This window comes from Lagopus leucura, unplaced genomic scaffold, assembly GCF_019238085.1.
Source record: "Lagopus leucura isolate 7727_CA_CO unplaced genomic scaffold, USGS_WTPT01 Super-Scaffold_73, whole genome shotgun sequence".
Taxonomy (NCBI): Eukaryota; Metazoa; Chordata; class Aves; order Galliformes; family Phasianidae; genus Lagopus; species Lagopus leucura.
In genome coordinates, this window is record NW_024962252.1 from 46500468 (window position 1) to 46644646 (window position 144179).

At 39.7% G+C, this 144179-nt stretch overlaps 2 protein-coding genes across 6 annotated transcripts; one reads left to right on the forward strand and one right to left on the reverse strand.

The window, feature by feature from the left end:
- Positions 1 to 13772: 13772 nt before the first annotated feature.
- On the forward strand, positions 13773 to 89275 carry AKAP7 (A-kinase anchoring protein 7). 5 transcript variants are annotated; one of them, XR_006182329.1, is made up of 9 exons: positions 13773 to 14049; positions 18257 to 18412; positions 19393 to 19538; positions 22867 to 23003; positions 26701 to 26861; positions 37720 to 37832; positions 47772 to 47916; positions 87249 to 87914; positions 88153 to 88244. XR_006182329.1 is itself a non-coding variant. In XM_042891465.1 (8 exons), the coding sequence occupies exons 1-8, from the start codon at positions 13869 to 13871 to the stop codon at positions 87449 to 87451; spliced, it is 1242 nt and encodes a 413-aa protein (XP_042747399.1). In that variant the 5' UTR covers positions 13773 to 13868; the 3' UTR covers positions 87452 to 88241. The 5 variants fall into 5 exon arrangements, 4 of the variants coding, with proteins under 4 accessions (XP_042747399.1, XP_042747411.1, XP_042747426.1 ...); XM_042891465.1 differs by having other exon boundaries at positions 87249 to 88241; XM_042891477.1 differs by lacking the exon at positions 87249 to 87914 and having other exon boundaries at positions 13959 to 14049; positions 88153 to 89275.
- On the reverse strand, positions 42256 to 44685 carry MSH5 (mutS homolog 5). The gene has a single exon (XM_042891452.1). The coding sequence runs from the start codon at positions 44683 to 44685 to the stop codon at positions 42256 to 42258; it is 2430 nt and encodes an 809-aa protein (XP_042747386.1).
- Positions 89276 to 144179: the final 54904 nt, after the last annotated feature.

Sequence of the window (144179 nt, forward strand, 5' to 3'; positions counted from 1 at the left end):
CATACACAAGCCAAGATAATACAGCTTAGCATATAGACGCAGGCAGCATGTTTAACATGCTGGGAGTGAAATCTGTTTAAATTAAGAGTCTCACCATGTTTTCGATGCCACTACAATTACTTGATGTGTTGGATGGATTTTGAGGCTTTGATTCATCTGTGCTTTAAAGGTTTTGAAGTTAAACGCTTTGGATAAAGCTACATTATAGAATGGCAACAAATTTCTACGTTAAAGCCTCACAATTCAGAACATAAAAAACTCTTGTAATTCAGTGTACTGTATATCTTTGTGTATAAAAATATCCCTTTATAAGGAAGAACAAAAGATACGCTTCTCCACTCCAGGAGCATTACATGGAATAAAGAGCCTCTGAAAACCTCCGAAGCACAGAATGCAAGCTTGTGCTGCCAGACAAAAGTGAAAGCCTATCCTGTTTTCTCTCTCCCTGATGTAGTTGCTGTGTCAGATGAGGGCATCAGGGCAGATTCAAAAGTCAGAATGAAAAAGGGAACCAGCACAGAGAGAGGATGAAGAGTGGAGAATTCAGCTGTGAGAACACCTAAGTTTTCCTTTTGCAAGCTTGGCTTTAGGCTTTCAAATTCCTTTGTTTTTCAGAACTGCAAATAAAGGAGGTAATTAAAAATAGGCTATCATGTTCCATCCATTCATAGGTGTTGTGCTCCAGGGTACTGGGAGCCTGATATCCGCTGAAGAGGGAAGCAGAAAACGGAGAGTTCTTTTCTCCTGTTTCCTTCAAGCTATTTAGGAAATTATTTCTCAATTTCTTTCTCAATTGCTTTATTTTGACCTCATAATGAAAACCAAATAGATTCGTGGCATTGCCAGAAAATTCTGAGCTAGCGAGCTCTCAGCTGTATGTCAGAAAAGCTCAGTAGCTGCTAACAGGAAAACAACACTGCTGAGCAGCACAAGCAATAGATTCTGGTCCAGCAAAGACCTGCGTCTTTTGTTCCCTAAAGCTGCTTCCCTGCGGCAGTGATCTCGGGTGCCTCTGGGAGGGGGGCACAGGCTGTGGCTGACTGGGGAAGGCAGGCAGCTGATTTGCCCACCTTCCCCCTTGCTGGAGAATCGTTCCCCTTTCTCCTCTAGCCGACTGGTTTTTGTTTTGTTGTTGTTGTTGTTTTGCAAAGCTTGTAAGACGTTAATTGTCTTTAAGATCACTATCCTCTTGCACATATGGCTGAAATTTGTCACTGACTTCAAAAGCTAAAGGGCGATGGCTGGCAGTTCAGTGACAGAAGCCTAAGGAAACTGGGCAAACAAACCCCTTCCAATGAGTGTTTTTTTTTATATCTTATATTCTCAGCACTTTTGACCTCAAAACATCCACAGTTCTCTGGTGTTGCCCAGACAAGGAGTGTAATAAGCAAAAAGCTAACAAGCACCATCTCCTTATCCAAAATGTCCACCTCTCTTTCTTCTCAATATACCATGAAAAGAATACAGCATTTTTTCCCATTGTATACAAGCAACATTACACATGAAAGCTGTGGATCCACAAACTATTGCCTTTGGGCAGTAAAGACAGCTCCAATCAAGATAATTTATCTGCTCCATCCAACATGCCTGCTCCTGATCTGATCAGCTCCACCCTGTGTTTTGCATCCACATCAGCTGTGTCAACAGAGGTGGCTGCAGAACCTGGTGCCAGGTGGCTTGCTGAAATTACCAGAACTGGAAAAAATAAAATTAAAAAAAGATCAAATCCTTTAAGGTATTGTTAATCTAAATTATTCCAATGTTTTCCTACTCATCTCTTCAGTGGTTCAGGGACAAACGTGCACAGCTGCAGTGTGGAACGGAGGTAGGAGATCAGCTTTAAACTGGGTCTGCTACCAAAAGGCGAGTAATTCTGGGATACCCCTGAAGTGTGAAATTCTGTCCTGGCTTGAAGATACTAGAAAGTTTGTCTTGTATTGCCAAACAGATAGAATTTCATCTTGTGCAGCCACAGGGCAAGGGCAAGTATCCAGGCCCTACCGACATCAGGAGTGAAATATCCAATGAATTCAACGTCTTGGCACTGATTAAACTCTAAACTCTGTGACTCTTTTTGTGCTAGAGAAGCAGCAAAACCTGTGAAACATTATCCGTGGGCAATATCTCTCCTGCCACCACAAATTCCAATCATAACTAAGCAAAAAAGACTACTAAAAGACAAAAATACAAACTTAATATTGCTCCAGACTTAGTTATTCTGAATTTGTAGAAAATGAGTAAGGATACAAATGACTTTTAATTTTACTGTGCCTATACTTCCACTCGTAGTTTATCCAGCTATTTTATGTAAGTATTTAAATTTTTATGGTGAGATTTTTTTAAACCAGTGTTAATGAACACAGGTTGTGATCTGCTTTACAAAATTTTAATATTAGCAGTGCAGAGAGGTAAGAAACCTGGAATTTCATACAGTTCGGCAGTGTTAAAAATATAATTTTCAGATATCTGAGAAAAAAGAGGAGGATCTGGCAGGATATACAGAGAGAGAAGGATAAATTGTCAGCCTCAGTGCTAAGTGTTCAGCCAGTTCCCACTGACCTTCTGTGTGCCAGTTCATAATGTACAGGACCTGTTCATCAAGTCCTTATTCTGACAAAAATTCCTCTTCCCTGAGAAAGTACACCATGAGCCATCAGTTGCCATGAAAACTTGGTAACAGTGTAAATGCAGTGTAATGTAAAAGCTAGCATAATACAGCTTTTGATAAGGAAAAATACATTTTCCTAACAGTGTCTTCTGTCATTTTGTCTTCTGATTTATATCCAGACACGAAGACAAGAAACTATAATAAGCTGAGTTAAATGCATTTGTGCTAAACATTTATTTGTTGCTGGATACATACAGTATATGGCTGAAAGCAGGAACACAGCAGCAACAGTTTTCTTTTTCTTTTTCTTTTTTTTTTTTTTTTTTTTTTTTCCTTTCTGAATGTAAGGGGAACAGTATTTTTGGCAATTCCAAAAGCTTCCACGTCTGCTCGCTGTGCTGGTCGCCTCAGAGGAACACTTCAGCAAGGAGCAGGGGTATTTAACTACTCTTTTCCAGCAAGAAGAGAATCACAGAAAAATATCTGTGCCCAGCAGAATCACTGTCAGCGTACACCCCTTTGATCTTCAAAGAACTGATTAAGTATTCCAGTGTACTCGCAGTACAGGGAATAGACACATTTTCTTTTTTTCTTTCTTTTTTTTTTTTTTTTAATGGTAGAAATCAGAAAAAGAATGTAAAACTGTTGCTTTCAAAAAAAAGCAAACTCAAAGAAAATAAAAAAGATATTATCTACATAATACCTTCTGATATATGTATTATATTCTATATGTATTTCATATATCTTTTCATCCTGGGCTTCCACTAACATAGCTGTCATATGTGTTATCTTGCGCAATTAAACAATATAATTCTTAACACTGCAAGACGCAATGATTCACTCAGAAATCAACATTAGCAAATATAATAGAGGAAAGAAAATTTCTCAGGTAATAATAATTCTAAAGATTCAGAAATATGCTTTTCTAGAAATATGTGCGTTTTGTGACAAACTCAGATTCTTGCAGATTCTTTTTGAAGTGCTGTACTAATAACTCAAAATTAGATTTTAAAATGCATTTTTACACAATGATATTATCTTTTCTGTTGAGTCTTGAACAGATGGTAACTATCACATGAGAAGTTTCTTGTCCATCTCTTTCATTCCAGAAAGTTCTGGAGTTTTCATTTTATTTTTAAAGCAAACAAACTCCATCTGAGATAGACCAGGACATATACAGGCGAGCTGTAAGACAAGTGTTAAACAGCTTAGAAGATTGTCTTAGTATTACTAGCTCAGCAGTTGTAAGGATTATTGTTGGTGTTGTTCAGGTTTTTTGTTGTTGTTGTTGTTTTTTCTGGTGACATCAATAGCAAATAACAGCTTAAAGGAGAACAGCAAAGTAGTTTTGCTGTTTTTGGCAGCAAAGTTTTCCAGTATGTAAGAGGGAACATATTTGTACCCTGCTAGGAAGCACAACACATTCATTCAGATGTACAGGCGCAATAACCCAGCTGTGCAACTTCCAGCACCCAATGCCAGTTGTTAAGATCTAGGCTGTATTTCTCATGAGCTATACAGGTATTACAGGAAAGTCCTGTCCAGAAATTAAGTTCCTACCCTTTCAGAAAAAGAAATCAACTTTCTCAGTATTAAATAAAAGATAATTAATGTGATTGTCAAACATCAGAAGTGACAATCACAACACCCAAGTCTCATTCGCTAATATACAGATGAGTAAGCTGTGGATATATCTGAAAAGATAGGTGACATTACTGATGTTGAAATTCTAAAAGAAATACCTTTCTGAAGAATTTTTACATGACTACACATGGAAATTAAATTGCATTTGTCATGGCAATAAAGATTTTGTACCACTACTGACACGTAAGTTGAAGATCTGGACAAGAATTTAAACAGTAAGTATCGTAGTGTACAATAACAAGGCTCTATCTTAGGTAAAATGTTAATTTCTGCATAACACATCCTACAACACAGATTGATGTAAAAGCTTTGAGAGAGAGTCTTGAGACAAACATATAGCCTATTTGTTAGGAACTAACTGACAGGCAGGAAACTGTGGCCCCTGGTGATTGAGAAAAAATAAGAGTATAAAGAGGGCGGAAAAACTAACTCTCTTTAATGATGTTGCACCTGGGCTGAAATCCAGACATTAACAGGGAGATGTCAAAGACAGGCTGAGACCTCAATCTGATCCTTTGTTTTCTTCCTTAGAAAGAAACAACACACACGTAGAAGCAAAAGACTGGGGAGTGACTTCAATAAAAACGGTAACTTGTGCTTTAGATGAAGGAAGGCAAGGGTGAAGGGTAGACACAGAGGTACAGAGGAGTAAGATAAATCCCCCAAAGGTAATGCTGAAAAAAAGCGGGGAATCGTGAGGGAATGTTGTGAAAAGCAAGACAAGACTTCAGCAGAAGTCTGGCTGCATGATTTGAAAGGAGTCAGCAATCCACTGAGGATAATGACGGGCTCTTGTCTCTGCAACTTTGAGAATTGCATTTGAGAATTGGGTGAAAACGTTTTTAGCCGTATGGCAGAAACTGAACTGTACAACATGCAATTTTAGCAAAATTCAGATGGTGGATGTAAACAGCATGTTAGCTGAGACCAGAGCTGAATGAGTAAAACACATCTAGGAACACAAAAACACACTGATTTATTATCAAAGGGACAAAGACCCTGAGGCTAAGGGTTCTCACAGGAAGTCAGTAGGCTGTATCCACTTGCTCTCTCTTGCTCTGAAAACTCCCAATTTATCCTTCTAATGACATAGATATGACAAGTCAACTGTCATTAGTGGTAATTCCCATGAGTCTCTGGAGTCTTCCAAATACAGCACATAATTGGGAACATATGCTCTACATCCACACGTAGATTTCACTAATGCATAACTCAACTTTTCCTGTGTCAGTTCAGCTCGCCTTTTTCCCTCCATGTTCTTCTACTGGTCCTGCTCTTCTTCACGTGAAAGAACAGGTCCTGACCATATTATGCATCAACAGAAAACAAGATTTCTTCCACTGAATGATCGTCAAGTGAGGGATCCCATCACTGCCTTCCAAATTGCCCCAAAAGCATAATGCAAATTTTTCTAGGTAGATTTTACTCAGTTTGCAAATGCAGCTGACGTGTCTCAGTTAGCCACAACATGAGGAATTCTCTTCCTAATACTGTAGGCACTGTTTATACCGGTTTTGGATGGGACAGTTAATTTTTTTTTTCAGAGTGGCTCACATAGTGCTACATATTGGATTTGTGATGAAAAACAGTGTTGATAACACACCAGTGTTTTATTTGTTGCTAACACAGAGCCAACGTCTTTGCTGCTTCCCACTGCTCTGCCAGTGATGAGGCTCAGAGCACACAAGAACTGGAAAAGAGACACAGCAAGAACCAAAGGGACATTCCCTACTCTGTGACGTGCTTCACAAGAAAAGCTGGGGGAAATGAAGATGGGAGGGAGGGGACTGTCAGAGTGATGCTGTCTTACTAGTAATGGCCAGGCCTGATGGCTCCTGCTTTCCTTGGAGTGACTGAACCCCCACCTGCTGACAGGAAGTAAAGAATGAATTCCTTATCTTGCTTTGTTTGTGTGTGCAGCTTTGCTTTACCTGGTAAACTGTCTTCATCTCAGTTTATGAGTTTTCTCACTTTCACCTTTCTGGTACTCTCTTCCATCCCACATGGGGAAAGTGAGTGGCTTTGTGGTGCTGAGCTGCCTGGTGGAGTTAAACCATAGCACCACTGTTGCACCAGGACACAACTTCTTGTTCATAGTATTATTTGTTCATTATTTTAAATGTACGTATTATTTGCAACATTGATGCTTACCTGTTTTGCTCAAAATGATTACAAAGCTTTCAGGAACCAGCAGAAACCAGAGAGAGAGCAGCCATACTGCAATGCTTTCTTGTATGGTAATTTATCATACATTTGATCAAAACTGAATGGATGCATAGCTCATATGGAAAAATGTCGAGCTGAGTACAAATTATGTGTGAGATTGCATTGTTTCTCTGGCTATCCACCAAAGGCAGGGGTCTCGACAGGATGCATTTTAATGTATGCTTGAGCTCTTACCTTTCAGTATTCAAAATAGATACGTAAGCCACGTTTCATTATTTTTAAGTTGTACATTGATTTTCATGCATAGAATTGAGTTTGGCAAATTCCGCTCTTGAAATGAAACTGATTAAAATTAGGCTTTCTTTCCCTTCTTCATGGGTACAAGTTCTTGTAATATGACCAAATAGCTGTTGTGATCAGACTACAGGAAATACAGCTTTTAAGGAGGCTGAGGAGATATTTTTCCTCATACTTTCTTCACCTGCTACTAACTCTATCAAACAATCGTGAACTCACTTTCACAGACACATGCAAAAGGACATGGTACTGACTTACGGGGTGAGATTGTATACCTGATAAAGAGACCCAGATCTGGTCCTGGGCATAGGCATGTTGAAAATACTGCTCTGGTTTGGACTCAAAGCCAGATTCACCAGAGAAAATTTGATAGTTTCCATACACTTTCAGATCTTGCAATGCATTTTAGTATGGGGAATAAGAATTCAAAGTGACTCAGCAAAGGCTGTGGGATTGAACAAGATTGTAGGATATTTAATGCGCAAGGTGGAAAATTAAAATCCATTCTTTTCCCATTACCTAGAATGCACATAGGTGGGGGTTTTTTTTGTTTTTTTTTTTGTTTTTTTTTTTTTTTTTTTTTTTTTTTGCTTTGTTTTTTGTTTTTTTTTCTCCTTAAATGTTTTTCAGGCTTTTTCATAACACTAGATGAGTTAAGTCTTTCACTTAAGCTAAGTTAAAATAACGACTGTAAAATGTGGGAGCTCTGAATTGGTTCACCTTTGCAAATTGTGCATTAAACCTTAAGCCTCCAGTAGAGGATCAGTAACTCTCATCATTAGCAAAGAGCTGGCAGTCACCCGGGGAGGAGTACATCCAGTGACTGCCAGGGAGTTCAGTGACAGAAACTGGATGCCAGGTCCAGGTGCGAATGGCAGCCAAAACAACGTTAGAACTGAGCCCTCTCACTTCTTAGGTCAGGGACCCTTTTCTCTTTCTGACAGTAAGTTACTGTTTCCCTGAATAGCTCACAGGAAAGGTATTTTGAACAACAGTTGTTTTGTGGTTTTTTTTCTTTCTTTCTTTCTTTTTTTTTTTTTAATTCTTCTAGTTAAATATAAACAAACATCTTAAGAGACTGCTGATGTGAAAGCAGTGGGTGGGATTTTTTTGTGCAGCTAGGCCCAGCCACACCAGGGGTAAATCAATTTCAAAATTCACATGAAACACAAAACAACACTACTCAATTATTTCTTCCTACATAGGCTCTGACTTGGAGGAGTCCCAAAGCCTACACTGCCTGAAGTTTTCAGAGTGCTTGAGCTTTGCAACATTGGCAGTAGTCTTTATCGGGTTCTTCCAACCGAGCCTGGCTTAGTGTCACATCCCAAAAACATTTGCTTTGACATGAGTGTTTCCACTTAGAAAGTAAATGCTGAATTTAATTGTCTGGGCTCCAAGAGGCTTTGCCAGAGACTGAAATACTAAGCCAAAGCACAAAGATTTTTTCCTAATTCTAAACCAGCCTATCACAAACTGTAGGTCTGGATTCATTACACCCAACTTGTGCCTTTTAACTGATATGCTCAGCAGGATGCCTTCCTAGTTGTTCTGGCCATCTGTGCCATCTGTGGAGAAAGAAGAGTGTCTCTAGAACAGCTCTTAGGCATGTACCAGAAATGCCTCTGGACTAAGAGTAATGATCTCTACGTCACAAGGGGCTGCACTATGTGCTGGCAACAAGAAGCTCATTTTTTTTTTAAATTGGACTTTGTGCTCAGTAAACATGCATGAAAGATACTGCCTCTATTCCACAGACATCCTAACCTTACAAAAAGTCTACAGATAATAAGGGAAAAAAGATACAATGCCACTCACAAAGCCTGCACAGTGGTGACAAATACACAGGGTGTTTGTGTAATACTTGGAGCCTGGGAAGGTAAAGAAGTCAGGGCTGAAGGAGAAGTTTGTGGCTGAAGAGAGGGACAGACAGATGAGCAAGAAGGGAGAAGAGAGAAAGAAACACAATAGATAGGCAGCTGAGAATCAAGATTTTTCAGTTTAGTCAGTAAATACATATTTCCCCCACCCACATTTGGAATAATATGCATTTTGGATTCAGAACTGCATTCTTTACTTGCCTAAGACTCCCAGTAAAGTGTCTTTTGCTCAAGGAATGCAGGATCTAGTGTCTCGGCTGCGTGACTTCCGCATGGCTTTTTGGCAATATTCACTGCATTTAAAATCAAACTTTTAAAACTGTGGGCAGTGTCTTCTTTTTTTAGATTAAATTTTCTGTCCACACACTTTTCCTAAGTTTCTATTTCAGTCAGAAAATAAGAGCAACTCCAGAGACTTCGGACCAAACTTAACTTGACCTCTGGAGTTAAAAAGTCCACTAGGTTTATTAAAGGCTCTAAAAGAGAAATGTGTTTTTATTTCAATGTACACTGTGTGGAAGTTTCCTATCAAACTGAATGTTGTCTTCACTTTGCAGACTGTCATTAGTGGTCTCCATTGCACAAAACCTTTTGCATAAATCTGAATGGTACATGTGAAGAATAAGAGAAACAAGATTGTAGCTATCAAAATCATTTATTTTATGTTTTATAGTTACATCTGTGGGTGCATAAATATTTAATGATAGTAAAATATAAATCAGTAGGCGCATTCCATAACATTGTTTGTATTATGGTTACCTTGTATTTTTGAAACTAAACCTCTCTATATATAATTGTGTGATAGAATTTGTACTTCTGAAACAGGTAAAGAAAAGAACAGCTTCTTCCAACCTGACGCTGGAGCAACGCAGGGAAAACTGGTTTTGTCAGCAATAGCATGACAGGTCTGCTGCAGAATGAGAGTTTATTCAGATGACTTCTTGTGGATTTTATTTTGCGCTGAGGAGTGAAAGAAGAATTAGACTAGGAAAGCATGTACCCTCTGCTTCAAGTATTTAAGAGGAAACATTAAAACTAGCCAGTGAGATACAATGAGCAGGGCAAATGGATAAACAACTGACTTCTTTTTTTTTTTTTCCAGGGAAAATATACAAAAATACAACTGTATTTTTTTTCAGGGAACAAGAGCTGTAGAAGGAACAAGGATAACTAGAATTGCTTAGCAACTGGTAGCCTTTTAACAGGGGCTATTAGTCTTCTCTGCATCCCCACCCAATTCCCCATCCATGAAGGAATGCAATTTATAAGCAAACTGAAAATGATGTAATAGAATCCTGAAAGAGATCTGTAAGATATCTATGTGCTTGTGAGGTTAATTATGTCCTAAGCCAGTCTCTCTGCACTACAATTAATGGGAAATGGTTTTAAGTTGAGGGAGGGAAGATTTAGGTTGGATGTCAGGGGAAGTTCTTTACAGAGAGAGTGGTGAGGTGCTGGAGAGTGGTGAGGCTGCCCAGAGAGGTTGTGGATGCCCCGTCTCTGGAGGTGTTCAAGGCCAGATTGGATGGGGCCCTGGGCAGCCTGGTCTAGTATTAAATGGGGAGGTTGGTGGCCCTGCATGTTGCAGGGGGGTTGGAGATTCATGATCCTTGAGGTCCCTTCCAACCCTGTCCGTTCTGAGATTCTGTGGTTCTGTGATTCTGTAATCCAGCAATTAAGTCTTAGTTCTCTCAGAGGTATCTTCTTCCACTTGCATTAAGGGGTATATGTCTTCCTGCAAATGACCCTGTCATTTCAGTCTGATCCAGCAAAGCAAAATTAAACGAATATTTTAGTCAGCTCCTAAATAGACATATCTAATACAAATTTATTTTTGCTACTTGGAGATGCTCTTCCTGCTGCTTTTGTTATTGCAAAGCCCTAAAGGCCTCAGAAGGATTTCCTCTCTTTTGGCTGTTTGGAGCTGCGCTGAAAGAAGGCTGGGAAGATGTGTAGGCAAGTACAACACTGTAATCTTTATACAGAAAAAGGGTCTGATTGAAGTTGTAAAGAAATTTTGTGTAAGACTAAATCCATAAAGCATAGCTACTTTCAGAAATATGCTACAGCAAGGCAATCTGGTTGAAGGAGCTCAGGCTAGAGTTTACACCCTAATAATAATGTTCAGCGCAGAGCTCATCCAAGCATGTAAAAAATGTCAGGGACCTAAACTAATGCAGAAATGCATCCAGATGCTTTTGCCAGAAACATCTGACCTAGATGCAAGATCTTACATTTGTCCTTGTTTAACTTAAGAAGCACCTGTTGTCCCACTTCTCCAGCCAGCTGAGGTCCTCCCAAATGTGTGCCAGACCTCCAGCTGGTCTCTCCCAGCTCTGAGTGCTAGAGCTTCACACACGCTGCTTTCTCAGGCAGAGAGGGACAGCCTTTGCCAGCACACCATCCTGCATGTGCCATCCCACCATCTCTCACCACTCTCTGCCAGTACATCTGGGAAAATTCTCTCCCAGTTTATGTCTCTATCTTTCAGTAACCCAGTCTAAAGCCCTCCTTAGGAGGCCAGTAAACCTGCTGGCAAAGGCATTCATGTCCCACTTTGATAGGTGAATCCTCTGTCTGCTCACAGTGATGCTCAGTGTCTTGCCATCACAAAAGCCTAGAGGTACCTGAAAGTGCTCAGAACAATACGTCAACATTAATAGCATTTCAGTGTGTAGATTGACCTTTACCAGGTGATTCTCTTAACAGGTCACCACCTAGATGGTAGCAAGTAAGGAACTGCAGATCTGGATAATCAGCTGATTTTTCATCTGATTCCCCTGTTCTGTTCCCTTCTCTTATAATGTACATAAACTACCATGTCAACAGATCATGCAAATATCCATATATGTAACTTTGATATTAATATTCATGTTAGATATAAAACATAGTTTCTATTCATTAAGTGCATAAATACACAACATCACTGTGGTTTTCTTCCTTTTATTCAGTTACTGACGCAATCCCAGCATTTTGCTTTTTGATCTTTGCATTAAGTTACTTTAATCCAGGCACTTTTGTCTATCTCTCATTTTCCAGTATCTGTAGTTCTGCAACTTGTGCTTTTCTTTGTTCCTATAGAAAGTCTCTTATTACTACAAGATCACAGTCTGTTCTTCACTTGTGAGAAAACAAGTTGCTCTATCAGCAGTGGCTGTAACAAAGCCTTGTTTCATATCAGCTACGTCCTCCCATCTTATCACAACAGCCAAGCTTCCCCTATAGTCTTGATGCCCTGCCATGACAATATTCTCAACTCCCTCCCACATCCTATACAATATCTCAATATCCTCTTTCAATATTTAGGCCTCCCTGAACTGCATTTTGCTCCTACCCCTTTATTTCCTATCCTCCACAAGTGAATCACGTTCTGAATACTCATGGCTCCCACATCTCTCTTGTTTGACTAAGATAAGAGATTATATGTGCAGATAAAATGTGCTGTGACCTATCATCTAACGCATGACCAAGACTCATGGCCAGCTGTCACTGTTTCAGGGAAAAACATATACAGAGCACTATCTCTTCATTTGGGATCTAAATGAATCTCTTTTTTCCCAGAACACTCATTTTCAGGAAAGGTGTGGGAATATCACGCCTCTGAATCTTCTTACTCTCTACTAAATTTGATTTAAATTAAATGATGGATTAAGAGACAGACAGGTGAGAGACTGATAGGTACAGGCAGTGTGGCTGTATACACAAATCCATTTGTAGAGCTGCTTGTGCTTCGTCTTTCCGCTAACATCACTCAGCTGTCATATGAGTTCTGATTTTCTCTCCTCAAAGGGACAACTGTGCCACTGTGAGGTTAATCAGAAACTCTCCTTAATAAAGACAAGGCCACAGAAAACTGATAAAACTTTGGCATTAGCCCAAACCTAAGCATTTGCAACAACATACGCGTTGACTTGCGTCAAATAGGTACAGGTCAGTGACAACTATGTAACTTTTATGGTATTTAGGCAGGCAGAAAAATCAGCTTTCTAGTCCCCTCTTGAACATCTTCCTTCAAAACACTTGTAGGGGATAATTTATGATATCAGCTAATCTCACAACCCCTAACAAATGCATTTTTTTCACTTCCCTGCAGCCTGCACACTCGGGCACACCATGAGCCCGAAGAATACATCTCCATATTAATACTAGGCTGGTGGCTATTGAACACAAATAATTTTTTAAGTATTTCACTCATCTATGCTAAACAGGCCAGAAGGAGGTGACCATGTATGTATTGAGACTTCTTATGACAGCTGATATTCAGACGAAACACACAGCAAAAAACACTGCCTGCAGCCTTATGCTCAGACTTCCCCCAGATTCCTCAGGACTTGGATTTCTGTGTCACATGAAAAGGCCGCAAGTTTTGCCAGAGGCAGTTTATGTTAGACATGAAGAAAAACTATTTCTCTCAAAGTGGCCAGGCACTGGAATGGCCTGTACAGGGAGGTGGTGGAGTCACTGTCCCTGGCATGTTCAAGATGAGGAGCTACAAGATATGGTTTAGTGCTTGTGGTAGCAATGGTAGTGGGAGGATGGATGGACTAGATGATCTTGCAGGTCCTTTCCAACCTTGTGATTCTATGATTCTACGACATCTAGTCTGTAGTTTCCATAAGACTATGCAGACCTAACGAAAATACTGTGTGAAAGACATTAAGGGCAAACACAGCGTGAAATGGGTCAAAATAGTTGTGAAGCATTTTTAAGCAGATTTTATCTGCCACGAAGAAAAGGTACAGACATGTCGAATACAGAAATCCACACAACTTTCACTAGTCTCTCAGCTTCTAATCTCCTACCCACATCTCTCTGTGCTACTTCTTGCTATGGCCATCTTTGTTTTCCCTCTCCTCCACTCACACTCCCTCCAAAAGCGAAAGTAAGAACCTGCATTTACATATACATAGTCAGCCCCTCCAGATCCTGTCCGTACGCACAGACCTATCTGCAAAAACATAAAGCAGGATTTGGTTTGGCATCATCCACAAAATACAGCGCCAGAGTTTTGTTTCAAAGGGGCGCAAAATCTTCATTCAAGCAGGAAAACAGAGCATTTCACTCCTCGCAGGCCCACCACACGGACGATGGTTCGGAGCACCACCAGCGCCGCCCGCCTCCCGCCATGCCCTGGGACGGCCGCGCGGTGCGCCTTGGGAGCTGTAGTCCCCTGCCTCCGGCCCCGTGCCCCCTCTCTCGTCGGGCCGAAGGACGCGGCGCCTGCGTCCAGGCCGCGGTGTCCCGGCGGGCATCCTCGCTAGTCCCACTTGGAGATGCAGCGTGCGCTGTGCAGGCTGCTCCCCTCGCTCTGCTCGGCGTGGCCTGCGGCTCTCCTCGCCCCGCGCCCCTTCCTCTCCCCGCGCGTGGGTCCCATGGCGCTGCGGCCGGCGGCAGCAGCAGAAGCGGGGACCGGCGAAGAGCCCGCCATCGCAGCCGGCTCGACCCCAAAGCACGGTGAGGGGACCGGGGCCTGGGGGGGGCCGGGCTGCGGGCGGGGCCGAGCAAGCGCGCCGCGGGGGCGGGAGGGCGCGCGGCAGCTGCGGTCACAGGGCGGTGATGAGCGGTTCCGTGAGCGCTCCGCGTTAGCCTATTCGGGCTTGCGCTGTGTGGCTGTGCGGAGTGCTACAGCGATCCCTTTCTGGCTTATTATTTAAAGGAGATTTCTTTAGCTGGGTCAGTTTGCACCTCGAGTACTGTGTCCAGTTTTGGGCCCCTCACTGCAAGAAAGATATTGAGGCCCTGGAACGTGTTCAAAGGAGGGCAACAAAGCTGGTGAGGGGTCTGGAACACAGGCCATATGAGGAGAGGCTGAAGGAGCTGGGAATGTTCAGCCTGGAGAAGAGGAGGCTCAGGGGAGACCTTATTGCTCTCTATAACTTCCTGAAGGGAGGTTGTAGTGAGCTGGGGGTCGGCCTCTTCTCTCGTGTCATTAGTGATAGGACCAGGGGGAATGGTTTCAAGCTACGGCAGAGGAGATTCAGGCTGGACATGAGGAAGTATTACTTTTCAGAAAGGGTGGTCAGGCACTGGAATGGACTGCCAAGGGAGGTGGTGGAGTCACCAACCCTGGGGGTGTTCAAGGAAAGGCTGGATGTTGAGGGACATGGTTTAGTGGGAGCTACTGGGAATAGGTGAACGGTTGGACTGGATGATCTTGAAGGTCTTTTCCAACCTTGGTGATTCTATGATTCTATGATAATATATTTATTGATGATCTGAACGAAGGAATTGAATGCGCCCTCAGTAAGTTTGCAGATGTCACCAAGTTGGAAGGAACCTATCTGGGGGTAGGAAGGCCATACAGAGGGGTGTGGACAGGCTGGATCACTGCGCTGAGGCCACTGGGATGAAGTTCAGGAAGACCAAGTGCTGTTTCCCATACTTTGCGTGGAGCAACCCCGTTCAACACTATAGTCTTGGGGCAGAGAAAGACTGTGTGGAAGAAATGGGTGTTGGTCGATGCTGAATATGAGCCAGCAGTGTGCCCAGGTGGCCAAGAAGGCCAATGGCATCCTGGCTTGTACCAGAAATAGCACAGCCAGCAGGAACAGGGAGGTGATCATCTCCTGTACTCAGCACTGGTGAGGCTGCACCTTGAGTAGTGTTCAGTTTTGGGCCCCTCACTATAAAAAAAAGTCATCAAGGTCCTGGGAGCATGTCCAGAGAGGGTCAAGGTGAGGGGTCTGGAACACAAGAGTTATGGGGAGTGGCTGAGAGAACTAGAATTGATTAGTCTGGTGAAAAGGAGGCTCAGGGAAGACCTTAGAATCATATAATGGCTTGGATTGGAAGGGACCTCAAGCATCAAGTTCCAACCCTCCTGTTATATGCACAATTGCCAACCTCTAGATGAAGTACTAGATCAAGTTGCCAAAGGCCCTATCCAGCCTGGTCTTAAACACCTCCAGGGATGAGGCATCCAGAACCTCTCTAGGCAGTGCGTTTCAGCGCCACTCTCTCTATGAGAAACTTCCCCCAAAGTCTAATCTAAATCTCCCCTCCTTTAGCTTAAGACCATTCCGAATTGTCCTATCACTATCTACTCTTTTAAAAAGTTTATTTCCCTCATGTTTATAAACTCCCTTTAAATATTGGAAGGCCACGATCAGGTTTCCCCCTCAGCCTTCTCTTTTCCAGGCTGAACAAGCTCAGTTCCTTCAGCTTATCTTCATGGAATAGGTGCTCCAGCCCTTGGATCATCCTGTATAGACCTTGTTGCTCTCTACAACTATTTGAAGGAAGGTTGTAGTGAGGTGAGGGTTGGCCTCTTCTCCTGTGAAACTAGAAATTGAACTAGAGAGAATGGCCTCAAGTTGCAGCATGGGAGGTTCAGGCTGAAGATTAGGAAATATTTCTTAAGAGTGGTCAGGTGCTGAAACAGGCTGCCTAGCGAGGTGGTGCAGTTACTGTTCCTGGTGGTGTTCAAGAAATGTATAAATACAGTACTTTCAGACCTGGTTAGTGGGCATGGTGGTTATGGGTTAGACTAGATGATCTTAGTGGTCATTTCCAACCTTTCTGATTCTACAATTCTCTGGTTCTCTGGGCCTGTGAAGCTTGTGCCAGTAGTACGAGCTCAGAAAGCCTAGAGAGCCATTTCCACAGCAGCAATAGATTCAGCCCAGGTTGGATGGGGTTTTAAAGCTTATCCAGTTCCAACCCAATCATTATTTGTTACTATTCATGGGAACAGCAGCCACAGACCTAGTCTTTGGTGTTTTTTGATGTGCAGGTGTAAAATAATCAAAAACTGTTTCTCTTGCAACTAAGTGTGAAGAGAGGAGGCCTGAGAAAGGAGCACAATGAGAGTGTTTTTCCTTATTTTTGTGTTCTCTATGACACGTAGCTTGTTTTGTTTTGTTTTCTTCTTTTTTCTGCTGGAACAGGTGGCTCATCTTCATGAACAGCAGTGACTGCTTAATGACGGGTAGCTCAGTAACCGCTCAAAGACAAATACAGGAATAGCATAGATCCCTTTTCGTATATGAAATTAATGCAGTTAAGAATAAAGTTTATCCTTCAGTAGTCTAGTGGCCAAGGAGTTGCTGTGGAAGCTCTTCCAGTTACACAGGTCTCAGATTATCAACATTTTGCCAAGAACTTGGAAAGTCCTGTTTTCATGTTGCTTTAGTGTCTAGGATACAAATCTTGGATTTTGTTGGTGATTTCCTTAATGTTTAATTCAGGAAAAGGTCGGAATCTCGATATGTAGAGTTGAGAAGCAGTGCCTGTGTTGTTTGGGAAGGGATGTCGCTAACGGGCTGTGCCCCTACCCACCTGCTGCTATTCAGCACATGCTGTGCTTTGTGTCTACAGGGCAGAAGGAGGGCATAATCTGCAATACACACACCTCAGATTTAGGTGAATCCTTGTTCCACAGCTGGTGCTACCGTACCAAATTTTGCTCTTAATAGTTTTGCATTTCTGAATCTTGTTGACAGCTTTCCTACCCCAGCTGTCCTTGTTTGTCAGTTTCATGGGTTTTTGTTTCTTCCTTTTGTGACCTTTCTAAAAGGTGAAAATGTTATGTTCTGTATGCTGGTGGATCACTAGCATGTAAGCTTAACTCTAAATGTTAGGTAATAAATGTATTGTTGCTTTAACATCTCGTTGTCATACCCAGTTCTTTATTGTCTATGGAGGGAACAAGCAGCCACTCCAAACAGTTTGCTTCTTTTTATTAGCCTCTGGCATAAACGTAGGTGTCAGACCACAACCACATAGTGATTTACACCTCCCTACCTTAGGCTGGAGTTAGCATGTAGCCAGATTCTTCTTTTGCTTATCATCCCAATGGCCCAGACTGGCTCTATACTGTTGATTTTACACACGTAGCATAGCTTTGCATGCCACAGTAGCGTGATATGCACTTTTGCTGCCAGTTTTTCCCCTTGGGCCAAATTTGGACTATCTGCATGGTCACAAGAGAAGCTTTCAAAGTGTGTTGTCTGTCATAATGAGCTGTCCTGGGATAAACTGCAATTCTAACAGAAGGCTTCTTCCACTACAGTAATCCCATTGTGGAGCTGTCCCAAGAGAATATTACTGGATGTCTAGTTGTGTCTACATTCTCTGTTGCTAGAGGAGATAGTGATTTTTCATTTCTTAAGGTGTAGTTTAATACATATATTACACTGTGTGGGAGATACAGGACTACATGCTCCTGCATGATGTAGTCAGCTGAGATCTCTTTGTTTTATGTGAATTTGTAGGATTCCCTTTCTGCTCCTTCATGCCACATTTTCAGCGTGTTTGTTTGCACTGCAAATAATTTTCTAGTGTTTATCTGCACTGAATTTCACATGCTGTTATTGTTCTCCAGAGTGAGCTGTACATGATATATGAAGACTTGTATTGTTTTATACTTGCTCATAACTGTCCTTTTTGCTTCTAATGCATTTACTTAGAACGGATCAAAACCATAAGTTATTAAATGTAGAAGGCTGGACTCTCTTTTTTATGCTATTTCACATAAAGCACTGAAGTATTTTTACTGATCTGTTGTCAAGGAAGAAGAGTAGCATTCTTAAAAAAGATTTATATCATTATTTATTTGTTGAGAAGTAGATAAATTTATGCTTTGTATATTGCTTATCTATAATGTCACGTAGGTATTTATACTGAAAACTCATCCCCAGTGTGTTATTTAAATATATTACAGACGGGCTGGATAATATGCAACAAAAGAAGAAAATTGTTAAAGGAAATAAAAAAAGGACACAAGAGGGAAAAAAGCCATGTCCTCCTGCTGATTCAGTAGATTCTTTGATGGCAGAAATGCCATTTGCCGACACAGATATTGAAGATGAACTTGCTAGTAAGTGTATTTAAATGGAAATAGTGTAAAAGGATAGACATATTCTGCACACAGTTCCTGATCCTGGCTGTTGGAATGCACAGGTAGGCTGGGCACGTGGAGTACAGTCTCCCTGCAAACGGAACCAAGTCCAGAGGTTTATTAGTCCTCAGTCCTGCAGATATTTGAGCATGTTAAAAATTTGTTTTGTGATTCATTGAAGCAATGAGCCACAGCATAATGATGTCTCATATATGTTTATTCACATTACTATATATGAGCTGCTGAAGTGATGGCTTTTATGAGCTGTTTCCCAGATGTGTATTCCCAGCATGTGGCCAGAAGTGCACTTGTTATTGAACAGTGGAGAGGGGCTGCAAACAAAATAAGCTCGGAGAAGAGTAATTTGTGATACACACAAGAACTGAGGATATGCACTTTTTTTTTTTTCTTAAATGTCGGAAGGGGGCTTTGAGAAGGGAAAAGATGATAGACTAGACTTAAATTTTCTTCTCTCTGGGTTTGGTCCATGAACTGTGGATTGGCCACTCCTAGTCTACCACAACCTTCTCCTTTAACAATCCTGCGTAATCTTGTTTTATATTGTAAAATGCAGTATGTGGGGAATTGCTCTGAACTCACGTCCATGCTCAAGTTGCTGGCCTAGTGCACTGCAGCAACCTGGCTAAATGAAACACAGCTGTAGTTTGGAAGCCATGTATGTGTGTTAACAGCTTATAAACCTTGCCTGGATGTACTGTTAGTTCAAGCATGGTACTCCACTTGCATGGCTGTGTTCATGGAGGCTAGAGTGGGATCCCAGTCAGACAGTTCAGTGCATGGGCAGATCAGATGTCTGGGAAGATGTGGTCCTGTCAGCTGACTGAAGTGATATTAAGGATTACTGGGTATGATATTAACTGTATCTTTGTTCTGATTTGTCTATATGCTGAAAGTATTTTCTTTTTTTTTTTCTTTCTTTTTTTTTTTTTCCTTTGCAGTGCATACAACCTCTGAAATAAACATGGAAAAGAAAAGGAAGAGGACTATTGGAAAGGAAGTTCCAGAAGGCAGTGAGAGAAAGAAGAAAAAGAAAAAACAGTACCAGCCAAATTATTTCATTTCTCTTCCAATTACTAATCCAGAGGTGATATTCTTTATTACAGTAATTTGGTATAATTAGACTTATTTCAGCAGCTGCATGTGTTTGTAAGAAGAGCAGTGTTAGAGCTTGAGCAAGCTCATTTTTTTCAGGTATTTTTAGAAGAACATTAGCAACCTATTCTATCAGTTAATGTTTTTAACTAACATCTTTGTGAATAAAATTACTCATCTGGGAAAGACCAGAGAAAGGTTATCTTTTTATGCTCTCTTACAAAATTCATATTATTTTGATTGAAATTGCCTTAATTTCTCCCTCTGCACTGTTTCAGTGTTGTTTATTTTGTCATTTACATGGAATAAGGAAGAAAGACATTCCGTTTAATAGGAAAATCACTCCAGTATTTCTAGCTCTCCATATACACAGGATTTTAAATTTGGATCTGTTGCTGTTTTAATCTTGCATTTTGAAGTTTTTAAAGTTTCCCATAAAGCTGATCACCTTGTTTAAAATTCAAACAAGCTACTGCTTTAGTGAGATGCTGTTGAAATGGATTCAAGAAGTGCAGCAAAGTCTTCAAAACTTATTCTCCTGCAATTAGCACATGTTTAACTTAACAGTAACATAGCTCTCAGGTGAATTTTAACTCATTCTGCATCTGTACTGTCTGTTTTCAGTGAAAGTCAAAAATGGAGAGAATCTGCAATGAAAATAATATAAGCTAGTTTTGGAAAGTGCAGTCTTTTGATTCCTCAGAATATATTATGTGAAGAAGAGATGGCAGAAACCCTCCCTTTTCAGGATAGTTTTAGGATAGCCTGACACAAGCGTTGCTGATCTTTTATGCCATCCTGCTCTGAAATATCTTTTCTTCCTGTCTCTTCCATGATTTAACAACAACAATTAATGTAGGAGTTACATAATCCGATAATTGAGAATTACTGCTCACAGTTGTTACATTGAATTGCTGATGGAGCAGAAAAATCTTAACTAAACATGCTTCTTTCTTAATATGCTGTGTATTTGATCTTCTTTCATTTGCGGAGGTAATGGGACAAATGTATTAAATCTCAGAGCATTTAGGAATTCCAAGACTCTAGTAGAAAGTTTTGTTAACACTTGCCTCAGATGTAGAGTTGTTATCAAAGTAGAAAATACATGTTGGAATTTGTTTAGGCAACAGTAGCCAAAATTCAGACTTCAGACATCTGGTTTCTTGATAGCCGGCAGGGATCTGGTAATTACTAGTAGTATTTCAGTTAGCAATTAGAGGTCTTCCTTTTGTGAGAATTTAATTTTATTCCAGTGAAGTGTTTTAGGCATAATTGCTCTTTCTTCATATTTTATATAGTATTTTTAGCTTTACACAAAGAACCATTTTGTAGTAAGGGATGTTTCTGAAACATTTAATGAACTGTTACTCTCAGTTCCTTTCATTTTAATGAAGTAAAATGCGGTGTTCCATTCATTTTGGCTTTATAGTCAATTCGTATTTTTAACTGCGCAAAAAAATGGTTAAATAGATGATTATTGTACCTGATAAAAGTTATCTTTCACCTGATGTGTTAGCACTGGCTAGATTAATCCCTGAGGGTCTTTCGGTCTTGATTATAATTGCAATAAGCTGTTCAATTTTTAAAGCTACTTCCCAGTGGTGTTCAGTAAACAAAACTGTTACATTATTGCTCTTTAGAGTAATGTATTCTAAGTAGTGGGAGAGGTTACACTGAAATCAATATTTGAGTCCTTAGAGGGAATTTTAAAAAATAATTCCAGACAGGAACAGTTGGGACAGACATCTCTTTAAGTTGGGAAATCTCAAGCTACGTGAAATTGTCAGTGTGATATGATAGCCAAAGGGGGAACAGGTGGTAGTGCAGGGAGAATTCAGGACATAAGCAGGAAAGGACTGGGATGCACTGCTCAGAAAACAATACGGGTGAGGCAGAGTGAGGTGTTGCCTTCTGATATGAATGCTGAATAATGCTGATCTTCTTTAGCACTAGGGTATGGCTTAAATTTCTCCTGCATCTGAAACTACAATAAATGTGTCATATAGCCAGGATAAGTTCTGACACATGAAGGAAATGGTTTTATTTCAACATGATTTTTAATGAGAGTATTGGCGTGATTTTATTCAAGTGTGTTACACTACTGTAAACACTTCTGGTTTTGTTGATTCGGTATCACTTTTTTTCTGGCAAATGGTTTTTACTTTCCTTTGTCCTTACCATTTTCCCTAGAGTTGATACCATTCAGTTACATTTTTTTTTTTATGTATATGGTGTCTTATGTTCTAAATACATAAATAAAAGAGGAGCTACTAAATGTATGAGGTTAAACTACTGCATGGCAAAACCTATCTTAACAATGTGGGTCACAAAAGTACTGCTTGCCCCCATTACATTTTGCTTTTTCAGGAAACGTGTATGTTCATTATAACTAAATACAGCTATTTTAAGCCTCATAGCTACTTCTGCTCATTATAAAAGTCAATATATACAGTATATTTGTTAAGCATTCACCAGGGAGTTTCAAATAAAAAACAGACTGACAGTTTCTACATGCTTCTTTTACACTGTGTACACCAAAGCTGATTTGTCTTTGCTTACTGTGGTTTAAAGAAGTAGCTCATTTTGCCAGTCAGTCAAGGTTACTGGATTTGATTTACTCATAGACTCAAGCCTTCCCGCATGTTTTTTTTTAAATTACTGCAATACAACAGCTATCTTAATTGCAAGCACAGTAAACAGTTTGGATATAATTTATAAAGCATATATTTTTCACTGGAGAAAAATGCAAATCAGATACTTTTAAAGAAGACTGATGGTGTTAGAACTGCCAAAATGTTTGAAGAAAATATGTACATTGTACTTTCTCTTGGACATGAAGATTAGAATTGTAAGTCTGGTATCTCCACACACACAGATATACATATCAGAATATTCTCTGTTTAAAATAGGCCTGATCCTGATCCTCCAGAGACCTCTTCCACTTTTCAGATGCTTGTCTGTACATAGCACATACACACTCAACACACGGTAGAGAGATTCACTAAAGAAGTCTCTGATCTGTGCCCATCAGTGTACAACAATCTGCATGATCTCAAGCTGTTCTAGGAATCTTAGGGAAATCAGGTTCTGTTCTGATGTGATGAGGAGTGTCTACTTCTTTGTTAGTCACTGAATTTGTATTCGCTTTGAGTTTACTCAGATCAGCTAGCGCAGCTTTGTTGCAGGATAAAAGTTCCTTCTGCAAGAATGATTTCTACATAAACATTTGACTTCAGTTTGTGTGCCTTCTTGTTCAGCTGCATTATTGGATGCAGTAAGCGTAATGGCTAACTGTTGTTTCTATGTCTCTGTCTTCCCAGATTGCTGACAACATTCGGGCTCTCCAAGATGCAATAATACAGAAGGATGATAGGCTTTCCAAAGCAATGGTTCACTGTGGTTCATTGCACGTCACAATGTTAGTGATGCATTTATCCAGCAAAGAAGAAATTAGCATGTAGGTATTTGGAAAAGTAGTTTTATTGGTGAAGTTTGCAAAAAGATAGAAAGAATAACTGATGCTTTTTGTAAGCCCTAAATTACTGGAGTTACTGAATATTTAATTCATGTTGCTTTTAAATTGCTAATCTTAATATTAGCTGTGTGCATACCATGGTATGTCATGAGCTTTGCCCAAAGTACACGTTTTCTTTGCATTTTTCACAGCATATGCTGAACTTATATGCAAAAATCTCATGTTTTTTAAAGGAGTTATTTGAAAACTGTGTTTTGGTTGTAGGGGATATTGAACAGATTAACAGAGGAGCTTTCAGATTTTCATAGCTCAGGAAATGTTATAGGCCAAGTTAGTAATAGTCAATGAAAAACTACAATGAAATAAGCCTTAGCTGCAAGGTACTGTCTCATGCAATTAGTTTTTTATGCCTCTAAATGCCTCCAGAATATACTTACACTGAAAGAGAGGTGTTTATATTGCCTTATATTGCTTCAGGGAAATAGCTGAATGTTTGATCATATAGAAGGCATAAAAGTTGTAGAAAAGCGTGTGCATAATACAGAGACATATGTATGTAAGTGTTACATGTGACTTTGCTGTATAAAAGTGGAATTGTTTGGTTTGGTGGCATTTGCTCTTTATCACGTGTCGTATAGCGCTCAGGCAAGCCTACTTCAAGGTTCAAGTTCAATGGTTAGTGTGAAGTTCTTAATATAAGACTCAAGTCAGTACAGCTGTAATTTACAAATGTTTAGAATAGTAATTTGCGTGTCTAGCTGCAATTGTGACTTGAAATGAGTTTCACAGTCCTGCTTTGCATGGACTTTCTTGGCAGTTCCTACATAGATGTGGTGTCTAGTAGCTTATATATATATATGCTGTCTCTATATATGCACACCACAATTGCAAAAATGAAATGGCTGATAACTAATATTAATTAAAATGCTGATAAATAGCCTGCTGGTATTATGCAAACATCTGGGAATCCTTCAGTGTTTACATATCAATGTTGTGAATTGCTCATGAATCAAAATTCATTATATTCTTGTAATTCTGTTAAAAAAGAAAAAAAAAAAAGCCCCAGTTGTTCTATCTCCCCAATAGGAGGTCTTCCAGGAGGCTTCCATCATTTCTATATCTTAATGGTCTTAAAAGCCATGCAGTCCATACACTGAATTATCTAGATCAGTAACTAACAAGTGCAGTGAGATATTGCTTGAGGTATGGTAATACAATTACTAAACAATGTGTCTATTAATTGTGTGTGGTAAATCACTTTTATCCTCAAAAGGTTTTGCTTTTAAAGTACAGATGGCTCATAAGAAAGAATTCAAGGTAGAAAGTAACATCAAGTAGCAGAAGGTATTTTGGCTGAAAACGCATAATGCTTACAAATAATGAGATACCAGTGTGTCTAAATCAGTTGCCCTGCTTGTTTTTCACCCTTGTTTTCTTGAGTGCTGTAACACTAAATCCTTAGGCCTCTATGTTCTTACCTCTCCTTTTGAAGTTGAGTTTCTAGCCTTCCTCCTTCAACACTCTGAAAAGAGAGAGGTAGCTAACCAGGAGCAGAAAGGAAAGCAAGGTATCCCAGATCTGCTGCACTCCTCCTCCATGTTCCTTTTGTCTCCTGGAGGAGACACACCTGCTCTGGTTGATGAGGAAACTGTGGTGGCACCTGAGAATTGGTGAAAATAGTGAGAACAAGGTTATTATTGAAGGCATTTAAGCATGAACTTTTTAAAAAAGAATTGTGAGGGGTTATCTCAAATGGCCTTGCCATTAATAATTTTTTACAGTTCTAAACTGCATATCAAAACAAATATTGCCAAATTCAGTATCCTTAGCCACACCTTGAGCTCTTCTCAGCTCTTGCTGGGCAGCTGGCACTTGCTTATGGAGTTCTTTTCTGCCTCTCCTAGCAGAACTCCACAGTCCAGGAACACAGGATCTGTCCTCTAGTCAGCAGCTTCCCCAGTGATTCTCCCCTTTCCTGTCCAGGTGCTTCCTGCAGCTATCTAGCTCAGCTGTCCTCAAGGTATTCTAGGTTGCATTTTCTATTGTGTGGGATTCTTATTTTTTCTTGTAACTGATGTTTTCTTTTTAACAATCTGTGAGGACTTGAAGACAGAAAAGTTGCATTTTCCTTTCATCACCAATTTTTGATGCCATGTTAATGGAAAGAAATCAAGATCTAGACTGGCAAAAGAACCTGTAATGTGTAATGTTGAGTGACAGTAACAACTCAAACTGCAACTAGTGATCTGGGCAGCTGAGAGTTCACAGATCCAGAAGTTTGGATCCATTAAGTTATTCAGATATCTACACTATCATGTACTGCCTCTGTCTATATATATATATTTCTGTATCTAGAAATGAAATGCGTTGAATGCTATTTGAAGTCCAAACGTGATAAGACTGTTCTAAACATAATATTCAATTGAGCATGACATGGAAATGGGAGATCTGTATTTTAAGCTTCTCTTTGGATGGGAATCCAGACCTGCAATTTGCATAGGAGCTTTCTAGCAGATAGGCTGCAATCTGGCCTCCATAAGTACACTTCACATTTAAGACTGTATAAAACCAAGAACGTGAGATTTAAAATAACATAAAGAAAGCAAGCACTCCCTATAAGATGACAAAAAATCCTTGATTGAAATCAAGTAACTAACTTAACCTGGCCTTGGTTTTAATTAACTGCATGGTTCTCAATACTCCATCTTATTAAGCACACTGGAAAAGTGTGTAGAGATGCTTGTATATGTATGTACAGGCATAAGAAATACAGACATGTTGGAAATCATGCTGATGCCTTTCACGCAGCTGCTGTAAAAAGAGCAAAATAAAGTCATGAGAGTTTTTATCCTGTTACTGCCATCTAGCGTTTATAAAGCCAACACTGGTTTCGTGAAAACTTCCAATTCTAGAACTAAAAAGCACATGAGAGATCTTTGGGAGGCATTAAGAATATAAGGTTCTTCTTGATTGTGAATCATTTCAAAACAAAAGCGATTCAAAACAAATATTTCATGTTCTCATACAAGTACCTAATAGGGCTAATTAAAATGATTAGGTTATGAGTGTCGCTACTGTTAAATTACATGTGGATTATTTGTGCATGCTACTTCTGTCTTTTAAAGTAAGCATTGGTTTTGGTGATACTTATTTTCCTGCCAGCTTTAATGAGCTTAATAGTAATTTCCATATAATTTTATCATTATATTACATATTAAATGTCACTAACATCTGTTTATACTTTTAAGTAACATTCTATGGCAAGTTTGAAGGAATCAGAATCTTGGAGCATCCCACTCAGATAGCAGGCATGAACAAAAGTAAATTGCTTTAAGAATAGAAAACAAAATGCTTCTCAATAAGCATCTTAAATGTGATGCACAGAGTAATAGAGACACTGTCATCTTAATATCTAGTCATTCAGATGAACTCTGTTCAGGAATTACACCTGTGGCTGTCTGCCTTACTGTTTCTAGTTTTACAGCAGGATGTGTGAACCAGTTTGCCATTACAAAATAGTGAGAATACTGACTGCACTGATAGTAAGTAGTGCAGAAATACTTGAGTAAATAGTAAATTAATACTAAAAATTTTGAGATTTTTGTATAGAGAGATTAATAATATATAAACAATATTAAAATATGTGACTATGACATACATTTTATCTTTCCCTTGACAGAGCAGTTGGTGCTCTTTCTGACAGCAAGGATTTTGTAGAAGATCTCCTAAAAGGAAAAACTGTGGATTTGTCTTTTCAAGGAATCGATCACTTCAAAAATGAAGTTGGGTTTGTGCAGCTGGCAGAAAATGATCATACAGCTGTACTTTCGGAAATAGCAGGTACAACTTGTGAATATAATGTTAAGTGCTTTAAAGACTTTCTAGCAACCTTATGAAGTAAGCCTTACCTAGATCATAGCGGAGCACAAATATGAGTAAGCTGGTACTTATTTAATCAACATTGATTTACCTTTAACAGCTGCTATTGTTACACAATTGATTTCTCAGCATACCTGAAAGGGACTTTAATTACAGTGCCATTCTATGAGATCTTTTTACTTAGCATATATAAAAAGCACTGCACAAGTTTATAGATGGATAAAAAGACTTTACCTTGTTTTGGTTCAAACACCGTGTGTTGTTTCTCAGCTGATATGCACTTTATCTGACTTGTAAAGTTGCACAGTTCTCTTTAGTGTTCATGCTGAACAGAGTACTGAGAGTTGGTGGTATTTGTTCCTCTTCTATGGTCTGGGAGTCTTTAAGCTTTGTGTTTCCTCTGTGCAATATGTATAACTCTTAAACCTCATCACATGCTTGAGTATAACTGCACATACACACACAGAATTGTATACACATTTGCATATATTTATATAGAAGTATATACATAAAATCAATTTGAGACTTTCTCTCCACCTCTAGAGGATAAAGGGAAATCAGAACATGGTTGATGTACCAAAGGAATCAAATCCATGTCCACAGAGCTTTAGCCTGAGTTTTCGGGTTTTTTTTTTTGTTGTTGTTTTGTTTTGGTTTTTTTTGAGTGCTTGTGGAACCAGTCTGTGGCTTGTTCAGTGTTATTGCCTTCATTTAACAATTATGAAATTACTGAAAAATGTTGCAGGTGCACACTATTACACATCTGTACCTGCATGTACCTGTGAAACTAAGGCCACTGTCCTAGTCAGACACACAAAACGTATCTAAAATAGAGTTTTCAAGTTGCAGGAATATACAAATTAAAAGTCATATAACTGTCAGCTAAGAAACAGCAAACAAAATAAGGTAGAGTGGAGATTTTTTTTCTGTCTACAAGGCTACACTCAAACTATGTCGTTTACAGACAGTAATTAAAAATTCTCAGCAAACATTACTAATTCATCAGCGTCCTTCAAAGCACTTTAAAACAATGCCAGCAATTCTACCTATTCCCTGAAAAGACTATTTTAAAGAGTCCTGCAGCATTGAGGAATTATCTTTTGTGCTTTGAGGAATGTGAGGTCACTCTACTTTCTTAATGATGCAACAACCCATATGGGACATTTTGCAGAACAGCAAAGACTGCTGCTGTCACAAGATCTCTTGTGCAATCCAGAATTGATAAATGGAGCTGGTATTGCATCCATTGAAAAGAACAGATGAGTATTTTGCTTACATTAACTTCTGGAACCAATTATAGTACCTCTCATGACTTTGGTTGTGTTGGATGCTTCACCTATCAAGTTGCATGGTGAAGCTTTCAAAGTGCCTTTTGATGCTCAGGTTGTCAACAAAATTAAAGTTGAAAAAAAAAGTTGAATTAAAATGATCACATTTTATCTATCATTATCTACATCTATCATATATCTACATCTGTATGGCGTAGATACATTTTGGTGCACTCCTCCACTCAGATACCATGTAGTAGTTTCTGGACTGTACTTGAAACAGTAAACAGACCTTCTAACACAAAGAAGCACATTAGCAGAAATACACGGTTGATTTTTTCCATAACAAGTTTCTCATATACATTCAAAAATAAGCTGTATGTCAAAAATACACCTTGTATGCCTGTTCTGTGGATAGTATCCTGAGTATACAATTTAGGAAGACAACTGCAAGAGAAGATAGTGGGAACTCTTTGCTGGACTTCTGTGAATCAGGATCTGTACACAGCTACACGTTTGACATAAGACAACTGTTGAAAATGTATTTTTCCATTTGTGAAAGCTGTATTCTCTCCAAACATAGCTTGTCTGTAATATAACTTGGGTCCCTGCTTTTCCCTTACTTGAAAAAGAGAAGGCACTGGAGAGACCTCATTGCAGCTTTCCAGCACTTGAAGGGAACATATAAACAGAGGGAGAACGGCTATTTATGAGGGTGGATAGTGACAGCACAAGGGGGAATGGTTTTAAACAGGGACAGGAGAGGTTTAGGTTAGATATAAGGAGGAAGTTTTCACACAGAGGCTGGTGACAGACTGGAACAGGTTGCCCAAGGAGGTTGTGGCTGCCCAATCCCTGGAGGCACTGAAGGCAAGGCTGGATGCGGCTCTGGGCAGCCTGGTCTGGTGGTTGGCAACCCTGCACAGAGCAGGGGGCTCGAAACTCAGTGATTATTGTGGTCCTTTTCAACCCAGGCCATTCTGTGATTCCCTGGAAATGGTTTTAAAACTGAAGCTTGCAGAAAGAAAAAACTTCCATTGTTGTTTGAAGGATGTTAATGATTCTGTTGTCTGTGGAAGAGCAAACTCCTGTAGCTGGTTTGGGTTCTGGCAAGATCTAAGCTTAGTTTCTTACAGAGTTACTATTGTGTTCCTTCCAAGTTGCATGTGGTTTCTGCCGCACTCTTAAGGTGAATTGTGTTTTCACCTGTTATTTTGCATTCTTGAAGATGTTGAAAGAGGATTATCAGTAACACAATAGAAAATGCATTAAGTTCACATTAGCTTCCTGTAAGATACTGTTCCATAAATAACATGGGAGTTTGATACGGATAACATCTGTATATACTGAAGAACCATCATGGCAAGTTCCATGTCTAGTAACACTAATGTAAACAGAAGTTTGGTAGAGAAAAAAGTTCAGGAAAAGCAGAGGTAATATTCTGTCTGTTGTGATTTCCTATTTATTCCCTAGCAATCCATTAACAGAGATTAGGATATATTATCTACTAGAAATAACACTATTTTTAAGTATTAACTAAGGAGCATGAAGAGTACTGAAATCCATTTTTGTATAAGCCTTCTTAGAAGACTGTGGCTAAAAAACTAAGTAAGTGCAGTGATTTTAAAGAAGTTATCATTTTTTGTACTTCATTATGCCATGGAATATTTGAAGTAGTAAGTGAATTTGAAAAATAACAGATTTCATTTTTACAATTATATTAAAAATGCTGTTTGAAACAGATACAAGTGAATGAGTGAATCCTGTTTGTTGTTGATTTGTTTGTTTTGTTTTGTTTTGTTTTTTAATACCATAGGGTTTGTAGTTTCAAGTTTAGGGATGAATGGTGCCAGTTGCATTCTGGTCACCAGAGGGAGCCTGAATTCCACCAACAAGAGTTACTGATGTTTTGGCAGTTGACTGTTCCTATTGCTTTCGATCCTTTTTTTTTTTTTTAAAGAAATGTTGAATTATTCTAATTACGTTAAAATGTTTAATCAAATGTTTTAAAACTCTTTAATTAATTAGATGAGGAAAACAAGTAGTATGCCTAACTTCTCTAACTTTAGTTTCCTAAAAATGTCATTTAGTCTAATTTCTCTATGCTAGTTTTCATAACAGTCACCACTAGAGAGAGAAACGGAGAGGCAGTCACAGCCTGTTTCTCTAAGTGCATTGCAGCTTTACACAAGCATAACACAGCATTACAGCTGTGCCAAAGCAGTATGGCTCCCTGCTGTGCTGTGGGATTCTGCAATCACACAGTGAATTCAGCTGTGATTAAACTAACCTTTTTTTCCTTTGCCAGGTAATTTTAACCTTTACAATTTGTAGTGTAGTTTGCTGAAATGCTACATGACTGTCAGCACAAATGACAGGAGTGGTGGCTCACCTGGGGCTATAGAGCAGGAGCCTCTTTAAAAGATTATGTAACCACATATTTGTCATCTGTCTTAGGGTGATTTATGTTGCCCTGACTTCAGAGAGCCTAAAGAAATACTTTAATTCAGTTAATTTAGTTCACTTAGCTTCCAGATGGCTGATGCTAAGATAAATACATTTTGTCTCTTGTCAGTTATTTTTAAACCACATTGTATGATGTAAAAATCATGAACTCAAAACTGTTGTAGTTTTTCATTAAAATAACTGATTTGTAAAAAGTGAACAAAAAGCTGCTAGTCCAAATCCCTAAGAACCCTATTCAAGATATACTGCTAGGGTAGGTTAGGCTTTTCTTCCAGTGCATGTACCTGTGTTAGTTACTGTTCCTACAAATGCGTGTACTTTCGATCATAGTTTTTCCACAAACTCATAAGAGGTAAACAACAAGCAAGAAAAACACAAAAAGGAATAGATCTCGAAAGTTGTTGGCCTGTGTAGAAACTTGGCTCATGCACAGCACAAAGAAAAGCATGCTCTAAAGTTTAAAGTAACTGGCAGTTGGATTTTTCTTTTTTTCTTAAAAAATATAAAGTATGTATGTATAGGCTGATACAGACTATCATGTGATTAATACACTCATCAGGAAAAAAAAAGTGGTTTTGCTGATTGCATTGCAAGAACCAAGACACCTACCTGGTAGTAGACTTGTGCATTGTTCGTGCCTTTTGATATGATGTAGTTTTCTGCATGCAGCCTTTTCTAATTAAGCCTTTTGCTACATGTCAGTTTTCATTTTAGGCCCTTTGAGTAAACAAATGCTGACAAAAGAGGCATACATTTTAATGAAAATAAACAATAACCATTAAAGATTAGCACCAGTTAATTTTATGAGTTGGTATTCCTGTAGGTAATAGTTATTAAACACTACCAAAGTATTATGCTCAAGACCTCATTATTCATTAGTGAATGTTTAATGCTGTGACCAGCAAAAGAGGCCGAAGGGGATATGAGAAGCGCTGGACTGGGATGGGGGCCTGGCTTTGTACTGCAATGCCTCTCACCTTTCAGTTCCCTGCACTTACACTCAGGTGGGGTCTTAAAATTCAGGACCAGCTGCATGGCAGGAGGCAGAATAGAAAAAAAATGTCTGGTCTGCTGAGAAAAATGCAAAAATATGATTTGACTCTATAATGAGGGCATTTTCAGGGAAGTGCAGAGAGGGCAGATGTAAGGGGGATTCTTTTGTCATGGTGACAAACATTTAGGAAGAACTGGGATGAATTAAAAGCACTATAGGAACTGAGTTCCATTAAGAATTTATGTTGAGCCTTCACATTATTGTTGTCTTGTCAGGCTTACCTTACATATTAGCATCTGTGTACAAAGTGTGGATTGCTTGATCCAGGTGCTCTCTTGATCTTAATGAATGAACACATTTGTTCTTTTATATACCTGTGTAATGATGGAGACAAAGACAACAACCCATGGTTATTACCAATGCATGTCTGAAATAACTGTATAGCTCACTGATGCATGATAGTGGCAACTCACTGTGGAAAAGCCGAAGTAACTATAAAAGAACTATTGGGAAATGGCCTAGACTATGTCTCGCCTGCTGGTCCAGTGCAAAGCTGCCTGCCTATCTGTAGAGAAATGCTGAGCATGTTACACTCAATACTACTGTGAAAGTAAGGATGACGTGAAGACCCGATTTGTAATACCCAAAACTTTGCTAAGTGGTAGCCAACAAAATATTCTCCTAAATAACAACTAGGAACTTAAGAAAAATGTACATTACTTAGTGTGTTAAATTTATAATTGTAATTTAACAATTCTTAGCTTCCCTGTGTCTTTAGTTTTAAGAGAATAGTCAGGAACACTTCCACTAAGTCTTCTAATTTAGGGACCATGGTTTAAAAACGAGCAGAAATTAATAAACTGGAAGAAAATCTGCAAGCATAATAGCTTCATGCATTCAATGAAATATTGGAAAAGAAGAAGGCTATTATGGATTATTATTCAATATACAATTGTAGCAGTTAGGCAGATCAAACCAATGGGAAAAGTATTACATCAAAGGCGTGATGGTAAAAGAACCAGCACATTAGAAAGGTACTATAAGGAAAAAGAATAAGATTACATACCCATATCACAAGATTCCAGGATCACAAGAGTAAGCTTCATCAAAGAAGGATCTCCAAGAAGAAATCTTTCCCCAGAGGCAGTCAGCCCCTAAATCAGGGCTAAGAGAGGTGCAGCCAGGCTCCAACCCTTCCAGTCACACAGGTGGATTACCTTCACCTGTGCTCCTAGGGCTTACCAGGTCCTTTCCCCAGGTAATCAATCAGTGGTTCAGGCTGTGACCCAACAGTTCACATACAACAATTTTTCTGTGAATGATTCTGTATTGATCTAGCTGTGGAATTTCTGAGCCTTTCAAGTTTATAGTTGTTCTGGACAAGTTTCATGTATTGTATTTCAGGTCTAATTATGGGAAAACAGTTGTCTAATGAATTTAGCTACATCCAATATAAAAGGCACAGATGACATTCAGTAATTTTGACATTGTAAAAACTAATGTGCAAAGTGATATTGCAGAGTACAGCGAACTGCATGAAAGATGGTCTGAAAGCTGTCCAAAAGTTTGTTCTAGGAAGTCACTGAGCTTGCAAATATAGCCTTAACTTTTTGAGGGTATACTTTGAAGCTGCAAAAACTGGTCAGCCTGAAATTAATAAGGGAAAATACAGATCCTCTTAGTTTTTCAGTCCAGCTAGTAATGTCATGTATGAGGGAAAGATGGTGGATGCTTAGACCCATGTGCATCGTCTGTCTGTCATTCTTGTCACTGGCCTCTGCTTGCTTTCAGATCAGGCAATCCTCATCATGAAGTTTAACCTTCACATATTTGTTCATTCTTCAAATCCCCTTTCATAAAATCCCTTAAGCCTGGAACTTTTTTTCTGCCCACAAAATCCATGCTTCCTATCCCCGTTCTTTTAAAACCCTCCTTGTGATCACTTCTTCAGAGGGCTGCATAGATATTAATAGCATTACGTTATCTTCTACTCTTCCTGTGCTCTCAGAATAACATTTTGCTTTGTTTCTTTCTTTCCCCTCCATCTCCTCAGATTTCTATTTTCATTATCTCTGAGGAAAGAAACATTGTGGTAATGACATTTGTAAGTCACCTTAACCTGTAAAATGTCAAAGTGTACTACAAAGCCATACAACTGAAGTTATCTGTAGTGCCAATAAGTGTGGCCAATCTTTTGAGCCTGTGATATTTATATAATGATCTATCCCACAGCAAAGCTGTGTGAGGAGGTTATGTCCGATGGGAACCATGGGAACACACATGGGCACACACATACACATGTAAATAGATCAAATTTAAAACTGCAGTCTCTCTTGTTTTCTACTTTACAGCAGTTTTTCTTTATGTTTTTTCTTCTTTAGAATTGCCAGATAGGAAAAAAAGAAGATTTTGAAAAGATGATTAGAAACAAAATTATAAATATGTTTATTTAGCACAAATTGAAGACACCCATGCTACGTGGCTGCTGTTTGGCATTATAAAGTGTAGGTTCCTTACTGTCCCACTGTAACACACATTTATAGAACCATCGTAATCATTCTACCTTGTTGAAAATACCGTGTTTTAAATCCCATGATTGGCTAAACCACTGCTGTGACACTGAGCTCTTAGAGGAATTAGGGACATATCTCTGTAATCACATCTTCATCACCACGGATCTTAATTGCAGAGGGGAGAGATAAGACATGGTGGCAGAAGAGTTGAGCTTCATAGTCGAGAAAAAAAAGACTACAATCCATGAGACTATCACAGGGTAGCATGAACTTGTTTTTAATAAGACTAATCCTTTGCTGGAGTATCAAAGTCAAGGAGTCCCCAGATGATGCTGTTCAGAGGACCAAATAAAGGAAGCAGAAAATGGGTTTGTTACCAACCATTTCAGTTTTAAATTCATCTAACGCTTTATTCAGTATTTACTCAGCTTACCAACATCAGAAAATAAGCTGGCCATTGGAAGCACAGAAATACATGCCCAGCATTATTAAATGAGTTAATTTGAACTTCTGCATCTCAATTTGAATAAGCAGCAAACATTTATTTAGTCATTTGTTTTGATATGTTAATCTGTTGTTCATGAATTCTTGTGTGCACAGCTGCATAATAGCTTAGCAGGGATTCAGGGCAAACGTAGAACTGTTTCCCACAGACACAAAATAATACAGGTAGGTAAGCTGATCTTGTGTATAGCCTCATATCCAAAGCTATTGACAGATAGTAGATTAAGATACGTAGATGCATAGATCTATAGTTTACTTGTAGATCTGTATGGAAGTTATGCCTGTGCACTCATTTGGATGGAGAGGGAGGGAAGAATGGAGGAAGGGGATGGAAGGAAATAGGAACAAACTGAAACACGGGAGAGTTGGTCCAAATGTGGGAAAACACTTCTCTACTGGCACAGGATGTCCAGAGAGGCTGTGGAGCCTCCTCCTTGGCAGTGTTCAGAAGCTGCTTGGACATGGACCTAGGCAGCCTGCTCTGGGTGGCCTTGCTTTAGGGGTCAGACCAGTTGGGCCAGAGGTCCCTGCCAACCTCAGCCATTCTATGATTCTGTAATATTTACTTATATACATAAATATACACATACATGCACTTTTATATAATCTTCTCATGTAACAAGAGGAATTAAATGAGAAAAGAATAGTGATTGTCCAACATAACACAATGAGTCTGTTTCACTTGTGGGAAGGAAGTCCAGATCAGTTTTGTACCTCATCTCTTGGGCTGCATCATACCTCCACCTCCTTCTCTATTTACATGCAGCATATGAATACATCCTCCAGAAAGAGAATTCTAGTAGCTTATTTTGAAACCCTGGCATTTACTTTAAAATTAAATTTTGATGACTTTCTCATCTCTCTTTTCTCAATGTTATTACAAAAGTTGTAATTACAAATGTTTGCTTTACTTCATTGGCTGGGTAGTATAGTAGTAATTGCAAGAAATAAATTCGGATGGTAAATGAATGGAGACTCAAAAACCACAGAGTGAAACCAAATCTAATTTTACTGACTACCACAGGACAAGTGACTGTTCATACCAATTGTCACCTGTGTTTTGAACAGTGTATTGTCAATTTGCCTGAATTTACTTGGCTATGGAAAAAAAGTGGCTTTAGTACTGACAGTTCACACTGTTGCACAGCCAGATCTTCTCTCCAGCTGTCCAGTTTTCCACCAGAGACCCAATTCTAGCTTCAACAAAAAACTTCATGAGATCTCTAGAATCTTTTCTCTCCGTTCAAGTGAAATATGTCAGCCTTCCAGTTTTAAGACATCTTATATAGAACTGTATTTTTTCGAACTCTTCTGATGTGAAGTCATGCACAAGCTTGTAAAATCTCTTCTTGTATGTGATTCCAAAGTACCTCACATATATTTACTATAGCAAACAATCAAAAAGGTAAGAGTAAGTACTAGAAGAATGTGTGAACGGGCAGACTCGCGCTAGCCAGCTTTGAATGCCTGAATTTTGGTTTGTTGGGCCTTCCCTTTTTTCATCTAGCCTTGCTTTTCACTTGCCAGTGTAATGCATTTCCTTCCAAGGAGAAGAATAATATAGTGGGTCTTTCTGATACAGCTTAAGCATTTCAACCAGAAGTAATTCACGTTACAGAATCACAGAATCACAGAATCACCCGGGTTGGAAGGGACCTCAAGGATCATGTAGTTCCAACCCCCCTGCCTAGCAGGGCCACCAAACATACACATTCAGATCAGGTTGCCCAGGACCCCGTCCAACCTGGCCTTGAACACGTCCAAGGATGGGGCATCCACAACCTCCCTGGGCAGCCCGTTCCAGGGCCTAACCACTCTCCTAGTAAAGAACTTCCCCCTAACATCCAACCTAAATCTTCCCCCCCTCAACTTAAAACCATTTCCCCTAGTCCTGCTGTTATCAGCCCTTTTGAAGAGTTTACTCCCCTCCTGGGTGTAGGTTCCCTTCAGGTATTGATAGGCTGCAATGAGGTCACCCCGCAGCCTTCTCTTCTCCAGGCTGAACAAGCCCAACTCCCTCAGCCTGTCCTCATAGGGGAGGTGCTCCAGCCCCCTGATCATCTTAGTCGCCCTCCTCTGGACCCTTTCCAAAATCTCTATGTTACTGCAGATACATGATTATAGTAAGAGTAGATTAAATTCATCTGATAGGATTTTTTTTTCCTATTTCGATTTTAGCTCAAGGATAGCGTGTGTCATCTAGATTTACAGCTAGTGAACAATTTGAAGTTGTATTTGCACAGAAAAAAAATGTTAGCAGTTTTTCTGTTTTTCAGTAATAGGAATATTCTGTTTGCCACAGGTTTTATCTATTTCATCTGAACTTTCAAAATTACAACAGATATTTTTCATTTATAGTATTTCAGTTTAAAAATAAAGCCTAGTTCAAAAATTACACTGAAATTTATTTCCAAGAAACAAAACATTATATTGGGCAGATTAGCTGTGATATGGTAAGCGAGGTCTGTGTAGTAGAGCTGCTTTGACCTTTGTGGTAGACAAATGTGTATTTCAAAATTAGAAAAAGAACTTCAAAGGCAACAGTGAAGACTAAAAAAGTAGAACAATAAGAATCTAACTTCAGTATACTTAGCATGTCTTCCAGCTCTGCCACATAAATTCAGTGACAGACTTTATAGCTTCCAACTTCAGGATTCCTTTAGTCTAAGAGGGATATTACCCAAATAGAGGAAGTAGGACTTATCACAGAACAATATTTTTAAAGACAGAAAATTTTGGTATTTGTTTATAGTCTTCCTGGAGTTTGCAAAACTTTTCAGTGAGAACTCCTGGACTGTTTTAATCTGATGGCAAAAGAAGGCAGCACTGATTGCTATTTAATTGCCATTATCTTACTAATGCCAAATTTGTGACCCATATTAATTGCAAATGCAAGAAGATTTTCACATGAAACAGTGAATACCTTTGAAGTTGTGTAGAAACCTCTCTGCCTTTTGGTATTATATATTTTTTTTAAATACTGGCGTGGTTGTGACTCATACTACAGTCGGAAACACTTTTAAGCATTCTGTGGTTTAATTTCTGAGTTCCTCTACATTTTCTTCCCCTCTTAGAGACTATGAGGAAGATATTTCAAGAAAAGGGCATCTTGGCAGGAGAAGAAAGAGCTTTTAAGCCCCATCTGACCTTTATGAAGTTGTCAAAATCAACACAGCTATGTAAGCAGGTGAGCTGAGGTTTCATGTAGCTCAGCAGCAATCCAGAAAGTTTAATTTGTAGATGAACGAAGGAGTTGCTTATGCTATAGCATCATAGTTTTACATCTTTGTAGCCAGCTGAAGAGGTAAGACTTTAAAATACTGATATGTTGGAAGGAATAATTAGTACATCTACTGTGTAAAAAGTAGTCCTATATTGTACTGTAGGTTAATACTCTTGATATTCGCATTACAGTAAAATCATAGCCTGTTTTCTTTTGTGAAACTATGCAAAGCAAAAAGGTGGAATTACTTGTTCAAAATTACAGAATTAGTACTAAGGTGTAGATCACATAGTTGGAAATGCTGTCACAGAATTTATATGTTGCTTGCGTGGATATTGTTTGGTTACTCTGTGGGAGAAAATAAGTAAATAAACAGGGGAATTTATATGTTGATTATGCATAATGTGCAGGCTTGCATTTCTTTTGATTGAATATGTTTTGTTGAATTACACGGTAGTGATAAAATGCAGCATTATATTCTCTTGCAGGTATCTATTTCTTGCCCATTTATTAGCTTTTTTTTACAAGAAAAAGTAGACAAACTTAGAAGTAAGCTACAATAACTATAATGAGAAATATAGAGAAGCAATAAAGGATATTTAGCTTTTTATTTCACACTAACTTAACAGTAATTTATTATTAACGTAAGATCTATCTCCATAAAATTTCTTTGCTGGTATTGCAATACAATGCTTTATGTAACCTTTCAACATTGGCTTGGAAAGTAATTTTCAGAAGAAATATTTTCTAAAAATAAGGATTAAAGTACACAGTATAATTATTGTCAGGTGATTTAGCAAGCATTAAAGTACTTTATTCATTAGAAAAAAACTATAAAATCTGAAAGGTGAAGATTTTAATCAAGGAATATTCTGAAATCAGCTGGAAGATGGAATGAGTTCTAAGATGTATTAAGTAGCTTCAGGGACATAATGCATAATTGCTCTGAAGCAAAATAAGGACTTGTCTGCAGGTTGTAGGTGGTGTGTTATAGCTCATCAAATTGTAGGCTGAAGCTTTTGCTTGTATTAACAGCTGCTTTTTAAAACATTCTAAAAATCCACGGCTTTTGCAGAATATCAGCTGTTCACCAATGTAACTGTTTTGTTAAAACATCTCAGATAATCAAGGTGCTTTTTTGCCAGTCTGCTTTTTTGTTGTTTTTTGCTTTTTTTTTTTTTTTTTTTAAACATTTATCTACCTTGCATGAAGTATTGGCCAGGATACATATTTTCTGTGTTCTGATATTCACAGCTACTGACAGAACCGGGTCGGTGTCATTTCAAATCATCTTCCTTAGTCCTCCATAACACTGGATAATACACATAGTATTCTGAAGATGCACTGTTTAGAAAGATATTATGTATTAAAAACCTGTAAATTATCAGGAATTTTTGTCAGTCAATCCACTGTCTGGCATTAGCATCAGTCTTCTCTTATCATTTTTAGTTTAATTGTGTCCACATATTTAGTAAGATAGTTTCCTTGCATTTCCTGACAACAATAAATAACAACATGAAACACAGAAATTCTATCTATTTTGTTGTATTTCTTAACATAATGTTGGATTGCATTTTCAGATCATATAACAGCATGAAAAACAAGAAATGGAGAGTGGATGACGATGGCATGAGAAAGCATATAAAAGAGTAAACAGAGCAAAGTAGTTGACTGTAGTTCATAGCTACAGCTTCAAAAATATATCAATATTTTTTAAAATGTGAGATTTCTAATTTGAATCAGTACTTTAAACCATTCTCCATACAATGACATCTAAATTCCACCAACATTTCCTTTTGTAAAAATAATTTTAAATATCTTTTTACGTTTTGTGACCTATGTATCTTCTGAGAAGACTTGAACTTTCCAAACTTGTCACGGGTATTTACAATGCAGAAGAGTTTGAAAGTTCAAAATGAAGAAAAATCTCAAGAAAACAGCTTTGCACTTTGAAGTCACAGCATTAAGCTAAAAATAGACAAAATCATAAATGATAAATATTAACAAAAACAAACAAACAAAAAAAAACCCCACAACCTTGGAAATCAAAATTAGTGAAGGATAACATTTCAGATAAAGTGGACAAGGAAAGAGCTGTCTGAGTGCCCTCTCAGCTTCTCAGGTTAAAGAACCTTCTTAACTGCTCAGAAGTGGAGAAACTCATTCTTCACATTCAGCTTGACAATCCTGAAATCAAATGTGCCATGGAAAACTTCCCCAGATTAAGCAGGCACTGTGTGTCTTTGGGTGCCCTTTGGACTGAGACAAAGGGAGATAATTTACTTGCACGTGCCTAGTTGTTTTCACAGCTGACTTGGATGGTAAGAATACTGGGTTAGTATCATTATCTTCTGAACAAAGAACATCTGAAACACAGTGAAAGAAGTAACTGAGTTACTCTACACTTAAAAATAACATTTCTATTCCTGTTTCCCTCACTATTTTGCTACGTTGCTGTAGGTCAGTCCCAACCCCTCCGTTTTTCATTCATCTGCTATTTATTTCAGGGAGTGTTGTGAGGCACACCTGATAAATGCTGTATAATATTCAGAGATCCTTTAGTACATATACTGCTGCCTGAACTGCAAATGTGATGAAATGGGTTTTGTTAGTAGATGACTGGCAATTACACTGCTCAGATAGCATCTGCTTAATTAAAAAGCTGTATATCCTTAGTCTAGGCATAGGTTGACAAGAAAGTATTCCAAAAGTATAATTTAAGAATATTTGACATATGATATAACTCTATGCAGCACATATTTAGAATGCAGTATGTATAATTAATAAAAGAGAATATATTTGTGGGAAAAATCTTTAAACAATACTTGTAAGTGTAGTACATGGCCTGTTCACTGCTGTCATTCAACTTCAGTGGTAATATCCCCAAGATGTTAGATATTATTTTTCAGGCAGTATTATTACACTGAAAGTAGCAGCAAAACAGCACAGTTTGGTCATTTACCCTTGTATTTTTAATGTAGTTTATGTTAAACTTTTGTCACTATCCTGGTTTCATTATAGATAACAAAAGTTACTTTTTTTGTAGTGTCGTAAATGCACATCATAAAAGGAGGACATTCTGCACTGAGCCTGCACTGAACTGTCTCTGATTTCAGATCTGTTTGGTGGACACTCATGTTCACCTTCTTGCTGTTGTCAGTAAAACATACCAAACAGATAAAATGTTTAGTATCTATGTTAAGTATCTAAATGTTAGTAATTATGAATATAACTTTTTTTTTTTTCTCATATAATTTTTTTCTCTTGGATTAGTGATAGTGGAATCTTGGCTTCCTGAAATCAAGTAGAACTGAAGAGAGATCCAGTGTATCTGCTGATTCTCTCTGATTAGCAATACTGTTAGCGGTTACAGACAATCAGTTATCTCATGTCTTTTCTGTCTTAGATAACTTAGATAAGGCACTTATGCTCTTGCAGAGAAGGTTATTACTTCTGTGATAGTTACATATCATGCCTCCTCTTTATTCACTTGTTCATATATATGTGTTGCATACTCAGTGATCAAATGCTGGGTTCAGAGTTGATCCTTGGCACTGACAGAAGTGAAATGGACTCCTTTGCTCTGGTATTAATCTTTTAAGTTTAGTTGAATAGTTGAAAAAAATGCTGGTTTTTCCTGCCTTATATGCCTAGTATAGTTTACCATTTCCTGGACTTGTAATTTTGTTTTTGTACTCACAAAGCATAGTTATGTACTCTTACTCTGCAAGACCTTAAGAGAGTGATTATCGATAAAACCAAAGCGTTTCCCCTCTAGTTAGACCCCACTGATTCTGACTTCCATTCTTTTTATATCAGCTCTTGGAATCTCTCTGCCTTTATGGCCAGAAATGCAGCTTTATTAAATGTCACAGAGCTCATTAAATCCCTCTATATTTCCATTAAGCAGTGTCTACTTTAGTGGTTTGTACTGTAACAAAGTGATCTGTTGATCTGGGAGTCCAAAGCACATACTTACATGTGATCCTTTGATGATGATCCTAAAATGACTGAAATGATTACTTCAACAAAACAATCAACACTTTGTTTTTATAGTGCCATGAGACCAGCAGAACTATTTTGATTTTTCTACAGTATTTTTTCAGTCTGAGAATCTAACAGTAGGGGCTCAAAATGTACGATCCAACAGCTGGAAGAGGTTCTCTCCTCTTTCAAGTCTTCCTGCTTTCATATCATGCACCATACAGGGATATACAACTACCATACTGATTTTAAACAAGAATAAGAAATGACATACATTATAGATAATTTTTAAAAGTGAAATGTAGTGTGAGGCATTAGTCATAGTCTTTATTGTTGAAATTACCAAACCACCCTATCGAACATGGCAGATACCTTGTAATATATGCTTTTAGACATAGCCATGCTATAGAATTGAGGCTGCAGAGGGCAACACCTCTTTATGCATGAACTCTTCTAAGTTCACATTAGGATCATCAAGGTCTAGGCTAAGAAACTTTTCAACAACAGCCTTGCATTTTTCCATCTGGTCTCCTTTTGAAGGATGATCAATACGTTTGATAGCTTTTCCATTGCGAATCAGTTCTGATACTTCCACTCCCCTTTCAATAATTTTGGCAGGCATTCCAGCTAGTGCAGCAATGTTGGCAGCATGACTAACAGTGGATACTCCTTGTTTGATCTGATAGAAAAACACCAATTCATCTCCATCTTGGTGAGTCTCCATGGTCAGGTATTCTAGAAGAGGTGTGTCAGGCAAAAGTTGCAGCTGCATTAAGCTGTGAAAATTAGTGGACACAAAGACCTGCGGACACTGGGTTCCTTGATTGATCCAGTACTTCAGCACAGCAGCCAGAAGGGCCAGGCCATCTAGTGTGTTGGTCCCTTTGCCAAACTCATCGATAAGTACCAATGACCTCTCTGTGGCATTGTTTACTGCTTTGGCAACCTGGTTAAGATCAATCATGAATGTGGAGAGTCCTACAGAAACTGATTCCCTAGTGTGGATTCTTGTGTAAATCCCATCAATTGCTCCGATCTCTGCCTCTGCTGCAGGCACATAACTGCCAATTAGACCCATAAATATTATAAGACCTACTTGCTTTAAGTAGACGCTCTTTCCGGATGAGTTGGGCCCAGTGATTATCTTTATTCGTCTGGTAGCCTCACCACTGTTCACAGGATTAGCCACAAATGTCTTTGCACATAGTTCCATCAGTGGATGTCTTCCATCCTTGATGTGGAAGCCATGGCGCTGAGTAAAGCGTGGCCGGCAGTAGGAGTTTTCCCGAGCCATCACTGCCAAAGCCAACAGCACATCCAGGTGTGCAGTATACTCAATCACGCTGTTAAGCACTTCAGACCTCTCCAAGATCTTTGCCTGCAGCTGGTGCATAATAAGTGTTTCTTGGTCTCTTATCTCACAGTGCAAGTCACCCAGCAGGCTGTCTAGCTCCTTAGTTCTAGCACTTCTGTAGTGCAGTTTATCCTCTGACAAGAACATGAAGTCCAAGCCTTCAATTTCAAAGTCGTTTTTATCCACCATGCTCGGTAGCCGTGGAATGGAGAGAAGGAACCCAATCAAAGGAATGTAGATCACACAACAGGAAGGAATATGGTTGTCTAACGTTTCCAGTTCTTTTTGTGCCACTTCTGTAAGAAAGTCTGACAGACCCATTAGCCTTCGCTTCTTTTCATCAATGGTGGGATCCACATTGGGTCTAACAGTGAAGCGATTTTGAGAGATGCTGCCTTCAAAGTCCACCACTTTGCTGATAAGACTAGCAATGTATTGCAGATCATCAGTGAAGACGCGTGAAATAATCTGAAAGAGTTCAATACTATGGGGCAGAGAGCGACATGTGTCTCTAAGGCACAGTGCACTGCACACTGTCTTATAGAGTGCTTGCCAGTCACTAACTTTTGTATGGGATAGAGTCATTCTTTTTAGAATAAGAGGCACATTTTTTATATTCCTGAGGCAGTCTTGAAGGGTAAGGACTGTTTCATGGTTCTGAGCCAACAGGAAGAAGTGGATAACATCCAGCCGTTTGTTTAGCTCTGTCAAGTTCCGAGTAGGTCGTGTAAGCCACAGCCTCAAAAGTTTTTCTCCCCGTTTGCACCTACAGCGATTTAAAATCCCATATAAACTGAATCCTTCTTTTAATCCACTAGAAAGTTTATACACAGAAGGATGGATATCACTTTTAAATATCTGTAGAACACTGTAAGTGTCTTGGTCTATATTCACAGTTTCTGACAGAACAAACTTTCTAAAGGCTAAAACAGGAACTGCAATACCGCTTTCTTCCAGTTCAACTCCAACCCTTCTCCTGTCAAGGTACTTAAGGAGCCCCCCTAATGCTCTTATCATGAGTGGGCACTCAAAAGGGATGACTGAGGACAAATAAAGAATTTTTTCTGTTGCAGTCATATGGGATGGGATAAATGGAAATTGTCTAGATAGAATTCGTTGCTTGCTGACTTCTAGGCCAAAATCTATGTTAGGAAATAGGACAATTTCTATTTTTCCTTTATCGCTATCACTGTCTGCTAGGTTGGTCAGGAAATTGGCAATATTCTGATCCTGTTTTGCACTTGTCACTATGCATTTAGGATGAACTTCCCCAGTCACTTTTTGCAGCAGCTCAAGGCCTTCACTATCAGGTGTGTCAGGCATGAAGTAAACTGAGCAATCTTCTGTATCATAGTAAGTAACTGCAAACTCCCCCGCATACCACAAGACAGACATATGTATGTCAGAACACTCTTGCTCCTCTTGTTCAGGCGCAAGCAGTGGTGGCAAGGGGCAACTCGTGGCTGATGTGGCACTCATTCTACTGGAGAACAAAATCCCTGACTGGATGTGGTCCAGTGCAACCTGATGCAGGCTACTGCTTTGAGCCAGAGGGCAGATGGGTGATTACCAGAGGTCCTTCCCAACCTCAGCAACTCAGACCTACGCCCAGCATTTCTGTGAAGTGAACTGTGCAGCTTTACCAGAAGTAAGCACAAATGCCCATAAATACAGCAGCGTACTTGTGCATATATATGCGTATACAAAACCAACTGCCCGCCCCACTGACCACAGTGCCTTGCAAAGACACAGCCACACAGACTGGTCAGCTGGGCCTCCCTGCTATTTATGCACCTGCTTCTTCACACAGTGCCAATTTCTGTGCCAGCAGATGAACGTTTGCTGTAGGGGTCAGCCAGTCTCCCTTACAGAAGCCACACTAACAGCCACCTCTCTGCCTCCAGCTCCTCTCCTTACCCTCCACTCGTCCTCCTCGCCCACCGGTGAACAGCTCACTGCGGCTGTGTGAAGGCCGCGACTTCCACCTCGACCCCCTTCTTCCTTCCCTGGCTCCCGGCCTGTCAGGGAGGCACTGCGCCGGGGCCGAGCCGCTCCACCTGGTCCGCAGCGCCGCCTCTGGCCGCCGCGATGCCAGCCCAGCCCTCGGCAGGCGGCGGGCTCTGCTGCTGTGCTGTGGGCCCTTCGCACGGCTGAGTGCCCCGCAGGCCTCCACTCACTGCGGCACTGCTTCAGAGGCCGGGTGTTTTCTTCCTCCCCACCCAGCACCCAAGTACAGCACGTCTTCGTAATCGAGCGTCTGTAGCTTTCCCATGTGGAAACAGCTCCTCTTCTCCACTGCTCCAGACACGTTCATATAAATGAGTCATGACCTTCCCATGCACCTGCATTGTTTCATCCTTTTACCATCAGCACCTCATTGCAGCCATTGCAGGCAGGGCTCCATCAACTGCTCCAAGTCAGTACAAATATCATTCAGGTTTCCAAATATCTTTCAGGAATGTGTCAACAGCAAAACTCAATTCCTGACCATTTAGCATTTGATTCACTCACGACCAATCTGTTTTTGACAAGCACCATCCCAGCCCCTTTTGAATGCTGTTTCTTATTGGAGCATGATGATCTCGATCTCTTCCCTGGATTCATCCCTCATTTTCTTCACTGAATACTTGAGGCTTCACATTTTGACAAGCATTCTCCTGGCTGAAAAGGTCTTTCTTTAAATTACTGATGGAAGACTAAGCATATTTCAAAGAGCTGTCAGCCAGAGAACACAGTTGATGATTTAGTTTCAAAGTAGCCTAGAATTCGAAATTATCTAAGAACCAATTCAGCCATAGAATATCATATTTTAAATAATGAGTGAGTTTGGAATGCACTTACACTTACAGGAGATTGTGTACTTTAGACAGAAAACATCCACCACTAGATGTCATCATTTCAGAGATTAAGGAACTGGAAAGACATTTCTGACCTGGTTGAACAAGACTTACAATGATAGAACCAAATGTGCAGGTACTTAGAGAAACAAGGTTCTTCTGAAGTGAATCTTTATTGAAGTAAAAACTCAGTAGAAAGCCTTCAGTGAGCACATATTGTATGCGAGTAACTGTGAAAGGATCACAAGAAATGAGTATGTGCACTGCTTAGACAAATGGATGTTGTATAAAGGTATGTGGAAGGAGACAGCATCTATCTGCCTTGGGGCATCTGGTGGACGACCTTTTCAGTGTGGATGGGGATAATAAGAAAAGCAAGAAGCCAAAAGCAGTGGCATATGGAGACACAAGCCTGACTAACATGATTAAGGAGACAGCAACAAGAGTTAAACCTAGTCAGTCACAGTGATTGCTATGAGTTTGTGGAGTGTGGGAATGCTTATTTCCATCAGATTGTCTAGTAGAAGGCGTTGTCAAGTGGGGTGATAAGGGGAAGAGAGAAGCCATAAATGAAATGTATAGAGACACAAAGCTGTCAGGCAAATGTAATACAGGCAAAACCAAGAAACAAACCTTGCCAATGTCACTAATTGGTGGGCTGCTGGGAAAGTACAGGCAAAATAGGACATCGCAACTGTTGGTTTGTGTAAACCTTGAGGGTCCAAGATGTTAAAGGATGTTAAAGGTGAGACTACAAACTAATGGACGAACACACTGGGGAAGGGGATATTGGAGAAACAAAGGAGGGACAAAAAAGAGTGTAAAAAATCATGTAAAACAGCACTTGCTTGACCACTGAAGGCTGTCCTGTTTTATTAAATCGCCTCTTAACCAGCTGTCTGCGTAATCTTACTCCCAGTCCTGTGTGTGCTGCACGGATAAGGGGCCAGCTACTACTGGGGGGACTGGTGTGTGTCAATTTTGAGTTAGGGCAGTGTGTGAGTTCCGCAGGCCTGTTGTGTCAGTGGCTGGAGCCAGTGGAGTCTCAGTGCCAGATGCTGAAGTGAGTGGGGTCTGTCTGCTGTCTGCCCTATCTGTGGGTACAGTTGCACCAGTGTATCTTGCTGGGGCACTTTCAGTGTATGTCCTCTACACTTCTGCCTATGTCTGGGGATACGTGCTCAGCCTTCCTACCAGTGGCACCTGCACAGAGAACAGCAGTAAGTACATCCGTCACAGAGCCTGTGTCCCCACAGCGCCAATCTGTTAGGGAAAAAAAAAAAAAGGGAAAAAAAAAAAGCACATATTTTCCATTTGATGACTTTGAGAACATAAAACTGCTCTTGACAAACATTTGAGATTTTTCTCTGTAATAACTTGCCTGGTGCTGATATGGAGAATAATTTACAGTTAAGTGTTCCATGAAGACTCTTGCAAACCATTTGAAATTAAAGCACTTGCAGTGTTGTGTATGGCACATGACTGAAGAAGAATGAGTAGAAAGGAGGTTTAATGACATTTTTAATCCTTTGTTTAAGTTCTGCAGTAGATAACTGCGTAGCTGAAACAGAATATTTGGCATAGCATTGTTTCAGTACTCTTCTTTCATTTTGAAGCAAATTTCCATTTTAACAAAACCTCTAGTTAAAATGAAAACTATAGGCATTAAATGTGAAAGTTCAGTCTTCTAGCAGAACCTGTAATTGAACTTTATATTGATATTTAAAGGTGAAAAAAATTGACTCAAGCCTTTATGAAGATTATAAAAGCCATTATTTTGGAAATGAAATCCTGCATCGCTTCGATCTTTGCTCTATGTTGAAAAAAAAGCAACCCAATGGCTATTACTACTGTGAGTCCTCTGTTTTTCTTGGTAAGTACATCTTCATTTTCCTCTTTTATCAGTGATGTCTATAATTTATCTACATGAAAAACTATTCTTTCTGCAGTGTATGTTAGGAATTTTTTGTAATAATATCCATGGAGTCTGACAGAAGTCTGTCCTTCAAGTCTTGGCATGTAGATATACTGTGTAGTGCTTCTTGATGACAGCTAAAGCTTGTGGTTAACTATCCATCCCCAGTCCTATTTCTTATTCCAAAATGAGTGAGAGCTCATCTCTCTTTTGACTACAAAGGCAGCATGTGTTACCAAATTTGATTAGACACAGTAACTATGGATGATTAACAATAAGTGAAATATCTCTGGTATGGGAGAGATGCGACTTCACTTATTCATATATAAAGAGAATTTAAATGGTGTAACAGATTTAATAACTTGTCAGAGTATCATCAACACTACTGACGTTGTACAGATACCTTATGTAGAATGTTACAATGCCAGAAATTACTTTTGTCTACTCCTGCTTTATTTGAAATTTCACTCAGTAGTTATTCTAGGCTTGACTTTTAATTTTTGTCACAAATCATATATAGCTGGCATTTCAGGTGGTATGCAAAGAAGGTCTATGCACTGAGAGTCTATGAGATAAAGGCTCTATCATAAACCCTCTTAGTTCCGACTAGCTGATGGTAGAGCTTGGTTGAGACTGCTGTTATTCATATTAAGAACATGAGTTAAAATAATCTTCAGTGGAATATTTAGAAAATTTTTAGGATATTTACTTAAATACAGTCAACCCTTTCAACCTAGGCATGCATTGAGTAATTTATTACCTTGAAAGACACCATTCCCACAGTTTGGAGATCTTTAATGGGATGACAGGCTAGTAGTCGTAGAGCAAAATTAAAATTAATTGTAATTTTTTTCCCTTTCCTAATTAGGCAGGATCTTTATATGTGCTGTGTCAGATGTGAATCTTAACCGAGGTTTATAACAGGGAACAGTTCATGGTCACAGAAGGTCAACTTATGTTTTTTCTTTGTACACCTTTGATTTTATATTTTGGGTCATGTCAATGGTAATGTAGTGGTGTTGGAAGACATGGGATACTGACATTCATGCCAAAAGCTCATTTGAAGATTTAATTTGGATTTTTCCTTTAGAAATAGAAATTCAGAAATGGAGCAAAACTTTGTTTTGCATGTTGTGAATGAGCAGTGGTTCCTTTTCAACAAGAATATGGACAGTCTTAAATGTTAATAAATTGAAGTCTTCACTTTGACATACTCAAGGAAAAAGAGAACATCTGTTCTTGTGTGGTTCCTCTAACAAGAAGGAAGAAATATAAAAAATCTTTTACAGGTGTCCTCAACAACAAAATGCTTACTTAAAGACTATGATAAACTAATTCTATGATAAACTATACATGGCAGCATTTTCCAGAGTTCTGGTAATAAGCAGAAATATTCTTGACAAAAACTGACCAGAGGGATATCAACAAGCATGTCAGTGGATATAGCCTTTCCAACTTAAAAGCATCCTAGCTTTATTAATGAAAATATTCATGACCAAGGAATGGTGGAATCCTCAGAAAGAGAGAATAAAATGTACATTAGGGAAGTCTTCCAAGACCGTTGTCATCCCTTCTAGCTCAATAGAAACACCTTCATTGTAGACAGTTTTAAAGGAAAGCCATGACTTCATCTTCAAGGACTGAGAAATCTTAAAAAGAAGATAAATTCTACTTATTTTGAAGATGCATCCTTAAAGACTAAGAAATCACAAAAAGATGGGAACTTTGCAAAAGTAGCGTGTCCATTCATCCTCAAATTCTGCACAATCCTTAAAGGCACGATGAGCAAAAAAATAAAATGAAAACTGCTGATACAGGCATCTTTTCTGTCTGAGCTGATTTCAGTGGAAAGCTACAACATTCTAAGGCTTGAAATGAACAGAAATACATGGGATTAATTCAATATACTCCATTTTTTTCCCTAGCAAATACTATTCTTTCATCATAAAAAAAAAACTACACTGAGCTTGTATGCCTCATCTGCTGTTTTTCACCTACTCTTCAACATCTGAAGTTGTTCATACTTAATGCTATGTCAAAACTAACTGTAGTGGAGAAGACAAAGGGTGTTTACGAGCAGTTACTACCATCTCTTTAAGTTTCTATTGTTTGGAGCAGATTTGCATAAACACTGCTACTAAAAGGTAGTGTTGTCTCCAATACCCTATGTAGGGTGCAGGGGATAACTTGCTTTGTGCCTTGTGGTACCTTGTTTCCCTATTCTCCAACACTGATGGGGGAAGTTATTACTGATCCTCAGGTCTGTTTTGAGGAATTATTATTAAATACTTACACAATACTTTCAGCGTGCCAGTCACTTTGCAGATGCTAAATATGATTTTGTGTTAATGGTTTTGTTTGCACTTAGGCTATCTTTCTTTAAATTTACTGTTATAAAACAAATAGAAAATACTGCCTATGGTACAGATTAAAAAAAATATATAGGATGGCTCTTTAAATTAGTGTCAACAATATTGCAAAATCCAGATCAATCAAAACCAAAATTAGATTTATTTATACATTTCTCTTTCTCTCTCAGTATATATAATATTTTTTACTTGTCTTATGGATGTTTTATAGCTATATCTATGTGTATATATATCGCTAATATCTGCACATATGTTTGCACATCCAATTAGGTACTTATATATATTCAAATACTTAGAAAAAGAGAAAGTAAAGATTATTTACCATGGGACAACATTTTTCATTTGGATTAAAGTAAGGCTCAACTATTCACAAATATACTTTATAATGTTTTGGAATATGTATCTGATTAAGGAATATGGTAAATAGCTCATTATGGATAAAAGTATATTTGGTAGATATTGATGATATTATTTTGGAACATTTATTTAAATCTCTGTGCTTCTTGAACTTTTTGTGTTAGCAGCATTTGAGAATGCTAAAATGAGATAATCTTTCAGCTTTTGAGTGTGAGTGCCATTAAATGTTTTTTAACAACAGTCAATCAACTGATATTCAAAGCAAGAATCAGATGCCTCTTTGGCTGATTTGTGGTGTGATAATGCAAAAGAATTTATGGGAAGTGTAATTTTCACAGTCTGAACAGAATCCTCTGAATTGTTTTTATATGAGTACTACATCTGGCTTTCTCTAGCCATCATATTTGGATAGAAGTTCTTCAATGACATGACATTAAGAAAATGGAGCTTTCTGATCCCCATTTTCCTCAGACCCTCAGAGGGTCAACACATCTTTCCAAAATGTATGCATCTTGTTTTTCTAGTTTTGTGTACATTCTAAAGGCAATAGTAGAGGAAAAACAGCTATATTTGAACAGAGTTTAAAGCCTTTATTGTTTAATTTCAGAGAAGGAGAAACTATTTTAATGAAATTTGAAAAACTCAATATTTTAAATATTTTTTAAATGTTTTAAAAGATTATTTGAATAGGGGCTTTAGTAAACATAGCTGGCTACAGCGTTCAAGTAAACATGAGAGGGAGTCAATGCAGTTCTATCAATACATCAGAAATAGAAAAATTAAAAATTACTTATTACAGACAAGAGCTGTACCCAGCCCTAATTCTTTCTGCGTATGTGCACTCAAGCACAGGTTTTTCCTCAAAGTGCACAGAAAACGCAAAGGCAGTATTTACTTTTTGCTACTTAGAGTTTGGCCAAATTTCAAGTTTACTCATCTAATAAGATGAAAACATCTAAAAAAGGGTCAGATGTAATGCTAGAAGAGGAACACAAATCGATACACAATTAAGGGCTGCATACTGTCATTGCTATTGCTAAGAAATGCCACAACACATACCAGCTTGTAGCTGCACATTTTAAAAACGTTTAAAAATAGAGGAAGCATTAAAGCTTGATATAGACAAAGAGGTGGAACACCTGCTGAGATGTAACAATATGCACAGCAGGTGAACAAGCACTGACGGTATGTTACAGAGAAACATCCGATATCTTTAGCATAGCCTATAGACACACGTACCAGACCTCTGCATCTGCATGCCAGCCCCTCAGGGTATGTATTCAGAAGTTAGAATTTGACATGACAGTGACAATGGGGTTGAAGCTTTATTCTCAAAGCAGAGACCAGTTTATTCTTTAAAGCAAATAAACCAGCAAGCCATCAAAAAGTGCTTCTTCAGACAACTCACTGTGACACCCGTTGTATGTCACCCCAAATCTGAAAGAACAGTGAATGTTGGAACGAGGTGAGCTTCTCAATATGTACTCCCTTAGCTGAATGATGGGTCAGTTCTTTATGTCACGTTAGAGATGTTCAGTAGACCATCTGGCCATCAAAGTGATCATTATTAAATTTCCTTATGTTAAACATTACTTTGATGTTAAGTATCCTGCTTAAGTATTTTTCAGGATCTGTACATTAAGATTTTTGTAGACTTTTGTTTTAAAGAGAATGCATTTATTGTAATAAAAAATAAAATTGAATTATATATACATCAAAGGAAGCTTTCACATGCCAGGCTGTATTGCTGCTGTAAACTCTGGTAAGGTTCTCCTGAGTGGCTGCTAATAAGGTTAAATATGAGACTTCCTCTGTGATATCTTTGAGACAGAAGATCCTCAACAGTAGTCTGTACTTTGGTGGAAACCACTCATCTCTTTCTTTCTGCCCAACTAGAACTCACATGTTGGGACTGTGTGCCAGGCCAGAGGTTAGGGCTCCACTTAACACTTGCAATCTAGCAGTAGCAATCTGGAAAGTGAAATAGCAGATGACAGCCATTTAGTTGTTGTGGATAGAAGTGAAAGAATACGATAGAACAATGCTCTGTTTTCAAATAATTCTTCAAACAGGTGGGTTTTTAAACAGCAGAGCATTGGTGTGTCAGTCTCCATTTCTCTGGAACTTACGTAGAAGGCAGGTGTCCAGTCTGCTTTCTGCAGTCTCTCTGAAGTGGGAGACATCTGCAGACAGTCATTCATCCCATCCTAAAGTGCATGTCAGATAGGCAGTGCTAAGAGGTGTCTAATATAGGCAAGAAGTGGATCTGCGATAACCCCATTTAAACAGTTGTTAATATTTGTTAATTAGTTTGCTTGTTAATTATATAGATACAAAACCACACAGATTCTCAACTGAAGGATGCATTATATTTGTAAGGTTTGCATTTGAGGAGATCAATAACCTTATAAGCAGAACATGTTACAAACAAAACATATTCTTGCAGACAGCTGTTCTTAGGCCATCGGAATTGTTTAAGTAACTTTTTTAATAGCCTCGATTTAGGATGTAGTGGTGCACCTTATGCTTCCATATTACATTTTACAGTGCTAGCCAGGCAGCTGGTTTGACCCGACTGTGATTGATTTTATTCATACAGCAATTAAACATTTTCTCACATTGGACACAGCAGTGGTAAACAAGTAAATGTTGGTTTGATCGTCCAGATTCTACATCCTTTAAAATGATGCGTGTCTTTTATTGATTTCTTTTACTCTCCATAATTGCATGGCATTGAATCACTTCTAAAATTCTGAATCATCCTTTGAATTTGCCCGTTATCTGTCCTACTCCTTGTTCTATAATTTCAGAATATTCCTATTCATATTGTTTCACTTTTTAATTTTTCTTTCCTTGATGATCTATTTATAGGCTTCTAATTTCTCTACTGTATTAGGATGTGATTAACCATTCTTGTGTTTCTTGCATATCTCTGGCACGCTTCCTAAATTTTAATTAGTAACAGCAGTCATGCTGCTAATGGATAAAAATGTCTTGGGCAGCTTCACAGGGGCTATTTCTTAACATTTGCAATTAGTAATTCATTCACTGTTTGTGATGAGTTTATCCACAGCTGCTACAGTTTTATGCATACAATATGCTAAATAGCGATTTGCCTACATGTAAAGCAACAGATACCACGGGTTAATCTGTGAAGTCTTTCTTAAAAGCACTATTTGTTTGCAGTGTCATGTCATCAAATACTGACGTATAAGAGGGATTCCTTCCAATATGGCAGAGAAGCACTCACATTTTAGTTTATAACCTAAAAACCGGGTTCTTTATGGACAGTGGATAGAAAGTGGTGATCCGGTAGTTTCATACAATGAAAATATTTTCTATTCATTGCTGAGAATGGAGCGTTCCCCTAGTCATTCATTTTTTCTTGTCTTACATTAAAACTTGATGTATGCTCTCTTTAGCTTTAGTGACATATGTCATACACTACAGTTCCTCCTTTATTGATAACTTTATGCTATTGAAACATTAATCATTAGCATGGCATTTTTCATAATGATACAGCACTTTTATGTTAACTTTTTGATACCAGTTATAAGTTAAAAGCTATAGTGATAAATACTCTGTGTAAATAGGGAGGCTAACAAGTTGACTGAAATGAAATTAATCATTGTAAATATGATTTGAAAAGATTTTCATTTCAGAATGATATTTTATTGCTTCAAGGGCAACTTCTAGAGTCCCCAACATTCAGCTCTAACATTGGCAAATGTGTACAAAACTTTTCATTAGAAAGCAGCAGAGAGTCTTAAATACAGGAGCGTGATGCTTGGTGTTCAATCATGCATTTCCTAATACTCAAAGTAAAACGTCATCATCTTCCAAGATTGTTATTTGTGAGTCCATGATTACATATTATTTACTTTGTATGGGGCAGTTTTTGCAATTTTCTTTTAAAGATATTGTATTAAAATTCTAGGGCTGTCTGAAGTCTAAATGCTGGTATTTGTCTTCCTATTTTCCAATAAAAAGATGTTTGAAGCTGAGATGTTTCATGCCAGTGCTGTTATCAGCAGTGGAAACAACAAAAGTAAGACTTCCCACAAATAGCTTTCAAAATTATCTGCAGACAAGGGAAGAAAATTGATGAAGTAAACCTGACAGAAAGTACAAAAGTGTATTTCAGATCAATGAGAATATGACTCATAGTGAAAATTTTCTTGAGTAAGTAAGTAGAAGACAACTGATTTTTCATCACATAGGCTAACATGCTGTAAAGTACAATTTAAAATTACCAACCATCTTTTTTGTATGTTAAGTATTTTTACTTTACAGACATTTTTCCTCAGGCAGATGTTGGTTTCCAAACAGCTGATTCATTCTTAAATTTTTAAATAGATTGCAAATATATAACATATTGAAGTCAAGATATGCTAAATTCCTGCAATAAATAAACTGTGAGTTTATTTTTATTTATGTGAGGAGTAAATAAAATATTTAGTGTTCTTTCATTGAATATACCATTAGAAATTAGTAATTTTTTACAATTTTCCAAGCTAGAAAGTCACATCTTGTTCATGCATATTTATTCTATGGTCGTAACATCAATAGGAAGCTATATTTGACTTACTGTTATTTAATTAAGCTCTTCTGCTGTACCTGCACGGAGTGCTTTTTAGTAATTCAAAGGGCGTACTCTGAGAGGAAAAACAGTATTCTGTTGTTACAGTGTGAGTATTTTTCAATTGCTCTGACTAACTGTCCACAGCCTACCAATTATAGCAGAAAGTACTTGCTGACCAAAGACTGTTTAAAAAACTTTGTAATTTTAAAATCACTTACTCAGGGAAACAGTGGAAAAGCATTTTAATACCCAGTTAGTGTTTTCATAGCTTGTTGATTTATTTAAAGATGTTTGGGTCAGAATGCCTACATACTGAGCTTTGTTGCTTTAATCAAGAGAACAAACAAAAGGCTTCTTTACACATAAAACTGTTCCTGATTAAATACACATGGAAAATGGGTCAAGCTGAACAGGAACAAAGCACTCTTATTCCAAAATAAGAGTGTTCACATATGGAATTGACCAGAAATGGCACTTTGTATTTTAAAATGCCCAACCAACGTTAATCTGTCTTATCTTTCAAATGCAGGAAAGCTCCATATTTTTCTTTCTCCGTTTTTATCTATCGTATTGGAAACACAAAGCACTGCATGTTAAAATTTGCATCACTTAATTAGGACATATACAACCCTTGGCAGAAAGGGAGACATGTTGGTGCATATTTATTATTACAAATGTTATTTTTACTACTGTATTGCAGTTGTACTGGATCAATGTGAAGAAATCATTTCCAGAATAAAACCTTTGCTATATAAATAGGTTTATTTGTCAGGAGATGTATGGCCATTCTTTGATTAAAAAAAAAAAAAAAAAAAAAGTATATAGAAGCATTAATATAAAATCAAAGAGACAAACAAAAGCTTATGATTGTTGCAACGTGACCATATAAACACGTAAAAGCAAGTGAAAGTAATAATTATTTTACATGGCAAATATAGCTGCTTCTCATAGATGGACTTTTTTAGAAGCATAAGTTGAATTCTTTGTAGTTTTTATTGCTAGTCAATTCAGTTTTTTCAGTATTGCAGTTATCTTCTCTGACAAGTTAGCCAAGATGCATAGATGCTAATCTCCAAATCTCTCAACTGCTCTCCATAATCTGGATTAGCCATTACCTCAGTCATTTCTATCATCTAATTCTTTTGCAGTCACCTGGTTATCTAGCCTCAGCTTCTCATGTGATTCTATGTTTCTATGTGTATTTTTTTCCTTTTGAGACATATGCACAACACCGTGATAATCCTTCTTCATTACTTGGATTGGTTTGAATGTAGATAAGTAGACTGCTATATTGGTTATATATTTTTGAGGATAGTTTTTCTTAACTAGGAAAGTCATGAAGAGAGATTTTTTCTTCAAATGGGATTTAAAATATTATAACACATTTTTTCTATATAGACAGCACAAACCTATTTCAAAGTAAACCTAACTATGTACTTTGAAATACAGATGTGTAAATACCAAGGCTTTGTTTAGTTTTAAATTTGTAAATATTTTCCTGTTGAAGCACAATCTGAGTTTTTGCTGCTTCTCTGTATTATCATGCCTTATTTTTTTACTTACATTACCAATTTGTGCAGTGAAGCTGTGATTATTCAAGTTGCTTATTAGGAAAAAGGATAAGATTTTTTTAAAACTAAGTTCTTTCTGACTTTTTATGTCCTTTTATTTCTAAACTCTTCAATCACTTTCTGTCCTTTTTTCCCCATGTCTTTCACATTTTGGGATTTCATGTGGTTCAAGGCCAGTAGTGGTGAGGCATACATAATGAAATTTCAGGAAAATAATTATTTTGGAAAAAAAAACTCTGTAGTACAGTAGAGCTAGAGATAAAAATTACAGAGCACAGTGCAGTAGCCAAGTAAAAATATTTCTGAAAGTTTCGATCCTACTTAGCATCCCTCTTTATTAGATGAGTTGCAATAAATGCATGGAATTAATCAGCTGCTGATATTTAGTAAATTCACTTTTTATAGACATAACTTTTATGACAATTGTGTTTTTGTTTGAACTCTTTAGTTTTTGTCGATCACTTTAATGGAAGAATTAATTTAATTTAATGGAAGATGTTGCATTCTGTCATACACATACATTCTTCAATGTACGTTTACATAGAGCCAGACTAATCGTGGAGACATTCAAAGGCTGGACAGGGCTCTGAGCAACCTGATCAAACCATAAGTATCCCTGTTCATTGTGGGGGAGTTGGACTAGATGGCCTTTAAAGGTCCCTCCCAACTCAAACAATTTTATGAAATTCAAATGCAATGGTCCACCAGTGCAACTATATTAAAACCTTTGTGCTATTAGTGCACTTACATTAGCAATTCTCTCTACAGACTCTATCTTAAGGGCTGTTCTCCAAACAGATTTTCATTCCTGGTCATCTTGCGTGCAATGAAATATAACCCATGGACTGAATGAATGTTATCTACTCGACTGAAATGTGCATTTGATAGGTGTGTTATGTTGACAAGTCCTGTTAATCTGCGTTATAGAAGAAGCGTGTTACATGTCTATGTATAAACAAAAGTTACAATTCAAAGAAAGGAATATCTTTTGCAGACATTTGGTCCCAAAATGAGATGCTTCCATTTCTAGGCTGTTCAAAATAAGCATAAGTATACTACTACACGAGTGCTTGACTATAGTAGTATGTACATATTTTTATTCTATTTTTGGATGCAGACATATCAGTCAAAATTTTCTGTTTGGTCTTCTCTAATTTTAGTGGTATTCGTTCATTAAAGACAAATTATCAACATAAAGGGTTGGTGAGTGTGTGTGTGTGTGTGTGTGTATTTCCATGTTTGTGTATGTGCACATGCATGCATGTCTATGTACCGTAATGCAGCTATTTATTTAACTAGAAGTTGCCTTTAAGCAGCTCTTTTCTCTCTGGAAACCTTTTAACCAACTGAGCCTCCAAATTGGTGTGTTCACATGGAGAGAGTTACAAAAAGCACAAAAGAAATGCATTTGAAAAAGCATGCATTTTTGAGCATTCTTTGACTGTTGGACTGTCACCGTTCTTGACATACCAAAGCTGCTTCCTGCCAGTCCTGTGGATTACAGATTACCCACTACATGCAGGCTCTGGACTGAGTAAAGCCCAGATGTTCTTTCTCACATGTACAGTTAGTACATGATTCATTAAAATGTTCTTGTACTTGGAAACAGTTCAGAGTTTCCTAGACTGACATGTTTGTGAATGTCCATTTAAAAGATTATCTTTTATATGTGAGCTTACTTTTTAAGCTATGCTTTATTTTGCATTCTTGCTTAAAAGCTTCTTTAGCACATTAATGAAAAGTTCATTTTTAGCATTGTAAGTAAAATAAATACATAAATCTTATTAATTAGTGCAGAACGGTATTTTAAAAATAAACATCAATACCAAAGGTGTAACCAGTGATCTCCTCTACAAGCTTTTTGTTTCTAGGAGTAAATGCAGTTTTAGTTTCTACAGCACACAAAAATGTTATGCAAATAAATAGTATCCAGAGCAAAGGAAACCACTTTAGTTTTTATAAAGCTTGACTACATTTTATAAAGAAATATTTTCAATAGACTCAGGAAGGGAGAATGGATTTATTATTTTGCTTAATAGATATTGTATGTTCTTGTTTTGACAGTAAGTACAGAATCCCTTTCCTTTTTTTCTTATCTTTATAAATACCACTGTGTTATTTGAGTGAAGAAATATATAGGAATGTCTGCTCAGTTGCTTATGGTGTCTATGTAGGTGTCTCAGTCACAGCTCTTTTTTAAGAATTAAGATATTTTTCTCAAAATTGTATCATTTTTCTACAAATAAAATAGGTGTGTATGAAACTGTATGACCAAATGACCTCTAGAGGTCCCTTCCAATCTCAGCCATTCTGCAATTCTGTAATTTGGTGATAGCAGGAATCTGCCTATGTCTAACCAAAAGGAGTTCCGTTTGCAGCCACCCAAGAAAGCAAAAGCTAGCTGGCTTTCCAAAATCTCCTTTGCTTTCCATTTAGAGTGAATTTTCTGCTTTGCTGTCGAAGAAACCATGGAGGAGAATATCATAAGAAAGCAGTTAGTGTTACTGCCTCTCTGGATCTTTTACCAGAGACTATCTGGCACATTTCTTTGTGATAATGAATCCAATAGATGAACACACAGGCAGTGTGGCAACTGCAGTACTCTCGCAGTGTGGTAAAAAGACATTTTGCCTGCAGGCAGTAGTCAAAGCCCTGGCAGTGGTGGAGGTCTGGCTGTTGGGAAGATGAAGCTGCTTTCTCCCTCACTGGTGTGGAGGAAGCTAGAACTCAGCTGAGCACATTCAGAAGTTGAGACTTCTTTTTGGAAAACCATGAGACAGAATGTGTTACATGTTTCAAAGGAAGGGGTGTCAAAGTTAATCCTTTATTTTCCTAATATTTTTTTCTTTATACTCTGAACAGGTTAAGGTGTGCAGTTTATTAAAGTTCACAGCTGTTAGATTTCAGTGAACTGGTATTGTCTAATTTCATAGACTTGTACACATTGAGTCTCATGAGGCAGTCACATGAATCTCATGTGATTTGCTCTGCCCTTAAAGCAGGAGGGATTTGCTCCCCCTACCCCCGGCTAGAGGTTCAGGGACATGAAAGTTGACAGAAGCCGGTCTGCCAGTGAAGTCTGAAGCAAAGAGCTTGCTGAGTTCGTCAGTCTGTTGAAGCCAGTTCTCCCTTCTCATTTATTTAGGGGCTACACTCTTCTCGGCCTGTCTCTTCTGACCAGTGTACATGTAGGACCTGTTGTTATTTTCTACATCTTTTGTGAACTTCAGTTCCACCTGCACCTGTGTTTTCCTGATCCCATCCCTGCACGTTCGGACATCGCTGTATTCTGCCCAGGGCGCATGTCTCTGCTTCCACTGATTGTACATTTCCTTCTTTTCCCTCTGTTTGACCAGCAGGTCAAACTCAGCTATGGTGATTTCCTGCCTCCTGTGCTTGATTTCTTCTGCTGGAGGACAGAGAGCTCCTGTGCTCTCAGAAAGGTGTCTTTTAAAGAGCTACCAGCTCTGTTCCATTTCTGTTCCCTAAGGACAATTTCCCAGGGGAACTTATCCAGTAATTCCTTAAACAGCCTGAAGGTTCTCTGCAGAAGCTCAGGGTCCTGACTGCTCTTTGCCAGGCCCATGTCCCTCAAAATCACAAACTTGACCAGGGCATGGTCAGTACAGTTCAAACTGCCTCCAATCTTAACTTAATGACTTCCTCTGCAGTGGTGAGCACGGGTTCAGTAATACTTCACCTCTGGTTGGTCTCCCATTACCTGGGACCAGGAAGTTATCCTCAACACACTCCGAGAGTCTGCTGGATTGTTTGCACTGTGCCATGTTGCTTTCCCAGCAGATATCTGGGTTGTGTGAAATCCCTCATCAGTATGAGAGTTTGTGATCATGACGCCCTCTTGTAGCAGAAGCAAGAAGGCCTTGTCAATGCAGCAAAGAACATCACACTGTGCCATGTTGATACTGCATTTTATTTTGAATGTAGAAAGTTGGCATGTTTGAATGCCAAAAAGATAAAGAAATTTGAGAACATCTAACAACTTGGTAGCCAAGTTTTCCCGTTCATTAAAATAAGTATTGTTAAATGCTTAACATAATCAGGAAAACAATGCAAATACTCAAACCATCATTTGGACAAAAATAAAAAAAAAAAAAAAATCAGAACCCCTCTAAAAAAAATACAGCATTAATTTGTTGGAAATGAAGGTGTACCTAGCTTAAGTATTTGAATATAGTCATTTAGAACCTCACCACTGTTTTTAAAATTTGTTTAATTTCTATCCACAGAAGAAAAAGTCTTTTTACTTTACTATATGAGATATGTTAGAAGGAAGGCAACATTTTTATTTTCTCCTTAATCTTTTTTAGTATGCTCACAGTCAGGTTAACTCCTAGTTAACCATCAGTGAACAATGATAGCTGTCTCTAACTACTTACTGCTAGGGACATAGCTTTTCAAACTTCATTACCCTCAGCTCTTTTAGAATGAAAAAGTTCACAGGTGCAAGCATTTTTGCCCTAAATTAAATTTCCGTGTTTTTTTCACATTGCATTTGGTAATTTTTATTAAGCTGAAAGATTCAAGGGTTTTTTTTGTTTGCTTGTTTGTTTGTTGTGGTTTTGGAGGGTTTTTTCTCTGTCTCTAACTAATGTGTCCTTCACTCAAATTGAGCCAATAGGAGTTCTGGATTAAAGGAATGCTTGAAAGTACTCAGAGGCTCAGGCCTGTAAAGTGAGCCTTGGAAAGAGCCTGAAGTATGAGGTGTGTCTTCCCCTAGCTTTTCACATTGTCATACTCACAGGGCTTATCTATACATTTCCTTTATCAAGGAGAACATTCACATATGCTGGAGTTCTCTAGGAAGCCCATCTCATACACCTACCCTCTGCTTAGGCAAAATCACTGCCAGAGCTGGTGTGATGCATTAGGGCACGTACCACGGACGTGTTCACTGCAAGAAAGGGTTCTGTCTGTACTCCTGAATTTAAGGTTTTCACCCAGAAGAGCTTGTGACTCATTCCAAACATGGCTCTGAATGCATTCCTGAGCGTAAGCAATCTGGGCAGTTGGCAGATTTGGTCTTGAGCCTCGCCTTCAGGTTACACTTAAAATAGAAGTCAGGCATATCAGTGGCTGAGTTTTCAGCCTTTGTGGAAAAGGTACAGTATGTTCAGCAAGTCGAAGTCTGAGAGGCAGTAATTTACAGTGAATAAAAGCAAGATTCTCTCTCTAGAAGGCAGTGTTGTAAAACATATATTAGCAGTTAGACATCCCTGGAAGCATATATTTTAATGTAGTTTTAAAAAGCAAAGCTAAAATAGGCACTTCTATTTTAGAATGCAAATGCCAACGCAGTATCTTTTTTTCCCTGTAGCAGATGTTTCTAGGGATATGCTTAAACCATAAGAATAAGAAAATCAAACACTTTAAAATCAATTTGGTTTAGTCATTTAAGCTTTTTCTCTGTAAAAAAAATAAAAATCAAATGGAATTCTTTTCAGAAGGGCACAATGGAAATTCTGATGGAATTAACACTGCATTATAAATCAAGTGTCAAATAAATGGGAGTATAGTCTGCAGTGTTAAGTGCAGCAGGAAAATGTTTGCATTTCAAGAAGTCCAACAGAAGGCATGTAGTTGTAAAGGCTTCCTCATTTGTTTCTGCTTATTTCTTCTTGACAGAGATTGTAGTCTTGAACTGATAGATGCTCAAAAAACAATTCCTGACAGTGGTAGACAATCTGATACCTATACACACATAGAGAGAGATACCCAGGCTTGGGAACAGCTTATGTTCCTTCTGGATGGATGACAGTATTCAAAAGCATTAAGAAGGCTGAAATTATCCTTGCCTGGAATTGATACCTTTTATTTTTCTTTGTCTGCTCTGAAAGAGACACTTTCTGAGATTAAAAATGATAATTTCTGATTGGTAAAAGCCAATAGTTCTGCTTGCTGGTTCTGTACCAGCTCAACTTGGCTAGTCTAGGCAGGCATCCTTGTTAAGGGCGCTACCTTGCCCTTCCTTGCCTGGAGAAAAGCCTCCCATCAGCTATAGCCCCAAGGACCCTCCAGCTTGTCTGCCTCTCAACAAAACAGGTACCTGTGTATTGTAGGGCTTGTTTTCTTTTTCTAATGCTGTGGCTGCTCAGGCCTCATGTGACTACAGTTGTTATAATTAGATATCCAGTCACATTTCTGTGCCTGTGACAGCTTTATGTATCTCACCAAAATTTCAAGAAGTGTCAAAACAGAATGAACTAAAGCTGACAAGCACTGATTTATGATCAGTCACACTTCTGGCAGTGAATATGTGCTCAAATATCTAAACGGACCATATCCAGCTGTGAAAGTGACTTCATGGTCCCTGCTCTCACCTGCACATTGCAGCACCACAGGCTGATCTGGACAGAGCCCTCCTTGAATCCCCTTTCATCAGATGATTTTGAGTGAGATCACACTGCATATGTGGGAAATCCAGGGTATCAGGCCCAGCCAGCATGGGTTCACAAAAGGCAGGTCCTGCTTGACCAACTTCTGTGATCTTTCTGTGATCAAATGACCTGCCTGATGGATGAAAGGAAGGCTGTTGGTGTAGTCTACCTAGACTTCAGCAAGGCCTTTGACACTGTCTCCCACTGTATTCTCCTGGAGAAGCTGGCAGCCTGTGGCTTGGACAAGAACACTCTTTGGTGAGTAAAGAACTGGCTGGAGGGCTGGGCCCAGAGAGAGGTGGTGAATAGAGTTAAATCCACTGATCACAAGTGGTGTTCCCCAGGGATCAGTACTGGGGCCTGTCCTGTTCAGTATCTTTATGGATGACCTGGATGAGGGCTTTGAGTTCACCCTCATTAAGTTTGCAGATGACACCAAGTTGGAAGGAAGTGTCAATCTGCCTGGGTGTAAGAAGGCCCAACAGAGGGATCTAGGCAGGTCACTGGGCTGAGGCCACTGGGATGAAGCCAGGTCCTGCACCTTGGCCACAACAAGCCCATGGAACAATGCAGGCTTGGAGCAGAGTGGCTGGAAGACTGTGTGGAAAAAATGGACCTGGGGGAGTCAGTCAACACTGAGCTGAATATGGACCAGCAGTTTGTCAACTTAGCCAAGAAGGCCAAGGGCATCCTGGCTTGTATCGGAAATAGTGTTGCCAGCAGGAGCAGGGAGTAATCATCCGCCTGTACTCATCTATGGTGAGGCCACACCTTGAGTACTGTGCTCAGTTTTGGGCCCCTCAGTGGAGGGTAGATGGTCATTGATGCCCTGGAGCAGGTTCAGAGAAGGGCAATGAAGCTGGTGAGGAATCTGAAGCACAAGTATTATGGGGAGCAGCTGGGGGAACTGGGATTGTTTAGTCTGGAGAAGAGGAGGCTCAGGGGAGACTTTATTGCTCCCTGAAATTACCTGAAAGGAGCCTGTGACAAGGTGGGAGTCAGCCCTTTCTCCCAGGTAACTACCAATAGGACAACAAGGAGTGGCCTCAAGTTGTGCTGGGGAAGGTTCCGTTTGGATATTAGGAAAAAAATCTTCTCCAAAAGAGTGGTCAGGTGCTATAGAAAAGGCCCAGGAAGACGACTGAGTTACCATGCCGGGAGGTGTTCAAGAAGCATTAAGATGTGGTTTTAAGGGACATGCTCTACTGGGGAAATATTGGTGGTAGATGGATGGTTGGACTACATGATCTTGGAGGTCTTTTTTAACCTTGGTGATTCTGTGATTTTGTTATTCTATTTCTTTTCTGTACTTGCATTTGTGATTATGTGCTTTGTTAGGTTTGGCTGAAAGATGGCTTGTATATATGAAAGAGATCTGTCACTGGTTGTGACTGTTCCAAAATTGATATTGTCTACTTAACATCTCTGAATTGCCAGGACTGCTTAGAAGGAGAAGAGCAACCAGAAGAGAACTGATTGCTACATGTTTGAAGTATTTTATGCTTCATGTGCTGCTTTGTATAACGTTATCCAAAAGATGACAGCACCCCAAGTTCTCTATTCATTCAAATACTGCATAGACAGGATATATAGGAGATTGTGCCCGCTAAATGTATGCTATTGTTTGCTGTATTACTCAAATGTTTCTGATTTTTTTTAACATTTCCTAATGGAGAAAATTTATTTTTCTCCATAAAATATTGCCTGTGTTCCTGTTTTGATCCTGAACAGTGTGGAAGGACCTTCTGGCTCTTAGACATAGCCTCTGTGCTTTGATGACTGGCTTCACGAATGCCCTGTAGTATTCACGTTTAATTCACTTGCATAGCAGAATGTGGGTCATGTGCGTTCTTTCTGCTCTTGATTGGGCTGACAGCATCTTCTCAGATGAGGGCACTGCACAGCTGAAGAGAATTCCTATGAATGTAGAACTTGCAGTATGAGCCGAACTTTTACAAGACGTGGGCACCCACAGCACTAATGCCCGCAGCACTGTGATTATTTCTCACCTCCACCCGCGATCGGGCCGGGGCTGGAGCCGTGTGATGGGGGCGGGCCAATGGGCGGAGGCTCCCTCTCCCTGTCTGTCCCTCCGCCCACCCCGTGCCGCGGCCGCCGGCAGCGGGAGCCGAGCGGGCGGGAGGCGGTGGAGCTCTGTTCGGTCCGCACCCAGTCGAGCTCGCGGCAGGCAGAGGGGCGCGGGGAGCGCTGCGTGGCTGCTGCCATGGGGCAGCTCTGCTGCTTCCCCTTCTCGAGAGGCGAGGAGAAGATCAGTAAGTGCCGCTGGGCGTGCTGCCCGTGTCGGGGAGTTTAAAGAGGAGAGCCGGCTGGAATTCCGCGGGTGGGATTTGTTCCTTTCTGAATAGGTGGTGACAGACTGGACAATATTTCTGCTAAGTAGATTATGATTTCTTTGTAATACAGCTGAGTAATTACGTCTAATTGTATTTGTGTTCTGGCAAGCCATCTCCATAGGCAGAAGCAGTCTAAGTGAACGTTTCAGTATTCCTTGTTAGCGGCATTTAACATGCGAGGTGCAGGGCAGGACGCAGAGGTCCCACTGCTGTGAGCATGGCACAAGGCTGGCGGTGCTCCCCGCACCAGGCGGGCTGTGACTGCAGGGCAGGGGACTGACGGCTGGCAGAGCCCAGCAGTCCTCTTTGTGTGGGTGCTGCGGGAGCCCGCACAACGATCAGCTGACATGCAGCACAGTGGCAGCACAGTGTGTGTCCGGCTAGCACGTCCTAGTGACCAACAGGCGCAGCACTTCTCTTTGGTTTTTGGCTGAGCAAACCCATGTTGGATAGGAGGAAGCGATTTCTGATTGCTTTACCCTTTGGTGCGCCTAGTCACGCAGGCTAATTTGGCTGGAGTGTTGTTTCTACTCAGTTATGTGCTGAAAATTGTGTTTGTCTTAAGTGTGGTTACACAATAATATTCTCACTCTTGACTTGCTGTTGGGTGAAATATTTGTAACCTTTCTTCTAGAGGTTGTAGCCAAATTTCTGTCACACTCCTCCTGAAACCAGTTTTAACTGAATTCACATAATGCATTGGCCGTAAGCTAGAGAATCTCCTTTTATAGGTCTGGTTTGTATTCGTTTTTGTTCCTCAGGAAGCTGTCCAGGCATAAATAAAATCAGAGGAGGTATCATCAGTCAAAATCATGTGTACACCACCGATGCCATATATCTAGAAGACAGCCTGAAGGAGTCTGCTGTTCATAGGTGTCTTTCCTTAACAGGTCATGGGATGAGGATGACTGTTATATATTTTGCATGGGGAATATGACTGAACATTTTATACTTCAGAACTCTTTTTTAGCGTATAGCAAGTATAGATTTCCTTTGTGTGAGAAGCAAGTTGCTAGTGCTCCTCATTTCTAATGCACAGAGCAGAGGGGCACAGACAGCATTAGCAAGTGTGCTTTGAGACTGTTGTGCTGACAGAGAACCAAAGATACACGAGGGGTGGGTCCTCCTGCATCCCACTGCTCTCAATCCTCTCACGCTGCCACCTCTGTGCTTCCTCTCAGGCATCCCTTGTCATGCACCAGCTTTCCTCCTATGAGTTCTGTGAACAACACACAGTGTGTATAGCATTTAGCACGACGTGACCTGAAGCTGCTTGTGATCTGACAGTGGTGTTTGGGGATTGCACTGTGGCAAAATGAGAAGAGCATTGGAAGGGTAGGCTTGGGGCCTGCAGTGTCTGATGTGGGTGGCACATGCCCTGGGGAGGGGGAATAGGCACCGTTATATGGCACAGCTATGGGTAACTGAAGTGGGGAGGTCTGGTGATGGCTGAGATAAGAGTGTGGTGTCTGACGTGGAGATAAAAAACACAGAGGCAGCACTGCTCTTTGTGTGGGAAGGAGGTGTGCTGAGATACCTTGGAAAGAGAAAAGTAGCGGAAGTGTTTGACAAGGGTAGTAAGTATTGGGCTTTGCCTTCAGCCCAGCACAGCCTGGTAAGAGAGAGAAGGAAAGAGCCAGAACTGTCCCTGTGTGTGCCAGCGCTGATTCTCATGTCCCATGGCTTTGAGCCCAGCATGCCATGTGTTGCCCTGCCCTCCGTAGCTGCTGTGTCAGCGGTTGCTGCCTCGATCGCTGCTCTGTGACAGCCCTGCCTGGCACTACAGGCATATGAGGGGAGGAAGGGAATGGCATTCATGTATGTTTGTCATCTTCTGTCATGCTATCATGATGGCCTTTAAACTGATTGTGCTGGGAAATTAACCTGAGCTTTTTATTTCCCTTGTGACAGTAACAATTGCCTGGTTGTTTTGCACTAGAAACAATGAAGTTGGTAGGGCCATCAAAATTTGGCTTCCTATTCCTAAGAAGAGACTTCTTAAAAAAAGTGTAAATTCCAAAAATACACTATGGAGTATATTATGTATGTGTATGTGGTCTACAAATTCTTGATATTTCTGTGGTCATAAAGGAATTCTCTCCATGATAACCCTGGAGTTAGGCCTGGCATTGGTTTGCCTATGTTAGTGCTAAACATGTTGGTTTTTTTTGTTTCATTTTCTCTCTATTATTCCATGCTTCAGTGCCTATTAGGAATTAATTACAGTGAATGTGTGAAGCTAAAGGTACCACCTCATTGTTTTCAATACATTTATTCCTTTCTTCCTTTGACTAAATTTTACTTGAAGTGCATCTTTGGTACATGCTGAGAAATTGCTTAATCATGTGTTTATTTGATATATACAAGTTCATAAACACACACTACATTTAAAACATATGGTACTGTGGTGGCTATGTATATGCTCAGGATTACCATACATATGTAATAAATGTTTGCATGTGATGCTTTTTTGTGTGTGTGGTTAAAAAAAAAAAAGAAAGCGTTTTATGAAATAAGTGGTGTTAAACTTCATGTTAGCCCATTCGCTACCTGGTTTGAGTCTTTCATGAATTAGCATGATTTAAAAAAAAAAAAAAAAAAAAAAAGAGACTTGTAAATATTAAACATATACAAAATTACGTATCAGACAATTAGTGATATGATCATCACAGTAGAATATGAAACTTATTTGCACTGTAGAAGTTGAAACTTGCATCTTGGCAGGGCAGAGCATAACAATTTGAGCATTTATGTTTTGATTTAACGAGATCAAGCATTTAGTGCAGAGTAGCTGTCAAACAATAAATTATTACTTATGATATAGATTGAATATAATACCTGAAAATAGATGTGGAAGTAAGTAAATTAATACAGGGACTGGGGCTGCATACTGTCTAGGCAGGAGCAAGGGAAGCTGAAACGCACAGCCTGGCCAGCAAAATTCAATCTTGCTCTTTTGGGTTTGACCCAAAACTGCCAAAATACATCAAACTAGGGATTGCTTTCCAGAGTAAACGAAGGGTCAGTGGGCAAAATTTGATCGTTTTATTTAAGTAAGTCTTGAATTAATTTTGAAAATTCTAAAAGTTATGGTTGTAAATCAGTGAGTTGACTAAACTTTTAATGTGTCGGATAGGGGTTGACATGAATTATTTTGTGTTTGTACTACATCCACAGAAAAGATGTATTGTCCAGCCTTCTGTCATGAGAGGCAGGACAGGTTTGCCTACCACAAGCAGTAAGTCAGTCTTTGTTGTTAAACGGTCCTTGAATGCTTGCCAAGCTGTCTAACTGGTTTCTGATACTGGTAGCTGCTTGTCCAGCAGGCACATGTATTGGTGCATGACATTTTCACTTTCTTTTTCTGAGATTTTAACTCCTGGCTGCTCAAGCTGATGGCCATTCAGATACCAGGAAGGCCCTACAGTTTTCCTATCTTCTTCCCTGTATATGACAACACACGCTCATTATCTGAACTTGGTAAATCCTCCATTCTTCAGTGCTTCTATTCTTTCTGGTCTTGACATTCTTTCTGGGCAATATTGTTTCAATTCCTACACATCTTCATATGTGTAGGATATGAAGATATGTGCAACAAAGTTATGCATGATGTGGATAAAGAAACAAACAATTTGAAGGAGAGGTATGTGTGTTCCTCAAAACGACAGCTTGAATAATAATTAGGTGTTGTTAATCTTTTTTTTTTCCACTCATAAAGCTTCTGAGTGACTACAGTGAGGTTTCTAACGTTGCTTCCATTTTCTGCTGGAAGAAAATGGGCACAGGAGACAACAATACCACAGACTTTCTAAACAGTAAAGAAATATGGTGCAATGCTGAAAAACATGTCATGATTGTGTCGTTAGTTCCTTTAGGATTTGGTGGCCCCATCCAAAACTAATTGCTTAATACTTATAAGTCAAAGTTGAAAAGTACACAGATCTCTCTCCTGCTGCCAATGATGTTAGGCTTAATGATCAAGGCTGTGAGCCTAAGCAAGATTCGGTGATATCCAAGGCTGTCATTCGTGTTTGTGAAGTATGATTGTGGATACTTGTTTGTCGAATCTTGGGATTCACGTTGGTTTAGGAAATAATTCCTGCAGTAATGGGGGAATTGTACGTATCAATGCAGAAAAAGAGAAAGCAGAGATTTAGAGAAAATCTGGCGGGTAAAACAGAGGAGTTCGTTGTACTGGTAAGTTCAGCTTCATTGCAAGGTGTCCTAGAGGGGGTGGTAGAAGAACAAGCTTTCAAATAGGAGGAAGCAGACTTGAAAACAAAAAACAAAGAAACCCACAAAAACAAATAAAGCACCAACAACATATATGCCTACTTATGGCCTCAAAAACAGAAAAGTGTAGTTATCTTGAAAAGAATAAAAATAAAGGTGACTGCAAAAGTGGGGATTGTAGAATAACATTAGGTGTATCCTTATGCCTTTATGCAAGCCTTCCTCAAACTGAAATGTCCCTACATTGTATTTATTTAATTAAAATTACTTATTGCTTTTAGAAAGTAGCCCTGCAAGGTACGAACACACATTGCTGAATTTTTTTTCTACTATCTATAATTGTTTCAGCTATATTTGGCATTTGATTGAAAACAGAAAATCTTTTTTTTTTCTCTCCCTTTATGTTTAATAGAAAGATAAGTAAAAATTTAGTCCTATAAGCATAAGTATCCTATGGTAAGAAATTGACCTTTTGAATTCAGTTTTTGTGTCAATTTTTATTTGAGTGTAAGGAATTCTGGAGCACAGAACTATATTATTTTTAGAATTAGGCTACATTTTCGTATTTCATGAAGGTACAGCAGACTGTCTTACTTTATAATGTGTTAGACTGCAGATGTTGGGATCCCTTCCACATTTCTGTCAGGATGTTTTATGTTAAATGAATTACAACTAGGAATTCTGGACATGAATCGAGTCAAGTGCGATTGCCTTGCTATTAAATTATGTTACTGGGGGTGGAGGGAGGCGGAGCAGCAGTGTTTATTACAGAGTTTATTTAGAAAAATGGCAGAAGTGCTGCTTTCCTGAGTAGAAACATGAGCAAAGGCAGGAAGTTCTTAGGTACGTAATCAAAAAAAAGTCCACGGTAATATGTAACTGCTTTTAAATAATTTAAATTGTGGTTTTGGTTAGAAGTAAAATCTTTCATGTAACATGTACTTACATATCAAATGAAAATGTGTATGAAGCCTAAGACCTTGTGTGGAGGTGCTTAGGACCACAGTGATCCTTTTCTGCTGAACGCTGAGAAACTTCAATGAAGTCTTTAACCAAACCTATCTTTATTAAAGGAGTCATCATATCTATACTAAAGGAGCCCATCAGAAGAGGGGTGGCCAGCAGGGACAGGGAGGTGATTGTCCCCTTCTACTCTGCTCTTGTACTCATCTGGAGTACTGTGTCCAGGTCTGGAGCTCCCAGTGTAAGAAAGACAGGGAGCTGTTGGAGAGGGTCCAGAGGAGAGCCACAAAGATGATCAGGGGACTGGAGCACCTCCTCTATGAAGACAGGCGGAGGGAGCTGGACTTGTTCAGCCTGGAGAAAAGAAGGCTGTAGGGTGACCTCATTGCAGCCTTTCAGTACCTAAAGGGAGCCTACAAACAGGAGGGGAATCAACTCTTTGAAAGGGTAGATAACAGCAGGATAAGAGGAAATGGTTTTAAGGTGAGGGAGGGAAGATTTAGGTTGGATGTCAGGGGAAAGTTCTTTACAGAGAAAGTGGTTAGGCCCTGGAATGGGCTGCCCAGGGAGGTTGTGGATGCCCCGTCCCTGGAGATGTTCAAGGCCAGGTTGGATGGGGCCCTGGGCAGCCTGGTCTAGTATTAAATGGGGAGGTTGGTTGCCCTGCCTGTGGCAGGGGGGTTGGAACTTCATGGACCCTTTGGCCATTCTGTGATTCTGAGTTAAAGAATTACCTTTGAGAAGTTAGGAGGAATTTTCAGTTATAGTAAAGGGAAGACCAGGATGATCTAATTGGTGTAGGTGACTAGTTCAGTGGTGGGACACATACCAACATTTCTCCTTGATCACAGTGAGAAGAGATGGAAAAAGGGTGAAGAGTAATAAGAAAATTCAGAAGAACCTGATGGAAAACTTTGAGACAGAGTGCTAAAATGTCATGTTAATATATTTGAAACTTTTATGAACTCAAGGGTCTCATTGTCAAAAAGTGTATGATCGGAGAATCAATCACCAAGCAACTTGTGACTCAGTAGAGCAAGATGAGAAAAGTGCTGAGATCACTGAGTGCTACAGTCTGTTACAGCAATACCTTGATTGTTTCTTTCTTCCACAACCTCAATGGGAGCCTGCTGCAGAAAATGTCTGTTCTGATGGTGAAGACCCTTTGAAAACTTCCCTTCTGGATTTATTTGTGGCCAGTTTGTTGCAATCTACTGTATGAGCATTGACCATTAGCTCAAGCATCTAAGGGTAAATAGTTTAATGTCATTTTATAATAAGCACAATTGTGAAATCACTGCTGTGAATAAGTGGTCAAAATAAGGACGTTTTTGACTTTTGAATGACACGCATGATTTTGTATACATGTTTGCATAGGTTCATTGTATTGTGTTGAAATCATATGTTTGATTTCCATACTGAGGCCAAGAGCCTCTATTTGCAAGCTACTTTTCATGTGAAAACCTCCACAACTGTTAGCTTCCAAAAATCTGTTTAAATTACAGGCAGAGTGGAGTGTAATGTAACAATGCCTTTAATGCTCCCGTTTGCTGTGATTATATTCATCTTGGCCCAGATGTAGGAACTGTGTGATACTTGGCATGCCCACCTCTTGGATAAGACCATGGAGTTGAAAACTGGACACATATTTGGTAATCCTGCCAGTGCCTTGTAGTGGATTGCTGGAAGCTGCCTTCTTCTACAGTGAGTTCTAGTTAGCGCTGCACATAACCATGTATTTCTTATTAACAGCACATTTTAATATTGTTGTTACAATTTAATGTTGATAGAAACAAAGCTGTTAGCCTGGCAGTTGTTAAGTTAGCAAACAGTAGTGGCTGTAAGGCCATAAAACCCCATTCTCTTTTAAATTCAGAAGTGTTGACAAAAGTGTTTGCTGATCCCATGTGGTCATTGTTGCCAGTATTGTTGGTTATACAGTGGTGATGTATGCTACATATGCTGCTCCATAGCAGAGCAGATTACATGAGCCATCCTTTAAAGCAAAATCACCTCAGTGAGGTAAAACACTTCTCCATTACTAACCCATCTCGTTTTTCTTGAATTGAATTAAGGAATTCTGCAAACCTGTGGGGCAGATGATGGTAAGAACCAGCTAGGTATAACTTCTTCCAGTGTAGGACTGGATCAAGTAAAAAATACCTTTGTGTTACATCAGAAATATATGGGCTCAATCTTGCAAGGTACTGACCAGCCTCGATCCTTTGTGAACATGTACATACAATAGTGCTGTCATGTTGCTGCCAGGAGGGATGTTGGGAGGGACAAGTAGCTGAAACTTTTCTTGCAGGGGAAAGGATTGGAAGTATAGACATTATGGCCTTTCTTGGTTGACTCAGTAATGTTTGTATTGGTAATCATGTTTAGGTATAACTCCCTTAGCACAGTGAAAAGGATTCTGCTTTGTTTAAAATACTAAGCTTTGCTTCAGTGCAGGCTGATCTGCTAATACTCATGGATAAAATACAAAACAAACAGCTGAGAGGTTTCCTCTTTGGTGATCATCAGAAGCCACACAGATGTGTTCCTGGGCATGCTGCTCTGGGTGGCCCAGTTAAGCAAAAATTGGACCAGATGGTCCCTGCTGACCTCGAAAGTTCTGTGATTCTGAGATAGACATCAGATGGGACTCAAATGGAGAGAACAACTATTTGTAGTCGTAATGCTTTTTGGGAAGTGCAACAAGAATAGTTGGAAGGACAAATCTCTGAGAGGGGTTTATGGACTGTGCATCTTTCTCTTGCCATTCCTCCCAGTATTATTGCTTCATGGCTGCTGCCCCCCAAAAAAAGTGCTGTACTTCTCCTGGCTTAAAATGTTCTGTAAGGTGTATTATGCCTGTGTTTCACAAGAAGTTTACCTTCACATTTGTGTACTTTCCCATTCTCTTTGTATCTTCCAAAACATAATTCTCTGAGAATTCCAGAACTGGGTTTATTGAGAAAGAAATCATAGTTATGCCAGTCTGGGAACGTTGAAAGTCGTGGAAGAAAAATGCAGTGAATGAATCAAGTTCATATAACGTTTCTGCTGTGAAGAGCATTCTGTGATCCGTTTATGTATTTTCAGGTAAAATAATCTATTTCATTATACAAGAACAAGTTCTTCATTGTTTAGTCATTAGTGCTGCAGTGGATAACTCAATTTTGAGACTTTTTTTCCGTTAGTAAAGATGAGAGATTATATTGACATTGTTTTGTTTATAGATTATGGGAACAGAGCTTATGATCTGAGTTAGCCAATACAGAGATTACCACTGCTGGAACTAATCAGTACTCATCAGTCTAACAGTGGATAGGGAAAAATGAACTATTTATTTCATTATAACTGTATAGCTCTTTCTGGGCAGAAATCAAGCATAGTAAAAGACTATGCAATATTGGTGCACTGTAAAGAGCAGGAAAGAGAATCTTCTGTCAAGGAGAGGGACCTTCCCTAATGCTTATTTTACTGCAGATTGATGCAGTGCATTAGTTCTGTCACTTGTTTTTTTTACATTTACTATCTATTTCAAAATTTATGCTCAAGTAACTTTTTAGCACACTTTGCTACAGGGTCAGGCAGTCCAAATGGAGAGGTAATGTGCTGGAAACTTGCTTATGTGGAGACATTTCTCACCATGACATTAGACACATGTTTTGTTTATTGTTTCTGGTAGGTATTTCATTCAGAGAACTGCACGAATGGAAGAGCAGATTGCAAAATAAAAATAGTGTGTTCTCATTCTGCTGGGCACACTTAGCGCTCCTTCAGTTAAACTGATTGGCAAATGTTTGATGCAGCAGGAAACTTTTGTAGATGCAGAATTGAGCTTTAAATTTCTTTGGTTGAAGATGTCAGTTTAAATTCCATCCACTGTAGGTCACTTCCTTGCCTGGCTGGGCAGCAGGCAGAGAATGCCTAAGAATATATCCAAAACATTCTGTATGGCAGTCTAGGGAGAAGGAAGCTTTACGGTAGCTTGCAGTGTGAGCAAATTCTGCTGAGGTAGATTTCAAGCAGCCCTGGGCGTTTCTGTGGGGTAGCAGCTGCCATGGCAGATTACAGCTGGCAGTTGCATTTAATATTCCAAATTACGCTGCTGCTTGATTGAAAGCACCAGAACAGTAGCACAGACCAAAGAATGGTGAATATCATCTTTCCTGGGGCAAAATCTTTCAACTGCAATTAGTTTGTGTATAGTAGATCTCCCACAGAGTTAGAATAAAAACTTGAATAGAAAATAAATATTTCTTTAATTATACTGGAATGGGTAATAGCCTTTCACCAAATAATTAGTTGTTAACCAGTATCTGTCAATTGGCAGTGTAGCATAAATAACAATTCACAGTGCTTTTGCCTGCAAACTTACTTCTGTACAATAAATATGATAGCTTTTTTATTAGTGACAAAATCTCATTAAATGTACATTAAAATTCCCAGTCAGTTAATAATGATTATATTCATTTAAAATAATTTCAGTAATATGCCATTCAGATATTTCAGTGCTCGGGAGCTGTCTGAGAGGACACTTAGGCTGAAGTATTTCGTTGGAAGCAAGTTAAGTGTTTAGGGGTATTTGCTAAACATGCAAGTGAATCTGTCTCACAAAAGTGAGACAGATTATCTGGGGCGTGAATAAAGTGGTAGTGAAAATGTCAAGTGAAATCCTTAGCAGCTGTAAGTAAGAATAGTGCTGGTTTATACCAATCTAGGACCTGGCCTGCCAAGTGTCATGGCTGTGACATTCTGCTGGCATCCCTGGAGTTAAGGACTGCAGCAAGATGGATGGGAATATCAGCAAGACCATGTAGAAGTGGCCTTCTATAAATAGTATCAGGAGGGCTAGTTCAGATGGCAAGCCAACAAAGTGCCAGCTTCATCTGCAATCTACTTCGTAGCAAGAAGAGGAGGACAGGTTAAAAGTGCTGTTCTTTCAGCCTCAGGCAGACAATGTCGGACTCCCTTGGAAGAAGGCTGGTGTTCTGCTCACAGCTGCTGGAGGAGACTTCCTGCACAATTTCTTCAAGTGAGAAGGCAGCAGATCTTTAAGGAGAATAAGGCCACTTTAAATGTTCTGCATATACACTGTTGTCCTTAAGCAGTTTGTTTACTGCTATCCCATATTCTCTTGGGTTTGAAAGGGAGTATAAAGGACAGCAAAGGAAACAAATACAAGCATGTTTTAGGTAAACTTCAATCATTGTCCTCTATGCAGGTGTTCCATTTAAGCAGGGAAAGCATTGTGTTGAGTTTCTCATACTTCAAGTGAGCTGATCAAACAGTGTTGCTTATTAGTGATAAAATGTGTTCTGTATCTACCACATACACACTTAGATATGAGATATTCTGTCTTCTAAGCCGTTAAGATGATTTTAAGATAATCTCAGTAAGACCACTGCTGCAACAAAAGGAAGACAAGGCAAGACAGAGTGCTCAGAGCTGTTCTTGCTTCTCACTAATGTACTGTTGAATAAAGCGAAGTCTATGACATTGCTTGTATTGATTTCCCAAAGTGTAAATGAGACACTGTTGCTATCACTGATACTATTAGAAGCTGCATTATGTTCCCTTTGAGCATAAGACAACATCCAAATAGCCTATTCTAAGGGAACTCCCCTTGCTTAGTACTGTTTCTCATATTCATATTAATTTTCACATGCTCTTTTCTCAACTTACTGAGCTGTATGTATGCTCTGGTATGGTGCCTTTCCCCTTGTTGTACTAATTGAGAAAAAGAACTTGTGCCACTTGCAGCTCACCAAACAAAAGAAGGAGCAGTATGTTTTCTCAAGTCCTGTCAGACCTGCCCTGAAAAGTAGAAAGTGTCAGAGAACCTCAAGGGATATGAGTGATATCTCTGTGTTTCCTCATGTCTGAAGATTAAATCAGAAGTGCTGCAGGAGGATCTTATCATCATGGAAGAGGAAATTGGCTGTGTTGTACCCACAGCTTTATCAGAGTCTCAAGCCAAATCCTGTCTCTATCAGTTGCATTATGAGCTGCTGCTGCACTGCATTATGTGTTCTTGGTAATATTGGTTGCTTGTGCTGGTAAATCTGTAGAGCATGGTACAGATCTGGCTCTGGAGAAAAAACACTTTTGAAAATAATGCATGGTAGTGCCCAGGAGCTTGCTTGAGTCACTGTGGTGGTGTGGGCCCAAGCTGGCTTCTGCTAGCAGGCCTCAGTGCCAGAGAGCAAACAGTGGCACTTGCAGCTCGCCTGTGCCAACACAGTTGTGTGTGTCTCAATCAAACACTGGGCTGAGGGAATCATTTTCACATTGCTCTAATTGTTTGTCTAATAGCAAAGGAGAACATACAGCTGACATGCTGTATTTTCCTTCTTCGCTCAGAAATGAAGTGTGAGCAAACCCAAATTATGGCCAGACAAGAAGCATGATGTGCTGAACATTGAATACTGTTCTCTCTTACCAGATACAAACAGCTCCCTCAATTTGCAAAACTCATTTGTTTCTGCTGTTGAATTGCTATATGACAGGTCATGCTGTAGCCTGGTCCCCATGAGCTCAGGCCCAGGTCAGTCACTGCATGCAAATCCTAACATATGGAGAAAAGCATGTGTTACAGAACACAGTCACAGTAAGGGAAAAGTGTTAAAAGCCATTATGTAGTGGTTGTAGTGTAGTGGTTGTCTACTCCTTCCTAACCTGATGTTTTAAATGGGCTTTTTTTTTCCCCATCTTAATTGTAATGCTTAATGCTAGCTAATTGTGTGCTTTGTTTTCTAGTGGAGAGTGGTATTCTTGGAAGCAGTGAGGCGTGTTTTAACCTTTAATCCAGAAAATGTTGAAATAGTAAATATACTTAAAAAAAACTGCACTGTCTCTCTTAAAGATGTCATATAATTAAAAAAGAGAAGACAACTAACTTGCTTCATTTTGGCTTATTAGAAAATGTAATCTGGGTAAATAATCCCAGTCAGTCAGACTTGACTTGACATTTCCATTCTGACCTGGAATGACAGGAAGACTGTACTCTGCCTTCTTTTGAAAAAAGGCTTCATCCATAGAAAATATCTGCCTTTGGGAACAAAAGAAAACCCCAAATCTTCTCTCTTTTTCCCCTTTAGCAAGATAATACATCACTGTGCCTACTGCTGCATTTTAGCATAAAAGGACATGCATGTGGTGCAAATTAAGTCTGCCCTGGGAAGATCGGAGTCTCTTCTGTCTGGGAAGCCCAGAGGCACAAGGCAGGGCTGAGCAGGGTACAGACGGAGGGCATCTCTGTGTGAGGGGTGCTCACATGGAACAAGTCAGAAGGGTTGCTTTCTCACCGGAAGATAATGCTTCAAAATTATGGCAACCTAGGCAGCTTCACTTCCAGAAAATGGCTGGGAAACTGTGGAGCTGCAAACCCAGGAGGCAGGAGGAGGTTAATTTGATTAAGCAACTGTTAAGATAGTGCAGGATTACTTCTGTTACATCATGCATAATAGGAACAAGAGGGAACATTTTGTATATATTTTGGGGAATGCTTCCTTCCAGTGACAGATGCTGGGCTGCGGAGCAGACTCTACATTTTGCAATATTGTGACTGGGATTTTCAGATGAATGCAGACAAACAAAGCAGGCAAGGCAAACAAAGGTCCTTGGTCCAGTGAAGTGGTCCTTTAGATAACACTGGGCTGTTACTACTTGTTAAACACTAGGCAAAAGGGAAAATAAGGGATCTTGTGAAGTATTGTAATAAGGGTACTGACGTGTTGTTCAGCAGCTAGTTATTATTGGTTTAGTACTATTTATATCTTTTCTGCTATTCCTAAGATTTGGGTAAAACTGTCTTTTCTGTTCCCTTAAGCTTGAATTGTGAAACTAGGAGAAAAGACTGAGATTTAGGGAGAGTTCTGGGTGTTGGAGAGCTGTTACGTATGCTCTGGAAGTCAAACTGGAGAAAGGGATATGCAGTTACTCTGCATTTATTAAAGGAAAATGGACTGGATGTCACGGATGTTGTTTAAATTTACCCTCTACCAAAGGAAATGTTTTGAGTATAGACTAAGTCCCTGGGCCTTTACCTGGAAGTGTGACGTATTGGCATACCTGTGGCCTTTCCAAACTCTTGCAGTGGGTGGTTCTTTCAGACCTGTAGTTCTGATGTTAGCATACACAGCTGAACTTCTGTCAGGCCCATAACCCAGTGTGAAAGCCTCATGAACCTTAAGAATGCTGTTTTAATTTGGTATAGAGAAAATTTGCTCCTTATTTTGAATCTTGTCTGGATTCCAATGCCCAAAGTCTCAAAATCCTCCATTAGCTTTATCATTCCTGCTGATGGCTTAATCCCTTCGAATATCTTCCCATCTCAGGTAGAATCCATCTGGCCACTTGCTTCATTTCCTGTGAGTTAAAATACTGAGATATGGATAATTCATTTACTCTCACTGGAGAACTTGTATCCTCTCGCTAAGAGAAATGCTTTATGTCATGGTCTATTATGGTGTTACTCATTCCGTTTCACATCGTAGCAATAATTTTTTAAATGGCATTTTATTCAATTTTCCACTTTAGTACAAAGCACGAGCATTGAACAAAGCCGTATTAAGTATCAGGCATGGGTTTTGCAGCACTTCTGAGGCTGAGAGGAAACAGCAAATGAGAAACATGTTTTTCTGTCTTTGAAATCCATTACCACTCAGTGTAGAGTAATGCAATCATAAAAGTTTCTCTCTCCTCTCTTTTTTCCGCTCTCCCTTTACTTTTCACAAACACATCAGTAATAGAATGAGAGAGGCTTTTTTCAGCACACAAAAAAAAGTTTGTTCTTGTAGTATAATATGAGACTGAGGTGAGTTTCAGGGATAGAACACCCTTCTCAAGTCTGGGGTTATCTTTTTTGTTAATGAGAAATCTATGAAATGAGAAATACACATACAGCGTATGCATATTTTGAAAGGCTTGATCCTCTGATTTAGTCAAGTAAATACTGCTTTCTGTTACCTCCACCTTGTGTGCTCTGTTCACCCACCATGGGTATTTGCACTTACAAACAGACTGAAACATAAGGAGTGAGGGCCTTGAACAACAAGGACAGAGGGCTTGGTACAACACAGCCCCGGCTGCTTGGGGCACTGCCTGTAACACAGTGTGGTGAGTAACAATACTAACTCTGTCGCAAATGAAGCTTTGAAAGGTGAATTTAATTCCCTGGAACCATTCTTTGAGCCATATACTAGGCATAAAATAAGAAGAGATTACAGGATTAGATTTTGGATGAAAACTTGTTGTGTGGTAAGATGTGTCCAAGTATAAGCTCCCACATCAGTGATGTGTCCAAGTGTAAGCTTTCATGCTTTTCAGTGACAGAATAGCTGGATCGTTGTGGTGCCGCACTCAGGCTATGAGGACAGGCTGATCTTCAGGTGCTCTGAATGACTACTTCTGGTGCAGGAAATCCCAAAACTGTGAAAGATATTATTTGTTCTTAAGGAGAAACATTGCCCATCTTCTTCCTAATACTCATCTTGTGGAAATTCACTTAGTCTTTCTAGCCAGAAGTAGATGTGAAAAACATACAGGCAAAGTGAACTGTTGAAACAAATGCATTGCTTTAACAGGACTAAAGAAAAAAAAATACTGCTTTATTTTTTCAAGGCTAGTTCTGAATATAGTGAAGAAAAATGCAAAAACACTTTTTAGCTTGAATATCAAACCCTTATTTCTTTTACCTTGAGTTGACAGAAGGCTATGAAAAACATTGCTTTAAAATAAGAGAGGGTGAAGAGGTGAAGATGAAACTCCAGGTTAGAAGTATTTAACGTGACAGAAATAACGGACCAGGACTAGCATAAATAAGCAGTTCTCTACTGATGCTAAGAGGACAAGATTTTAATTATTAGGATGCTAAAGAGTTGGGAATACTCTGCAGTTAGAGCAAATAAAATTTGAGAATGGACAACAGAGTGGAAAGAGAACAGAATTTTAAGGCATGTTAGTGAGCAACCTGTTGTGGTATGGAGTGTAAACTGGTAAAAGTTATGATGGTTAGTTCAGTTTATGTCATTGCTGACATTTTTTGAATTTCTTTCATAGAAATGCCACTGGAATAGACTGGCTCGCTGACTATAAGGAAGTAGAAATATGGGGGAAGGAGAGAGAAGTATTCTTTAGCTGCAAGAGTGCATTTTTGGAGCTGTAGTGAATCTTGTGAAGGAAATGTTGCTATTATGTTGAGAATATTGGTTATCTTCTTAAGGTGTTTTCTGTTGTTTGACGAAGAAAATGTTTTTACAGCTATTTCATTTTTAGCATTGGAAGGTTGTGAACAATGTGGCCCCCTGGCTTAAACAAATAATTGAAACTCAGTGATTCTTGATTTTTAACAGTAAGACAGACTCTAGAATAAAATTTTGTTTGATTATTAAATGCTTGTTGATGAATTTAAGATATGTACTATCAAACACTAAAAATTAAAAAAAAAAAAAAGTGTTACCTTCTAGTATGCTTTTTTTCTTTTTTTAACTTAATCTGCTTGGTTTGTTTGAAAGGTTGATTGCATTAAATTTAGTTTTATGATATACTAATCTTCCTTTTTTTTTTTTTTTTTTTTTTTTAAACGAATGGTATCTGTACGCTATGCTCTGACAACACGTTCTGGATTCTTGTGAATTAGGTTAACCGTTGGCAAACTGTGATCATACCTTAGAATTATTAGCTACTTTTTAACTACAGCAACTCTGATTTCATATAGCCTAGGTGACTGGAACCCTATGACAGACCAATTACTTAAGACCAAATGATTGTCTGAATTATTTGCTTAACAAACTAGACCTTTTTTTTTTTTCTTTAGGAATGCTCATAACTGACATTGCATCCTTCAGTGCTTGTAGGAGAAAGAGCAGAGCATGTTGTGTTTCCCAACTTGTAAGAAGAGATGGTCAGAAATCTTAGATCACTGAACTTTGAAGGATTTTGTCTGAAACAAAACAAACTTTTGCCAAGTTAACTAAGCCTCCAAATTGAAGGCAGCCTGCAGATATTCTTGCTTTCATCATAAAAACTGGCAAAAGCGTCATATGCCCTGAACAGCTGCAATAGCCTGAATTTCCTCTGCACTTGAATTTCATAATTGTTATGGTTTTATTTTATTGTAGGCTAAATCACATAAATTAACACACTTGAAACCCATGCATTCAGCGTGAAGGGTTAGTGTTGCTTTGTTAGGCAGTTCTGTGTATACAGAAAGAAAATTCTTAAAACCAAACAAGTTTTTTACATGTCCAAGGTGAGCTAAACTAGCTGTATTACATGCTTAGTGTCATTTATGGGAACATGCAGTAATGCAGTAATCTTACTGTAATGTCATAACAACATTGTAATTTCACCCTTCCTCTCATTGCTTTATTTGTGCCAATATCTTAAGTGACCACTGGAGACATTTCATGGAAGCCTTTCCTAATTAACAAGGAATTGTTTAGGGTTGTGATTTTCCTGCTGATGGTTATTGTGTTGATTAGATATGGGCATGAGCACTTGTTTGTGTTCATTTCTTCAAAACCATGATCTTGACTGTGCTGGATGATTTACAGTCTGCTACAAGGGTGGGAAGCATACAGTCCAGTGAGTGGTCATAGCCTGAAATTCAGCTCGTTATGGACTGTAGGTTCTGTCTTAGTGGGATGAAGGTGGTGGTATTTTTTTAATGCTGTGGTTCTGTTAGTATATGTGACCTACCTAATTTATCTGAAAGTCCTTAGCAAAGAGGGTGTTCAGCACGTTGGTCTGATGCCAAGAACACTGCAGTTTTTTGTGCCAGTATGGGAATCTTATTCCCACTAAAGTCAATGAGATTTACTTTAATTTTGAATTAGATTCTGCAGGCACAAAGGTATATCACAGTAAGAACGAGGTACTTCCATGGGTTGTAGCAGGGCACGGCAGCCTTGCAGTAGTCTACATCTGCCTGGGGTACTGTGAGTGTAGATCTTCTCTTGGTAACTTGGGAATAGTAAACCATGGTAAAGACACAAACACTGAAGTCACAAACTGTATGGATTCACATGGCTGAAATCTGTCTGACTTTGCCTTTATTGGCCTCTTTCTGTTAGCTCCAACCCCATCATAGAAATCATTGATAGTTGTCTGCTGACGTTCCTTAGTCCATCAGTAATTTGGGTGGTTGTCTCTTCCCTTCCAATCTCACCATACTGTGTGGTAGCAAATCCTTTGCCTCTGTACCAGGGGAGCATAATCAATTAACTGATGGTGGGTGATTATTAAGACTTAGAGTGGACTCCTCAGTCATTGCAGGATCTCAGACAGAAAGGGATTCCTTCACTGAAGTACAAAGTTTTGTGCACGTGCAACAGCAACTTGGCTCATGATTTGGGTGTCAGCAAGAGGCACAGTGTAAGTAGAAAAATGGTATTTTCTAGCATTTAGGAGGAATTTTATAAAGTTTAGTTTTTTGAAAGGGTGCCAGAATCCTTTGTGGATTTTCTTGTTTCCAGATTTTGTAAAGAGTATTAGAAATTGATGAACTAATGGGAGACAGAGGCATTTCTGTTACCGCGGAAGTCCTCAGGGCATTCATTGCCTATAACCCCTGTCCTCAGAAAACAGTCTTTCCAGCTCGTCTCATCCACCTATGTGAATTACCAGCACTCTCCTTTATAATTTGCCCCATGTTGGCATCATTCTTCAGTGATGAAAGTCTGTTGAAAGCAAAAACAAAATGCAGTGTGTTAAGGCCGTAAAGCAAGGACTGCAGAAGTTTGTCTTAGAATGTAGCTGATTAAAGGCTGTAAAACTGTCTTTTCTTGTAAAATGGATGTATAGCTGGCTCTTTTAGTGAAATGTCCTGCAAAAATGGACAAGTAGGATAAACAGGATTTGATCCCAGTGACTGTTCTGCCTCTCTCCAAACCTGAAATGCTCACATAGGTATCTAACTCAGGCTGAACCAGGACTGCAGCATCTGATTTGTTCCAAGGCTATCTTTCAAAATTCAGTTAATGGTCTTGTAAAAATGTCAGGGAGCGTCAAATTGGAAAGTCAACCTAATCCCATGGAGTTGTTCAGCAGTGAGTTTGAATCTAAACTTAGATTTCGTTTCAGGACTCCTATTCATGTCTGTGACTGCAGCAGCATGTTGTGGGATCATCAATCCTTGTTTGAATAATCCTGTGCACTTCATAGTTCCCTTTTGAAAAAAAAGTGTGGCCATTTCAGGATAACAGGCTTGCTTCAGTTTTAGTAAATAATAAAAAGGATGCATGCATTGAGTCATATTCACAGAATAAGAATTTGTTTTCATCTTCCAAAAATTACCAAACTCTGGGATAAAATGGAAGCTTTGTTTTGTTTCTATTCTAAGCCATATGCAAGATGGGAAACATTTTTTCATTCATAGGCACAGGAATAGATCAGCGGTCCATAGTCCATACTAACAGACACACTATGGATGTAAATACAGTGCACGTGGTATATCTGTTCCCTTTTTCAGATATCTCTCAGATTGGAGATTACAGTCAAAGTAATGCTGAATTTTTAAACCTCCTTTTTGAATCTAAAACATGCATACGAGCAATGACTTTTGGCTGATATTCAGAAAATGACAGTCTACATTGTTGCCTGCAAGCAACAAATGCAGCATGGAGAAAAATACATGGAGTAGACGTATACATAAAAATTTAAGTAAATATAAATGATCAATACCTGTTGTTATTGCCTGACCTATTTCATTTTGTTAATGGTCATGAATAGAAATGCTGCTAGAGTACACAGCTGCCTTGCCAATGAACTTCAGTACTGTGCACACGCATACACACAGTGCTATTTAGGGAATCTGAAAATGTAAAGAGATGTAATGAGTGAATCGTATAGCCACATGTGCCAGGCCACTGAAGTGTCTGGAAGATAAATCTAGGCTTTCTCTTGATAGTGGGATGTGCACACACCATACATCAGCCAGATCCTATGGCAATCTTCCCAGTGGGAGTGGAGGACTTAAGGAGTACTACAGACTGTTGGTGAGCCACAAACATCTCAAAATATTAAAAATATAGAAAATTTTAAAAGCAGTTCTGTGGCTTTCTAAAGTGTACTTCTAGAAGGCTCATTTTAGATCTTTTTTCATGCTTGACAGATTACACAGCAAACCATCTACTTGCATCTAGATGCATATATATATGTAATATTATTTATTTGTGAACTCAAAACCTATGTAGAAGTGACAACTGTTTAATAAGAACGCGGGAAATATTTGTGGGAGAACAGCTCTGTTCATTTCAACAATGTAAAATACAAAAAAACCCACGTAACATACTGTAAGTAAAATGATTCTGAGTAACTGCAATCACAACTGTTTTATGTTATCTGGAGGCCTCTGCTGCTGACTGTTCATATTCTGCATATTAAATACTATTAGGTCAAGTGCCAGGGATGCTGAGCACCTATTCCCATCGATTTTGTTTATAGAATTCCTTGGACAGATCATTAGAGCTGTGTGAGTAACAATTTCTGTGATTCACTGGCAGTTCTGAGAAATAAAAAAACTCTTAACTGGAAAGCAGTATTTTTTCTAGTAAATAAATAGACTGTGACAACCAAAACATTTTGTTTCGGTTCTGAGCATCTTTAATAAAAGCAGAGGAAATTTGAAATCAAAGGGCTGCATTCAGAGGAGCCTGAGGGATCGTCTCATAGAAATTGAGAGGAGATGCTGCTCATGTGTATCGTAGGTCTCCAAAGAGATAAGAGCCTGAATTAAGTCCCTCCTCTAAGTAAGTTAAAGGATGGACTTAAACCCAGGGAATGCAGTTAGTGGAAGAACATGGTAACTGATGTGCCACGGGGTACGTAGGCATCTGAGTGGTTTTGGGAAGGGTGTCTGTGACTCATATGTTAACCTGAAATGCTTCTTCCTGGAACTGCAAAATCTGTTTTTGATGCCTTATTTTTGTTATTTCTCATTTAACTTTTTTTTTTTTTTTTTTTTTTTTTCCCCCACAGGTGCCTTTCTGAATATTTTTTTTCAGGGTATTTCCCAACTTTTTACAAACCTAATGAAATGTTTTGCCCAGATCTAGTCTGATCACTCTTCAGCTGGAAACTCCAGTTCTTTTAGACCCACTGTAATGGCACCATATTAACTTTATGAACAGAACTGGAGGACTTTGGTCTGTCTTGCTGTTCCAGAGCAGGATGCTCGTGCTAATAGCTAACAAAGGCTTTGCCTCTGGAAATGGAGGCTTTTGTGTACCTCTCCCTCTCGAATTCCCTTATGAACTGTGTTTTATCACTGAAATTGCTCACAGGTTGTTCAGTCCCCTAGCAAGACTAATGAAAGTCTTTTATAACTATAATCTATATGTGCTGGCAAACTTGAATAAATTTACATATCTGAAAGAGAACAAGTTTATGTAATTGAACAGTGCAGAGCTTTGTACTGAGAACATACAATAGTATCTCTTTCACCAGATGCGTGTGACTAAGCAGCCTCTTATTACTGGTTACAGAATGCGAACTCCAGAAAAGGACATTAAAAATATGACTTTTAAATGTACACACAGGGAAACAGTTGTTTGCCTAGGGCAAGAAATTGCAAAGTGGCAAGTGCAGATTATACAGCCAGTGGAAATTGGACAATAAATTGCATTTTTCCTGGATTTCATTCCTCATCAAAGGACGATGCTGTAGCAGGCTGCATAAGTCACTAGGAAAATGATTCATGGAAAAGTATAATTTCAAACTATATGTAACATGTAAATCCTCATTATGTGTACAGTTACTTGGTTGTATGTGTTTATTCCTGTGAATTCAATGCAGGGAAATGCCAGCTTTTTGCTTTTATCAGTAGATACCTATGAATAGAGTTGGCACTTACATCAGTGACAGAACTTTAGATCAGAAGACAGAAGGGTGAACCGGGGGGAGGAAATGGTTTTACCATGTTTTGTGCTGGATTTTAAAAGAAAAGTAGTAATAACAGTAGTATCTTCTAACCTGCTCTTAGACAAATACTTTAATATTTTTTTCCTGTGACAAACTTGCATTTTAAGCAGTGAATTAAAAGGTAGACATTTTCAAATTTATTAAGCAAACTCACAAAAAAGGGGTAGCTAGACATAAGAATTTTACTAAAATGTAAATCAGCTGTGTGCCCAGTAGGCATGTGCTATTACTGACCAGAAGAAATGAAATTTGCACACTTCTAAGCTGAGTGGGTGCTGTTAATGTTAGCCAGTGGCTTACAGGACTGTTACAATAAAGGTGAGAAATGAAATACTTTTAGTCTGATGTACTGTGTACATCTTCATGAAACACTTGATTCAGAGCTCCTGGAGGGGGAAATTATTTTTACAGTCAGGAAGAGGCAGACTTAGAACTGTCTAATAACTTGAAATCTAGATGGCCAGCACAGCCAGAGGCTCCTCCTGATGCAATTCCAGCTGCTCTTTCCATGGAAATGAATTCCTTCTCTTATCTGTTGTGACACATAGGTGAAAAGCACGCGGCAGAGCCAGATGACGCAGAGCTCGTGAGCCTCAGCAAAAGGCTGGTGGAGAATGCAGTGCTCAAGGCTGTACAGCAGTATTTAGAAGAAACACAAAACAAAGCCAGACAGACTGATGGGAGCCCTTTGAAAGCTGAGGAAGCTGCTAGTGGCACTAAGAATGAGAGCAACAATGGCAACAGCAAGTGAGCACTGAGCAAAAGCCTGGGAGCGAGTATCCCACCAAGAATAACAGCAAAAAAGTGTCCCAGCTCCCTGCTGAAACTTGCTGAGTGGTGCTGGGTGACAGGCACTCTGCTCTGAGAGGCTCTTATCAGAAGTTTGTTCTAAATCGAGGGACACTGCCTGCTGGTCTAATAAGCGCTTGCATTGCTGAAAATCTATTGAATGCTGGAAAAGGACAAGAATGGTGAAACAGCTCCAGTCTCCATGGGCTCTTAATACCAAGAGTCCCTCCCTTGCTTTTGAAGAAGAACTGAGTTCTCTATGTTTGCCTTTTGGATCGTAAGGAATGGGCACGAAGAGGCCTTGCCACAAGTGGAAACAATGCCCCGTGCGCAGCCTGGCACTGGCATGGGACTGCGAAGTCAGCAGCAGGCATCCCAAGCTAAAAATTACCACTACCAGTACTTGTCACAGATACTATTACACAGTATGTAACATAGCGGGAGTTTCTCTGAAATGTGACACCTTTCTGTTCTGTATTTTTGGTAACTGTTGTTGATGCAAACTGTGTGTTTTCTTTCGATGGAGTACCTTTTTATAAAAAAATATGGGGAAAAAGCACTTAACACTGTCCAAAACAGATATGGTTGGTCTCTGTCTCTGTACATTAATGATTCTAAGTGACGTTAGTTATTATAAAATGTTATATTGTTCTTCTTCTCTAGGAAAGAGCCATGAAGCAGACTTTGTAAAGGAAGCTTTGCACAGAGAAACACAGGCCCTGTTATCTGGGCTGAGTCAAATAAAGGAGCTGTTATCCACGCCTGAGGTCCGCATGAAAATGAGAAAAGAACTGTTTGAAGATAGGCACAACCCTAACAATAAATGGAAAAGTTATATCAACTCTGGATCTCCAAATGAATGATTGTAAATTGCTGTAGTAGAAGACCCTCATCAGGTTGTTTGAAGATGAAAAGTATTTCAAGAAATTTTCCTTTCTCTTTTCATCTTTTTTTTTTTTACTGAAAATACGAATGGCTGTAAATGGCTCCTGCAGAATAATGCTGAAGTACTTGCACAGAAGGATTGTAGTTCATCATTAAATACAGCCGCTCCTCAGCACTGCTTTGAAACACACTTGAATGTGCAGGTATACATCGTGGTTCCAAAGTGGAAAACTACTGATTTCAAATAAATCTGAACAAACACTGTGCCCTTCCTTTATCATTGCAGATACTTCAGACTTTTCTCATGGATTTTTTTCTCTAGCAATGATATATGGATATTTAAAAAAACGGATGCTTTTAAATACTTCAAAATGTGTATTTGGAAAAAGGTCTTTTAATTCTCTGCCTTTTATATGTGTACCAGCGTTTTGGGTTAGCACTGTCTATTTTTAATTGTTTTTTTAAAAAACAGCACTTGAATATGTGTGTAGATGCTGATATGCTGTTTCTGCAGATGTTTACACTACCACAAGAATGTTTCAAATTTCAGAATAAAATTCAGGCTCCGCTAATGTCAATGGCAAACATTACTGGCTTTAATGGAGTCAGGATGCTGCAATTAAGATCTTCTGAAAATAATAATATTCCTTGATGGTATTTGCCTTTTTTTTTTTTTTTTTTTTTTTTTAGAACAGTGTTTTATGCGTTCGGGTTGTGATGTTTCTTCTATCTCTGCCTTCTGCTGCCTGGGGTTGTGTGTCAGTTTGCTCTCACTGTTCCTCCCATATACCCGCAAGATTCAGAAAGGCTTTGGATGTACAATGCAGGAGTAGGTCCAATATTTGCATTTTTTATGAACGTTGTTTAAAATTGCCTCTGGTGATAAAAGCTATTTCATACATGTTGCTGTTGGTATCAATTTTGTGCTGTTAAAACAGCTGTGTGCATATTCTTCATTGATATCAAGCACTGATCATTTATCTCATGTTTCATGGCTTACATTCTTTTCCCTCACTGAGTATATAACAGTATATTCTGAAATGTTATACATTTCTCAAACCACGCTCGCAATAAAGTATTTCTTCCTTTGCACTGTGTATGTTTTCACCTATTTCCAAATAGACTTCAATAAAATTAAGTGCTTTGCAAGTAATAAAAGTGACAGAACCATTGCTTGTATAGTCAGCTTGGTGGAGCTGATTCATGGGTCTAGAGCCAAAACACTGATCTGGAGTCTGAGTGCTGAAATCATGTGAAAAAATTTATGCAGATAAGCTAATCCCAAGTCATTGCTGTTTCAAGAAGCCACCAGTTACCACATTGTCTTCCTTTAAATGCTAATTTCATTGAAAAGTTTCCAAGGCAAGATTTTAAATGATAAAACTTTAAAACCGGGTTCAGGTGATGTGGGTTTAAGGAGGTACTGCTACAACTTCCTTCAGGTTCACATCCAATCTTTGAAAAATTAAGTTTGAATTTAACAAGTGGTCTCAAATATAATTAAAAAAAAAGCAAAAGCAAAAACATTTTGGCATCCTACTGGATATAAAAATCCAAACTTCCACAGATGAGTCCTATCATTTTCTGCACTGTGCTTCTCTGAGCCCAGCATGTCCTCTTATTCCACAGGACGCCTAAAACTGGAGAGAGAAGCTGTAACTGTTGTATCTCTGTATAAAATCTTCTTGGTCATATCAAACTGATTTGACATCTGATATGTATTGTCAAGATCTACTTCATTTGGAGATATCTATTTACCATGGCATCAAGTAATTTAAATACAACTTATGTATGGCAACACAAAGCAGGAAAACAAAAAACTGTATGACATCTGAGTCTCAGATTGTCACCTCCCTTTCATCCACACAAGTCATTGCCATGAATCGGTGCCTTTTTATATCATTGTGCACAGCAGACATAATCCACTAATTTCAAGTAAAGCTGTAGAAATTGATGTTTCAGTGAAGCTACGTCCAGACACTTTGATAGGTGATCTGATAGTTAGAGATTCCACACATTTACAGTACTTACGGCCATCATCAAGAATAGAAGCTTGAAAAAGTAAATCTTAGGGGACTTATTGGCCACCTGGTGTCATTTGGGGTGTCCTGGTATGGGGGATATGACAAGTGAAACTCTACGGAGATGTGTTCTGGGTCAGGAATGGCTGGAGGCCACCCCAGAGCATCTAAGAGACACTGATGTCCATATCAAAGAAACTGGACCCCACCCTTGATTTTGAGGTGTTTTGACCCATGAAAGTAAACAGTGCTTTTGTTTCAAAAGCATTTGAAAAGCTTTTCCAACCTGAGTGATTCTGTGATTCTAGGATTGTTTGTTCTAAAATTCTTTCTTTTCATTTTTTTTTGTTTGTTTGTTTGTTTTACAAGGTAGCACTACTAATTTACTCAAAATCGGGCTCAAAATAGGGTTAAAAACAGCAACAAAATACATGTTTTTGTTTGATTTTGGGGTTGGGGTTTTTTTGTTGTTGTTTTTGTTTTGTTTTGTTTTTGTAGCCACTGGCAGTGGAGTGAACGCTTTAGAGTGCAGGTGCACAGAGACCAAACCTCGTGTAGAAAGGTGTGAAGCTCTCAGAAGCATAACAGCATGTCCCAGAAAAAATATGTTGCCTTCCTCCTATATCTTCAGACAACAATTCTGATTTTTATTTAAGTGCTTCTTTGGAAGAATGTCTTGAGGTAAAGGTGCACAGGTGTCTCACTCCAATTTACAGGAGGGAGAGGAAGTTCTTTGATATCTGTATACCCGGCATGAGATTAAGAAACAACAGTTCAAATGTTGGTCCGAGCAGTTTATTACAAATCTTAATCAGGGAGATGGGGAAGAGGAGGGCGGACACTATTACAAATTAGGGTGATGGGGAAGGGAAGAAGAGCAATAGAAAAGATAAGAAAGAAGCAAGGAGTCTTTATAGGAAGCAAGAGGGAGATAGTCACCTCCATGGATCTAGCGTGGTTTGTAGTTCAGTGATTGATCTTCAGTAGTGGTGGGTTGTCGGGTGTTCCTTTGATGACGACGGTGACCACGGCAATGATGGCAACTTTTCAATGGTAGTACCAACTTATTTATACATCCAAAGTGGCCAAGTCAGCTCTCTTTGGAGTGGCAGCTTCTGGCTCTGGGATCTCAGCAGAAACTCCTTTGTTCCCATCTTCCAGGCCTTGCCAGCAGATAAGAGGGAGCTGGGAGGCACCAACTTGTATCTTGCCTTCACAGGATACAATGATATCATCCCCCAATATCCCACAGCAAGCTGAAGTTATTTGGTCACAGATCTTCTGCCAGTAAACAGCCCTGAGGACTTTCTTCTGAAGGCAAACAGCTCCAAAGAAATGCTTTCAAATGTGAAATTGTCCACACAGTTGATTACCACACGGCAACACCCGTTGCTCATCTCCTAGACAAGTCAGTCTTACCACAAGAAGTACCTCAGGAAGCAAGCTTTGAGGCAAAACCAAAGAAGGATTCATACAACAGATTATTCTGGGAAAGTGTTGGTATTAAAAACAGATGGTGCAAGTGTGTCCACGTTCTGTTCTCAGTTCTAGTTCACGCTCCACACTATTTCTGTACTGCTGGCTATGGAGATGTTTGTGATGGTTCCAAAGCAGCTTCCAAGTCTGGCTGGATCTCTTCGAGTTGCTCTGAGGAACTGTGTCTGATATCAACACTTGCTCCGAGTAGAAGCCATACTTTTGATACCTCAACAACCCATGCCATAGATTGTCTGCACTGCTGAACTGAGGTGTTAGGGGTTGAAGGAGTAATGAGAGAGATTAGTAAATCATAATGTAACCCAAATTGGCAAGGGACCCACAAGGATTGTCATGTCTGACTCCCAAAATCATGTCTAAGTCCTGATAACAGACATGAATTCACTGATGTGGGGAGAGAGACTATTTTAGAAAGAATGACTCAAAGCATAGGTGAACATGGCATGAAGATGCTCAGTCTGCAAGGAGACTACCACAGCAGATAATGTGCAGGAAGCTTCTGGGAGACCATTTAGTGGTGCTTTTGTGTTGGCTGAGGGTGATACAAATCTAAACAGGGACTGGAACATCAGGAGTGATTCAGGCACTGAGTATCCAGATACATAGAGACTGGAATATACTTTGGATAATACATTGTATCTAGTGGTAGAGTTATTGAACTCTGATGCTTTCAATGGTAAAAATGCTTCTTAAGGTTATACAACTTGGAAATTAGGATTTAAGAGACCTCATTTTTTGAATTTATGGACGTTCATGATTTTTGACTGCACACTTCTGTGTATATTATTTCAGCCTAAAGGCCACATTGGGTCAGTGAGCAGTCAAAGTGTGTGAGCCATGCTTTGTTCTAGCAACGAGAATGATACCATTCCATTTTTATGTCAATGTAGAGATGTGACGTATGTCTTCTCATTAGAATTCTGATTTTGTGAAAGCCCTGAGGAGATACTACAGATTTCTACAACCAGCCAGCAGGAAAAACAAAAACACTGAAGCCACCACACTCAAGAGAGCTTGTAAATTGAACTTCAGTAGAAATACACATGCACATTTTAAATTCGGTTGTGCCTGGGAATATGCTGGTGAAATTAAGTGTAAATTGACACTTTTTCTCTGCAGATGAGACACCAGCTGCAGAGGCAGAGCTGGCCCAATGGAAGCCAGGAGTGGATCCCATGGCCTCAGAGGGAGCTGGGTTACTGGACACCTGTGGCTGCTCTGCTCCTCACCTGAAGTTTTGTTTAGTGCGGTCTTCCTCAAGGCAGCTCTTTATCTGTGCATGCCCCCTGCCTCTGTCCAGCTTATAATGACATGTTGTCTGAGCCTTAGAAAAGGAGAAGCTAAACTGGCAATTCCCTCTGCAGAGGAGGGGAAAAGTAGACACTGAAATTCCAAAGAAGTCTGTGTCTTTGCCACTTCCAATCTGGTTTACAGTGGGAGGGGGCAGAGGAGGCTGTCTTGCTCTACAGGTGGCTGCTGTTGGAGCCTGAAGCAGCCTAAAACCACTGGATGAAAGCAGCTTCCAAGGGATGCACATCCTAGAAACTAGCCGTAGGTGGTTCAGCTGCTGGTCAGATGAAGCATTCAGATGAAGCAGCAGTGTTTCAGCCTTCTGGAAATTGTTCCCAGCCAGGCTCACCTGGTGGCCTCATATGTGAGCACCTTTTGGAATTTGAGTTCCTCCGTGAGGTTTCATATAACCATAAATCTTGATATATGAGCATGGTGGGAACCTTGCTTGCAAAGGACTCCTCATACTAATGGCAAGTATAATGGTTCTTTAGAAATTATTTGTACTTTCAGTTAAGCAAAATCATGAAATTGGCCTGGCTTCAGAGACCAAGAGTCACACCATTCTTATGGGAAAGGAAACTAACTGAACTCAGTAAATGAGAGCACATGAATGTTGGTGTGTGTTTAACTCCACCACTCCTTTGATCAATACAATTTCTGGATAAGCAAGTTCTCAGCGTGCACTCATCCTCTCATTTATATTCTCCTCGAGTTAAATCTTCATAATGAGAACATTTGTGCAGAATGAAAATCAGTCCTGAGAGACAGCCAGGCTGAGAAGTAAAACACACTCATAGTGGATCAGTAATTAGAACAGTATATAGGAAAACCAAAAGAGATACGGCTGCCATTCCTGGCATAGCAAAGGGGGCATGCTGGCATTGATAAGCAAGTGTTGGCACAGCGTGTCTGACTGCTGGGGTCTGCTTTCCACTCCCACAGTGTTTGGGTTTTGTTTAACAATTCTCAGATTCAAAATGCAGTGACTAGAATGGGGAACTACCTTTTCCAAGGGCCTGTCTTCATTACTGGAAATTCAAGTCCCCTTTGGGTTTAATCTGAAGTGGAGAATTAAGGTAGTTAGAAGAGCTGATAAAGAAACAAACAAAACATGAAGATTTCAGCAGAAGCTTATTTGAAATAAAAGTTTTTCTTTCAGATAAGAAAAGGATGTTTTGAGGACGGAGGTTACTCTGGAGGTTCTGGGTTTTGAGGAAAATTACAACTGTGAATTACAAGTCATAGAAAGCATCGCACTTCTGGAAATCTTTTTTTAATTCTTTTTTATTTAACCACACAGAGAACTTCAGACACTGAAACATTCAGAAGAGAAGAGAAGAAATAACAGATACTGACATGATTTGACTTCAGTCATAACTCAGACAACCAGAATGTAACAGGAAAACAAAGTCAGGGTAAAAAGCCATCAGCTGCCAGCAAAACAGCTGCCAGAGTAAGAGAGCTTTGATGAGTGAAAATGTTCAGAAGAATAAGTGGTGAAATGAAGAAAACTGACAGTGTTCTCTGCGTCTGGGCAGCTGAGGGGGGCACACCTGTGTTTGTCACTCAGATGCAATGTAGAGACAAATGTCACTCTTTTTGGTCATGTTTTCCAATCATATATATAGTCATCAAATATATCAGAGAGGAAAAGCTAAATGATCACCTTGGTGTGAAATACCTCTCTGGAAGAATACCGTAGTGAGGTGATATGAGGGATCCTGAGGGTAAACCCCTAAGAGGAGACAAAGTAGTCTGAGACTGAATCTGCACACTCAAGTAAAGGATCTCTGGAGAAGCAAAGAAGCAGGATGTGTTATTTAAATTATTAAGACTTTTTTTCCATAATGTAGGTCTACTGAAGCTCTGCATCTGGAACTCAAAGCCAAATCTCTAAATGTTCACAGGTAACCATGCAGTCTCTGTGTGAATGATCTTACAGTCCTAAGGTGCTCCCAGCCATCAGGGCAGCAGCACAGAGCACAGCAGTAACACATCTCTCTTCTCTAAGAGCATATTTATAACCAAATGCTTACAAGTGGACGCAGCATCAAATTGCCAGTTGTGTCACATTATGCTTGTAATGTACAGAATATAAGAGGAAATGAAATGTCTGTTCTTTGTGTAGGGAGGTGAATTAACAATCCCTACAAAACCAGGCAAATATGATAACTACACAAATTAAAAGACCATTATGATATAAAATGAGATGCATTACTGCACCTGGTTGCAGTGAACGACTGCTAAAAAAGGGTCTGTGTATAGAACTGCCAGACCAATGTACCTAAAGAATAATACTGCAAAGATGAAGACAAAGTTTCAGAAGTGAAGATAGGAAAATGAAAAAACTGATTAATTCTTAAGTAAATGCAGATATTTATTATTTCACCCTTCCTGGCAAATCTGCAAGTGCAAGACAGCTATCTATTGTCCCATTATATGAAAAATATAAAAAATTTCTATGGAAACATAACTGAAGCTGCTTTTAGTATTAAATTTGAGCATGCATATAGAACTGTTGTTCATCAAACTAATGTTTATTGTAACTTATCTAACATTCTCTTTACATGTGCATCCTGTAATTTTTTAGAAGGGGGCTAAAATACAGAGGACACCCACTTCACTTGTATCTTAAAGGAAGATTAGAAAAGGATATGAAGTTACACACTGTTTAGAGAGACATCATTTAATATTATACTAGGCACTTCTTGCATTTTCAGTATATGAAGACTTACTCACTTTGAAAATAACACAGAATAAACATATTACTAGACATAACTGGATTTAGTGAGTCCCACTAAAGAAGGCATGTGTGGAGAACCCCCAGAGCAGTTTGTGTCATTTTGTCTTGTTACTGTATAATTTCAAATTAATGGAAGACCACTTATATCCGTGGTCACTATGGGGATTCTCCTTCATAACTACTGGCTGACCTTTTGGCTCTTTTACTTGTGTAGCATTTCTGGATCACCGATGTGAATTAATAATTTATATAAGATAATAATTTGCACTGGGGGATCTGATGGAGTAACAGAGCCTGGAGGCTGCAGGATCAAAGCGAAGATCTTTGCTGTAGTCATTTAACCTACCAGGGTCATGAAGAGAGAATAAAGGGCTCTGTGTAGGGCCTCATGTCTTTGTGGAGAGGAGCAAAGATGTGTCCTATCATGCTGAGTAAACATACTCCACCAGCACAGGATGACCAGGGCTGGGAAGGTGAACACAAATAGATTGTAACTCAACACTTCTCTTTTGCCTCAGTTTGGGCATCTTCAACCGGTCACAAAGAGGTTTTGCCAATGGCCATGCAGGCATGGGGCAGGAGGTGAGGGGTCTCCACTGATGCCATCAGGATCCTGTACCTCCCCATACCATGTGTTGTACAACAGCTCAGACTGGTTGTAAGCACCTTCTTATCCAGCAGGAGAGCCAAAAAAAAAGCACTTCAGAGGAAAGCCAGCCACACTTGGACCTGCATGCAGGTGTGTGGCCCAGCCTGAGGTTCAGCACCCACACCTGGGCCAGCCATGCCAAGCCATGGAGTCAGGGGAAGGTCACAGCCTGCACCATGGGGCCTCATCCCTCTGCTCCTGCCTCACAGAACACCTGTAGCTGTGTAGCAGCCAGTGTTGTAGTCAGGTCCAGGGCACTAAGCAGAGCTGTTTCTGCTACCAGCAGGCTTTTCCACCAAACACTGTGTTAGCTAATACGTGAGTGCATTAACATTATTATTAATATTCCAGGATCCAGTTGGTCCTTGCAAGAATTAGGAAAAGGAGGTTTCAGAACACTGGTAACATTTGTTAATCATTATCCTTTGAAGAAATCCCTTAACGCTTTGCTCTGGCAAAATGCTGGGTGCTTCCTTACCCCACTTCTTTGCCAAAGAGAAGATTCCTTCTGCTGCAGCTGGCCCCAGGAGATTGGCCATGATGGCATAGGAGACATGTGGACAAAATCAGTCAGAAGCCCTAAGGGATGGACGTTGATCACGCACAGAAACCTCCATATTGTATGTAGTCCACTTTGCGCCCTGTGTTGTCCAGCAGTCACCATGCAGGGTCTCTCTGATGCGGCTACATGGAAATGCTCACATGCAGCTGCTCTATGTAATCCATCCCCAACTGTCTCTGTTATTTCTGTGTGTGGATCTGTATAAGAGCCGTTTAAAAATAAGTACACGAGCCCAGCACGGGCTGCAGTGAACATCTTGCCGTGGCTGACTTGCTCTGCCCCGTACTAAAGAAGCTTTGCATCCTACCAGTACTTACTCTGAAAATCATACAAATGAATTAAGAAACTTTTTAAAAAGCCATTTTGTAAGTTAGAGAGAGAAAAGCTTACCAATGGGTTAGTAACTATCCAGATATTTTATTAATCATGTAAGCAGATATATCATTAGGATAGTGCACAAAGCACAGGCTGAACAGTCTCACCTCATGATTTCTGCTGAGACTTGTACATGGCCATGCATGAAACTAGGTTCACATCCTCACTTGTGTTCCCTTTACTTTCCCCTGTGGTGACAGAGGCCTTTACAAGAAGAAAAGTGCAGGTACCAGGGGGTGTTTCCTTCCCACCCCTCTCTGGTAGGGAGAAAAAGAAACTCAGATTGGCAGCACACCCAAAAGCTAAACAAACGTGGGCTAGGAAACAACAAAGTCAGCAAAACCGATTTCAAATCAAAGCAAGCTTCTAAAGGGTCTTCTCTCTCTCAGGTTTCTGCATTGAGAGAAAGGGTATAGGAGCAGAATCCCAGACTTGAACCAGGAAATATTTATTGGGCAGTTGTTCATAGGCTGGTCTGCTGATTGAACAATAGAGAATTTTTAGCAGTAGCAGGAATAGTGGTCCAATCAGTCTACTTTAGAGTAGTACTTAAAAACTGCCACTGCCACCCAAGCAAGGCAATTTCACCCAACTGTCTGCAGGAAATATGTATCCAGGATGGGGCACTTAACAAAAACAAAAGTTGTTTTAGGCTAACAGTAAGCACTTCTGTTCTGAACCTCCACAGCAAACACAGTTAAACAATGGAGAAGTGGACTTGCAAACATCTTAAAAAATGCATTCTGCAAGTTACATTACTGCTTTATGAGTTCAAAAATCAATGTGCACAAAATTATGTGTGAATAATCAGCCCAGCTCCTATGACAAACAAAATATTGGAGAAATGTCACATTTTGAGTCTGCTTGAGGAAATGTTTTTTTCTTCATTTTTGAGTTTCCTTGCCTAAAGCATTTCAGAGCCAAGTGAGAATATGATCTTACCCTAACTGATATTCTGCACATCAAGTTCTCATGCAAAAACACAGTGTTTCAAACCATAAGTTTTCCAAACACACTTTGCTCATGCAAACATTAGAAATGAGTTAAAGCAGAAATCCACCTGTGACAATAAGCTGCAGTAGCTGCTTAAATACTGGCAGCTGAGTGTTTCTTTCCCTTGCAGATCCTCCCAGTTTCCAGCAATCAGCCTTTCAGGGATTTCGAGAGTGGGAGCTTTCGTCTGGAGCTGGAGGATTTGATTACAAGCCTGATTACAAAAAGTGGAAATGAAAAGACATAAGGAGAGAATAATAAGACAGTTGGTGGCATAAAGGAATTAACTAGCTAGAGAGGAATGCAATTCTGTTTAACAGTGATGAATTGGGTATTATTTGGTATTGTCCTAACTCTCAGCAAGGTAGAGATTTGCTGCAAAATGCTGCTGGGCCTGGTTTGGGAACACATGCTATAAACACATACCCACGGCATACATAGGAAATGGCAAAACGCAAATTATATCGCAGTCCTTAACACCACATAGCAAGCCTTGCCCAAAGCATTTAAATACTTAGATTGTCAGCTGTCTTTTTTATTACCGTGCTGGATCAGAAACGTTTGGCTCTTGGGTAAGGGAGATGACATAGTAGCAAACTGGTGGGCAGTTCTGGTTTTCTAACAGGAGAGTGCAAATCCTTGCCACCCAGCCAGCTGAGAGGCCACTGGCTGAGAAGCAGTCACACTGTTCTGCCTGGAGTGAATAAGGTACTATTAGCAAGCTCTCCCTGTCACAGGTGAGAAGTTTGGGTAATTTGTACCCTCTCAGGTCTAATGCATTTCAGATAGGCCAGAGGATGAAATGCAGTACATTGGGCAGAACAGCTAGCATAGAGCGGATTTTTGGCTGCAGATATATTTTGAAAGACAGTGTTCTTACAGCACTGTTAGGTCAGGAGAAATGTCACATGAAAGCTAATTCTAATTGAAATTCAGGCCTGATGCACTTTTGTTTTTCCACTTGGTTTGGGGGTGGAATAGCATTACCACAGCTAGCAGAAGAGTCTGATTCTTCTTTACGTACCAGATCTGCTAAATGGAGAGAAGGTATTATTGAGTAGGTATTATTCATATTCCTTTCCTCTTATGCGCCTTTCCTATTCAAGTTCTTTTAAATTATTATTATCTGTTTCAAACACTTGGCAACCAGCTAGGGACATATTATTCTTTGGTGCTTCAACAGCTGAGGCCCTTTCAGTAAACTGTGTTACAATGAGTAGCATCAGAAGAAGCTGGCAGGAATGAGCCTCAAAATAAATGTAGGAAGGGGTTTATCGTGCAACAGATAATTGACCTATGGAAACCACTGCAGAAGGCTGTTGTTAATGGAAAATCTTTATGTGGCTCAAGGGGCCTAATGGAGGAGTACTTGGAAGGGAAATCTGCTGCGGATTGATGCAGAAACCATCTCCAATTCAGTAAAGCTGCAACAGTAAAATTAGCTGGGAGGTGGGAGGGTATTGATGGAAGAAAAATAATTCATATTCATTTTCTACTTCTTTCTGGATATCTGCCAGCCTCAGATATGGTGTATTAACTCTCTAGACCCTTCGTCTGATTTTTCTTAAGTTCTTATTCCTATCAAATGTCGAGAGTGTCAGTAATGAAGAATAGAGGGCATGGTTTCCATTTCTTCTAAAATATTAAATTACTGAATGTGTTTTTAAAAACAAAAAAAAATTTAACCTTATAAATCAACAACTTTGTAAAAGCTGTGAGCTTTGTTACCCATGCTTCTTGGGGTTTGGAAAGTTGTTGTACTATAAATTTGAAAATCTACAGGAAAAAAAGGCATTACTACCAAACTGCAAATAGATTACCTGTAAAAATATAATTGTAGACTTGGTAAATTCAGAATAGCCTATTGGAGGTGATAATATGTACGTGCAGTTTTCTCTTCTAAAGCCTGAGGGGATTTTCGCACCTCAGTAGGATCTTTCCCGCTACTGGCACAAAGAATTATCCTTCTTCACCCTTTTCCACTTATTTTGATTTAGAGCTCCTTACTAACACAAGTAATCTTCTTGCTGTTTCTCTTTTATTTGGGAATGTAACCAAGCACATCAATAATGAGGGCTCCATGCCCAGAGGAGGCTTCTCCTTCCTCTGTTCCCTACTCTACACCTTCAGTGAGACAAGTGAGCCACCATCACCTTGGTGGTTATTTTCAGTAGATCTGTCATTCCTTGTACTGCAAAGCCCAGCACTGGACCCTGCACTACAGGTGTATCCTCACTAGAGCTGAGTAGAGGAATTATTCATAGCAATATCAAGATGTTTTTCCTGAGTAATAGGTAATTTAGACGACATTATTGTGGCTGTGTAATTAGAGTTAGTTTTTCTTCGTGCAGTAATTTATAGTTATCAGGATTGAATTTCATTAACCACTGCATTATCTACTGATGTTCTCTCAAAATCCTTTTACAACTCTTTATAACTTGACTACTGTGAATAATTCAGTGTCACCAGCAAACTTTTTCTCCTAATACTTCATGTGTTTTTTTAATGTTCAGTTACAGACATTTTATGGAGTTATACAGCTATTTGATTTTCTATTTGCTGATTTTATATGCATAATTTCCTGGTTCTTTTAAGGCTTTATGAGGAGATACATTATTAAAGTGATTTGCTTAATTCTTAACTGTGTTTGTTGAGATCTTCAAATTATTCCAACAGATTTTACTCTAAAGGTAATTCCTTTTATAACTTACATATTTATCTATAAATGCACTAATTCTATTTTTTAATATGCTTACTATTAATCTGCTCCATACAGGAGGCAGATTTAACTTCCTGTAGTTTTCAAAATTCCCCTGGAGGATATTATGAAATACTGATATCACATTTACTATTTTCCAGTCATTGGGATGTGAGGTAATTTAAGCAGTGGACTGGAGGAGCATTCAACACCTTGGTCATTTCAAACCATTCTAGGTCTGAGTCAAGCAGAAATGATTCACGCTCAGGTAGCTGGCTTTCACAGTGATTGTTGTGCTGCAGGGGCACCTCAGAGGAAAAAAGGTGCCACGCTGCAAATTTCATCACCTGTAGGTAAGCACCACCTCATCTAGTTGCAGATGAGCACGATTTTCATTTGTATTTTACTTTCAACTCCAGGATTTTTTTTTTTTTTTAATTTATTAGACCACTTGTAAAGACTCAACAGCAAGCAGAAAGAAGAGGCACCTGTTGCCAGTGGCTCTGAATGATTATACAACATGCTTCCAGTAGAAAGGCTTTAATGGCCTTGGTGTCAACTTGGTGTCAAAATATATTGTGAAAACTGGGTTAATCAATACAACTTTTACAAAACTGATATGGATTAGTTAGTTTTGGTGTGTGAGAAGCTCAAATAGCTGAGGTCATATGCAGTTACCAACTTCAGCTCTCAAGAAAGAGAACTTTGGGCTGTATTTTTCAACAAGTTTAAGTTTTTCAGCATCCTTTTTTTTTTTTTTTTCTTTTTCTTTCTTTTTTTTTCTTTTTTTTTCTTTTTTTTTTTAATGAACACCTGAAAGGGAAGTCTTTATTTTGGGAACATCTGCTCACACCTTTTTTTTTTTTTCCTTTATTTCCCCCTCCAAAAAAAGTCTTCTCTTTCAGATGAACAGTTTGATTGATCAGAGCTGCCAAGCAGGTGAGCTCGTCTTCAGCCTGTAAATAAAAAGAGAGCTACCAGTGAAAGCCAAATTGGATGCGCTTCCCCTTTCATCCTTTGCTAAGGCCCATACAGGTGAAATTAGGTGACAGTCAGACAGCACTTCATTGCGTGAGGGAGAATATGAGGAATCTTGCAAGCATTTACAATAGATGTGATCTACATTCATTTCCCCATGACTGTATTTTGACTTTGACAATTTGAGAGGCAGAAAATAAGGATGAGAAAGACAGAATTTGAGAAAAAGAAAACCCCACATACAGAACATACATATTTAATACTGTTTCATACAAGAAGATTTATTTTGGCCTTCAAAAAGAAAGCTGTTTTCAATTTTCTGTCCTAATGAATCTATTTTGAACTATTAAGTTCCACTTTTCAGACAGGAATTATTTTTGCTGTGAAAGCATTGTCTTGGAGTGATTCTAGAATTCAGTTACAAAATTAATATAGCTAGGATAGAATAAAGACTGAGCTTCTAATATCAGATAATCTCTCCAAATATTCTGTTTCTTTGAGGGGGAAGCTGCTACATCCTCACAAGGAACCTCTTGTAGGATCCCCTTCTTGGATCCGCAGATATAGAACCAAGATTCATCCCATGGCCTACTTCTGCATCTGCAAAGTATAGTGGCAATGCTGCCTGCTATTTTGGCAGTACAAAAAAAAATAAATAAATAAATTAAGAAAAAAATTGAAAGATTCTGCACTAATTTCAACTGGAATAGGGCTAGTTTTCTTCATAGCGGCTGATATTTTATGGATTTAGGATGAGAATAAGGTTGGTAACACACTGGTGTTTTAGCTGTTGCTGAGCTGTGCTGCACAAAGCCAAGGATGTTTCAACTTCTTTTTTTGTCCTGCCGACAAGGAGCCAGAGGTGCACAAGATGCTGGAAGAGGACACTGCCAGGACAGCTGACCTAAACTGGCCAAAGGAATGTTCCTTATCGTGTGGGAGTTAGTCAGGAGGGCTGCTGCTCCTTGCATGGCTGACATAAATCAATGAGTGGTGAGCAATTGCTTTATGCAGTATTTGTTTTATATATTCTTTTATTGTTGCTATTAATGATAATACTTTTCCCTTCCTTTTCTGTCCTATTAGGCTGTCTGTATTAGCCTGAGTAATGGCCAGCTACCTGACAGGTTAAACCACAACATTTATATTGAGACATGCTCCACAGTGTACTGTTCCTCATCTACAAGAGTAAAAATGTTGAACTTCAGTTTGCGGAGTGCAGTTGTCTTTGTGTTCAAAAGAAATTTTAAACAAATGCCATAGTCTTATGCCTCCAGGTATCACAAATGCCATTAATTAGTAATCCTGGAAAGTCTGCTTTAGAGTTAACAACGGGTGATTGTATAAGCAAATAACAGAAGTCCTATTGCTTGTGGCTGGATTAGTTGAAAGTTTTCCTTATTGTCACTGGCATTCTCCATTTCTCTTTAAGCTGAAAATACTTTGCAGACAGTTTTAACTTCAAGTCTTAACAGCACCTGTTTAGGGGGGAAAAATATTAAAAACAAAAGTAAAATTTCTGTAACTTTTTGGCAAGCTGCTTTTTTTTAAATGAACATCTCTAGTGGAAACTTCTTGGAAACCCGCTTTTCACATTTCTTTTCTTGGAATGGTACATCTTCACTCAGAGAAGTGATAAAAATATTGATAAACAAACTGAAGATCTTCATGATTTTTGAAGATGTAAGTCTTTGTTCAGTTATTCTCAATATACCTCTGTCACTTTGTATGCTGAATGAGTCCTCTTCTGACCTTGTAAATTGAGTTTTAGATGTACACTTAACTGCAGTCCTCATTTGTAATGCCAGAGGCAATTTAATTGTTCAATACTTTCATTAGTCTGCTATTGATTGGTTCCTTTTCTTCCCCACTGTGCAGAGAAAGGTGCATTTCATCTTGCTGTTTACAATTTAGCAAACTCTCTTACTGTTTCTATGGCATTTTGATGGTATTTGACACTAATCTTGCCTAGGGGCACTTAAAGCAACATTTTATTTAAAACAACCTTCTAAGCAATTTTACCTAGCTTGGCAAGATCTTTTCTTCTGAGGTCTTAGTAAATCTCTTATCCTCTGTGCCTCTCTCCCAGCATCTATTAAACCAAATGCTGGGGTGGGAAGGGAGAAGCTTTCCTCAGGTGGTTAAAGGCATTTATTTGCTAATGCTGTTAGTTAATGAGTGATGGTATGCCCTCTGAAGCTGATTTCCAGCCTATATTGGGAAGAAGAGTACCCTAATAGGCTATGGGTGTCATTAGCTATGATATTGGGATGTCCAAACTCTCAGAGCATTCAGGTTTTTCAACAATTCAGTACCATGCCAAGCTGTAGGACTGTCTAGGGTTCCTCTACTTTCTGCTATCCTCCCTCACTCTACAAAATGAGGGCTCAAAAGCCACCACAATGAAGACAAGCCAAGGCAGATTGGCTTGTCACCTGCCCAATTCCAGAGGCTGTGCACAGCAAGCATTCAGTGCCAAAACACTCATGGAATCTTAGAATGTCTTGGGTAGAGATCTCAAAGCCTACCCAGCCCCAACCCCGTGCTGTGGGCAGGGCTGCCCCCCACCAGCTCAGGCTGCCCAGGGCCCATCCAACCTGGCCTTGAGCACCTCCAGGGATGGGGCATCTACAGATTCTCTGAGCAGCCTGTGCCAGTGCCTCACCCATCGTGGGTAAAATCTTGCCTCCCAGTATCTGAACTAAATCAGCACTCATAAGGCAATAGAGGGAGGCCTCCAAGGTACAGATCCACTGGGCACTAAATGGCCACAGGAGGTGAATCCAGCTTGCCCTGGAAGGAATAATGAAAAAATGGATTTTTCACTTTTGCAAGCAGTTTGTCCCCGTAAGTGCTTTTACCAGTAAGAATGTAGTCCTAATTGCTGATTGAATTCGTCTGGATTTACCTTCCAGGAAGGATTTTTATTTTATATTCTCTGATAGACTAAAGAAGTTTTCTGTGTCTTTTATTTTGCACCTGGTAAGATACATGCTGTAATCATTGTATGACAGCTGAAATGGACCAAACAGATTTTATCAGCAATGATTCCTCATTACTATTTCCCATTATCATTTTTCCTAGGGTTCATGTTGAGGTGTATTACGTTATTCATGCTGACAGTCTTTTAAAAACTATCAGCACTGTGTTATCACTCTTCTCCATCCTCTGGAATTTTTTTTGCTGTAAATTGGGAAAAGATTTCTTCACAAATCCCCTTAAGATGGGAATAGATTAGTTACATCTACTGAACTCATTGGGTTTTTTTTCTGAATATTTTTAGCTTTCTTATGAGTTTCTGGTGGCATCCTAATAGGCTCCAGGTAGCTTACCCTATTTCCAAATACAGAGTAAAATCTGTTTTGAACATGAAAGTTTTTTAAATTATTCATAGAAATGAAATTGTTAGTTAATTATTAATGGTACTTACAGGCCTGTGCAATCACTTCAGTTACTAATTCCCACTGGTTTTTGGTACTAGGTGAGAAATTTGGAAGCAGATAGAGAATTAAAATAAAATCATCTGTCCTGCTTGGTGCCATCAATAGTGTTTGTGTCACTTTGAGCAGCAGAGCCAACACAGGCCTCTTTCTTAGTTAGGAGTCTAACAAGAAACAAGAGGAACCTCAGAACCATCGGCACAATCATAGAATCATTCCAGTTGGAAAAGACCTCTAAGATCACCTAGTCCAACCATCAACCCATCACCACCATGCCCACTAAACCATGTCCCTAAGTGCCACCCTTCTTCTGAACACCTCCAAGGATGGTGACTCCACCAGCTCCCTGGGCAGCCTGTGCCAGGCTCACCACTCTTTCTGAGACAAAATTGTTCCTAATATCCAGTCTGAACTTCCTCTGGCACACCTTAAGGCCGTTAATTCTCATCCTATTTGTTGTATCAATTTCTAATAAATTTTCTTTTAAAGCTTCATAAAATTGTAAGATTATTTTGCGTTGTAACTAATGGATCCCATTCACAAGTACACGCATTGATGTATGCTTGCAGACACAGCCCCCTGCCTTTGAGACCTCCAGTTTGGCTGAACACGAGGCAGGTTCTGGGTACCTCGGAAACAAAGTTGGCTTTGTGGCTCACTTGTTCAGGCATGGCTCTGCAGCTGCTAACCTAGAGGTGGCACATGTCCTAGGAGACCTACCAGTCTGTAGCACATACCTTCATTTTGCTGTCTCAGTCCTGCTTCAGTCACTTACCTGGACTGAAGTAATCTTTTGGCTCTACTGGTAAAGATCTAACCCAGGGTATGTTATGGCATAATTCATAAGTCAGCTTTTTCTTTGATAACGATATGAGTCTGGACTCAATGTGAGGACTGATAAAATGAAGAGAACTGATTGGTGGTAGATGGCCTTTGGGCTTTTAACAATTTCATTCATATTTGAAGATCGTATTTAGCAACATCAAAGGAGAGACAGATCTTTGAATATGCATATCTTTGATGGATCAAACCATTGCTATAGGCATCAGAAGGAAAATACTGCAAGCACAGTAAGTTTCAAGAACTTTGTGCAGATGGTTCCCTTTGGATTATTTTTTTCCTGGTCTGTTCTGTGCATTAGAAAATTAGATAAAGCTTGCCCAATATTTATACAACTGTATTAGCTGAATAGTGCATATAGTAATATAAGCTTTTTCAGTTGGTTTCCTGTAATCAAAATACACAGAAACCCAAGTTTTGTAATCTTTTACTAATGTGGTTTCTCTCCTAAACAGGAAAAGAAAATAAATTTTGCCAGTAGCAATCCCAGCCCCTTCTGTGAGCAGATGACACCAAGGACAGAAAATGCACAGAACTCCTGGAGAACAGAGAAGCCCTAAGAAAACTTTTCCTGTGCTGCCCGTGGATAGCTAGCTTTATGTTAACACTATGAAAAAGTCTCAGCTGCATTTCCTATAAGCAATAACAAGATCAATGCTTGTAATCTGCAGTGGAACAGCAATGATAGCACAAAAGCTTTACATACTCTTAAGTATTTATCTAAGTAACTGTGGATGAGTAAACAACTTGCTGGTCACCTATTTAGCTTTTTGAGGACCAGAGAGCTGTTTCAAATAATGTGTTTTGAAGATTTGCAGCTAAACTGCAGATCTGAGCTCTGACCTTGGGATTATGACATACTGATGTTTTTCCATCAGTCACAACACCTTGGGAATGCTATGTGTGGTTTCACTATGATTACAATGATTTCCAAAATTCAGTTCTGGGTAGAAATCTTAAGTTCTAAATATGCCATTTTTTTGCATCAAATACATCTCTCTCCTAAAGTGTGCTAGGAGTTCTCAAATGGAACCCACAGAGTGTGTGAGTCTTACTTTCTAATGCCTGAAAACTATGAAATCTGCAAAGAAATACTTATTTACTTAATAAGTAAATAACGTAAGTAAATACTAAAGTAAGTAAATACTTATTTACTTACAGTGAAGCCATTGGCTGACCCAGTAACAAAAACTGTGACAAGAGACCCCTATACAAGGGACGATCTGAGCTTGGTGCTGTCTGGCTCCAGCTGATGCCTGGCCCCTTTGGTGATGCAGCACAAGAGATTTCTGCTGCATATCTCTGTCCATCCTGCTTGAAACTGTCAGATACCCACTGCTCGTGAACCTTGTCTACATGGGTCATGTTTATGACAAGAGGAGGACTCGTGCTTGTCATACTTCCCTTTTCTCCTGAGCTTCCTTCATCTCCTCACACTGGAGCACGAACCCATGTGACATTTCCCAGAACAAACATGCCTGGCTGTTCTATCCCTGTTCCTCTGCACACTGCATGCTTTCAGCCTGGCTGCACAAGCCCCTCATGCCACTGCATCACCACAGCCTCCTGCATGTTTGCTTTTTTTCTAGCATTAGGTGTGACAGGGTGTTTCCTAGCAGTTGCTTCATTATTAATGTCAGATGCTATAGCCTTTGTTGCTCACTAACTGCAGAAACATCTGAGGGAGCAGAGTATTTGCTGAGGAGGAGTTGGGGACATCATAGTGTCATAATTGCAGTATAAGATCCAGATATGAGAACAGCAAAATAATAAATACCAAATTGGAAAGTACAAAAAAATATTGTTTAGGAGATTCTCTATGAGATCATTTGTCTTTCCTCTTCTTGTCTTTCAGCAGGAACAGTCCTGCTGAAAGTCTCCACAAAAATTTTCCCTTCACAAGCTACAGGTTCCCAGGGCACTTATTGTCCAGGAAAGTGATCATAAATAAATAAACAAAACCTCTAATTCATATACATGAGGATCTTCTATTCACCCTCCAAACAGAGACAGGAACTTCTATAGGCAAGCACTGTGAATATCTCCAGCTTTTTTGGTAGGTTTATCTCCACAGTGATCCTACTCGAGCCTGAGTCAAGATTGAAGTCAGCGCTCATCAGACTGCTTCTGCATTTGTCATGGCCCAAAGGGGATAAAATGTGGTTCAGATCACTTTGAAAGTCAGATCCAAAATCCTTTTAAAACCTGTCACTTTAAATTGGAGCTATCAGTAAAGAGAATTAACATTTGTTGAGACAAATCTATAGCTTTCAGAGTCGGTTTTGCTCCAGGATGTCTGTTGCAGTGTTGCATTTCCTCACATTTGGAGCGCGCCCCCTCAGCACTGAGGTGGCTGCAGACAGCTGTGAATGAGAAGGGTTGAGAAAGGGTAGAGTAGAATGTGGGGTATCTGCAGTAGCTGAACAAGTTGCGTTCTTCACTCAGATGCCAACCAGATGCCAGGCAGCACAGGATGTTTTCTCTTCATTGTACTGTAAACGTTAAAAAGCACTCACTCCCTACCAGACACTCACCCCTCACCACTGGCTGTTTTACCTCTTGCCTCCTGTCCTTGGGAGCTGAAACATTTCATCCTTTTTAGAAGACACATCTTGTTGCTTTTATCAGTGACACCAGTCCTGTCGCTCCTCACCAATATGTCCACAATGTCACAGCGAGCAACCAAGAAAATAATGACTTTCAGATCGTTCATAGCTCTGCAGCACTGGAGGAATAATGCCATAAAAGGGCAAGCTGTACAAGGTGGCCCTGCCGCGTTGCTCAAGCTCAACCTGGGGCTCACTACTGGTAGTTCTCCTCATGCTCCCTGCTGTGGTGCCTGCACAGCCCACCCCATCTCTGTGTGAGGGGATTGGGGCGGGGGCCAGAGTCCCCCCTACACCAACCCTGCAGCCAGGGCTTATCCCGCAGGGGAGTCATAGATCATAGAATCATTTGGTTTGGAAGGGATCCTTAAAAGACCATCTAGCCCAACTTCTCTTCAATGAACAGGGACACCTACAGATACATGAGGTTGCACATTGAAAGTGTTTCCCTTTCATTTGTTGGCTTGACAACCTAATTTTTGGCTGAATATGACATTTTAAGTACATGATTACCAAATCTACAGCTGAATGGTATTCATAGTTCACACTAGACCTTCCCACATAGAAGCAATTTGTATTTCAGTCAGGGTAGAAGATATGGTGTATATGCAACAGAGCTGCTGGAGGCAGGCTGAGAAAACATAAATGAGCTGCATTTCTGTTGCTTTCAGGTTGCTTCCATACAATCTCTTCAGTTCTTATTTACTGTAATCAGCTTCCATCTGATGGCAATTTGTAGGTAATTGTGCACTACAGTTTGTTCAATATCCACAGCAAAACTGCATCCTTCTGAAACCTGAAGCGAACCTCCGCAAATGCTTGAGCTCCAGAAAGATGAAAAGGTCTCAGCCCAGGACACTCATTGTGCTGCTCAAAGAAAAGTACAGGGGCAGAACACATGGGCACCAGGAGCACAAAGCAGCTTTTTGCACTGAGATTATTGCAAAGACAAAGAAGTTCAAAACAGACTGAGATCTTGTACTCTCCCTGCCCTGAGGATTGCCCCAGGGTGGGTCGCAGGACTTCAGCATTACCTGGTACAGCCAGGGGAAGTAGGGAAGGCCTCCTGTGGAAAACTTTTATTCCTGGTGGTAATAGGTGAGAGTGGCATTAGTTTGAGCTCTGCTGGATCAATAAAATCACCCAGGTCCTCGTGCTTCTGGCTTCTCTCTGATCATGCCTGAATAACTCATTAACCTTGTCTTGGCTGTTCTCGTGGCACAGCCCTTTTTAAACTGATAGGGTCCTTCTCTGGAACAGGAATGATGTATTCGTGTTTGTAAAGAGCTGTGTACACTTATGGCACTACTTAAGTGCTGAACAATAACAAATGTAGCAAAGGTCAACACAGCTGCCAGGCTCAGCATGGCTGTGAGAGATAAGCCTGGCATGAAAAAGCTGCTCATTTTACACTGAGACAGCAGCAGCCTCCCAGCAGACTTGGGGGAGGCTGTCCTGAGAAGAAATGGAGAAGTGGTATGAACACAGCCTTTGCAGGGGCTGAGCAGCACGGGCTCATCTAGGCAGTGAGTGCAGTCCAGAAGAGGCCTTCTCTGCTGTCACTGCTGGATGTTGTAATAGACTTAATTGGTTTAAGTTTTTGGGGAAGGCTGTGACCCAATTGTTCTCTGCCTCCAACTAAAAGGTACTTATTTTCTGTGTATCCTAGAGCACAGATCTCTCATTTGAGAGATAACTGGGGAGAGAGAATTCTGTGTGATAAGCCTGGAGCAAGACTGATTATATTTTGAATTAAACTTTCTTATCAGACAGATCAGCTATTGCCTCTGTCCATTTCTGGTGAATGGGCTCCTTTGCTTTGCAGCCAGCAGTGTTTTAAAGCACCTTTAACAACCAAAATGCCTAGATCCTTGCACAAACAAACCAACAAAGCCGGTTTGTGTGAAGTCAAATTCTCCACAGAGGTCTGCACACTCTGCCACTGAGAGGCATATATGAAAGCTGCTTTGGAATAGCTAAACCCATTTAAATCCATTAAAAGGCTTCACAATTAAATTTGCATGCAGTCAGAGCCTGTTCTTTCTCTCCCTAGTAGCAGCAGCGAGCCCAGCCGTCTGGAGAACATCAGTTTCTGTGCCTCACTCTGTCACCTTGGCCTCCACCAGCCAACTTGGTGAGGCAAACCTGGCTGCACCCCAGCTGCTGCTTTCCAACAAACCAGCATCCTGATGGTGAAGGCAATGCATATGCAGGTGGATGCCCAGCCTGTCTCAAAGGAGGCTTGTCAGCCACCCAGCAAGTGAAACCTGTGGGGGCTTTGACTGAACCAGCTGAATCCCCAGAGGCTGCAGGTCTGTGCTTGGGTGAGGCCCAAAGAGATGGCAGGACCTGGGAGCCTTTGGGTAGGGGATCTTTCCCAGACAGGTTGTGGGAAGAGGGCACTGTGGCTGAAGCAGCTTCACGTGGTGGGAAGGTGACAGGGAAAATTCAAAGGAAGTGGAGCATGAATAAAAGGCCAGATGTTGACTGTCATAGCACCTTCAGCAATCGTTGCTACTCATTAGAGGACTAATGATGCCAGAAGTGTCACGTGGCAGCTCTCTGCAGTAAGAGCCAGAGCACTGCCATGCAGATTTAGGGTCCCAACCATCTTTGGGTGCAGAGGATCTTTATCAAAATGGATGGCCACTACGGATGGATAAATTGCCATGGATATGTCTGTCAGGGATAGAAAAATCACATCTTCCCACAGCCGCACAGAAATCCCACTTGTTAGGCAGGTGTCTTTGCTTTCAAACATGGGCCAGTGTCATATGTAACAGCAGCTGTGTGCTCCCAAAAATAATTCCTTGCCACCAGGTTGCAGGAAGACAAAATCAAGCAGCCCGACTCACTTCTTCCTCCCTCTGCTCCAGCCCCAGGGAGTTGCTGTGTGCTGACACCAGCCACAGCTGCCATGAAGAGCCTGGAGCTTTAATCGGTTTCTGATTGAACCTTTCTGCCTGGTTCCTGGTGCAGGGCAGGGACACCCCCCTTTCCTGAAAGTCATTTAGGGGAATGCTGAGCGGGTGTTCTTTTCTGGCTGTTCATAGTAGGCTGTTCAAGGTTTCATTCAGGGGAGAAAAATAAACATGGTTTTAGTCTGAAAAACACTAATGAGCAAGGAAAGTTCAGTGACACATCCTGTATTCAAAAACTATGTGGATTTTGAAATCTTAATGTCTTTTTTAAAATATGTCTTTTTTTTTTTTTCTTCAGAAATATGAATTACCCACTTTGACGTACCCAGTATTTTTCAGAAAGCATTTTATGTGTTTATCTGAGGACATTAGAGTGCTGCTGCTCTCTGTAAGGTAAGCAGTGTTTTCTTCAGTCTCTTCAGTGCCCTTTGCCTATATGTATTGCAAGTCCTGCTGTTCCAAGTGGATGTGAACAGACATCTAGGTCTGGCTGCTAAATTCATGCCGTGCTAACAGTTTGGATGGTTTGTGCTGCAAAATAATCATAGAATCATAGAACCATAGGACAATTTGAGTTGGAAGAGACCCTTAAGGGCCATCTAGTCCAACCCCCCTGCTGTGAACAGGGACACTTACAGCTACATCAGGGTGCTCAGAGCCCCCTCCAGCCTGACCATGAATGTGTCCAGGGGCATCCACCACCCCTATAGGCAAACTGTTCTTGTGCCTCACCACTCCTAGTTTAAAAAAAAAAAAACAAACAAACAAACAAAAAAAAAAAACCTTATTTCTTAAATCCAATCTGATTGATCTAACATGATATAATGCTTATGTTTTGTGGAGTGAGCTGTTCCCACAGGGTTAGCAGAACAGCTCTCTCCTTGTTTGGGCTTCCAGGGGAACAACCACCTGGAAGGTGATGGATGAGGAGGAGCACAGGTTAGGAGCAGTCAGTAGTGATAGAGCTGGCCCACGGCTGTGAGCCTTGGGTGAGCTGGGAGGAGTAGGGAAAGGGAATTAAAACTTCTGATTGTATATGGCCCCACAGACTCAGTTCATTGCTGAGGGCTAGCTCTTGTACCACAGGAACAAATGCAGGACCTTCACTGGCCTCAGGTATGACCAATGTAGATGTTTTGTGTTTGTTTTCCCACTGTGAGGCAATAGTATGTGTGCTTCTCAGTTTCTTCTGTATTTCCAAATATTTCTAAGAGATCTTTCTTGAGCATTTTCTTGTAACAAGATCAGAAACATGGAAAGAATCTTTCTTGACCTCCATTTCCTGCTCCTTCTCTTTTAGCTCATCATTTAAAGTGGTTTGCTTTTTGTTTTGCTTTGTCTGTTTTTTGTTTTGAATGGTTTCAATATAATTATTATAGCACTCAAGTGCTGGAGCTTCTCATTCACATAGCTTACAGCATACACTGCTGAAGAGCAAGGATGTGATGGTAGAGGTGTTAAATTTCTTTCAATAAGCCAGAAAAAGGATTATTATCCTCCAGCTGCTTGGGAATATTGCCAGAACATGCAGTTTTAGCAGAAGAAAGCAAAAAGTGTGTGCTTGCAAGTGTATCTGCAGCTTTGCTCCTCAAATTCTTCAGGCATGGCAATGTTACATGTCTAATGAAGTGGCAATTACAAAAGCAACAGTCCTTATTAGTCCCTTTGGCAGTGAGAATAGTTCTAGATGATTTTCATCCCGTTCTTTGCAGAGTCCACTGAAATGCAAGACAAAATTCTCTGGTCTTTCCAATAGCCTCAGGGGAATGAGCCTCATGTCCTGGGTGGGTCCCCTGTGAGGATCTCTGATAGGCTGATGTTTAACTGCCTCTTGAGAGGTAATAATGCTGCTCCTGCAGATACAATTTGCAGGATGTACTACCAAAAAGATGAGAAGAACTACTCCTAGGCTTGGCAAATTGCTACGCTAGGGATTTCTGCTGGGATGGGGAGGGGTCAATTTACACTTCAAACACTGAAGTGTGCCTTTGGATACATTTGCAGAGCTCCTTCAGAAGTTAATAAGGACCGTGAAATTTAAGAAGATACAATTTAGCTTAAATGTGTCCTTCTAACTACGCTACTTATATGGCTAATCCGTTTTAATGTGCTAACCCAGTTTTTAGATGACTTTCCGAATGCTTGAGCTGAGGCATCCTAAGGAGAAGAGGATGTTGGGAAGCATCTCCCAAATTCTCTTAAAACAAGAAATTAGATTCCAACAAAACAAATCCCAAATCTCTGGAATATTCCAAGACTGGGAAGAGGGTTTCTGTATCCAACAGCTTTTTTTTTTTTTTTTTTTTTTTTTTTTTTTTTTTTTTTTCCTTCTGTCTAAGCTACTTTATTCAAAAAAAGATTAACTCTACTCTTATCGTGTCTAAGAGTAAGCTGCTGCACCCGAGCTGTGGGTGGAGTGAAATGGAAGGAAGGTTTTCTTTCTTTTTCTTTTTTTTAAAGCAAATGTTTTATCTCTTCCTTGTCAGCAGATTTTTAGCATCAGTAGAAATCTAAAATAAGTTCAGAACAACAAAAAGAGCAATGTAAAATGATGACTGAAGTCATCATCAAAGCAGAATCACGATGTCCACTTGCTTTGTCCTGCCTTGTTCTTGAAATAGGTTTATGTGGCACTAGTGTGGGTACTATACAGAAACTCAAGGAGGCATTACAAAACCAGGGCAGAAACAGGAGCATGAACTCTTTTTTCCTGTTTGTGCTTGCCAGAAGCTCTGTTGTTCTTGCTACAGTTTGGCAACTCCTTCCCTTTAAGTACAAGGACCACCACTGAGTCTGCCTGTGTACTCTCACAGAACAGAACTGTGTGATGCTGTAGGATTTTAAGCATAGCCCTGGTGGACTTTGCCTTGCACCACTTTAAAGCCCGAGATAGATGGGTATGGTGGCAATGATGAAGTTAGAATTTTTGTGTTAGAAATGAAATCGCCACTTTTGCATTTCTACCTCTAAATGAATTCTTGTCGTTGTATGACAAGGCAGTCAGAAAACGTGCAATAAAGAAAAAAAAAAAAAAAGTGGGGGGAGATTTCTGGATATTAAACCTGTATAAAAGCAAGTACTTCAGTTAAAGGAACATAATAGGAGAGGAAATCTTTTTTCACATTTTTAGAGAGGTCAGACATTCACTCTTCCTGTTGAGGATGAGTACAGATGAGTAGGTGTGCCATACAGATTGGAAAAACAGTTCTCACTTATACACAGATAACTGACCATTGACTACTAGAGTTTCAGTAAGCTCCATGCTCAGTCTTATCTTCATGAGGCTTGTTCCTACTTGTGTACTCATGAAAATATCGTGTCTTCCTAGCGCAGCTTGCTAGCTCATCCATGGTCGTGCAATCAACTCACAGCGGTTTCCTCTGTGCGAAGTCAATAGAATTTTTTCAGCTCTATAAAGCTCTGGAGGCTAAAATTACATCTATTATTCTAAAAAGATGGATAGTAGGAGCAAATTAAATATATAGGGTATGTAATACAGTGTTTGACAAAAAGGCACTTAATAAGTCCATCATAAACCTGGTGGACCTTGGTGCTACTGGAATACCTTAGTAGCATGGAAGGGAAACTGTGACAATTTTTGTCAAAGAGAGAAATCTGGCCATTACACTTCTGTCACTCAAATAGATTCAGTAAAGTTGATTTTTTCCCTTAGAAACCAGTTCTGTAGCAGATCCAAACACTAAGCTCACTGATTAACTATTGTCATGCCAAAATTCTAGTTTGCATTTATTTAGTCTGGTATATCAGTATCTAGCATTGCATTTCAGTGAAGAGCCATAAAATATAAATACATTTTTTTAAGAACAGAATTAAAAAATACATAAAAATGCAAACAGAAACTTATTCTCTCAGAGGGGAAGCACAGTATGAGACACGGTTTTTAAGAAAGGTAACAGAGGATTCTGTTCTGCACAGCAGACTACTTGATCATCCTAATACAAAGAGGAATAGGTAAAATTCTGTGCTGTTGGCTACCTTTTGCGCTCAGCACCCTTAGCTGCATTCCACCTGGTTCCATGGCCTCATCCAGATCAGACATTACATCAGACATTGATTTGTTTTACCTTTCCTCAGAGTTTCTTACAGCCAGACAAGTTGCTGTGTACTTGGCACCACAGAACATCTTTGTGGTTCTCCACCCTCCTCCCCAGTTTAATAGTAGATATGCAGCACCAGATGCAATTGTGGCACAGCACTGGGCACCACCTGGCAGCAGCTGGTCAAACCAGATCTTCCCCCTTGCATCCTTCATGCTCCTGTGCCAAATTGGGTGCTTTCAGCTTGCAGATTGGGTGCAAAGGGGGATGCTACTGCTTGAACTGGGAAATGTTTTCCCAGGCCATGAGAAAATATGATTTTATTTTTAATTTCTTAATATTGTGATATATTCCTCTGCTTTGCTGGACTCTGCACTGCAGATCTATGAAATCCATTGCAGTATTGACCTTGATGTGATCCAACATGCTCCAGCCAGGAGGAATAGCTACCCTCAGAAACGTTAGTTTCTGTGGCTTGCAGTGTTTGACTGCTGTAGGAAATAAAGTCATTGTTGCTGCAGAATATTTGCTTACTGAACAAAGGAAATTAAGGCAATGGAGAGAAGAAATCCCACTGTGCTTTAATAATCCCATGGCTCAGAAAAGCCGCCTAGATCTTGTGATTAAAATACTGATGAGCCTAGTGAATTAATGCTGTGATAGTGCAGCATTGCCTTTGAGCAGTTAGCTTGACTGCTGGGTCTGGTGTATTTACCATGGGCTGATCCCCAGACTTTCAAAGGAAACTGAATTCCCTGGGGCAGCATGTGCATGTGATGCCAAATGGACTAAAAAAAAAAACCGACTGGACCTGGGGAGACACGCAGGGCTTTTATTTACTTCTCCAGGTATGAGAAGTTTGCAGCCAGCATGGTCAGTAGGGCTCCTGTTGGTCAGCATCCATTGCTATCTGTTATGAAGACAGATATGGAAAAAGCTTCAGAACAAGCAAAACTTGAACTGACACCAGCCTGGAGCCTGTATTGGTGTCTCCAGCGAACCAGCTTCTCAGGGGAGAACTGAACTGTATCCAAGCCAGGCTTCAATAACACGGGAAATGGAACGAAGGATAAAAAAGAAAACAGTGCTGAGAGCAGACTGTAGAAGACAGGTCATCAGATAGTGTAAATTCTGCTGGTACCATGGATGTTAATGGCTCAGCAGGATGTTTTCCTCCTCCAGACCCAGCCAGAACTTCTTTTACAGTAAGTTCTTTCTTACTGTTCAGTCACACAGCTGAATAATAATGTGGAAGTGGAATTAGAAGTTTTCTATGGGAAAAAAATAAAAAACAGCTTTTTGATCGGCCTTGTTTCTACACAGGCAATCCATAAGCTATTCAAATTTTAAGGCATACACTGGGACAAAGAAGAAAAACAAAAAAATGACCTTAGATTGCACATAGGATGCAAAATGTTCAAGAAAAAACCTTTTAGATTATGACTAGCTGTTCCTCCCTCATGCCATCTTTCCCTCCCCCCTTCCCTACCTCTCCCTCCAAAAAGATTAGAAAATCACATTTCTGGTGCTTGTTTCTCCCATGTACTGTCACAAATATTCTATTACTTTAAATGAACCAGAGCTGTAACTTCGGGAGCAGATCTACAAAACTTACATCATGCCACACACATACACCAGATGGTTCAAAATGCAGCAGCATGAAGCAGTTGTCAAAACCAAGGAGCTGCTTGTCTTTTTCATTTGTCTTTTTGAATCTGAATGACCAAAAAGCAAGATTTGGTGCAGGGAACTCATGGCAATGGCTTCACGTAAGGAAAGGAATCTCAGCATATTCATCTTCATGTGCAGCTGGGAAAATCACAGCTCTATTGCAAGATGTATGTGATGTCTTTGTATATTTCTGGATGTAAAGTGCCATTGGTAAGAAATTTCTTCAGAGTGTTCCCAGTCAGTGCTCATCTTGTCTGATGACATGCTTCTGCATAATGGAAATGATTCCAACATTCTTGAAAGAAGAGCATCCCCTGTTGTGAGCTACTCAGCTTGCTGGTTCAGGCAAATTCCAAGCACCTGAGAAAAGAGACACAATTTAGTTTGCTGCTTCTGTTTTCTCCCTCCTGAAATTTATGTTGTCTTAGGGCACTTCAAGGTTACCTACCGTTACGTGAATGAGAAGCTGCGTTTTGCATCAGGAACATCTAGAGCTCAACATTCAAAAGAAGTATGGATAAGCCAATTAAAAAAAAAAAAAAAAAAAAAAAAAAAAAGGTCAATAAACTGCTGCTAGGCAGCTAGTAGTAGAAATTTAACCATGATTATTTTTTCCCCATGAATTATTAACACGTGCCATAAAAATGCTATCAGCAGAGGACAAGTAGGGCATTCTGAGAGAATTTTGAGTTTGATATTTTCAGCTAGAAACCAACAAGAAATGTCCTCTTCAATGACAGAGCTATTAAAGCACAGCCAACCATAAAAGCAGTGAAAGTTTTACACTCTTACTGTTATCTCAAAATCCAACAAAGGGAGAGGCCAAGACATGTCTGTCCCCCATTTACTAGTGGCAGAGATTATCACTTTACCATCATTACCAAGAAATAAGACTCGGGGAACTAATCACACTACTTCACTATAAAAGCATTTAAAAATAATTTTCTAAAATACTGGAAGAATATAGCTCTGTTACAGACCAAAGGTTTTAGTTTTACAAATCTAATTCTCATCATAAATATTTCTGAGAGAAAAAAGAAAAGTATATTTCCTGGAAAATTATTTCAGTGCATGTCTAAGCTTGTCTAAACTTCAAAATCAACAGCAGTGGTCCTGCCTGACCTTGTCATTTTCTAATGGATTCAATGACACAGCCATTAGCTTCATCTTGGTACAGAAATTGATTTAGAGAGTTCATATACAGAGAACTTAATGTGTTCTGTAATATATCCATTTTTGTCTGACATTAGGGCAACATAGAAAAGGTTCTAAGACTAAACTGGAGTAATTAAGGAGAGAGGGAGTCCTTTCTCCAGTACGTGAAGGATTCTGTCCCCCACAGATAATACTGTGAATCTTTCCCTGCCAGTCATGGCCTGGGTGTAACCTGGCTTCCCAAGGATGCAGCTTTCCTAGCTCCCAGTTGAAAGAAGTCCTAACCTAGCCTGAACGACATGTTGAAGACCAAAAAGAATAGGAAACAAAAATAATCTTGCCTGCTCTTTCATTCCTGTAATTTTTCCAAATTCCAGCACTGTCTTCAGTTATCAAAGCTATTGATTTTCTGCACCAATCATTATCTTGTCCATCCAGGCAGAGATTACTCTTGAGAAAAGAGGAGTGAAAAGATGGGCAGCTGCCTCCATAGCCCCTCAGGTGCTGCAAACTTCCGTCAACATCCCTGGTTAGATATTAGATTTTAATGGGCCTGGACAGCAATGAGAAGTGTGGATATGGATATTGGGTGAGGTCATTAGTCCTCTTTTCCTGCAGAGTTCAGCTTCATGATCAGTTACAGAATCACTCCTGAGGTACATCACAGGATTCAGCCTGCAAATGGTAAGAAAAAGCTTTGGACCTGCACTGTGCCAGACCACTTCTTAGTTCATGCTCCTGAGTAATAATGTCCCCAGCTGAGAGCCTGAAAGCTTTGGATTGCTGAAGTCAAGCACCAGACAAAATCCCAGCTCTGAGCTGCATGGCAGCCTACAGACCCTCTGAAGGGCACATGTAACAAATTCCCTCACTTAACACCATCAGTCACACTCCTTGTGGCATTCCAAGTCCCACTAAATTTAAGAAAAATGTATGGGCTTTGCACTATTCCTTATAACCCTCAAAGAAACTTGGCACAAGCATTACTGATAGAGAAAAACAAAGCTTTTGGCACTTAAAATAACCTTGGGGCTGAATTCCACTTTCTGGACATGGGAGACTGCATGTTCAAATTGTGGTGGGGGCTGTCTGCTCTGGTCCTAGTGGGCCTCGTAGTCTAGCAGAGATCTGAGAGAAACACCTTTATAAACTTGCACAGGGAATAATGGCAGTCAGGTTTCCCATGAAGGCTGCTACAAACACACACACAAAAAAAAAAAAAGAGCAAAGAGAAGCTTGCAAGTTTTGATGTGGCCAGGCATCTGGTCTGCCCAGATCTTAAAGGTTTGGGTTGGTCCTATGGCTAGAGTCAGGGGATAGGCGGATGGCAGAAGGATGTGAGGCAATGTATGAAGAAAGCCAGTGTTGCTGAGAGCTAGGGGCCTGTCCTCTTCTCAGGGCAGGGGCTGGTTCCCAGCTCAACCCAGATGAGGAGTACTGAGAGGGCATAAAAGTTATTCCCTCTGAGGGCTGCAAGGTGGAGAGGCTATCTGATTGTGTTATTCTTGGCTTTCCAGTTGCTTGAAGTGGGGGTCTGCAGGCCATAGCTGAGCTATATCAGATGGGGGCTTTAGGCTATTAGTATTATAAAGTATTTCCAGAAGAGGGATGGGCAGGTCTCCTTCTTCAGGATAAAGTGAATAATGAAGAGGCTTGTTATTTCGGGACACAAAGATTATTGTCGTAACATTAGTCAAACAAAAAATCAGAAGAGCATACCTTCATGTTTTTCATGTTCTTTTGAACTAAGTGTTTTCAGAATAGTTAGAACTGATGAGTATATCAAGTACAAAAAACCCCAACCACACATCTGTGTGTTGTACAGGCTGACCATACTGTGAATGTAATTAAAAGCTCAGCTCCTGCTGCTTAAGTGATTGTGATACAAGCAGCATTAGAGCAGTTAGCAGAGGTGCCCAGGGCAGGAAATTTCTAAAGGCATGTTCTGTACTCTTGTCACGAATAGCAACAGGAGTGGGACAACATGCTGAGTCGAGACAGTACAGTGCTGAGCTGCTCTGGTAGGGAGCAGAACACAACCACATGTGAAGTAGACACCCATGGTCTCTGGTGGGGAAGGGGGAGAAAGTGTTTTCACCTTCATCTCATCCTCTTTTGAATTTATTTTTATAGTGTTCATATTATATTAGTACATTGGAACGTAAAAGTAAACATATACAAACATATGGGTGTGCTTGCTCAAAAGATTATACTGATAAATGTGTGCAGTCAAAAATACTTGGGCACCACTGGTCTAACATGTCCACCAAAAAAAGGTCTAGGGAAGGGAAATATTAAGCTCCTGTCTCTCAGTTACTATTAGGTCTCTAACAAAATAACCACATGGTTGAAGCAGATATGGGACTGAAACCCAAGTCCTCATTAAGGTACCAGCTTGTTGCCATGTCTACAAACTACCACAATGTCTCCAGTTAAGGTATCAGCTCTGTTCCATTGCATGTGGAAGTTTACAATTGAACTGAAGAAAGGACATAATTTGGGGCTAGGTTCAGCTGCCCCATAAGGCCTTTTCCTGCCATGGTGCAGGCACAAGCCAGAGCTCCTGGCTGGCTGCTCTGTTGTCATGCATGGAAACAGTCAAGCAGCAAGCATAAAATATGAGATCCTCATGATGGCATGAGCAGCATATATATTTTATAACAAATATTACAGAAATAGGCATGTATGTTGCTGCTGACAAGTCTATGATATCCATAACTGATATTGCAATGGGCCATTAATTGCATAATTTACACCCTCTGAAATGTGCGTCAGGTGCTGGAGGCATTTTGTGTGAGGAATGGAGGAAAAACAAAAACAAGAATAACAGGCACACACCTAAACTTGAAAGACACTTGAGAAAACTTCCAGCTAACACTTGAGATTAAAAATTGATAAATGTATTGCCAGGGGGAGCAGAGCAGCGGGGGTGAGGCAGCCACCGGTGAGTCACAGTCAGAGCCTTCTCAAACCCACAGTGGCAGTGGAAAGCAACCAGTTTGGGTTTATGTTTGTATGGATAACCGTGGCAGCGGGCCCCGTTATGAAGCATTGCTTGCAGCACTGCAGTGTTGTGTCTCGCTGGCCCCTCCACCACTATTTAATAATTCCTCCATCTCTTCCTACAGCGATACTGAAGGGATTTATTTAGGTGTCTGTGATGTGTCAGTCTGTGTCAGTAATTCTCTCCCAACTGTGAAAAATTTGTGTCTCTGTGAAATACATTTTCACACTTTTCCTGATGAAAGCTCTTTGCTTTTCTGCTTTCCAGGTGGAAAAACTGAGCGTAATTCTGGTAACTTGGGTAGAATTAAGCCAATTATAACTAGTTCGTGAGCTTGCCTTGTGTATTTTTTACTTTGCACTGCACTCCACATCTCACAACTGCTGCTGCTATGCATTCATCACATTTATGATTTTGTTATCGGATGGATCTCCACATTGAGATTCGTTTCATTCCTCTCTCATTCCTCCTTCCCCAACAGATGAAATGCAGATGAACTTCACTGCTTGATTTATGCATCTTAATCTTTGTATGGAGCCAGAAAACTGTAGTCACATTTGTGAATCCCTCAAGATGATGCAGAAGAACCAAGTGTGCTGCCTAATTTCATAGGAGTTGAATCTTTAGTCACTATGTTTAATTTGAGAAAGAAAAGGCCTTTACCTAGTTGTTATTTTTTTTTTATTCATAATGAAAGCCACAGGAACATCTCACAGTCCTGCCTAGAAAAATTAAATAAAAGCTTTTCAGTGGAAGTAGATGATGCTTACAGTACAAAAATAGACTGTTTCTAGTCAGCAGGATTAAAGGAAAGAAAAGCTCAGCAAGAATGAAGTTGCACTGCAGAGTTATCTCTATCTAGGCAGCAGGCTAATTTCCATAAATGAAAGGAAAAACTCTTTTCTCATCCCTGACTTGCAGGTCAAAGAATCATTTTGAAATTCCTTTATCTTCCCTTTCATTTCCTTAATTCCCTCTCTTCCTACTCTCTTGCACTGTATTTGTGAACTGAAGGATAGCAGAGCGTAGAAAAACTGGCTGAGATTTTATAGTATTTTTGGCTGTCTATATGATAGTGCATTTTGCAGGAACAAATTTAACAGAGAAATGTCATTTGACAGAACTACCAATTGCAAGCCATGCTCTGCAAGTGACTCCCTTGAGCCACCACTACCTTTGCCCTGCCAGCAGCTGAAAATAACCTGTCAATGGCAGCTTCAAAAGTGAAGATTGGCTTTGAGCCAGATACATGAGTTACTCTGAAATTAATGCCTCCTATTTATTTATGTGGAAACTACAGCAGATTGCAAGAAGCATGATAACATTATTTGATAGGGCATATTCTCAGCAGCAAAACACTTTTTCAACATAGTCACCACCATTAGCCATGCATTTTTTCTGGCGATGAACAAGAGCCTGCATGTCATGCTCATAAAAGTCAGCATGGCCATCTGGAACACAGTTTATCCTTCATGCCGCTGCTGCCTCTGCTGAAATGCACCACCCACCACCTCACTGTGCTCACATCCACTATTTGGTCCCCTTAAATGTTCAGCAAGTGTCAAGGAATGTCAGTAAGAGTGATTTTTTTCTGCATGAAAGAATTCAATTACACATCTTTAATGGAATATTGGTGGGAAGTTTCAACCCCTACTACCTTATCACCAGCACCCACCTCTACAGTGTGGACCAACATAGTAAAATACGAGGCATTAGTTTCTGAGCAGCCCTGGTATATTAAGGACAAGTACTTGGGTTAGCTCAGGCACCTATTTCAATAAGCTGTACAGTAAATGACCACTGTACAAGTAGTCAAGCCACTGTACAAGCCACTGCTTTGATGAGGAAGCTCCATGACTACATTCACATTTCTTGGCTGAATGTTTTGCTCTGAAATAATTTAAGGCTGACTTAAGGCTGGGTTAGCATCAGAAGAGGTGTCTTTATTCTTCCTTAGCCACCTTTCAGTCTGCCAATGGCCTTATGTTGTTGCCATGCCCCTCAAGCTGATACCAGTGTTGTTGAGGCCTAGCAAAATATGACAACGTTTATATGTGCTCCATGTGGATGATAATTTAGGAGAAATATCTATGAACAGAACATAATGACTCACATATCTTCCAAATTCCAGCTCAATAATAAATCTATTTATCCACAAGGCTTGCTATCCAAATAACTTATTTAATTAATATATTACTGGGTTGTGAAGCTGGCATGTTTTTCAACTAAATTAATAGCAGATTTTCCTGGGCTCTGCTTCATTAATCTATTTATTTATTTATTAGCACCAAGGAAAGGCAAAAAAAGAGAAAATCATCCAAGCAACCTGGATGGCTGATTATTTCTCAGTGTGTTTGTTTACAGCTCAGCTCCACAACCTCCATGCAGCCTTCAAATGCACCTCCAAGCAGCTGAGCGGGGGGCAAGGACACAGGCAGTGCCAGCTCTTTCACTTTCATGGCTTTCCATCCTCCCACCACCCTGGTTTAAAGCCATAAGCTGGGTTAGTGCCACTGCACTTTTTGCCTCTGCATGTTTTTGCACTTCTGCCTCCACCATGCGAGGGGGCAGAGCGGCCCATGGGGATCTGCAGCACTACAGCTATGTGGGAGCCAGTGAGCAGAACTCAAAGGGCTGGGCACCCTTCAGGGACTGACACGTAGCACATCTCAGGGACCACGCTCACTGCAAGCCCTCCAGATAGAGAGGGAAGACTCATTCGGCTTTCGCTGACGTTATGTTTAACACTGAGACAGTTGAAGGGATTTATGTATAGAACTCGAACTTCTGCACATGTGCACAATTTTCACTCAGTGCTTGTAATGAAATTCCAGCAAGGTTATCAAGGGCTTTCCATGCATATTCAGCTGTGATTGACTCAGAGCTCCTGGGAGTCTAGAAAAAAATAAAACAACACGTGGCAGTTTTCTTTGCTCTTTACTTTAAAAACGCTTACAGACTCCTCTGCATGTTTGCATCACTGTGATTGAAGATGAATGCAAAAAAGGCTTTATTCTTATGCTAGATCTCATCACTATTAAAACACCACTCATTTGCTCTGCAATGAAAGAGAGGACTACCTGGCAGATTTATAGTTTAAGCTCCCAGTAACAAGCGTGTTTGATACAGGTTTAAGTGTAACAGTTGTAAATTCTGTTTTATCCTTGTTAATTTTATCTGTGCTGTCAAATAAATAATAAATCACAATTTTGTATTCGAATCCTTAAATGATGACAGGATTTGCTAGTAAGTTTGCCTGTGTTGCCAAAGTGAAAGTTACGCTTTACACTGCATAGCTTAATCCCCACTGAAGCCCCCTCACCAAAGCCTTTCAGAGTCCCAATGCAGATGTCATATTGCTTCAGTTACAGAATCTTCCTAAGGCCACAAAGATAATCAGATGCAAACTCAGGCAAAGAGCTGGGTGCTCTGGTCTTATCCCTCAATAGTACACCTCCCAAGGTGGAAATAGATGTGTCCTTTCCACAAGGTAGAATAACTGCATCCAAAGCGAGTGTTTTCTGGCTTCAAGAGTGAAACTTGGGCACTGCCTTCTGTTCTGTTCAAGTCACAGAGAAACTGGCACCACCCCAGCTGTGAGTGACACACAGACCACCAGCCTTTCCTTTGCAAATGTAAGTTTAGCCTTGGCTGACAGCTTTGACAAGAAAGCCCTGAAGCTTCAAAGCATTGAGTCTCCAGGGTCAGGTTTAGTGCCTTTCAGCAGTCACAAAATATTTGTCTTCAGCTTAATTTTTTTTCCGACTCATCACTTGGATTTCCAAAGAGCAGCCAGTATTTTCTTTTGGAGAACATTTGGGCTTACAACAGGGAAGGCAGAGCAGACTTGGGAAAGCACAGAACACAGAAAGCAAGTGGCAGAGATGGATGAGTAAAGGCCAGGGCCAGAGGGAGAAAGATATGAAGGAAATCAGTGTGGTATTTAACTCTGTAATACTGTTGCCTGGCTGTGTTGATTCAGGCAGATAAAACACTATTAAAACCTTATTCAGTGTTTACAGACCTCTCCCACACCACCTCCAGAGCTTTTTCCTTTCTTCCTGGAACAAGTTCTGTAAATATCTTCCTCTCCTCATGCAGAAATTGCTCTCTGTTATGCTTTCTGGGCTTCTGTGAGGTGAAATTCAGCAATCTGAGCTGTAGTTTCTTCAGGAACAGAGTCAGCATCCCCTTTCCTTCAGTGTTTGTAGTGCAAAAGAAGCCAACAGTGGCAGGACAAGTGCCCACAGGTCTTCTGCAAAGCATCTTCTGGGTACTGCGTGTAGGCCAACGAGTTTTCAAAACAAGCCTTGGCTGTGCTGGGCTCAAAGTGTGTGGGCGCTGGTGTGCTATTCAAACAGCAGGCCCAGCCTAATAAAATGGCTGCAGGAGACACAATGTCAGATGCACCTCTCTAGTGCTTCCCTGGTAGCCCTGCTCACTCAGCTCTGAGCAGGGAGAGCTGAGCACAGCCAGACTCAGCTGGCTGCTGTCGAGCTGGAGCAGGGCATTCACGCTGCCTGTTATTTTCTGCCATGGATATTTCCCTTGGACAATCCTATAGGTTACAGTTTCTTCTTCGTTTACTTTTTTTCACAAGCTTCATTTCTTTGTGTTAAATGGATGCTGAGGCTGTGAGATCAGAAATGCTGCTGCCACTGTTTCCTTGGCTGATCTTCTGTGACACACAAGCAGCAGGACTGCTTGGATTCAGACTTTGTTATACACTTGCTCAGGCTTTCAGAAAATCTCATCCAGGCCAAATAGGGCACAGGTTGGCCAGGCCTTGTGCGTGCAGTACCCTGCCAGCCAACATCTGCACTCAAGGCATAAAGCATCATCGTAGCTGTTTCCTCTGTGTAAAAGCATAAATCAGTCTGCACAACTCTGCCCTGTTTCTTGTCAGAATGCTTAAAAACTTGTCATATCTTTGAGATTTTCCCACTGCCTCACTGTGGTATCTTTGGTTGTAACTGGGCAAACATGCTGACACATGCTGAACGTTTATAACTTGCCTGGGTGGGAGAGAAGGAGAGAAAACAAGGGATGGAACTGAAAGATGGGAGAGAGTTTGCTATCTCTAGGAAACCTGTGAAAAAAATACCTTGTATCTAGCCAGCTCTATTTTCCAGCTTTTGAGTTTGTTATCTTGAATGCTGTCTGTCAACTTGCAATTCCCGATATTTAAAAAAAGGGAACAGGTTCCTGTCAAACATACTTTGAATAAACAAAATAAGCTAAATCCCTTGGTTGCTTTCTCAAGAGACACATGCTCCAGTCCATCAAATTTTTTTTTGTCTCTTTCCTGAATCTTCTCCAATTTCAGCGTCTACCTTGAATTTGTAAGCATCAGACCTGACAAACATTTTAGCAGTAACCTCCCTGTAGGCGTAACACAAACTTGTTACTTTAGCTTTGTACTTTTCATAATCAGGAGAGAGCAAAGGCAACGTCAGGTGGTTTTGTCATCATCATCAGTAAAGCTCACATTCTACAGATGATACACCCAGGCCACCAAACCCTCCCACAGTCCTCCCCAGTACAACATACCTTCAGATACATACCTTCTACCTTCAGATGCATACTGTTCTGTATTAGAGGTCTGTTTTCTTCATAATGAATTAATCTCTTTTTATTTTATTATATTATTTTATTTTATTGAGTTGGACTCAATGATCCTTATGGGCACATTCCAAATTGGAGTATTCTATGATTCCATGATTTTATGATTATTTTATTTTAATTTTCAGACCATTGGATTTCTCTAGGGTGTTAGGGAACAATTTCAAACAGTGTAATACTTAAAATTGATCTCTGTGGGAATCAGTAGAAATGCAACCATTGAAACAGAAATCCGCATTACGTTTTGAGACCTACTAACCAGTTGTTAATCCACTCTGCTTCTTAATCAAAATGCCATGCTGTACCACATCAAACACCCTGCAGAGTCTATTACAACAACCCCAGTAAGGTTTTGCACTCAAACTCATAATATTATCAACAGATAAGAAGTTATTTTTTCGTAATTGAACTCTGTTCAGAATTAAATGTACCACTTCCTCTTAACTATTTTATTAGTTCACTCCCTTATCAGCAGCAAAGTGTTTTACCTGGGATAAGTTTCAGTTTATCAAGCTTATAATGGCATAGACTGCTCTATTTACTTTGTTTGAGAAAATTGGTAGATGTGACTGATTTTTTTCCTATGGTGCTGCAGAAGATGTTTATCCAAATTGTGATATGACCTCGGTTAGTCTATTTTGGGAATATGTGAGCCACAGATCAGTTGGTGAGACATCAGCCTTACAAATGTGTTCTGGTCCACTGCACAGCTCCTGCATTTTTCCTGTGCTGAAAATTTTAGAAATAAAATGTTTCCTCCTCTGGCTTCAGATGAGGCTTATTCAGGATAAAATAAGTGGAAACAGTCATCTGATGCTAGAAGAGCAGGGGCAGGGTGGGGAGGCTGCCAGGGCATGGGGAGGATGTGGCTGAAGGTCCCTGTGGAGCAGCACTGCTTCTGCGGGCTCTGTATCCCCAGAGCTGAACTTGCCTGCAGACATCAGGGAGGGACCTCATGATCCTTATTGGTCTCTTCCAGTTTGGGATATTCTATGATTCTACGATTTTTTCTGTGGCTCTTCTGCTGTTTAGCTCTCCTCTCTTTAGAGAAGGATCCAGACACACTCTCACATCAAATGTGAAGATGCTGATGTCCATAAGGCTACAATACCATTCCTAATGTGATGACACTTAATGCTCCATATATTATTTTGTCTTTGAACCTGTAACTGGACAGAGGTTATGTCCTGGAGCAAGTCTGCAGCCTGCTGGAGGTCTGCCTGCAGTGTGATGCTGCTGCTTTTCTATTTTTCTCTTCAGTTTCCTCGAGAAGATTTTGATGTGCATTACAGTTGCAGTAGGAAGGGGCTTCTACAGAGGCCGAAGCCAAGAGCAATAGCTTTGATGAAGCTGTGAGCCTCTGTACATTTTCATTTATAAAGTGTGGAGCAGAGCTGCAGCTTGTACAAATCAGGACAGACGATGTGTCTTCAATGGACTGATCCCTGGTGACTTATGTTGCACAAGCAAAAAAGTGAGAAATTGATCTCTGATTAATTCAAAATACTTCCGTGTAAAGAATGGGATACATTCTTTCTACAGAAAGAATTGAATAATATATCTGAAATAATGAATGTGTCCTTCTGATTTTCACAGGCAAGTAGAAAATAAAATCAACTGTTTCATTAGAACAATTTGGCACAAGACCTGAAATGGCTAGGTCCTTGCAGTAGTGCTCAAGACCTTGTCCCAGTTTACCCCTTTCCTCCTCCACCTGCTCTTTCAGTAACTGCTGAATATCTGTAAAATAAAGACAGTATTGGAAATCAGATGCATTTTTTTTTAATAAAGCAGCAATTTTAAATTCCCTACGTGAATAAATATTCCATATGTTGCCTGAATCTTTTATGACATGAATTCTGAAAAACAACTTAAACAGCTTTCTCTGTGGTTTTGGAACTGGGTCAGGAAACTCGCGCAGGGAATTTTTAATGAGCAAGGCAGCCTCTCAGCTCTGGGTTACTGGTTCAAACGTGAATCAGGTTAGTAGGGACCAGAATTTGTTGCTGCAGCTGAAGAAGTTAAGCCCAAATCTCAGCCCAGATACCTACACTGCCAGGGGTGATAAAAGTATGATGAGTACAAAAGCCCATTGCAGGATACAACCTGGCTTATGACAGTCGCTGAATTTCCTTTCTCTGAATGCTGCCTTTTAGCCCATGCCCTAGCTTGGACATTGCTCTCCTGTGTCCTTCATTCTATTCAAAACTCTCTGTTTTACCTCTGATTATAAGGGAACTGTGAGCTCAGTCAGCTCAAGGACAATGAAATAAATCCTTTTCTCAAGGGTTATCTTAGTGCAGCTAAAAAGAACATCAGTTAGCAGAAAATGGCAGTACATATTTTTATGAAGTTGTAATTCTTCACAGTTGACAAAAGTACAAGGCTTGATGTTGTCTTAATCAGTATTGAAAGCCTATTTTTGACACTTGCATAAACTTTCTGTGCTCAATTTTTTTCTGTATTTTCCCCCATTTTACAAAGATTTACCCTTCCTTGCTTCATTTCTTTCCTTTCTTCTCCATCCATATTCTTTTTTTTTTTTTCCCTTTTTCAGCTCTCCCAACCTCATTTCTCTGGTCTCTCCAATTCTGAAGTACAGCATTGCTAGTATGGTTCCATTTCTTTCACTGATTTCTTGTCTGTGTCGTACTACCCTTATTGCTATTCTGCGCTCACCCATTAAACTGTAAGAATGATTTTTTTCCCTGCCTTTTAGGCACTGACCATGGTCGTTCTCCTTGCCTCCATCCTTCACTCCAGCCTTTAGATCCATCACTGTCCCTAGTGTCCCATCTTAATGCTCCTAGGTATCTCATTCGAATGGACATGCAGACAACATGAGCTGCCCGAGGCCTGGCTCTGCAGCAGCATCCCAAAGCATGAGGGAAGCATGTCAGAATCACACTGCTGTGATGCATTTTCTTCCCATTTCTCCCATGAGAATGTGAGTGTACTCATAAAAACAGGTGAGCACACTTATTGCATGTGGCTCCCTCATCAAACCAAATGGCTTGTATGGTCTGTGAATCCTCCTGGAATGCTTCCTCCAGGTCCAGCACTTCCGTGCCAATGAGGAAAATACTGCCAAGTCAGTGGTCAAGAATAGATGTGGAAATCAACACCTGGTTTGTGCAGTTAAGTCTTTTTACTATGAAGAATCATTAAATATATAAAAGATAATCCTTCACACATTAGACACGTCTACAAATATACAGAGAACAGATTAAGGGCTGCACACCATTCTATCTGTCTGATTTATATATGTTACAAAGCCCTATAAAAATCAGTAGTAAAACTTTCAGGCTGTAGTAGACAGCCTTGCGGTCCACTCACAAATCTCATTTTCTGGTTGTTCAGCTGCTGGGATGAGAAGGCTGCCAAATAAAATAGTAACCATTTTCCCTTATCTGTTTGTTGTTGTTGTTGTTGTTTTTTGTGGAAGTAGCAAAATGGATCTCAGTAGTATAGTGGGACAATCAGTAAAGAATATTTTTTTCCAGGATGGAAAAGAAGACAAGGTATCTTTGAGACAACACAGCCAAAGGGAGTCGTTGCCTCCAGAACCTAGCCTAGTCATTAGGAAGCAAGTAATATGACATTCTTCATGCATATATTGGGACTTTGATTATTCCCTATATATCCAAAGATTACATTTTTTGTGTGCTGAAGGAAGGCTGTGAATTACACTGGAGGAATTACTGCAAAATAGAATTATCAAGGACAAAAATAATAAAAAAGAATTAAAAAAAGAAGAAGTAATTATAAGTTTCTTGTAGTTATTTCTCTGGTCTGCTGAAGAGCAAAAATAATTAGATGTACTTACACATAAGGTTTTTTGAGAACACTACAGTTAATAAAAGGCTGTGAAGCTTTGGATTTACCCACTTCAGAGAACTTCTTACACTAAATAAGCTATACTCCAAGGCAAGCAAAATGTTGGGTATGAAGAGATTATTTCTGGAGCTCAACAAGGAGTGCAGTTGACAGTTTTCTGCTTATGAGGGCTTTCTGGCACAAAACTACTATTATTGAAGCTTAGGAGAAAACAAGCAAACAAAAATAACAGCAGTATATAATAGCATACTCAGAGAGAAGACAGTTGATAACTATCAAACTTCTGTTTTCAGAGACCTGGAAATAACACAAGAGGGAAGGAGACTGCCAAGGTCATTGAACTGCAGATTCCAACTGCATCAGGTGATCCTCTTCTTAAGTGTTTTCTTCTAAGCCTAGTCAGTTTCAGAACAAATACACACATTGGCCATTCCCTGTTTATTGTCTCTCTATTACTTCCAGGCAAAATTACAATAAGACACATATATCCAACTCTTCTGTGTGTCATGATCTGACACGCATTGAAGCTGAAGTGCTGGGAGTGGGAAAAAATGCCCTGGAGAGCAATTAACCAGAAACAGGTGCTGGAACAGGCTGCCCAGAGAGGCTGTGGATGCCCCATCCCTGGAGGTGTTCAAGGCCAGATTGAATGGGGCCCTGGGCAGCCTGGTCTAGTATTAAATGGGGAGGTTGGTGGCCCTGCCTGTGGCAGGGGGGTAGGAGATTCATGATCCTTGAGGTCCCTTCCAACCTGGGTCATTCTGTGATTCTGTGAAACAGCCTTTTGTCAACTTCTCTGTCATGAAAAAGTGTAAGGGAGGACAGTGGATTGATCTTGCCCTTGGTTAAAATCCCTGTATTTTTAGTTCATACATACCTTCCTAACAAGGAGAAATCTGTTTGTTCTCAGTAAGGATCTACCTTCTGCAAGCAGGTATTTAATGACAAGAGAGATGCTTTCTTCCAGTTTAGCTCCCTGGGTGTGTCACCCAGCTCTGTAATACTTAGTTACATGAATGATTTTGTGACAGCAACTAGTCAGACACCATGATTCTAAATGTGAAGCTAGCTCACTTGATTTTGGCTCACCCAAATGTTGCTATTTTCATTGTAGATTTTTTTTCAGCTCTGAAGAGCTCCGAATTTCTGTTCCCAGAAAAGGCCCTGCAATCTGATAAGTACAAGTGATTTGTTTCGCTACCGATCAGGCTCAACCTGCAGTTTTGTCCTTTGTGTTCTGACAATGAAGGCATTGTGCTAGCACATGGCTCCTTGCCACCAAGGAAAGAAAGAACTGAGAGAGCCCAGCTCCAGTGCCCTGTGTGTGGCTGAATGCAATGCAGTCCTGATCAGTGGCTTTCTGGCACTCTGGGGCACCTTGCCATGCCAGACATCAATGCGTATCACAACATACATTCTGTTTTGTTGTGGGTTTTTTTTCAAGCCAGACATATGAAAAGTCAGATTGGGGTGAAAAGAAATTGAGAGAATGGGGAGAGGGGGAGGAGGGAAGGAATAATAAAGAGGAAAAATGCAGAAATTTTGCCTGTGTCCTATGTCCTCCCCTTCTCCAGGGGGTGTATGATCCAAGAACCTTCCTGGGGCATAGTCTCTAAGCCATGCTGTTATTGTGTGAGGTCTCCTGAAAAGTTTTTAGATGCTGTTTTTGAGTGCAATTAGAGTTTTCTCCCTCAGTATTCCTGGGGGAAGGCAAACCAGCACTTCACAGCTTTGATGCTTACAAATCTCCTAGTTTTCATGTTGTGGCTATAAACAGCTGGCTCCTATTGGTATATTCTTGTGACAACGCTGTCCTTTAGCTTCAGTAACTTCTTTTATGGCTGTATCATGTTGGTATTTCATAGTCCAGTGGTGAGTAATGAATGTATGCAGGTTTTGGTTTCTGTTGAAGATAACAAGTAGCTGAAATGCATATTGTTATCTTTAAACTTGTGTAGCTGAATAATAGGAAAGACATTTAGGTATTAAGGGATGAGAGTTCTGTCAGTGCTTTTGGTTTAAGACATCAACTCAATTAACTTTGAAGAAACAGAAGGGGATCTTACAGTTCTATACCCTATTTTATTAGGAATCCTCCACCTGAAAATGAGATTTTTTTTCTACTTAGTTACTTCTTGTTTCTCTCCCAGTATGAGGCACTGTTCATGTCCATTTGCATTTCCTCTGTCCTTTCACCCTCAAGAAAGATCTATATTGATGTATCCTTCCAAAATTTATTTATCTGTAAAAACAGTTGAAACAAAGCTAAAGATTAAGGAACAGCAAATACAGAAAAGAAGGAAGAATGAATAAAGCAGAAAGGAAACCCAAAAGATCTCTGCAAGGATCACCAGGACACAGAAATATATGTATTAGACTATAGCAAAATGAGGTAGTTAAATACACATAAAAATAATAGTTCTGTACCCAAGAAGATCAAGGCATTACAGATTCTGAGTGCAAAAACTACGAATCCTACTGAGGTTTCCATTTTTCATTCAAAACATTGTATCAATTAACAGATGCACTCATCAAGAAATGCAGGCAGAATGTGTCCCCAAACCTACACAGTTAATGGTCAACAATTCATGGCAAATACAACTCTTCTCAGATGCAGAACTGCATACAAAAGATCAAACCAAACATTGCTTGAGAATTTGGACCATAAGGAACAACAACAGAAACTAAGTTGGGTTTTTTTGCCACACAACCCTTTATCTTTCCTGCGAAGGGATGGACTTTTTAAACTGGATCGTGATGTCCTTTGCATCATGCTGGGGGTACCAAAGATGTTGCAGTCCAGCCACACAGGAGTAGAGAAGCCTTTTGACTTCTGAGTCCATCACTTGTGCCTGTATTGCATCTCTGCTCCCATTCTTCTGTGCTGAGAATTTGTCATGAGAGATGCAAGTTAAATACACCCTTGCATTAAAACCTATGAAGATTTTGTCAGTGACAAGGATGGAACCGATTACTTCAAAGTCTTTGAAGTTCTTCTTTTATTTTTCTTTTTTACCATTAATCTTGTCTCCTAGACTTTTAAAATATGGTCTTACTAAGACCTTACTGACTAAAAAATGCCATTTTGGCAACAATGAGATTATTTTTCTTTGAATCAGGGCTGCAGGATTGGCCTGACTTTAGAATCTATGGAAATTCCAGATGTCACACTTCTCTTTTCTCCACTTGTGACATCTATTCACAATATTTTCTCATTGTGGAGGATCTGCAATTTAACTGGCTAGGGCACAGCACTGAATTCTGCAAGATACATATAAGCTGCAGGTATTTAAAAACACAAAACACAAAAACACAAAAAGTAGTCTCTATATCATCCAAACCAAGTACAAATCTTCCCCGGTGTGGTCTTAAAATGTGCTCTTTTTTCTTTCTGTGGAAAAGTTACACATCTTTCTTGATCAAAGTTAGCTAGCTATCATCATTGGGTTTCACACTGTGAATATGTGAGGTTACAAAGTCTTCTCTCTCTGAATTGAAAGGAGATATAATGTTGCATAGATTTCAAATTCTACTCTGACATCTTAAACATTTAAACCATTAAACCATTCTGTGACCTCATAAACCACTTAAACCACCACTTAAACCATTCTATGATTTTTAGCATTAAATACAGCATAACAAAATCATCAATATCACCTGTCAGTTTAACACCGTCTATGAATGGCATGCTGTTGAACTCTTTCCCAGAGGGAACCAAGTAGCCTATTTGCTTAGAAGTCTGGTATATGACTCAATCAATGACTTATCTGTGTTGTTCTCTTGAAAATTCATTAGTTTTAATTAGAAATAAAAGCCTAGAAGAGTGCACTTGCTCTGCTCAGTTAGTTTATTGAGTTGAGAATTAAGCCAATAGTGATCAAAGTAATTCATTTTTGTCATTTCTATTGACATGAAGAGCCTCAACACTTTTATGGAACACTCATCTATATGGCTGTCCATTAGCCCAGACTCAGAGCTCTCCTTTCTTATATGCTAAATGCCCTTCTTTTCCTCTTGCTCAGGGTACTTGAAGGCTGAAGCAGCCCAAATGATGATTTTTGCTGCCAGTTGGGGGCACTCAGTCCAGGCCTTGAGCTGATTGTAGGTGACTCGAATTTGAGTGCTACCTGCAGGATCCTCCATAATTCCTCATCCCATATAAGTCTCTGATCCCAGTTTGACATAATTTTAACATAAATAAAACATACATTCCAAGACTATGACTTGCACTTCCACTATTTAAAGATGGAAGGATGGGTTTTCTTTCTGTATCTATTGAGAGAATGCAAAGAAACTAGCTCCAGGCTGTTGGATGCTAGTAGGTGAAAGACAACTATAAGTGCAAAAAATGCTCAATACAGATTTGTCAGTCTCTTAATTCAAATAAAAGTTCAGCCAGATTAACCTTATATTGAGAAATCAGCACTCTGGGAGGGAAGAGGAAGTGTGTTATTCTATCAGCATATCCTTTATAATTTATCTGACTGAAAATAATAACAATGATGTAGTTATTTTCTCTTGAAAGCTTGGATACCAGCAGAAGTTCAAATAGTCTTAAAATTGCATATGCATAACCAGGAATGACATAAGGGAAGTTCTCCTACACATGCCCTATATGCATTTGAAGTCAGTGATGGATTAGCTTAAAATGTTACTGATCTAAAACATTAAAAGTTTATCAGCCAGGTGGACCATGGGAGTTGACCATAATCAGAAAATGTCTGCTGGTGATAGAACATCTGCCTTCCATGGACACTAACCTATATTTAAGTAGTGCCTGATTTTAAGTGAGTCAGCCCTGTGTGCTCAGTGTCAGCATTGCCTTTGACAGGAAATTATACCTGTTCAGACAGCAGGCAGAGCAAAGTGTACATACGTGTTCTGGTGAGTAGCTACAATGAGGAGAACAAAATAAAGCCCTAAGCTAGAAGTAAGCTGTCAAGGCAATCAATTAGTCTGCTTTGGGTTTGAGGGCCTGCACAGAAAGTAGTACAGACTGACAGATACTTGGGAGAGTGGAAGGCATCAGTCAGCCTTCACACCAGGGACATTTTAGCTGGAGTGTGACAGCTAAGAACACTCATGGGATTTGTGCTGAACGCATTCATGCCTGCCCACCCAAGCATAGGACAGCTTGCTAGTCACAGTCATGTCCTTCAGTTATGGCAGGCATCGCTGTTTTCAGGTGGGGAGAGAAGAAAGATGGAATTCAGAATCCTGATGGAAGACCCACATTCCTGCTTCACTATGGGGACTGAGAAGGATATCAGGCCTGTAGCAAACACTCTGCCTGAAGGTACAACCAGACCAGGTCTGAATGGCAAAAAAGTACAAGGGGAAGAAGCATGCACAGTAAGAAAATACTTATTTCAAATGGCTGCTCTTGTGAGATGGTTTATGTTGTCTGATTTTGGAACACTTGCATGAAGAGACAAGGGAGTTTAAGGAGAAAAAGTAGAAACACTTTAATGCTGGAACTTTTTGTCCATACACATGAACATCAATGCTTACTGAGATTTGAGCTCAGGATAAAAAATATGTTGTTTGCTCGTGTTTTCCTGCAGAAAAGACCAGAATCTTGCATTGCAGAGGAAGCCTTCCCCCACCTGCTGGCTTGGCAAGAGGGAGAGATGCAATGAACAATCAAAGAAGAGGGAAAACACATTTCCGAAAAGGCTTTTAATTAATTTTTTTTAAAGGATTTTGTATTACATCCACATGACACTGACACATTCAAATTTGTATGATACGACACATACTTTGAATATGTACACAACTGATAAGCATATTAATGAGCCAAGTTTGACAGGAAAATATATTTCAGTGCTTGGATTTCTTTGACACAGAATTCTTCCGTGCTGGAGATAATTAGTGCCACCTGCTTTCTCCTTGCTCACGGGAGAAATTTTTCCCTGTTATAAAGATTAGTCAGAGCCATTAAAAATCCTGTTTAGTTCAATTCAACTAGTAAAGAATAATACACAATATGTCAAATACCAGACAAAGAGAAAATCAAAATAGCAAGTGATCAGTTTAAGGAATCTTTTGAAATTCATCTCTATATTTTGTTTTGAGTGTAAAATAGTTCATAGTAAGTATTCATTTTGATACCTTTTTTTTACTATTTTGCTAGACTGTGAAGTGTACCCAATGTTCACCTCTGAACAGGGATGAGAAAACCAGCCTGGAAAACGATGTTCATTTACTTGATGCTACCCACACTGCATCCAATCCGAGAGTCTGAACATCAGCACCCATGGCAAGTTTTGTTTAACTTCCTTTACAAACTGGATCCATATCTATTCTTGCATGCTGGCCCTTTCACAGTACTTACTAGATGTTACTCAAAGAGTGTGCTATGCTGCAATAAAAGTGACATTTATACATTAACTATAATCTAGTTTGAGCTGTTAGGGTGTGCGAAGTGTGCAAATACATCTTTAGAGACTGTGATGGGGTAGAACCAGTATCTGTCATCTCTACTATAGTGATGAAGAGTCATCCCACCCTTAGCATTACTTTTCCCTATTGCAGCACTGTTGTTCACTGTGACAAAGGCAGAAGAATTCTAATTGTTTCTGCAATGCAATCACTCTGAAACTGTTGTCATAGCTTTCTGGCTTGTATTCTGCAGTGTGGACCGGTGGAACCTGCTCTTGGGATGTAGTGCAAACCCCAGACAGATTATGACAGAAGACTAGCATAGTTCAGAAACATTTCTGTAAGTCCAGCTAGAAGTAGAAAGAGCTGGCAGAGACTCCATGACAGAAAAGAGCAGCACACTAGGCAGTGCAGTGGAAAGATGAAGATGGTCTTTCTTAGTAACTTTAAATCAAAATAGCAAAACACATTTTACAGGTGTGAACATCAATTTAATTTACAAGAAATTCCAATAAAATAAGCAGTACCTATTAAATCACCCATTTATGATATGACATTATCATATGTTTTGGAACAGTATCCATTAGTCTGCTGAATACAGAGATTATATTACTCTATAATAAAATGTCAGGGAGATTTATTTTCTTTTATCAAAAATCTGGATGTGCATATTGCTTTCCTTATTACAAGGTGCAGTCATTTTCTGCAGAAAATAAACAACACTCAGCATTAGTTTGCAGCTGAAGCATCCCATTAGAGTTTTATATTCTTATAGAAATTTTCCATTTCTCTGACAGGCTTTTGTTCCAGCTGCATGCTATGCAATGGTTTCTCAAAGGAAAACCCAAAGTCTCACACTGAATTTAGCATCAGCCCAGACCAATCTTCCTCTTTTGCTAGAATGTCCCCATCCCTCTGAGTTATACAGAAAAGTAAATGGAGCTTGTGAACAAGGAGGGTCCCTCAGCATCCACATCCCTTGTGACAGGGCCTGTCCCCAGCCAGCTGCAGATGCCAAAGCTCTCCCTCTCACAGGAGAGAAGCAGACAGTACTGGCAGCTGCAGGGCACATTTTTCTAAGCATCTTCCTCTACAGTGCTGGCTGAAATAAAATCCCACCATCAACCGCAGTAATCTTTCAGGTTTTCTTCTATTTTTAAACCAAGCTGTAATGTTACAGAGAATTATGGTAATATAGGGCAGTTTGAGCTGGAAGGTATCTCAGAGTTCTCTGATCCATCCTCTGAGCAAATCCTGCCCCTGCACAACTGTCTTCACTATGAAAAAATGTTTTCAACATATGCCCATTCAACATTTTCAACATATGTCCCTAGCCTACAGCTCTGTCAAGGGCTCTTTTTTCCAGATGCAGGACTGCTTTTGTCCCTGATGAATTTCATGAGATTCCAGTCAGCTCATGAATGCCTTCTGCATGTCTAAGTACCTCTGAAGAGCAGATCTTCCTTTGAGGGTACTGAGTTATTCCCCTCAGAATGAGTCCATTTGCAGATTTGACGAAAGTGCCCTCAGTTTGTTACCTGCCTCCAGGTAAGGTATAATGTGCTGCCTCCTACCACTTGAGCCCTGTTATTCAATTGCATTTTCTACACTGTTTTCTGCTCATCCAGACACTCACATCCTATAGAACACAAGGCCACTGTGGGAGACAGAGCAGAAAGCCCTGCAAAAATCAATCTGCTCCTCTCCACTCATATTACAAGGCAATTGAGTTGCTCAAGCACTGCAAATCATTGGTAAATCTATGCTGGCTGTTCCTAGGTACCTTCTCCTTCATGTGACTAGAAATGTGTTCCAAAATTAAGTAAGCTTAAAATATAGCAATCAGTTCTTCCTCACACACACACAAAAAAATAGTAAATGCCTCTCTCTTTTCAGAAAAGTATCAGACACTACATGGAAATCAGATACTACAAGGAAATTACTGCTATTAACAGTTCCAGCTACATCCTGATCTTTGAGCTTAGTATTTTAGTTTGGGGTTTTCATTACAACTTTTCTGCCTCTTCAAACCTCATTCCTCAGCTTGTGTCCAGACTGAATAGAAGTCAACATGGTCAACAGATCTTGACCATGAAGACAGAAAAGTGGCACTAACAGCTTCTGTTTCCACGGAAAAGCTGTGGTCAAGGGACTAGAAATAATCAGGTTTTTTTTCGTTCTTTCAAAATTATGAGACAAGAGAAATGCCCACCGTAGCCCTTACCTTCATGGTTTAAATAACAGCGGATAGGAAGCATTAGTACCCTGTAAATACATTTATTTATAATTGGAATGCTCTTGCAATGCCTTTGGATTTTACTTCTCCAAAATCAAAGACTTGGTAGGAGCGTATGTAATCATTTTTTCTCCTGATGGGAACCAAGGTGCAAGATGACAAGTGGAGATTAGACCATGCCCAGTAATTGCTCCAGCATTGGTCAGGAATATGGTTATTATTTGAGGCAGGTGTCAGGACCTGGACATTCATAAACCCACTGGAGTCTACCAGGATTGGTGCAAGTCCTGGAAAGCCAGATAGATGAGATAAATCAATACTGCAGACTGAGTGGGAGAAACGCTTGAGAACAGCTCTTTAACTCAACAAAAATAGCAGTAGGTCTTGCATGTCTAGGGAGGAAATGAGTCAATGCACAATGTATGTTCTTTCTTTCCTGGAGAGAAGCAAAATGTTGGTAGATCTAAACCTTGTTAACTAGACTTTGTCAGGAGAGAAAGTGGGATGTTTTAAATAAATGAAGTAAACAAGATAAATTAGGTCTTGGACTGGACACAGCACAAAATATCCAAAAGTTGACAAAACGCATATCATGCAAGGGTGGCACAAAACATAGAAGAATTGTAGCTTTTATTTACTCGAAATATAGCATTTAGGGTATCACCATCGTGAGCTGCCCCTTGAGGAAAAGGGGAGAGCACCATCTACTGAATGACACAGGAGGTTTTCTTTTCTTAATCTTTTGGTAGAAGTTGCTCATTGTTAGCAGCTCAGCAGTTAGTGGAGAGTTAGAAGCCACCGGGTAAGTAAGTTAGTTAACTTGCATTAACAATAGACTGGTTCACACAGTGGAGAAGGAGGTATTGCATCTCTCTCAAACCCTCAAGCCCTTCCTAGACCTCTGGTAGCTTCAGTAAGTATAAATGAAGTTTGAATCCTTTCTTGTCCCTGCAATCTACTAAATACATATTTATCTGGTTAATTTAACTTATTAACAATTTAAAAGTAGTTTAAAATAAAAGGAAATGATTTAGAAAAAAAATTAATCAAAGATCCTCTTAATGTGATTGATGATGAGTCAACCAGCAAATCACTCGTACAGGTTTTACTTATTGTAGTGTGCTCTTTCTTCCATCCTATTTCCTTTTCTTTCCTCTTACCTATGTTCTCAGAATAAAATAACCCACAGGTTTATATTTCTAGATATTTTTTTCATGGTCTTGCTGTTATTTCTTGTATTGGCTTTTTAAAGCACTTGCTAAATTTTTCTTATAATACGAGGTTACAGTAATACAACATCCTCCTACAGTGCAGTCTGTTCTAGTCTACACCGTATAAAGAGTCCTTCACTGTCACAGGGTGGGAGCTGTACACAGATGCTCCTAAAATAGATACAAAGGGAAAAGAGCTACAAAGGAAAAAAGTGAATACACTCTGAAAGCTCAAATCTACTCTCAAGACACACTGAATGTTCAAAGCACTGTGTCTCTAAGCAAAATTGCCCTTCATTTTTACAGGGAAACTCAACGTCTGCTGTTTTGAATCAATTTTAAAAAGATCTTACCTTCTTGATGATCCACTTCCACACCCTAAATACAGGGCTGCACCAAAAGTAATGCCTCCTATTTTATTATGTTCATCCATGATGTCAGAGGCAAATGTCCTGGGATGGCAGTAGAGATTGAACTTTTCCATCAATATTCCATTACATTTTGTTGATGTGTGACAGACGGCAGCAGAGGAGCAGCTGACAAAATGACGTCTGACATGGAAGTGCATGTGAAGCAAATTCTCCCATCTGGAACAAAATAGCACCCATGTAGAATAAAATTGCACCCACTGACATTCACTGATGCTTGCAGAATGTTTATGGAGACTGAAGAGTGAATGTGAGCACAGTGAGACTGTGGGTGATGTGTTTCAGCAGTGGCAATGGTGACATGGAAGACAAGCTGTGTTCTGGATGGCCAGGTAATGCTGTCAGACTACACAATGAAGAGTATCTTGATCAGCTCATCCACATGAATACTGGTGAATTATGACTGGGGAACCTTGTACAGAGATGAATATTGGCTTCAATGCATGGGAAACAACAGTGACTATGTTGGAAAAACAGCATTTTGTAGTTGATAATTTACTCTATCAAATAGTGTTGTTGAGCTCTTTGTATCTGTTGTAGTTCCACGGAAATTAATAGGAGGCATTACTTTCAGAGCAACATCCATGGCTTACAAAGCACAGACTTATCATTTCTGGGAAAAGGCATGACAGATATTTTGAGCCAGAAATGCAGTCATTTTTCTTTAAATATCTGGCTTGCTTGTTTTATTTCCATGTTGGAAAGTGTCAATCTCCACAACACAGCCATTGCCAAGACAGCATAACCACATGGAAAGTCCTACGTCCACGTTTCCTTAGCTTCTGGTACACTAAACATTTCACCAACATACAATTACATCATGGCTTCTGATTCACTTGAACTATTATCAAAACGGTGTCATGACAAAATTATATTTTTCACCTTTTGACTGGAAGTAATTTTTAAATGAAACAAAAGAATTTCCACATAGAAGTTTAATTAGCTTTGAAAATATAGAAGATACCAGCATCAAACAATAGAATCACATCAACATTCTACCTTTCAGAAATAGCATTCAGGCTTTTTTTTTTTTTTCTTTAACAGATATTGTAGAACATCGAGTTTTATAGACAAAGTGGGAATAAAGCATAGTTAGCTGGTCAGTTCAAGGACGGAGAGTAAACAGATTTTCCATTTTCCTAAGCCTGCCACAAAATCAGAACACAATTGCAATCCAAGGTAGAATAAACTCCAAGCAAAAAATACTTCTCAATAAGTTAATTGTAATTAATTGTCGAAAACCAGAAGTTATTGGTATTTTTTGAGCAATATATTAATTCTTAAAATTTTGTCTACCAAGTACACTATATTCTATCATTTAACAAAAATGTATTCTAAAAAAGAAAAATAAATTAATGGTGAATTGATACTGAATAATTTCTATTATTTTGTTGAAACCAAAGTCATGCAAAATAATACTGAGAAATGATCAACTCTTTTCAGAGAAGCAACGTTCTCCAGAGATGTCTGACTACAGTTGTCACATCCTACTACATAGTTCCATGCATTTATACAGCCCATCTCACACACAGCAACTCAGCTAGCAAGGTGACAGCAGTTGTTCACTTACTGTTAGGGAAAGACCTTGAGTTGTGCAGCTCTCTGAGGTAATATACAGCACCTGTCCTTACAAACAGTTGCTAGTGGTTCTACTGTCACATTTTTCTCTATATCAGGTTGACAAAATTAGTCTCTTCAGTGTGGCTCATTGTTTGTCAGCAGGATCTCTGGACATATCGAAACCCTGCAATTGTAGGTGCCTTTGGGCACTGGTACCATCTGGTCTTCCTTTCACACTGGCACACATCATTCTGTTTTTGAAAAGGTGAAATATCAGGTCATGCATCTGGTCTTCTTGGAGGGAAACAAGATAATCTTTATGGGTTCTGATTTGCAGAAAGTCATGAAGAAGATGCAGACACCCCTCCTGCCTGGCACTGTGTAAAATCAATGAACTACAGTAAGAGCAGCAGTTCTCTACAGAAATATTTCAAGCGACAGAGGAGTCTCTCCTCTCCTCTCCTCTCCTCTCCTCTCCTCTCCTCTCCTCTCCTCTCCTCTCCTCTCCTCTCCTCTCCTCTCCTCTCCTCTCCTTGTTGTCTCAACTTTGCAAGTTCTTCAATTGTCTTTCTTTCCTCAGGCTCATCTACAGCCTTCTGCTTACCAGATCCTCAAGATTCAAACTTTTGCTGGTTTATAAACTCTTGTAGTTACTCAGGTGGGAAATGCTGAGTATCAGATTGATAGTTATGTAGTATTTTTTTCTGAATGTATGTGAGGTTCTGTTTACTTCTCCAATTTTACACAACTGGCTGGCTGAATGCCTGGATCTGAAGCCACAGGAACTGTGAAAAGGTGGAGGAGAACATACAGGAAGAAAGAAGAAAAAGAAGGTATGGTTTCAGGTGAAAAGTTTCCAATAATTTAATCTAATGACAATTGCCTCAAGTCAGGCTAGGAAAAACATGAAGATCAGCACAGAGGAAAATGAGCACCTCATGGCAATGCAGTCTGCTCCTTGCAGATGGGGTAGCAAAGGTTTGTAATTGAAATTGTGTTATTGTGTTCTTCGTATCTGTTGTTCTA

What these genes read in the sequence shown, in the direction of transcription:
- MSH5 (XM_042891452.1), bottom strand. Translation starts at nt 44,685, where the DNA reads ATGAGTGCCACATCAGCCACGAGTTGCCCCTTGCCACCACTGCTTGCG.
- AKAP7 (XM_042891465.1), top strand. Translation starts at nt 13,869, where the DNA reads ATGCAGCGTGCGCTGTGCAGGCTGCTCCCCTCGCTCTGCTCGGCGTGG. An exon ending in TATTGAAGATGAACTTGCTA is followed by an intron (nt 18,413 to 19,392) that starts GTAAGTGTATTT and finishes TTTCCTTTGCAG; the next exon opens with TGCATACAACCTCTGAAATA. An exon ending in TGAGTCCTCTGTTTTTCTTG is followed by an intron (nt 47,917 to 87,248) that starts GTAAGTACATCT and finishes TGTGACACATAG; the next exon opens with GTGAAAAGCACGCGGCAGAG.